General features: G+C 37.5%; 4 protein-coding genes and 1 non-coding gene across 13 annotated transcripts; 2 read left to right on the forward strand and 3 right to left on the reverse strand.

Moving 5' to 3' along the window:
* Positions 1-11,836: 11,836 nt before the first annotated feature.
* On the reverse strand, positions 11,837-11,909 carry trnak-uuu (transfer RNA lysine (anticodon UUU)). The gene has a single exon. It is a non-coding gene; the product is annotated as a tRNA-Lys (tRNA).
* A 12,433-nt stretch (positions 11,910-24,342) lies between these two features.
* On the forward strand, positions 24,343-50,274 carry rufy2 (RUN and FYVE domain containing 2). 6 transcript variants are annotated; one of them, XM_028443067.1, is made up of 21 exons: positions 24,343-24,463; positions 25,234-25,376; positions 25,747-25,991; positions 31,332-31,505; positions 31,586-31,703; positions 34,727-34,828; positions 34,936-35,059; positions 35,195-35,259; positions 35,344-35,409; positions 35,564-35,633; positions 35,748-35,849; positions 36,867-36,983; positions 37,073-37,165; positions 37,522-37,596; positions 37,674-37,771; positions 43,933-44,052; positions 46,683-46,812; positions 46,959-47,053; positions 47,705-47,753; positions 47,844-47,924; positions 48,886-49,029. In XM_028443067.1, the coding sequence occupies exons 3-21, from the start codon at positions 25,916-25,918 to the stop codon at positions 49,027-49,029; spliced, it is 1,899 nt and encodes a 632-aa protein (XP_028298868.1). In that variant the 5' UTR covers positions 24,343-24,463; positions 25,234-25,376; positions 25,747-25,915. The 6 variants fall into 6 exon arrangements, with proteins under 6 accessions (XP_028298868.1, XP_028298870.1, XP_028298867.1 ...); XM_028443066.1 differs by lacking the exons at positions 24,343-24,463; positions 25,234-25,376; positions 25,747-25,991; positions 48,886-49,029 and adding exons at positions 27,832-28,476; positions 48,012-48,646 and having other exon boundaries at positions 47,844-47,948; XM_028443065.1 differs by lacking the exons at positions 24,343-24,463; positions 25,234-25,376; positions 25,747-25,991 and adding an exon at positions 27,833-28,476 and having other exon boundaries at positions 35,784-35,849; positions 48,886-50,274.
* Positions 50,275-51,872: 1,598 nt separating this feature from the next.
* On the reverse strand, positions 51,873-62,445 carry hnrnph3 (heterogeneous nuclear ribonucleoprotein H3 (2H9)). 3 transcript variants are annotated; one of them, XM_028443075.1, is made up of 11 exons: positions 62,329-62,445; positions 58,592-58,687; positions 58,302-58,457; positions 57,554-57,697; positions 56,784-56,922; positions 55,965-56,149; positions 55,706-55,801; positions 55,466-55,581; positions 55,111-55,246; positions 52,456-52,512; positions 51,873-52,168 (listed from the first exon to the last, which is right to left on the reverse strand). In XM_028443075.1, the coding sequence occupies exons 2-11, from the start codon at positions 58,677-58,679 to the stop codon at positions 52,104-52,106; spliced, it is 1,182 nt and encodes a 393-aa protein (XP_028298876.1). In that variant the 5' UTR covers positions 58,680-58,687; positions 62,329-62,445; the 3' UTR covers positions 51,873-52,103. The 3 variants fall into 3 exon arrangements, with proteins under 3 accessions (XP_028298876.1, XP_028298877.1, XP_028298875.1); XM_028443076.1 differs by having other exon boundaries at positions 58,592-58,684; positions 62,329-62,407; XM_028443074.1 differs by lacking the exon at positions 62,329-62,445 and adding an exon at positions 60,459-60,628.
* A 1,550-nt stretch (positions 62,446-63,995) lies between these two features.
* LOC114461186 (phenazine biosynthesis-like domain-containing protein 1) lies at positions 63,996-70,615 on the forward strand. The gene is made up of 10 exons (XM_028443081.1): positions 63,996-64,136; positions 64,262-64,361; positions 65,325-65,423; positions 66,914-67,023; positions 67,108-67,137; positions 67,212-67,300; positions 67,466-67,557; positions 68,724-68,807; positions 70,249-70,311; positions 70,392-70,615. The coding sequence occupies exons 1-10, from the start codon at positions 64,053-64,055 to the stop codon at positions 70,502-70,504; spliced, it is 864 nt and encodes a 287-aa protein (XP_028298882.1). The 5' UTR covers positions 63,996-64,052; the 3' UTR covers positions 70,505-70,615.
* Positions 70,616-71,495: 880 nt separating this feature from the next.
* On the reverse strand, positions 71,496-91,183 carry dna2 (DNA replication helicase/nuclease 2). 2 transcript variants are annotated; one of them, XM_028443053.1, is made up of 25 exons: positions 90,846-91,183; positions 89,301-89,363; positions 87,460-88,282; positions 86,318-86,423; positions 85,175-85,324; positions 84,788-84,971; positions 84,448-84,596; positions 84,174-84,296; positions 83,824-84,058; positions 83,623-83,737; positions 82,618-82,774; positions 82,329-82,520; positions 79,670-79,912; positions 79,470-79,583; positions 79,278-79,387; positions 76,801-76,910; positions 76,576-76,704; positions 76,347-76,436; positions 76,035-76,228; positions 75,863-75,952; positions 74,434-74,647; positions 74,225-74,314; positions 73,944-74,129; positions 72,160-72,306; positions 71,496-71,974 (listed from the first exon to the last, which is right to left on the reverse strand). In XM_028443053.1, exons 1-25 carry the CDS (start codon positions 90,873-90,875, stop codon positions 71,921-71,923), a joined length of 4,098 nt encoding a protein of 1,365 aa, XP_028298854.1. In that variant the 5' UTR covers positions 90,876-91,183; the 3' UTR covers positions 71,496-71,920. The 2 variants fall into 2 exon arrangements, with proteins under 2 accessions (XP_028298854.1, XP_028298853.1); XM_028443052.1 differs by having other exon boundaries at positions 71,496-72,306.
* Between the last annotated feature and the right edge of the window lie 20,187 nt (positions 91,184-111,370).

Here is a 111,370-nt window from a genome sequence, read left to right on the forward strand (position 1 = left end):
AGTGTTAACGGACATGCTTATTAATAGTGGGCGAAACTGTAAGATTTAAGTAAATACCGGACCAATATCACAGATACCCATACCATACTTTTCCCTATGTGGTGGTTTTGTGATTATTTTGTTAAAACATACACTGTAAAGAACGATAAGTTGACTTTACTTGAAGAAAATATGCAAACTTGTTGCCCTAAAAAAATGTATCGGTTATTTTAAAAGTTAATCAAATATAATTAACCTAAATCAACATAAATTTGTTTTTTTTTTTTTGTTTTTTTTTTTAAGGCAACGTGTTTGCTCTTTTTGTGTGAGTAAAGTGAACTTGGCAACTGGGCAAAATTTATTGGTGACTACAAAATCAGATCAATCTTTTTTGGTGAGAAACACTAGAACAGTAACTAGATTCAAATAAAATCTTCTTTGAGCAACAGATGAGAAGCTTCAATCAGCAAAGTGAAATAATATATTGAGTATTTCTTTCACCTTTAATGCAAAAGGGTATGTACAGTATATTCAATCAGGCCTGAGCCAAATTATATTCAGTGTTTGTTTTAAAAAACTAAAGGCTCCACATTACAATCTTTTTGGTCTCAATATGATCTACATATTTTAAACAATGCGCCCACCACTAACTGTAACTGTATTGCAGCTTTATCCAAATGACTTTCACTACCTTCAGCTTTATTGTCGAGGTAAAGTAGTGGAACATAACTGTGCCAGGCTTTTTCCAGGGTTCTGTGTATTTGTCAGAAAGTGGTGGGAAAAGTAGTAACACGTTAAGACATTTAAAGTGTTAAAAGTTTGTTAGCAACAGTCAACAATAAAGCAACGGTAGGAAAAGGCCAACACCCCTAAGGCAGTGAAATGAACACAGGATCGCACACAGTGCTTTGAACTGGATGAACCACAGTTGTTGACACCACAGGGTTCAGATATTGTGTAGTATAAATACTCCAGTCAGTGCCAAAGCTGAACAAGGGAAGCAGCAGCATTCTGTTGCAGGGTAATGTTGCCTCCCAGGTTGAAGGTTGATAACCTGCTATATGTGCACACTGTGGATACAAAGGGCCCCACAGTCCCCAGTAACCTCAAATGCTGCCAATTGCATACGGTTTTATTTTTAACAACAGCACAAGTATTCATCATATGGTGTGTTTTCACATGTTGTACTCTATAATATATTCTGATTCCTTGCATTTTTAATTGGAAGTCATGTGGTGCAGTAGTTTTAACCACTTGGGTTTTTAACATACTATCAACTTGGAAATGGATCAGCTTGGTTATTCACATAAACATTTGTCACAAAACGTTTAACAATTGTGGGTTTTTTTTTTTTTGAAAGAGCCTGCCTCTGTCACCATTACCATACATAATAACGTACAATTACTACTCAGACATGTTTTCCTCTGGGAATATAACAAACTTTGGGAAAACAGACCCAGTGTAGGTGTCGGTACATTTCTTGGCACATTGTCATCGCATCAAAAATAACTAATTCTCTTTGGGGTAAACACAAAAAACACAAACGAAATTGCACAAAATTGTGTTGTTATATGTAATAATTATATCAGCCACAACTTTGCAATATTATTGCTAAAATGTTTCAAAGTGTCTATTTGTACAGTTGCCGTACGGACAACCCCTGGTGTTATGGTGTTAGGGTTAGGTTATAACCCACTATCACAACAATTTTTAGGGTTAGGTTTCAGGTAAGGTTTAGTCTTAGTCACGGGACCTAAACTGACCAATGACTGACCTATCACGTGACCTAAACTGGCCAAATAGGGGCACTGCGAAAGGATAGAATGTTGGTAAATTGATACGGCAACCGTACGGATAGCCACTGCCAAAATGTTATTGCTGAAACATTGCAAACTATTTCTTTAATAAGATTTATCCCAAATATTTAAGTGGATCCTGTGTTCTCAATACAGTATAGCTAGAAGGAAGAGTTTTGTTGTTTTTTAATAATAGTAATAAAAAACGTGACCATTGTTTCTGTGATCATGGAAATTAGAGGCCCTATTGATGTGGCAACCGGAGATTAATATTTAAATGCACTTCGGTTTAATTGTCTCGTTTTAGGCACAAACCAGTTACCGTTAAATTCAAAGACGGTGAAAAGCACCAGTGGAGTACTGGTAAGAGGAGAGTCCCTGTTGTTTGGCAGACTGGAGCTCATTCCATGTTGTGGTGTCTTTCGAGGCCACATTATTATCTTGGTTTTATGTCAACCCCATAAATTCTTTCCCCATTTGTTGGTCTCTCACCGCTGTCTCCACTATCTTGTAAGTACAGACATAGCATAGCCGCTATTACATTTTCCATCAGTAATACTGTGTTAGTATTAATGCTAATGCTGATTGGTTGTTGTCACTACGATGATTAATGCCACGCACTGCTGATCCCACAGGACTAGAGTCAATTGTTTCCTGATTCGTCCTCGTACTGAACACAATGGAGCCTCTGAGTCTCTTCTCACTGATCAACATCAGAAAAAAAAAATGCATCCAGTGATGGGAAATTACTCAAATCTGTGCGTTTAAGTCAATGTGTGTAACTTCTCTGAGTCTGTCTGGTGTTTATTCGATGGTCAATGTGTGTTTCCTTAAGAAAGGTTAACTATGGCCTACCTGCAGTATGTAAGATGATCAGGGTTCTTCCATGACTTGAATTTTAATTTCAATTTTATTTCGGCAGTCTTCAGAAAAACAAAATACAGAACAAACAACCATTATCTAAATAATCAGCCAAAAGGCTGGAGGTTGAAGCAAAAGCTTATCCACACCTAAAAAACTGAACTTGGCTCTCTTGATTTTATATATATATATAGGTAATTATTAGGAAACTAATGTTACTTTTTTTTCAATACACATTCAATATATATACAGTTTACACACATCAAGCATATATACATATACATTCACACATTTACATACATATATACATACAGTATATACACATACATACTGTACATGCATGTACGTAATATTACTAACAATGCACAATTTAATATTTACGACACAAATTTCATCATTTAAATTTTGAATATAAAATATAGTGTGACAATATTTAAATTAATAATATTTTTTATCTATATATTAATTATTATTATATTTTATATGGGGGTGCCCTGAATATTCGACCACCGAATATATATTCGGCCGAATATTGCAAAAAAAAGCCATATTCGGCATTCGGTTTAGTGAGTTAAAAGCAAAGCCGAATAGTAGCGCGTGACGCAATTAAGCAATCAAACAACGTGCAGTGATTTTGAGTCGGAAAACTGTTTGCGTGTTGCTGCAGGAGCAGCAGCTCCTCCTTTCCACACACAAACACAACCAGACTCTCTCCTTACCGCTCTCCGTCACTGCGTAAAAGTTGGAAACAGTCCATTTCCACAACTGAGTTCGTTGTTAGCGCTGTGAGCCACAAATCCATAAACTTCCTCATCATTTCCTCCTTGCACTACACCGGGTCTCGCTGCATAGACTGGTGTAGCATTAGCACGGAGTGCTAACAGCTGATGTGTGTGAACAATGGGTCTGTGGCTCCAAGCAGTGACTCCCAACACGATTGGCAGCAGAAAAAGTAGTGCAGTTTGTATTTACATATATGGCAATAAAGTATGATATATATTTTATATTAAACAGCAGTGTTTGTTTTAGCTGTTAGATAGTTGGAGAGGGAGGAGCTCACATTCTTGGAGGCGTGTTAGGTGACGTCAACTGCCAACGTGAGCAAAATCCATCTGTCCTGTTTAAAGCTGACTTTTTACAAAATGTAGAATAACAAGGGAGGGAGGAAACAACTTTTTACACTTTGTCCCTCTGAATGAGGCTAAAGGGATGTATATCACTGTAGCAAAACCATTATAAAGTGATTTTTTTCATCATACCTCCCCTTTAATGCACTTACGCTTTTTTTTGGAATGCATGTTTTGTTTTATTTGAAGGCCTAATATAAATGAAAAACTTTGTTGTGCTTTTTTGGAAAGCAAAGGCTACTGGAATATTAAAAAAATGTCACAATATTCAATAGACATTTACTTTCTTAAAAAAACATATCTAAAAATGTATTCTAGGCTATTTATGCACTATTTTAAAAAAAAAAACAGTGAAAAAACCGCATTCGATATTTGGTATTCAGTATTCGGCCAAACGTTTATATTTTTTTGGCTTCTGCCTCAAATTTCTGTGCATCCTTAATTTTATACCATTATATACATATTATATAATATTGCTATAAACTGAATTCAACAAACTGAGGCATGAGGAAAAAGGAGATCTTTATGCATGATTTCATCAATCAAATCACATAAAACACTTGGCAAACACAGAATAACTGGCCATAATAAACAGTTGTCGACCTATTTTGTGTCCCTGCGTTGAAGACACAGTATGTACGTGAGCTATGGAGGAATGCAGCACATTTGGGACAAATTTGATGGAAACTGCACATCTTTATTTTCGATTGACTCTAATACTTCTTAACCTTCACATCCACCATCAATCTTATCTCTATATACAGTATACAGCATCTTTAACATAAATGGATAAATACAGCTTGTGACACTTGGGCCAGTCTTACATGTGCTACTCTTTATTTTTTGATAAATACCGTAATAGTATTTAGACTTAGCTAAAAGTAAAAATGTTGCAAACAATATTTTTCCATGGTGAAAAGAGGAAAGTGTGTCATTGTTGCATTAAAGCACATTGAATGGATTTGTTTCTTTTTTTCTTTCTAAAAGACTATAAAACTGTGTGTGTACCACTATGTGCTTACACAACTTACTGCCTCATCTGTTGCTACTTTATGTTTATTTTTATTAATGGAAAAAAGCCTCTGTTGTTTGTTTGTTTTATTGTTTTTTCAGCGGTCAGTGGGATTAGCATTGCTTATGTTATTATGCGTGAGTGACCAAGTGCACCAACCGGGCTGTGCTCAGTCACGGCACATTTACGCTCACTCTAGCCAAATGATGTGCCTATGCCTGGCATGGATCACCAGTGTGAGTGTGACGACTGAACCTGAACCTTTATAATTCCTCTGTAACTCTGAGCAGAATGGAATAATGAGATCTATAATCTTCATTTTCTTGACCTGAGAAATCCAAATGTTTATTTATTACCTGTTAAAATATTACAGTACTTCCCAAAGAGTTGGTCTGTTCAGTCTGGGTGATCTGCTTTGAGTAGTCTGCTCATTGTTCATTTAAAAAAGGTAACTGTTAATACCCAGAGGTGTAAAGAGTACTGATATATCCTACTCAAGTAGAAGTACTGTCACTTGATTGAAATTGTACTCAAGCACAAGTACAAGTAAGTCACACATGAAATACTCAAATACAAGTAAAAATTTGATAATGCGTTCCCACTTTGATGACGAATTTGACGCAGCACTAAGCTGGAGAAGCCACGCCTCCAGGAAGCTCGCTGCCGTGATTGACATGTAAACAGACACGTCCATGAAGGTGAGCATTTCAGCGTCCTTTGCGCAGTGCTATGTATGTATTTTCTACAGTCTATGTATGTACCAGTGAACGCCCCGCCCCCACACTCTGTCTCCTGTTGACAAAGCAGCATGAGCTCAGCTACAGAGTGGGTGGGAGGAGGGCGGGCCGTCCTCTGGCCCTACATCACCGTGCAGGGAGGAGGAAGTCCAGTGTCCCATCTATCGACACGCCCACTCATGAATATGCATAAGTTGGCCACAAATCAGCCTGTTTGTGTAGAGTTGCTCAGAAAGTGACTTTTCAGAAGCTCTGGAAAACAGGTAAGTTTGGGAAATAAAAACCTAAAATATTATGTTTTTGGGGTTCTTCGAACAAATGGAGATGAGTGAAAAATAGCATGACATGGGACCTTTAAAGCCCACTTCCTTAAGCATTACCACTGTCCAGTCATTCATTTTTGAATGTTTATATAATGTGCTTTGAGTCTGTGTTTAAGCAGCATATCTTAAAGCTGCTATCCGGAGTTTCTGATAGGACGTCTTGATGTCCCGCCCTAAACAGCTCCACTGCCTCTCCCAATCTACCAGAAGCCACGCCTCTTATTTTCTGCACGTGCATCGCGGAACATAAGGTTGCATCGGGTCACATTGATATAGGTCTATGGGTCAGGTAAGAGCCAAAATCATATTTACCTGTTTGCTGTTGTGACGCGCGGCCTTGTTTCCATGAACAGTTCCGCATTCACTTTGATTGACAGCTCAAAAACAGGAAGTCAAAGCCTATTGGCTGTGCCCACTTGGCAATCGTTTCCATTTGTATAGGGGTCTATAGGACGAAGGAGGGACTTATATACATTAATGTATATGATTGACCACCGGCAGTAGACCATAGTAAAACACTAGTTAGGTATTTTTTTCGCATTTCAAAAGATTCATACATAAACATAGATTTCTCAGAAACTCCGGATATCAGCTTTAAGTTTTCTGTGTGGATTCCCCCTCTGTCTCTCCTGCTGCTGGAAACTATCATTCCTCTTCCTCGCCTCAGTGGTATTCTTGTGCTAATCCATGAATTATGACACTAGCTCGGCGCTTCTCTTTCTTCCTCTCTCATTCGGATAGCTCTCTCGCTCGCTTCCTCACTCGCTCTCTGTCTCTTTTGTAATGGTTTAACCCTCTGCAGATGACTTTTTGTTGGGACTTCCTCTGATGTGCTGATGGGTCACACGCATGACGCTCAGGTTAACAGGCAGGCTGGCTAGGAGGTAGGCATGTGGTGGTTCACAGTCAGAGGTCAGGATAACAGGGAAATCCCAGAGCTCAATGCAGGGCAGCACATCCTCCTGAGGGACGAATGCAGCAGAAATGCTCTTTGATCTGCTCCACCTTGGCAGCTCCTTCAGAAGATGACAAATGCCTGCTGATTCATGTCATTTTCACTTTTACGTCAGTGTTTTGGACAACGAGCACTTATTTATCTTCCAGAAAGGCATCTTATCATTATCTTTTTACTTTTCAGATGTTTGTGTGCATGATTTGCAACAAAAAGCCATGAGTTATGTATTTATTTTACTGATTCTACACTCAGCTAATATAGGCTGCAGATATGTAAGTATAGATGATAAATAAAAGTTTACAGCGGTTAATTTTTTTAGTTAGAAAGTAAATGCTTGACATGTATGTGCATCTCAACAGAACCAGATCCTTATGAGGCACAGCACTTACTGCATACATTAAATAAAATTACATTTAGATAGTTCTTTGAAAAAATAAATAAAAATCAACCATTTTTCCTGTTTACGGGTTGCGAACATGTTGAAATCAGCTTGATGATCTGAAACAATAAAATGTGACAAATATTCAGGAAGGGAAATACTGATGATTATACTGTACACACAGACCTCTTAACACAGTGAAAATTAAAAAAAATGCATTTGATGTACAAAACAATCAGATTTTTTTGTGATATTAAGGCAATACAATAATTGTTGTTTTCATGAGCTATTTTGAATTTTTTTTGTGTAATGCAGCTGTTTTATTGTTGTAATTGGGTTTGTTGCTTTTGGTCCTGGTTGGGATGCAGTACCTGGGCGACCGTGGCTCAGGTGGTAGAAGGTCGTCTTCTGATCGAGAGGTTGGGGGTTCGATCCCAGTACCTGACTATGTGTCGAAGTGTCCTTGGGCAAGACACTGAACCCTAAGTTGCTCCCAGTGGTCGACTAGCGCCTTGCATGGCTGCTCTGTCCCACTGGTGTGTGAATGTGAGAGTGATTGGGTGAATGAGCTGATATGTAAAAGCGCTTTGAGATTGCTTCAGAGTGGTGATAAGGCGCTATATAAATCAAGTCCATTTACCATTTTTTACCTTATTTCTGTATGATATAAATGTAATTGATAGCAATAAAGAGCCAAATGATAAGGTGAAAAAAAGAGTCAGGACACCAGTCATGACCAAGCTATTATTTAAGCGGCTGTTGCCTAATTTTTCTATTGCATAATTGATAATGAATTGTGATTAGGGCCCGAGCAAAACGGTGCATAGGATCCTATCGTAATGCACCTCGTTTATATTATTATTATTAGTATTATTATTATTATTAGGGCCCGAGCACAATGGTGCGTAGGACCCTATTGTCATGTACCTTGTTTTTATTATTGTTATTATTATATGTCTTACAAAAAGTTACTGGCAAAAAATTTGATGATTTGGGGGAATTGGACATGTAAATGGCAAAATGACTCAATAGCGACCTCTTGAAAATTGTATTTGTTCCCAGCTGGGACTGATGACAAAATTCATCATCTCTGTAAGAGAGTGATGATGTCATAAAGAACTTTTACATCAGTACACTGAGGTTTTCCCTGTTATTTCTTTGTACCACACTACTACAAACACACATTCCCAAAGACTACACAATGTAACCTTATTGTCTAATGATTTACATCTGTTTTATACCCACACAAAAACAAATCAAGCACCTCCAACACCACAAGACGACCCAGGAACAGACCCTATCAGCGACCCAGACGACTAAAACTGCTTAATTTCTACACTTGTTCTTTGTTTATCTTTTTTAAACTCATTTTATCTATTCAATAAATATCTTTTAACATATCAACTGTTTATTTCTATTTATACACATTTTGCAATTGTCCCTTCACGTATTTTAAACTCTGTAATATGCACATTTCAAAAGCTACATTTTTGGCCCCGATTGAAATTACTGACCTTAATTTCATGCCTATAAGTTCCTCCTGATTTTCTGTTACATCACTCAATAAATGCGTCACAATGAGGTAAAACATGTATACATCACACTATTTGATTGTAAGTACCTCTCCATCATCCCTGTAGAGGTAGGACTGATGACATCATGGTAGGACTGATGACATCATCACTGTAGAGGTAGGACTCTTAACGGAATTTGTAAAGCATTTATTTATTGAATAATTTAATAACGGTCTCATTGCAGTCCAAACAAATCCAACGTTGCACACCCCTGAACCAAGCAGCAGCCATGTTGAAACTCTCAGGTCCTGATCCTGATCCGAATAGATAATTGAGGAACACACACAGAGATTCCTTACTTTTATAGAGAGATACATCTTGCATCCAACACTGCACTGTTAAAGTACTTCACACATTCATATTTTTTATTTTAAACATACGTGTTTATTTGGTTGTGTTATAAAGCAATCTCAATAATAATGTTGAATCTTTATAGGTTGAAATATTCCTCTGAGCAGCCTGATCACTTGGATGATGTGCTACGCTTATGTTTGTAGAGCTAAGTAGATGCTAATTATTATAGCACCTTTCATTTGTATGCCAAAAAAATTAGTTATGATGGTGCAACCAAGCTGTCATTCATAGTCATGGCGCCACCTATTGGTAAAAGGAAATCATAAGCATTATATTTGCACAGAACATTGCAGGAAAGTTTATGATATAATCCTTGAAAATGGTCAGATACGTCTCAGCATTTACACCGACATGCGTGTGGTTGCGAGGACCTGCTCAATGCTGCTTGCAGCTTTAATTGTAATTGAAATTTAGTAATTGAGAATGTAATTGTAATTGACTTTCTTTGGATAAAAAATAATTGTAATTGAAATTTAGTTATTGAGAATGTAATTGTAATTGACTTTCTTCAGATAAAAAACTATTGTAATTGAATTGTAATTGGAAAAAATGCTGCTCACTGTAATTGTAATTGAATCGCAATTGAACATAGGTAATTGAAAATGTAATTGTACCTGAAAAATGTAATTGACCCCAACCCTGGGTCCAGATAAGAGTCAGCCATTTAACCACAGACGCTATAAAGATGCCTTGAATTAGTCAGAGGAGCTAAAAAGGTCAAAAGCAATCCTTTAACTCACATTTCAACCCCTCATGACATCTTTCTCTGTGTAAATCACAGCGCAAGCAAGCAGTGAAATGCTTTGATCGTAGCAAGGAAAGGTATGTTTGTGCAGATTGAACCACAGTGTGGAAACTTGACAGTTCAGGGTTCAAAACACGAGGCTGGGTTTTACGGCTTAATTGTTAAGGACCAATCTATGAGTCAAAGACTCAGTCTGACCAGTTTAGACTAAATTCTTGACAATCATTCTTCCATCAGCTGAGAGCTCTGTGAACTTAATTCCAATACAGCCTCAGTAGGTAACTTGGAGGAGAGACAGGACTTAGCATTAAATTTGAACAAGTACAACTTTCAGATCCCTCCCCCTCCCTTTCTGCTGCTCTCCTGCCCTGCCTCCAAAGCCCCTCCCCCAGAGGAGGCTGGCGAAACGAGCGTAAATAAATCATGTTGACATGAAAAGTAACCTACAGCAATATGTATTTGGAAAAAAACCAGCACACACTGATTTCAATAAGTTACTTCGATGTTTTTTTTTAATAACCGGAACTGTCATGAATATTGCTAAATGGCCACTCTGGCTACTTTCTAATAAAACAACACCAAAAGGTAATGTTAGCATTAGTTTTGGAAGCAAGCTAATGTTAGCACTAGCATCAGAAACAAGCTAGCATTAGCCAGACTGCAACATCACAGTAATATAACATGCACTACGGAGTACTAGTGTAACAATTACAAATCAAGCATAATGTAAATCAAGCAGGGGTAAATACATGTCAAGCAGAAAAATCACCAACTCTGCATTAGCTTTGAGTCTTTCTAGATCACGGAGTTCCCTCCACCCCTGAGAAGCCAATCAGATGTTGACTCTCGACTTGTCTCGGGCGCTGTCTTTCTTTTTAGCTTTTTTTTTCTTCTTGCTTTCTCTTTTTACTCGTCATCTTTGCCGTGTAAGCTGTTGATGCTAACTGAGGTATCGGCAGTTTTTTACTCGCTGATGGTTGTTGCTCCGCCATTGCTTTCTCTAAGATCCTAATGCTACTCTCGGAGATGTGAGCTTGACTGAGCATGAGCTAGCTGAGGAGGAAGGGGGCGGGAGCTGTGATCGACAGCTGTCAGACAGTCCATCAAACACAATCCTGGCTCTGATTAGTTCTTTTTGCTTTGTTGCGGTGGATTCTTGCAATTTGCAGTAGGCAGTAATTAATGAGCCTGTTTTTTTTTTTTCCAGATTAATAGTTTCATGTAATGCTGTCTTTACATAGTGGCAGTTTTAGCAAATAGGACAAAAAGTCACTTTTATAAGCGTTACCTACTGCACCTTTAAAACGTGCAATTTAATTAAATTAAATTAAAAGCTGGTACATTTAAACGGTTATTAAATGACAAAGATGTAGTGAGTGTACATAGACACAGTGGAATGGGAGAAAATAAGTGGTAAGGTAAGGCTTTTTTTTATATGCCACACACACACATACACACACACACACACACACACACACACACAGTGCACTGTCTGAGATGCAGGCTAACAGCTCAGTAAAAAGGTAGTGGGTCTTCAGCAGGTACATGCTACCTCATCCTGTTCTTTGATAAGTACAGACACTTCCCTTTAGCACAGGCCTGACAAACACACACACACTCTCAGAGTTCAGTCTTTGTTATACATGAAGTCACTAGTTCATTAAGTTTAATCAAACCAAAGCCATGGAAATAATTGTATCTTGAATAATCTGAATGAGAACATGTTGGAACAAGGAGAAAGACAATTATGTACTAAAGTAAGACATGTTGGGAGAAAATTATCTGAATAGCAGTAACAACATGACCAGCAATGTGCACGCTTCATAAGGTTTGTTTGCTATCAGTGACTGAATAATCCAACAATGGGTGTTGATGAATTAAAGGATCATTGAAGTTTGAAATCAGTCAATCATCCAAGTCAGGTTTATTTTAAAATCTTGCTGAATGTAATAGGTTTTATGTTCAATCATAATGAAGTCAGATTTAAAAACCTACGCCTGAACAGGGACTTGAACCCTGGACCCTCAGATTAAAAGTCTGATGCTCTACCGACTGAGCTATCCAGGCTCTGTGTCGTTATAATCGATGAAATCATTAAGAGTCAGCTAATAGCTGATCTAGCTAATGTTTATCATCGTCATGGCCTGTTGTCAAGTAAGTTTGTGTGAAAACCAAGTCAGGCTATTGTTCAAATGTTGGAGCCTTTTAAAGCTACATTTTGATAGTCAAGAAAATTTTTATTTTTTTTTGTCATGGGCAGTGTTGTGCTAGTTACTGAAAAAAGTAACTAGTTACCGTTACTAGTTACTTCATTCACAAACAAACAAACTCAGTTACTATTTTGATTACTTAACCAAAAAGTAATGCGTTACTGGAAAACTTTTGAGTTACTTAGAATTAAAGGATGTATTACTTATTTTGGGTCATTTGTGTCCATACAACTTCATATTAGTGCTGTAATAATATAATAATCCACTGTTGATCAACTGCTATAAAACAACCATAAATGATGTGCATATAACGCACAAAACAGCTGCTCCAAAATTAAAACATAGCACATTTCAGCCTTAGCACAGTAATGTAAAGTAAGCTGTGCATATTCCAGGTGCACATTCTGCTGTTGAAAATGCTTATGAAAATGAATGTGGAAAAACTAATTCACAGCATTTTTCTCAGCTACACAATGCTAAACATATCAGGCTAATGAGCTGCTGTTAGCAGTGACTCAGCAGTAGCGACAGGCTGCATTATTTACAACAACATACCGTGCAATAGTTTGGCTGACCTGTACCTGGATAACAGTCACAGTCTGTTAAAATCCAGTCGCAGTGTTAGCTTAGCTTCACGGATGCATCTTTTGGAGACAAAAATAATGCACGTATTTCCTCTCTGAGAAGCTCGTCCTTGACTCGCCATGATTGCCGCAGGTGATGTAAACAGAGACACGCTGACAATGCTTCTTCTTCTACTGTTTTACCGTGTTTGGCACGGCATCCCGCAAAAATATGTAGCGCCACTGTAAACAGGAAGTACACTGCAGCTAGCAAAGTAACGGACAAACGCACCATATTGCAAGGGTAACTGCGTTATTTCTTTAGAAAAATATTGCGTTACAGTACTAGTTACTGTCAATAGTGACGTTGGGGCGGTAACAACACTGGTCATGGGTGTCATGGAAGATGTGAGCAAGTTGTTAGTGCAAATGCGAACCTTAGTCATAATGGGCAAGTCTTCACTAAATCTCGTCTTTAAACCTTGATTTGCAGGATTACCGTTACAACAACGCATCTACAGTTGGGTAAAACTAGCCTGTTAAAAGACTGTCTAATGGCAGCTCGTGTTCGCTTTCGTGGGTGAATACGCTGGGAAGTAGAAAACCAGTCCGACTTATCGTCTGTCATCATCAAATGATCGTGTTTTAAAGTTTGACATGATTCAAAAAGCTGCTAAAAACGCGTAATTGTGAATTCAAGGCAACAGCAGCTTCATCTCATGCTGCACTGATTCAGTTACAAATGTGTCTTTGCTTTGGTAGTAAAAATGAGGTCAAGTATTTACACCTTCACATAATTTGGATGACACAGTGTGAAAACTCCACTGCACGGAGAATTTTATGACAAATGAAATCCTCTTTAATCTGACCTTGTAAACACCCAATTCTGAATGAAAATTGCTATTCCAAATTAAACTTAAGTTTGAATTAAGTGCCTGGTTTATTCTCATTTAAATTCCAAATGGAATATTTCCTGAGTCATGTAAACATTTAATTTCCCTTTAAATTCGTTCTGCGCATCCTCGTTCTGTTGTGATGACCCACGGTTGACGACATAATCCAGGATGGTCACCCGGACTCAAGACGAGACTATTCATTTAATAAGAGCCTTAGAAGACATGGATATAATGAAAAGAGTGGATAGACAGAACCATAAACATGTCATGTGGACATTCACATGGACTTATTACGCACACACACACACAAACCAAACAGGCTTCATCGGGGAACATGACACCTTGAACCAGGACACAGAGCTTCACTAATGACCCACAGGTTGTCTGAAAGTTTGGTGTGTTATTGTCAAGCTGCTGCTTATTACGTGATCTTCTATGTTGTAGCCAAAAAGAAAGGGTTTGTTGTGTGTTTTTCCCAATAGACATGATACATCACGTTCACCCCGTCCAATCAGAACCTTTCCCAACCCCCAGACCTAAATCAGAATTGAATAAAGCTGAATAAACGTGTTTTCCATGTGAACCTCAATTCGGAATTACTATTTCCATGTAATCAGAAAGCAGAACACTTTCATTCCAAATAATTTTATTTAGAATAATCAATTCTGAATTAAAAAAACATCATTTAATCATGGCCACTGGAAGAGGCTGTGCCCTCAGCTGTAGTACGTGTTATCAAACATTATCAATCTTTGTGTGTGTGTGTGTGTGTGAGAGAGAGAGTGTGAGAGTTTGAGGGGGTTAGTTGTGGGATCATCTCCTATATCAATGAAGTGTGAACCCCAGACTTCACACGTCCCTTCTCCACCGTGCCTTTCCTTTACACCAGCTCAAAGTGTTAAAGCCCCCACTGAAGTGACACCTATCATTGTTCTGGGAAAAGAGTTGCTGGGCACACGCACTCACACACACACACTCACACACACACAAACAAGATACTGAATATGGTTGAAAAAGGCCTCTTTTTCCTTGATATTATTGTTACTTGGTCAAAGACTCGGTATAAACAATGACAAAAAAAGACAAATAACCACTCAGAGGTGGTTATAAATGTTTATTTCCATCATCAAACTGGCTTCATGTATTGACAAACTGATTTACAATATGTGGCTCATGCTGGTCTGGCTCATTGGGTCCAACAAATTGTCAGTCAGTCAGTCACAGATTTATCTACGACTACCTGCCTGCTGTCTGTTTTTAGGCAGCGTATCTCACTGGGTTCTCCCTCCTCCTTTCCTCTTCAGATAAATGTGTCACTCTCACTGAGAAGCATTTGTGTGAGAGAGAAAGTGTGTATTCTAACAATTTGGGGATGGTGACTCATCCACTACAGGAAAGTTAGCTCAGATGGTCAGTCGTTTTTTGTTTTTTTTATGAAAGATCTATACACGTCGTGCTTGTTGTTGAGTTAGGATTATTTATTTAAGCGGACACATTTAAAGTCGCAGGACTCTTTACCAGGGAGTATTCATAGTTATGCAAACAACGGAGTACGACACTGCAAACATTTATGAAAGACTGGAGCCAAATGTTCATAGAAGTGACTTTAGGACCAGAGGGTCAGCAGTTCACATTCCTGGACCACCTGATAGACACAGACACAGAGTGGCCACTGGTGCCCTGCTAATCCAATGAGTCTGTGTGAGTCCAGTAAACTTTACGGTAGAATATCCCAGACTGTCCCAGTCTTAAAGAAGAGTCGTTAACGTTGTTAGTGAAAACAAATGGAAATTGTATGTTAAAGCTGATATCTGGAGTTTCTGAGAAATCTTTGTTTATGTATCATTCTTTTGAAATGGAAAAATATAGACCGCTATACAAATGGAAACGCTCGCTGACTGCGCCCAGCCAATAGGCTTCGACTTCCTGTTTTTGAGACTGTCAATCAAAGTGAATGCAGAACTGTGCACGGAAACAAGGCCGTGCGTCACAACAGCAAACAAGTAAATATGATTTTGGCTCTTTCCTGACCTATAGACTTATAGCAATGCGACCCGATGCAACCTTGTTATGTTCTGCAATGCAGTGCAGAAAAGTAGAGGCGTGGCTTCTGGTAGATTGGCAGAGGCAGGGTGAGGAAGTGGAGCTTCTCAGAAACTCCGGATATCAGCTTTAAGTTGAGGTTTTGTTTATTCAGACAAGGTGTTTCAGGAATTTATATTCTCCCGACATGTTTCGACTGTCAACTGCCAGTCTTCGTCAGAGGAGTTCTTCTGATCGCCTTTGATGGTTCCTCTGAAGTTTCACTTGACTTTAATGTAATAGTTCCAGCGAGATTGATTTTGAACAGTATGTTAAGTTAAGGTTTTGTTTATTCAGACACGGTTTTTCAGAAAATGTTTTATCTCTCAACATGTGGGAGATATGATCAACAGAACTCCACTGATGAAGGCTGGCAGATGACTGTCGCAACATGTTGGGAGATAAAAAAAATCCTGAAAAACCTTATCCGAATAAACGACACCTCAACTTAACATACTATTCAAAAAGAAGACAAAATCAATCTTGCTGAAACTACAAAATGACAAAATGGTCATGAATGAGATAAAGAGTTAATTATGTGATGGTGCTTTTTTGATGATTCTGCTTTGTGAATTTGCTCAATTTGGCTTCCTCTATCTGAGTACGCTATATATTCACATATTGTCATCAAACTGTTTCTGTGAAAATGAATGTTTTATTTTAATCATAAAAAGCAACTTCAGTTGACTGATCTGTAATGAAAGTGGAGCATTTTATGGTTAGGTCTCTGCTGTACTTTGTCAATAAACTGAGAGCTCAATCTCATGTAGGTCTATGACTTTCATGAGACGAGGTTTTACTGGTGAAATTTGCAGTGTTTTGGATTAGAGAGGACGGTGTTAAGGGAAAGTTATTTCCTATCATGGTAGCAAACAGATCAAATACACTATGATAGCGTAACGGTTGAGGAAGCATGCTTGTAATTAGAAGGTCACCTAATTCGGATTTAAGTCTAATTCGGAATTACATTTGCATTTGGAATTAAGTGTTTACAAGGTCAGATTAAAGAGGATTTCACTTTTATTCTGAATTAAAGCTCCCATGTAAACGTGGCCAGTAATTTGTAATACCCACCTTCAAAAATCACTGCCAAAAAAAAAAAAAAAGATTTCTGGATCTACTTTTTCACCAATACTCCAAATCAAAAGTCTAATACATCTTTCACATCCACTAATGTGTTTTTTAAGTATATGATTCAGGCAACTCTAAGACTGCAGAAACATGCTGCGCTTTAACTAAAAAGAACTTATCTCGTTGATGCGGGAGATGCTTACTCTTACATGTGGTGTGCTGTCTGTATAATCAGAGGTGTTCTCTAAATGTAGTATTTAATTTTTGGATCCCACTAACGGCATGTGTTCATTTTTTTTTTTTTTTTTTGTTTAGTTGCAGAACCTGTGCATGAAGTCTAGACGGTTACAGGATAATCATCAGTGGACTGCCTGTGCAATCTCATGCAGCATCACTGTGATAATAACACATGTCCTTGTAATTGGTGTTATCCATGGTGCTGCCTCTGTCATTTATGCTGACCTCTCCAGGGGACACTTGGAGAGTCACCATGTTTGATCCTTCTCCTCAGCGCTCCGTCGCCTTCTCATGGAAATCAAACATCACATCTGACCGTGGTGCTGATCTGTTTACCATTTAAATGAACCCCCTAGTAAACTCATGCCTTTGATAATCACATGTTGTTCACAGGTCTAACAACAAGGATAAAGATGATTAGTAACACAGGTTAGAGCAGCAAATGTTGACTTGTTCACACTCATAATTATAATTATTTTAACACTGTGAAATGATAACTGGTCAGTGGAATAACTACTATTTGAATATTTAATTTGTATTTATGAAATATTTAGTTCAAACATTAGACAACTCCTTGGTACATATATATATATATTTTATAGTGTGAACAATAACAACCAAATTAATGAATTTTGTGCTGACTGTAACAAAATTCATCTGAACCCATTTTTCTCAATCTGGGTTCCACAGACTACTGGGAGGAGGGTCGTGAAAAAACCTTTTTAAAGGCGTAAAGTTCTTGTGCGTCAAGTTCCTAACATCTAAACTATATATGTTTATATATATATATATATATATATATATATATATATATACACATACATATATAATACTAATGGTACCACTAAAGAAACTTTGCAAGCTAAAAGTTCTTACATGGATATATACTGTATCCTTTTGCTCAGTAAAGATTGTAACGTTGCACATGCTAAAATAAACAGCTACTTTTTTGGCAACAAACCTCGTTTAAAAAAATTGTAAATTTTTTTTTTTACTTTACTTTTGACCAAATTTACGGTAGTATTTGTGAAATGTGTGATATTTTATTCGAGTAAAAATATATTGTCATTGTTAAATCTAAATGTAAACATGAAATCTAAAAGATAATTAATAATCTAAATCTAAATGTTAAATGTAAATCTTGAATGTTAGATGTTTAATATAAATCTAAATGTTAAATATGTTAAATGTCGTTCACTTCAATGAGCTTTTAACAATATTAGATTTAATATCAATATTCAACATTTAGATTTATATTTGATATTTAACATTTAGATTTCATATTTAACATTTAGATTTCGATTTCATATTTAACATTTAGATTTTACAATGACATTATATCTTTACTTTCTGCTGTAAATCTGGTCAAAAGTAATGTTGAAACAAACCATACCTTTTTTTAAACCTGGTTTGTTGCTAAATGTTGCAAAAAAATTGCTGTTTACTGTATTTTGTCATTGTTGCTAAATGTTGCTGTTTATTTTGTCATTGTTGCTAAATGTTGCTGTTTATTTTATCATTGTTGCTAAATGTTGCTATTTATTTTAGCATGTGCAACTTTACAATCGGCACCCCATGATGCAGAACCAGAAACTGTGCACACAAAAGAAAAATGCCAGTGGTATTGAAATGTACTTTTTGAAAGTTTCAGGATTGTTTTGAAACAGAGGATATTTGCATTAGATGAGTTATTAAAATAAGAAATTATTTCTTGAATGTATTAACAGAGGGTAAAGTCATGGATTACTCATGTGTTACTGTAATTTAGTTGCTTTTATAAGTACTTGTATGAGTATATTTTTAAATCAGTCATTTTACTTGTACTTAAGTACGTTTTAAAAGAAGTAAAGTCATTTGTTACATTTCTACACCCAACCGTAACTGAGTACCGTAAATTATAATGTTTTGTGATTACTTGTTTTTCTTTCCATTTCATGGCCTTTTCATAAACTGCTGACACAACAGCAGTTTTTCATAAACTGTTGACACAATAGCAGTTTATGAAAAGACATTTAAAATAATCCATATGTGCCATTTCTGATCAAAGCCCAGCCCCTTTCTATGGTGGATGACTCATTTGGCATGGCACTGTTTTAGGGTTCATACATTTAGCTATACTTAGAGCCTGATCTTTTTTTATTATTATTTTGAATTGAATTTATTATTATTATTATTATTTTATTTTATTTTTAAAAGAATTGTACATTTTGACAAACTTTTTATTTTATACAGATGCGTTTTTGGAAAATAAATTAAGTTCCAATTGTGCAAGATTTGGTCTCTTCCTTTTAAAGTTTAAACATGAGATGTTTACTGTATGCAAGGGAACAGTATTAGCAAAATTAACGTGGAGGGTAAAAGTAACTAGTAACTTTTAGTTTGAGAACTATTTAATTGAGCTGCTTTCTATTTGTGTATTCTACAGTATGTATGATTTACTTGTACTTGTACTTGAGCACAATTTCAATCAAGTAACAGTACTTCTACTTGAGTAGAATATATCTGTACTCTATACACCTGTGGGTATTAAGGTGTATAGATGGCAGTAAACATGTAATATGATGTGAGGATAATGACAGGAGCCTGAAAAATGCTCACAGTCCTTGATTTACCTGAAAACTACTAAAGAGAACAAAACACACATTACTATAACTCCACTTTGGATTTATGTTAAAGGAGAAAAAAACCTTTGAGTAAATTGTATTGTATTGCAGTGATTCTCAACTTTTGGGTCGGTACCCAAAAGTGGGTCGCGAACAGCTGGTTAAAAATAAATAGTAAATAAATAAAGTCTCTTGTTGGACTTGTTTTTTTATTTTGAAAGAAACTTTTCTTTTGACAGTCATGCTGTGAAGTGCATGTTGCACTGGAAAATATATAGATTTATGTTTTAAAAAAGAGAATGTTTGTTTTCAACAGCAATTTTTTTAAAAATGTGGGTCGCGATTTAATGGCTGTGGAAAAATGTTTGTCCCAAAGTGAGACCAGTTGTGAACCTCTGTTGTATTGCGTGGACAGGCTTAGTTAAGGATAGAGAAATGTCTCCATCTAGTGTTCAAAGATGGAACATTATTATTTTTATTTTAATCTTATTGTTTTGCACAAACAAACTATTTTACAACATTTAATCTTCTCGTGTGTACATGGTTCTCACACTTGCTTTGACAATGTAAATCTGTTTTCACATGCCAATAAAGCTGTTTTGAATTGAACACATTACATCAGTGGTTCTCAAACTTTTTGGTCTCAAGTACCCCTTTCTCTTATTTCTCAATCCATGTACCCCTTTGTCCGACTACGACATTTTGCTTAGAAAACGATTTTAAAACATTTATAGAGCATAATGATTGGAGGAACAAGTGATAACACACATTTTAAAGAATCTTATTTCGTAAAAGTGAAAAAAAGAAAAAAAACAGTATTTACTGCAGTGGTTCCCAACCTTTTTTTGGATCGTGACTACGTTATTATTATTTTTGTTCTAGAATTAGTTTTTGATCACGTTTGAGCTGCTTTTTCGTTTAACTAGATTTATATTTCACAAACTGAAAGTATAGACATACAGTTGTGTGTTGTTTTATTAATAATAATAATAATAATAATAATAATAATAATAATAATAATAATAATAATAATAATAATAATAGATTTGAAAATTAAAAAATCAATTTTAATATTTCAGAAATTTCAGGTGGCCCGTCATGGGATTCTGACCCCAAGGTTGAAAAACACTGAATAGATTTAGAGAAGAAGAAGAAGAAGAAGAAGAAGAAGAAGAAGAAGAAGAAGAAGAAGAAGAAGAAGAAGAAGAAGAAGAAGAAGAAGAAGAAGAAGAAGAAGAAGAAGAAGAAGAAGAAGAAGAAGAAGAAGAAGAAGAAGCAACCGTTGTAGTAACTATTCCAGTCCTCTGTGTGGCGCTGTAACTAACTTTCTATGTGTGAAGCTCTGCTACAAACGCCTCTGGAACTGAATTCATCTAAATCTATCAAACTGGGCCGAGATCATCACTAAACTACCATAACATGGCAACTCCTGGAAGAAAGAGGAGAGCAGACGTGTGGACACATTTCGTCTACGACAGCATTGAAAATAAGACCCATTGTATAGTGTGTGGAGGCACTATTACTGGAAAAAACACCACCAACCTGAAACGACATTTGCTGAAGAACCATTCTGAGCTCTGTAATGTTAGCATGCTGAAGGTAACCATACTCTTGATACTGTGTGGGCTATTTTGACCACCACTGGTTTATTTGTGATCATTGTACAAATTAGATTAGCTGAATGGATGCTTTTATTTATTTACATACACTATATATATTACTATTAAATAATTGCCTTATTCTGTGTTCTAACCAATGTTCATTTTGTTGCCTTCAAATTTGCATTATAGTTTTGTCGACTACATGTACATCTTCTTTTATTATGTGACGTTAACGAAATACGACTAATTAAAAAAAAGAACAGGTGAGCAAAAACTATATTCAAAAAAAAGAGGAGCGGAATCCAATCGGAAATAAATGTCTGTATTGGAAGGTGTCCATTAATCAAAACTACTTTAGTTGCGTGGAAAGCGGGACAAGTCGGTAAGTGATCCAATAGGAAGTAGAAAGTAAGCCCTTTGATCCAATAAGAAGTGATCTTTTGATCCAATAGGAAGTAAGCCTTTTGATCTAATAGGAAGTAAACCTTTTGATCCAATAGGAAGTATGCTTTTTGTGTTTGCAGACGTAAAAGACGATTTTGTACGTGTTGATCACATCAAATCTGTCTCTGTGTATTTAAAGACATTAATACCATCTCATATCAGGTTGATAAATGGTAATTCAATCTTTGGGGGGAAAAAAAGCATAAACTTTTCTGCTTTATATTTTAGTCGACTATATCTGTAACAGATTTAGTTGACTAAAATTGCAACGTCATTTAGTTGACTAAAACTAGACTATAACTGAAATAGCCTTCAAGACTACGTTTTGACTAAAACTAAATGCCATTTTAGTCAAAACACTATATGACCTAAACTAAATCAAACCCTGGTTGTGACTGAAAACATGTTTACCACTTGTTGTCTCACAGGTTGCTGGAACTGCACATAACAAGGAGGATGAAGGGAACAGTCATGTAAAAGCTGAGCCGTGCTCACTGCCAATTGTCAGCTCCAGTTTTAACGTGGAGTTGTGCCACGCTAACTGTCCAGATGTGGATGTCCTTCAGGAACAACGCGGGCATTGTGACATTGATGCTGACATGAGGCCGGCAAACACTCTCTGCAGTGTTAGAGATGAAGATGAACTATTTCTCCTCAGCCTCCTGCCGTCACTGAAGAGACTCAACCAGAAGAAACGAATGGAGGTGCGGATGGAATTCCAGAAAGTTCTTTATGCTGCAGAGTATCAAAACTAACATCATCTTTCAGCTTGTGAATGTGAGGATTTCAACTCTTACAGCTTCTGTTTATTGTTTTTAAAACAAGGATGTGTTGTAATTTTTGTTCATAATATATAATGTGTATTTCATAATTTCTCCTGTTAACCATGCAACCTGTACAGTTTCTGTGTTTGAATTATTGTCGCTGCACAAAGGTCATCTATTGTAAAACTAGCAAAGTGTTGGTTATGAAGAACATTGTAATGACTTGGATTTATTTGATGTGTGACACTTTTAATTAAATCAAAAAATATTGACATTTTTCTTAAAAGTGTTATTGAACTGTTAGAAGATGATGCCCTGTTAATATAGGTGTTGCAATCTTAAGTTTAATGTATCATAATTGTGGAGTATATTAACTTTTTTGGTGCTGGTACTGAAATTAAAGCACACATGTACATGTACAGTGGGGCAAAAAAGTATTTAGTCAGCCACCAGTTGTGCAAGTTCTCCCCCTTAAAAAGATGAGAGGCCTGTAATTTTCATCATAGGTATACCTCAACTATGAGAAACAAAATGGGACAAAAAAATTCAGAAAATTACATTGTAAGATTTTTAATGAATTTATTTGCAAAATAAGTATTTGGTCAATAACTGTTAAATCGCAATACTTTGTAATGTACCCTTTGTTGGCAATGACAGAGGTAAAACGTTTTCTGTAAGTCTTCACACACTTGCTGGTATTTTGGCCCATTCCTCCATGCAGAGCTCTAGAGCATGATGTTACCACCCCCATGCTTTACAGTAGGTATGGTGCTCTTTCTCCTCCAAACATGACGAGTTGAGTTTTTACCAAAAAGTTCTATTTTGGTTTCATCTGACCATATGACATTTGCCCAATCCTCTTCTGGATCATCCAAATGCTATCTAGCAAACTTCAGATGGGCCCGGACATGTACTGGCTTAAGCAGGGGGACACGTCTGGCACTGCAGGATTTGAGTACATGGAGGCGTAGTGTGTTACTGATGGTCGCCTTTGTTACTTTGGTCCCAGCTCTCTGCAGGTCATTCACTAGGTCCCCCCGTGTGGTTCTGGGATTTTTGCTCACCGTTCTTATGATCATTTTGACCCCACAGGGTGAGATCTTGCGTGGAGCCCCAGATCGAGGGAGATTATCAGTGGTCTTGTTTGTATTCCATTTTCTAATAATTGCTCCCACAGTTGATTTCTTCACACCAGGCTGCTTACCTGTTGCAGATTCAGTCTTCCCAGCCAATTTTGTTTCTGGTGTTTTTTGACAGCTCTTTGGTCTTGGCCATAGTGGAATTTGGAGTGTGGCTGTTTGAGGTTGTGGACAGGTGTCTTTTATACTGATAATGAGTTCAAACAGGTGCCATTAATACAGGTAACGAGTGGAGGACAGAGGAGCCTCTTAAAGAAGAAGTTACAGGTCTGTGAAAGCCACAAATCATGCTTGTTTGTAGGTGACCAAATACTTATTTTATAGAGGGATTTACCAAATAATTCATTAAAAATCCTATAATGTGATTTTCTGGATTTTTTTTCCTCATTTTGTCTCTCATAGTTGAGGTATATACCTATGATGAAAATTACAGGCCTCTCTCATCTTTTTAAGTGGGAGAACTTGCAGAATTGGGGGCTGACTAAATACATTTTTGCCCCACTATATAGGTGGAAGTGCAAAACTATTGCTCGTTTTCTCCGCCTTTAAGAATTAATATTCAATATGCAAAACAGGACATTGAATATATTTAATATTCTTTTTCTTTTGCTGGCTAACAAAGCCAATTGTTTCTCCGCATCACAAAGATCTTTCTTTGAAGTCCGATCAGAGAACAGATGAAATCCGTTTACACACACCACACACAAAAAAAAATCTATTTTCATTCACAAATTTTCTCACATTGCATTTTCGTTCTCCCCTTTTCTTATTCCCCACCCCTCCCCCCTCTCATTTTATATGCTCTCTTGCAATTGGGTGCTGTGTGTGGTGGGGGTGGGGGTTGAGGGCGTGGTGGTTGTGGTATCTGTCAGTGATATTCCCAGAGCATGCATCAGCTTAAAGCCTGTGAACTGCAGGGATTCAGCCTGACATGACCACACAAAATACCAGTGCTTTAGAGATATATAAATAGATAGATAGATTGACAGGCTCTAGCTTCTTCCTAATGAGGTGAGTAGGATCAGCTGCATGTTACATTTTCTATATATATTTTTATTTTTCCACAGCGACTTATATTATTTATTAGCTGTAGTTTGGATTTAGTTTGGTGCATTGCTGCTGCACAGTGAAATGCTGGTCACTATAATGAAACAGCATCCTGTTCCTATTGGTGAACAGACTTCACAGTAAAGCATTCTGATTGGTTGACTAAGCAGTCTACTGCATATAGAGGGGGGTACATGCTGTGAAGGAAGTGGTGTGTGTGTGTGTGTGTGTGTGTGTGTGTGTGTGTGTGTGTGTGTGTGTGTGTGTGTGTGTGTGTGTGTGTGTGTGTGTGTGTGTGTGTGTGTGTGTGTGTGTGTGTGTGCGTGTGTGTGCGTGTGCGTGTGTGTGCGCAGCTAAGCTAAGGTGTGGTTCACAGAGGAAGCTGGACAGTCTGTGTAAACAACACATACAGTAATTGACACATTTGCTTCATCAAAATGTGACATATCAATAGGTGTAAGAATTTTTTTTGTGAAATGCATTAATATGAGAAGAAACCAAGTATATCTGTGAATAGATCTAAATGGATAAAAATGAGCCACAAGGTAGCAGCAGCGTTGTTATTTAGCTATGACACAGCCAGGCCGCAAACAGATGAGGCTTGCAAAAAAAAAAAAAAAAAAAAATGCACACAGCTAGTCATATGACTCCTGGTCAGCCATGAGCTTAGTTTGAGGCAGAACTCGAGAAAACTACAGAAGGGGAAGAAAAACTGTGTTTTTGGTTTCTTACAGCCCAGAGTCGCCTGTGGGCTACTTCTCTTTTATTGGAAAGTATAGAAGAACTAGGTCTAATGGATCAAGCATCACATACCATTGATGTGGTTGGACAGTTTTACATCTATCCCTAGATCGGTTGGAGAATGTGAGAGAAAAAGGTGAGGCTCCTACACATTAATTGAGAAAAAAAAAAACACATTTAAATGATATTTAGTACATGATGACTCATCAGTAAAGTTTACGAGTATCCATAGCAATACTTGTTTTTGCTGCATGAATAACAGATTGTGTACTCTTCAGGATCAGGCTCTTATTCAGATAGATTTGTGGTTATACTTAAATATTTCTTGACAACAGAGAATGTTAGCCATAAATAAGCGTTTGTATCTTCACTTCACCAGTGTCATTTAGTAAACAATGACAATAATAAAGTACAGGTATATATATATATATATATATGTACAGTATATATATATGTATCCTGTATATGTCTCCCTTATTCTCAATGGAGTTTTTTTTTCTGTGTAGAAAAAGCATTACCTCAGAAGACGATCAAACCTGACCAATCTGGTATTGGCCAAAGGAACTGGAGGATAAAAGATTTAAGAAGAAACCTGGGAATTAATAAATCAAACTGAAGTGTACCTGGTGGTGTAACATCAAGGAAGACATTTTCGTCATTGCAGTGGAAAGACTAATGTATTCACCTCAGAGCCTCCACAGATGGGGAATCACTCACAGTGAGAGCATGGAGCGTTTGGCCTGCAGCCAAGGTTTGTGCAGAAATCTGTCTTTGAAATATGATCAATCCTGCTTCTATCAAGCTTTTTCAAGATTTCCCTTAAACCTCTTCATTGTGTTTGAATGTATGATTCAGAAAGAAAAAGAAATAATTGACCAACCTAACATGAGCATGATCTTTTAGATATGAGGCTGGTTGTCATGACTGCAAGGACTTTGGTTCAAATCCTTGTTGGAAATGGGTGAATGTTTCGGCTTTAGATAGATTTTAACATTATTTAATTATTCTAGATCATTTGAATCAGGAGCTGCACAGTAGGAGAGTCCTGAGTAAAGCTATAAATGTGTGAAAAATTGGTACAGGACTATATTTAAGGTTATTAACAATTTCAGCTTTTTTCTAAATCAAGCTAATGCAAGTGGGAGTATTTTATTTGGTGTGTTTTTGTTGTTGCTTGTCACTAATGCTTGCTCATGTGGAAATGTTGGGTTTTCTTCATTGAAAGGTATAACTTTATGGTGCGGGCACCATAGGATCACCACGACCTCGAGTGCAGGGAGTAGCTGCTATAAAAAAATAGAAAAACAAATTCATTAAAAAAAAAATGTTTCTAAAAATAAGTGTTTTGAGTTGAACTGAATTATTAGGTTGAACTGAGTTTTTAGGTTAGGGTTTGGGGTACGCGATAACATTACAGTGGGTACTTGAGAGAGAGCAAGTGGAAAATTAACAAATGAAAACATGAAAAGTTTTGTGATTTTTCTTTTTAATTAAAATGATAATCGTAATAATGATGATAAAAATGATCTTGATTAGAACATGAACTGAAAATACAAGGGTCAGTCTTAGTCCCACACCAGATGGGAGATTACCAGAAGACATAAAAACTATAGAAAGATATTAATTCAAGAGGCACTAAATACTTTTGAGTCTACTTATTTACAATGGGATTCTTTCAAACAAACTGTTAACACTCATTCATTCCATCATTATTATGCTTCATAGTTGTTTTTTTCAGGGAATTCTGAGCAAAATGTTGAAATCAGACAAAGGGGGTACTTGGTTTCAAAAATAAGAAAAAGTTGGTACTGTCCACTGTCCTAGCGGTAGCGTTGGGGTCAATTACATTTTTCAGTTACAATTATGTTTTCAATTATCCATGTTCAATTACAATTTAATTACAATTATAGCTACCACCATTTTTTTTCCAATTTCAATGAAATTGCAATTATTTTTATCCTCAGAAAGTCAATTAGAATTACATTCTCAACTACTACATTTCAGTACTGAGCCTGAAATAAATAACCTGATAGAAGTTAACCTTCCTCTTGTGTTAACATCACTTATAATAACGGGTCCTAAATCAGTTGTAAAATACACTACAAACAAATATCTACTATCTAATTTTTTTCATATCAGTTAGTTACCTTGTTGCTAACTAATCAATGAAAATATTGGTTTTAATGTTTTTGGTGTGGGCGTCTGAGCCTTTTTTGTGTCACTAATCACTATAACCCATCAAGTTCATTTTTTAAAAAAATGATAAAATTGGGAATGCCTTATAAAAAACATATTTTAATAATGGTTCACTACATATGTGTAGAACAGTACATTGAACTGCAACATGGTTTCTTAGTTTTATGGCAATTGCAATCACAAAGTCAATTATCTAGTTTACAATTTAATTACGAGACCAAACGGATTTTTAAAATTACGATTTAATTGTAATGAATTATCAATTACGCGATTGCAATTATAATTGACCCCAACCCTGTCCTTGCGGCCTCCAGCCCTGCAGTTCCCTCCAGGGGCAACAGGGGGCAGCAGGCCACCCTGAGCATCTGCTGACAGGGTGACGTCAGCTGCCTTTGTGCCTCTGAGGCCACTGATATAGACACCGCCCCTCCGGAATGACACCGCCCCTCCGGAGGTGCAACGTCTGTCGGTTACCTGTCTGTAAACACGTCGGTATTCTGCGAAGATGAGCGGAAAACACGCGTTTACCGAGCAGCAGCAGCAACTGTGCGCGCCGGTCCTTCAACTGGGAATGTCCGTCATGTAGCGGGACGGACGGACGTGTGGGTGTTAGCTAGGCGGTGTGTATCTGACAGACGTTAGACCTGTCCGTGCCTCGACCGGTGCTGTTCGGATACTGAGAGTCTCCCACCGCGGTAACAATGCTGACTGGCTGAACTGTTTAGCGGTGTTTTGGTTCTGAGAGATACGGACCTCTAGCATGGCTTCAGCCGGAGAGCAGGACCTGGCTCTGTCCGAGGCGGACGGCGGCAGGGAGAGGAACCAGGTGTTTGGGGTTCTGAGGCTACAGGAGGAGAAATCATCTGCAGGGGACAAGGTGGGCTGTAGCAGCGGGACGAAGGGAGGCGGAGATGGGCGATGGCAGGCTCCCATCTTCGCTCTGGCCCGTAAAGCGTCCGAAACCATATCAGGGAGCATCCACGTCCTGCCCAAAGTGTCTGAGCCCAGGACGTCTCTGTCCGAGGACTGGACCGTCCAAGGTAGGCTGATGAGCACCAGGAGGAGCTACTCACTGCTACTGGGATCCAGTCCAGTCCAGCCTCACATTCATCTATTTATTCATACTGTAGCTGCTCTGGTAAAGGTTACAATGTGACATATCCACTCTCTGACACATAAACACATCATTCCTTTTATTCCTATTGGTTCTGATGAATACCCTGTGGTGTCTCCATCCCTCAGCTCTGTCTGCATCCTGCAGCATCACAGGATGCACTGATGCTAATGGAAAACATTGGCCTTCTTCAGGCCTCTGGAGGCTCATTGTGCTCCAGGCTCTCTGATCATCTCTTGTTTTCTTAGCATGTGTTGTTGATAATATCATAGTAGTGAGTATTAGTGGTGGGACGATACGATACAATATTTTTGAAAAGGAAAAAAATAAAGATTTGCATTTGAAAAAAACAAAATCAGTTAAAGAAGAAGGATATACTTAAACATCTCATGTATAAATTTAAAAACGAACAGATGAAATATTGCACAATTGAAACTTCATTTATTTTCAGCAAATACATCTATATAAAATAAAGGTTGTTGCTATTGGTTTGGACCTGGACCTCAGACAATCCTGACTATAGTTCCGGTGTAGTGAAAAATAATCCTACGCGTGAAAGCCTCCTACACGCGCATGCGCACTAATAGTGTAGTGTTTATTTACCCGTATACGTACAATATTTTGCTACCTTAATTTTTCCTACTATGATAAACCCTAATTCTGACCCTAACCCTGAAAAATAAAGGAAAGATTACCTTTTTTCAAAATGACAGACACACATGCACAGTTCACAAGGTGTTCATACCCACTGTCTACCGTAGGAAACTTTCACGATAGGTTTATTCTACACTACACCGGCACTTCCTGTGAGTAAGCCGAATGCCAGTAGTTCCGTCACTGCCGGACCCGTGTCCTTCTTGCTATAGGTTTGTCAAGTTTTATTATAGCCCTAAGCTAACTCTAACCTAACTCTATCCCTATCCCTAACCCAGGAAAAACCCTAAAATATTTCTTTATTTTCGTATATGTATTTTTAAAAGTGAGATTTGCCGTGTTAAATATGTTAAAATGAAAAAAATAAAATATTTCAGAAGTGGGATTCGAACACACCTCAGCAGAAAGAAACATCCTTAAGTCTAGCACCTTAGGCCACTCAGCTATCCTAACACAGTGTTAAAACAGGTACATTACGCTTATGTATGCGCACAGGAAGTGCCTGAACAATAGTCAGATTTGTCTGAGGTCCAGGTCCGGAACTATAGACACTTTGTAAAATAAAAAGTTTGTCAAAATTAACAATTATTTAAAAAAAATAAAACAACACCAATTAATTCAATTCAAAATAAAAATAATTCTCAGTCCGTAAGTATGTGTAGCTACATTTATGAACTTTAAAACAGTGCCATGCCCAATGTGCCATGTGGGTAACTACATAATAGGTAGAAACCCCAAACTGAACCATAGACAGGGGCTGGGCTTTGATCAGAAAAGGCATGACTAAGAACATATGGATTATGTTCAATGTGCTTTCATAGACTAGTTTATGAAAAGACTAGGGCTGCACAATTAATCTATTTTTAATTCTGATAACAACTTTGGTTGCCACGATTAAATTAACCTGGTCTTCAGCAATATTTACATTTAAAATACGGGCTCTGCACTCTGTAATAGTGTCTTTATTCCTACATATTAAATTCTTGGGTTATTTTAATTTTTTTGTTATTATTATTAAATTTTAAAGCTTAATTTTGAACTGTAAACTGTACACATGTTGGTTGTTTAAAAGTAGTGAGGTAAAAACACCGATTTTTCCCTATTATGATGAATAATTGTGATTATAATATTGATCAAAATAATCGTGATTATAATTTTGGCCCTAATTGTGCAGCTCTAGAAGAGACCATGGAACAGAAATAAGGAAATAATCACAAAAAACTGAAAGTAACAATTTACTCAGTTATGGTTGAGTGTAAAAATGTAATTAATTACTTTACTTACCTGTATTTTACAACTTAAAATTAAACTAGTAAAATTACTGATTTAGAAATTTACTAAAATAGTCATTTACAGTAACATGAGTCTATGTAAGAAGCTTTCAAACAACTCAGATCAGATTTACATTACTAGTAGCTACTCTGATAAATGTTTTTACATTTGTGCTGACATTATCCTATATTTGAGTGTATATCCATATGCTTATTACAACTTTAATGTAACGTTCTTGCTGTTTGTTTGGACCAACGCTCTGAGGATTCCCTGCCTTTAGGCCACACAGCCAGGCACCTTCTGGGAATGCATTTGTTGGCTTGTACACATAGATGTCTCCAGCCCAGCCTGTTGCACCAATTAAAACTCCTGTACATTGCTAAGCGACTTGCATTCTTCATTAGTGCTTGACGTGGCTCTGGCCTGGTTATACTGCGTGGCTACTCATTAACCTTGAGGTCCAAAAGCACACTTCTATGCAGGGTCACAGTCCTTAGCCCTGAAAATACTGGCTACACACTCTCCTGTTCACTGTCATTAATGTCTGTAGCTACAGCTGCTGTAGTTATGCCTGTTATTTATTCGTTTTTTCAGGTGATTGCACAATTTAACAGATTTATTAATTACATTTGGGTCTTTTAGCGCTGTCCTAAAAGTTTTTGTTGCTATTGGAGCTCATGCATGTAAATTGAATCTATATCAGTTAAAAGTAGGATTTTTGAATTTCTTAATTTTATTTTTAAAATTAGATTTTTTTTTTTTTTACATGGCATTAAATCATTTAGTTATATTGTTTTAACAAAGTTTGTTTAATTGAGTATATTTCAATGTTGTTGTTGTGTTTATTGTGTGCAGCCCTGCGAGACCCCATGGCTATGGAGAGAGCCAACCTGCTCAACATGGCCAAACTGAGCATCAAAGGCTTGATCGAGTCTGCTCTGAGCTTTGGGCGTACTCTAGACTCGGACTACCCACCTCTTCAGCAGTTCTTTGTGGTTATGGAGCACTGCCTCAAACATGGACTCAGAGGTAAACGGAGCGTATGGGTCTCATTGACCTTTACGTTATGTGTGTGTGTCTCAGATATTTTCCTCTGCATTGCTCTGTAGTGAAGAAGTCCTTCCTGGGTTTTAATAAGTCTCTATGGGGTCCTTTGGAGTTGGTGGAGAAACTGTGTCCTGAGGCAGCAGAGATTTCAGCATCCGTTCGTGACCTGCCTGGACTAAAGTAAGGAATCACTTTCACACGTTTTGTTGTCGTTGTGCGAAACATCTGTGAGGGCGCAACAAGCTACATCCAAGCACACAATTATAAGAAATATGATGGGTAGACCTGAACGGATGTGGAAGTGTCTTTGTGTTATTTACTTTCACTTCACCTTTCACTTTTGCATTTCTAATTTTTCACATTATGTTTCTTAATACCAAACATATACATTATAGTTCTGAGCAGGGTTCTTGCAGATCCCTAAAAAAACTTTAAAGGCATTACATTAATGGATCTAAAAATAAGGCCTTAATTGTCATAATTGTCTTAAATCAGTGTTTCAACAATCTTAAATTTTAACACGTGACAAGTAGGATTTTATGATTGTAATTAGTCTCATGTTTCAAAATAATTGGTAACATTATTTTTTTTTAAAATATGTAATTTACTTTAACATTGCACAATCAACTGCAAAACAGTGACGTCACGTGGTTGCAGAGGGACTCTATGCAGATGTGCGTACTACTTGTAGCAACTTTTAACAACATGTGGAAATGTACATTTAAATAAAATTGCCTGTCCAATGACGATTTTTCTTAATGGCTTTTCTTAATGATTTTTATTTTTTGTATTTATGTTGTTTAATAGATTTCTGGCTATTTTTGTAGTCATCTTGTGTGTTTTGAGTGATTCTAATTTTTTTAGTCTTTTTTTTTTGTGTGTATTTTACTGTCATTTTGTGTATTGTTGTGTTTACTTTGGGGGCCGCCTGTTGCGCTTTGCACTAGACAATGGGAAAATATATCCTAACCCTATGTAATTGATGTGACATTTTTCCCCCAATTGCATTTACTGTGAAGTCTTCAATGTAATTTCAAATGGCATTAAAAAGGCTTGAATTGAATTTGACTGAAGCTGTAGGAACCCTGTCTGAGACAGTAAGTAAAACAATTTTCAGTTTTGTGTCTGAGGCAACATAAATATAACTTTTATTTTGCAGTGGTTTGTTGGTAGCACTCATCCAATGTTGATAGTGTGAAATATGTAATGCCTGAAATAACATCTTACAAATGTCCAGTTGTGTATCCTTCAGTTAGATTTAAGTCCCTGAGCCCCTCCAGCAAGGATTTTGTTGCTGAACCTTTTTTTCTCAGATCCTTCTGAAGACCAACCTTATATTCCATCATGATGCAGAGCCTCTAGTAAGGAAATAAAAGGGAGAAATAATCTCTTTTTATCAGCTACAGCAAAAATAAAGAACAGGGAGCTGTTTCAATGTGGGGATAGGGACTGTTTCCTTTAGAGATGCTGAGTCAGGCCAGCATGTAGCTACACAGGATTGCACAAACACCACTTGCAGACCCAAAGGTTAGAAACAGTGGTCAGTGGTAGCGTGGTTTGTAATCAGAGGGTCACTGCTTCAAATTCAACCTGGGCCTTAACCCTGACTGTTCCATTTGTACGTGGTTTTTGGATAAAATGAAATTGTTGAAAAACAGAAGAATACACAGTGATAGGGTGTGTGCTAGTTAGCTTAGGTTTAAAGCTAGGGTTTTAAGTTTTTGGGTGAATTTTTTTTTATGTCCTGACAGAAATTAAGATCTTATGTGCTCTGAAAAAGGAACAAAGAAAATCCATCAACTGTAGCAGCTGTAAAAGTGTAATAACTTTGACCAATGGAAAAAATTAACCCTTTTATTTAACCAATCACGTCTCCGTGTCTCCCTGCTCGTTCTCGATCCCTCGTATGCACGAGCTCACACTGAAAGCGCATCACCGCTGACATAAGGGTGTTCGATCTGGCGATATTAGATCGTTAAGGATTACAACATGACGGCGATCTCCTAAATCACAGAGATCGTAGAACCGTCTATAGTTCACATTTTACCCCTTGCGGTGCCGTGTCAAATCACACCATTTGCTAGTCAGCATTACAGACATTACAGATTATTAAGCGCTTAAATGGGGCAGAAGTACACTCCGCTCCCCCTCCCCCCAGTGCACGGACACACAGAGTTAGCTGTGCTGCTTCCTCTCTGTTAGCGACTGTCTGTCAGAGGCTCAGTGCAGATGTCTGTCTGTCCTGCGAAGCGCTGGAATATGTTTGAGAAAACACTGCATGTGTTTCGCTTCTATAACTAATGCTCTGTCGCTGCGCTGTAGCGGAGAGCTGCTGCTGCTGCTGTAGCTCACGGTGCTGTTTCCATATTCTTAAAGAGACAGTGTCCTGAATGTGATTTACTTTAAAAACTACTTTCAGCAACTCAGAGCTGCCCTGAAAAAAGCAACACTACATAATTTAATCACATTTCAGCCTTAATGAAGGAAAAAGTCAAAAGTGACACAAAATGTTGTTATTGTGCTGCTAGTGATTAATAAAAGGGTCTTTGTGGCATTTTTCTCCACTGATTTTGACCCATTATTGTTTTTCTTGTAAAACTTTTGAAAAAAATAAAAAAATAAATAAATGGAGTTTAGATCACCTATTGCCATTTTGAGGAAAAATATAGAGATATGAATATTGGTCCATATTGGTCCATAAAATCGTGATTGTGATTTCACAAAGAAACAATCGTGATATGATATTTTTTCCATATCGCCTACCCCTACACTGACAGAGTTAAAACAGAGTTTTTGGTCACGTTTTTTAACATATATAATGGTAAAGTTTATTGTTTACTTACTGCTGAATGAGACATGAGACAATCAAGTTTCTACACAATATTAACGATTAGCTGAGCTCCTCTTCTGCAGCAGCTGTGGGCATGCATGTGAGTGAGACGAAGCAAAGAGGGGAGGGGCAAAGGGGGTAAAGGCGGAGCCATTGGGAGGCTACATTCAAAATCATGCTAGCTTTTGAAAATAGCCTACCCTACCTTTAAGTGTTATTTATCATACAGTCCATTAGTAGGTTAAAAATATTCTGCACAGAATCACATCACATCCTCTAATTTTATGTATATAAATCATCCAGACACACAATTTTGAAATTGCCAAAATATTCTGAATGTGTGTGTGTGCGTGTGTGTGCGTGTGGTTTTTAGGACTCCCTTGGGCAGGGCCAGAGCCTGGTTGCGATTGGCTCTCATGCAGAAACGGCTGGCCGACTACCTGCGACTCCTCATCACTAGAAAAGACCTGCTTAAGTACATTAACACACACACACACATAGAGATAGATAGATAGATAGCAGCACTTTGCTCACCAAAAAAAGGAAAGGGTGAATGAAGCTCTGTGGTGTTTCTTCTGTCAGTGATTTCTATGAGAGCTCAGCCTTGATGCTGGAGGAGGAGGGAGCAGTGATAGTGGGTCTGCTGGTGGGTCTGAATGTGATCGATGCAAACCTCTGTGTGAAAGGCGAGGACCTGGATTCTCAGGTAACCCCTGCTGTGTGACGGTATTCCTACAATTCCAATTGTTTGAACAGGAATTAATATTAAAATTCTGCTTCTGTTATCATTACTTTTCATGGTGTACATTCCCTGTCTAATTTTAATTTTTGTTTCACCAAGGTTGGCGTAATCGACTTCTCTATGTACTTGAAAAATGACATTGATGATTACAGAAGTGAAGAGAGGTAGGTTTTTTTTACACTTTGAAGCAACAGTGAGTTTCTTTTCCAAAAAAATGATGGGGATATTTTTTTTATGTGTTTTTCAAGGAACAGCCAGATAGCATCCATCCTGGACCAGAAGAACTATGTTGAGGAACTAAACCGACAGCTTAGGTAAGATATTTGATTCTTAATTTCTACTGGCTTCTCTTGGGCATCCTTTGTAGGAACAACACATTTACCAGTTAAATTAAAGTAAAAACAAGTGAAAACGTTGAATCATCAGAGCCCAGTGATGAGTCATGTATGTGTTTGTATTTATGTCCAGCTCCACAGTCAATGGTCTGCACGGAAGGGTTGAATCACTGGAGAAGTCTAACTCCAAACTAATAGAAGAGGTGAGTAAGATCGGATAGATTTCAGGCAAAGTGTGCTCGGATGAGATATGTTCAAATCTGTAAACTAGCTTCATTTCATACCGTTCAGTCAACACGTGCATGTTTTGTTCACAGTTAGCCATTGCTAAGAACAATATCATCAAACTTCAGGAAGAAAACCAGCAGCTGAGGAGTGAGAACAGCCTGATTCTGTTAAAGACACAGCAACATTTAGAGGTATGCTGTCACACACACACACACACACACACACACACACACACACACACACACACACACACACACACACACACACACACACATACACACACAGATACAATGCTAGAAAACCTGAGCTCTAAAAATGCAGCCTAATTACTGTGTACTGTGTAATCACAACAATCTGTTATCAATTCTTTGGACAACAGTATGATTTTTGTCAATATCACAAAATCTGCCACAATTTGATTTTGATTCAAATTAATTCAGGGGCCTACAATTGATTAAAGACGGTATTATATAGACATTTCACCTAACCAATTTTTATGTTTTGACAGTTCTATTGTTTCAGACATTTGTTATAAAATCATTCCTTTTAACGACATTGATCAATGGTTTGAATTCCTATCGACTTGGTTGTATTGTGTCCTAACTGATGTATCAGTCCAGATTGAATGATCGTTGCACACCTAATAATTACCAAACGCTAAACGATTCTTCTATTTTAGTGCAAAGAACCACAAGAATAATCACAGTGAATGAACACACGTATACAATACAAACCTGCGAGTCCCACATAATACCTCATTTAAATTTGAAAAGCACGTCTTCGAATCAGTCTTTTGAATTAAATGTTATTTTCTATCCAGTTTCTCTTGAGTTTTTGAGTGGATGACCTATACCAAGCATTACAAACTCTTCACAAAACCCTTCACCAATTCAAAAATACGTTTTGGCTTCAAAGTAAGAAAGTAACAAAACTTTATTAAAAAAAAACTTTAGCTTCACAAAATTGGGCCGTCAGAGGGTTATACATTTTCCAAGTTTCCGGACACCCCGACGACAGTTGCGCCGGCTGCCCTCGCTCGCGCACTTCGCGATCCCCCTCAAATTCTTGGTGAGAACCCTGATATTCATACATTTCAGTAAAAGGAGATCAAGCTATTGTTGCTGGAGTCACAAAGCTGGTATGGGTAACTACACAAATCTGACATAATGACATAATGAAATAACTGTGTCCACCATCATTTTTGGTAGGTTACTCACGGCGATGTGTCAGTGGAGAGAGATGCTTACAAACAGTCGAGTCAAGGTTTGGATGAGATGTACAACGAGGCACAACGACAGCTGAAGGAGGAGTGTCAGCTCCGACAGGTCCAACACACACACACACACACACACACACACACACACACACTGCAGACGTAGCACCAGCTCATCTGTGCATATTCACTCTGTTGTAGGATGTGGAGAATGAGTTGGTTGTGCAGGTGTCGATGAAACAGGAGATGGAGTTGGCAATGAAACTTCTGGAAAAAGATATTCATGAAAAACAGGTCAGCAGATTTTTTTTTTTTGAAAGTCTTTTCACTTTTTCCTACTCATTTGGACTAAATAGGGCAGTTTTAGAAGATATTTAGGTTTGTTATTAGCTGAGCTAATGGTTGTCCTTGTTTAGGCTGTGTCTGGCGTTTGTGAGATTCATTTCACTGTGTTTGGCCGCTGCAGGAGTGCTTAGCCTCTCATCACTAACATGCGAATTAAGTGACATCAAAACACCCTCAGCAGACATTTGTAGCCCAGCTGTGAAATGCATCTGTACTTTACAAAGTGCATTTTTTATTATTCTTTTTATCTGTGATTTTTGTGGCATTTATACAACAACATTAAGTGAATTGTATTTCCTCTGCAGGACACTCTGATCGGTCTGCGACACCAGCTGGACGAGGTGAAAGCCATCAATGTGGAAATGTACCAGAAGATGCAGGTACATCTTTGTGTTTTCTTCAGGATAGCCGCTTCGTATTTTGGTGATAACTTGGGCTCGTCTGTCATCTCTTATAGTCATCTGATGATGAGATGCAGAAGAAGAACAGTATGATCAGTCGTCTTGAGGAGAAGACCAATCAGATCACTGCCACCATGAAGCAGCTGGAGCAAAGGTGAGATTTACTTCATGTCGAGGCTTCATCTAAATCATTTTGTATCTCCACAGTACGTTAGAGCGTCTGTTGTTAGGGTAGCTCGTTTGCAAGCATCTGCCTTTGTTGGGCCCAAAAATACCTTATTGTTAAAACGTTATTAAAAGTAAAAAAAACAGCTATCAAGGTTGTTTTCAAAAGGTTTTTTCTCATCACTAGTGCTCAGGGTTTCCACAAAGACTGAGACCGAGGTAGAAATGACAGCTTTGAACCAGAATGAGCAAAAAGTACAAATGATTAATGTCTCATGATCTGCAACTTATTCTGATACTAAGTTCCATTCAGCAGCATGTGACTTAGATTCTTTTACTGTGGCTCTGTTGGTGTTTCTAAAATGTACAACAGTGAGTTTTCACTAGATGAAGATAAAATCTGTTCATGTGATTTTATTTTTTTTCACTATCATTAAAAGCTGCAGTCCTCTTTGCCCTGTTGAATTAATGCAGGCACACATTTTTAAAGACAATGTTCTGTTTTATAAATAAATAAATCAATAATAAGATAAGGAAACCCTGAGGCCTGATCATGTCTGACCTATCCTGATCATTTCCCTGCATGCCGAGTCTTTTCCCACTGTGTATGGATGTGGATGTATGATAGCATGCTAGTTTACTGGTGCTGTTGGATCCCTCCTTTACCCTGTTCTCTACCTGATGGTACAGTCCATTCCCTCTCCTTTTCCATTGGTTTAAATCTGCCTGGGATTGTTATTATGGTTGTTTTTATTGAAAGTCCAAATAGACACATTCTGCCAGACATAATTTCTGGTTACACATGTTTTTAGAGTTTGCTGATAACAGCTGACTGTGATGAGGAAAATAAAATCAGCAATACATAAATATTCATCTTAAAATCCAACCTTTGGGTTTGTTTCATGTGGTTGTTGAGTGTACACATTCAAAGTTGGCTTGATGGTTGAATTCTGAAGCTTCGTGTGATGTTCCTCTTCTCCACCACCTTTCCTCCTCCTCATCCTCCTCTCAGCATTTATCCATTCTTTGGAGTGTTGTGTAAAAGGAAAAGACATCCATGCATGTGTAGTAATCTGATTACAGCGTGAAGCTGGTTGCTGAAATCCCATTTTGGTGTTTAAAGCTCTCTGCTGTGCTTGTGATGGTGAAAGTCACTAAAGGTGTTCAGTGTAACCGGGGCCACTTAGAGAACCGATGTATTGACATCCTCTCTTCCTCCCTTCCTTCCTTCCTTCTTCTCTTTTTCTCGTCGTTCCCAATGCTTTTCCCTTTTTTTTCTCATCCATCCATCCATCCATCCATCCACTCTGCTTCCATTGAAACCCTCATGTGCACTCTTCTGGTTTCATGCCTGCTTTTTGTGTCCAGCGATAAAGATCTGCTCAGTCAGACCAGAACACTCGCTATGTCATTCGTGAAGTGTGCCAGCACAGACACAGAGCACCAGTACAAGCTAGTCAAGGACATCTCCTTCTGAGGACACACACACACACACACACACACACACACACACACACACACACACACACACACACACACACACACACACACACACACACACACACACCAAACCAACACACTCAAACAACATTGGTTGATTCAGTTACACATTCTGTTGGAGGGCGCCTTAGAAGAGCCACAGGTTAATGTTGAACTGCATGTTTGCTTGATTTACTGAAATCGTCAGAAACCTACTGGGATGTGATTACAATGTACACACACACACACACACACTTTGTTTAACTCAACAAATTTGCAACTAATAGAAGCTAAGGACACATTTTCATATACGTGTACACTACTTTATTTACTTGTACATATTTAAATTCCTACATTGTTCAGTAACGGGTTTACATACAGTGACTGGACAGTGAGGTCATTTTAGACTCTTTTATGTAGTTGTAGCACCGTCGTTATGACCTGTGATCATTGTCATAGCATTTAAAGAGTAATAAACCCCTGCTTTCTCCTGACCTGCCACTAGGAGGGAAATTTAAAAAATGCCTTGATTATGGGCGGGGCTTCTATAAGGCTTAAGACACGCCCAGTCTATACTATAAAATCTCCAATGAACAATCTATGCTATGCTAGGGATCGACCGATATGGGTTTTTTAGGGAACATGCCGATAGCGATTTTTTTCCCATCAGCCTTAGCCGATGACCGATACGGACTACCGATTTTCTTGAGCCGATACTATTTTTGCTCCCTTGATTTACATCATAAAAATTACACAATGATGATAAATGCTACAAGTCTCAATTTAAAAAAAGGAACATCTACCTATAAAAGCAAGGGAGGTCTGTGTGGATGGATGTGTGGATGTGTGTGTGTGTGTGGAGCAAATATCTCCCAGACGCGGTGCCAGTTCGACCTGAAACTCGGTCAACGGGTTCCAAATACCCCGAGTGTGTGTATCTGTTATTTTGGAGTAATACTTCCAACAGACACTGTACATAACAAAAAAAACACCAAACGAAAAAATATAAAAATTAGTTTAAAAAAAAAAAAACAAAAAAAAAAAACAACACATTTATCTTGCGCATGTCTCATAGAATTAAACCAGGGAAATTGCACACGCTATTTTACTTTGCACCTGCAAATGTACCCCTTTATAATGTTGTTATTATGCCCATAATTGACAATTCTTCTTAAGCTCCCACTATATGAATACTTACTTCCGACGGGCACTGTGCTCGACTTCAAAAAAACATACATTTACAGAAAAATACACAAAATTACTCCTGATTCACACTAATAGCAACAAAAACAATAAGTATACAAAAATACACATGACTCCAAAAAAACATACATTACAAAAAAAATTTAAATAAAAAAACAGCAAACATTTATGCACAAAAAGACAACAGAAAGATACCCAAATACACATGACTCCAAAAAACATACGTTACAGAAAAATACACCATACAAAAAAATATGAAAGTGATGAAGTCATGCACATGTCCCATAGAATTAAGCCAGGAAAATTGCACCCACATTTTGCACCCGCAAATATATCCCTTATGCTCCCACATGAATACATACTTCCGACGGGCACTGTACTAGTTTATTGAAATGATCAAAGGTGAGGTAGAAGGACACCAAGTAAAACATTTTAACAAATAATAAAAACAGGTGATGTAGAACAAGAACAAGTAAAAAGTGTGAGACATCTCATGAAATATTATGAACGAGAACTGTTCGTCCTTGTCCTGAAAATGGCTTTGACAAAAGTTGGCCTGACTGAAGATATATTTTATTAACAGAATTATTGAGTATAAGGATATATAATTATAGTATTAAACACAAAAAGAAACCATGAATAATAGTCCATTCCAACACAACCCCAGGACATAAATTAACAGAGGAATATAATGTGATGTCAAATGCGCATTAAGCAAGAAACTGTTCAAGTTTCTTTTCTAAATTGCATCAACATTAACAAGAATAAATATTCTAACAAGTAGTAAACTGCTTCTAAAAGTTAAAAACTTCTCAATGCAGCGCTAATTGAGAAGCAGAGAGAGGGAAAGACACACACACACACGACGCATGGAACCGCTAAGTTAAACACTCTGTCTGCAGCAACACGGAGCCCTGTAGCAGCTGCTCTGTTTATAAAGTGAATCGGCGCATCGGCCGATGCCGATACACGTAAAACACCCAAAAATCGGCCAATTAAATTGACCGGCCGATGAATCGGTCAATCACTAATGTTAACTAGCTACTCATTACTCAATATACCTCTCTATTCAGTCTTCTCTCAATCCAACCTACTGACTACAGACTGTAGAGCCCACAGGTGCTAGTTTTTATAAAAGGGCGGGGCTAACAGTGCTAGTTTGTGACACAAGATGGTCCCGGGACATCACATGATCTTGTTCTCAGCCAATTGCAAAAATCAATTGTAATTGCCGGATTTCAACCCATAGAGGGCAGTCACTGACATTTTACAATAAAGTATGGCAAATATTTTGACTAAAATGTTGCGAGATGGACCAGGATCAATCAACTGCACTACTTCATACCCAAATACATTTGTATTCATCGGAAAAAAGGGTTTCGGGGTTTAGGTACTCTTTAACGACAATGATCACAGAACACATCCTCACTCGGTGTTGCTTTTTTTAATCCTATGAGAGTCAAAGCAGTCTGTTATAGCGTTTGAATGTGATGTCTGAGTAGGAAGAGGCAAAGAAGCAAAGCCAGGTGAAGATTGGTGTGAGGAAGAATAAAACGCTCAGTTTAAAATGCTCTCAAGATGAATAACCTTATGTTGGACTTGATCTAGTCTGTTTATCAAGGAGACATAGAAAAGAGAATGTTGGATAGTTAAGAATTAAGTAAAGATGAAAAGGGGAAATTTGGACATAAATAATTTAGAAAAGTTTTTTTAAAAGTGTAGATTGCATTTTTTAACAATTAGTTTAATTCATTTTTTAACAATTTGGGAAAACAATTCGTCATTAATCTTTACATACGTTTTTAATTTTTTTTAAAAAACAAAACAAAAAACACATAACGATGCTGAACCTAAATTGTGTGTGTGTGTGCGTGTGTGTGTGTGTGTCAGGTGTAGAGCAGGAATAGGTGTGTGCGTGGCGTCAGATTAGAGCAGCTGACACTGTTTGAATGAAGCCATAATAGGAGAACAGTTGTAAACGGTGTATAATTGTGTAGTTGTCTGTATACCCTCACAGACAGTGTCTGATGGCTCACTGTTGGACGGTGTGTGAGTGAATCCTGCTGAGTCAGCCCTGGGCTTTGATTGGTTGTGAGCAGCCTGCTGTGTCCCAAAGCTCATTTCTAAAGAGAGGGAACTGTAATGCCTTAGCATTAATGTGTCATGTTATATGAGCTGCAATGGATTGTGGGTACTTAGAAGAGCCTCATATCTTTAGCACTGACATCATTCAGACACCATGTGCAGTGAATGCAGGGCAGTGGATTTAAACTACTGGCTCCATCCATGTGTTCTGAGCTTTAAGGATTGTTGTCTCACAGCTGTAAACATTCACTGTGTGCTTTGACTTTACATTATTTATTGACTTTTATAATAAGGGAATAATTATTCTCACAGCTCTAGCTCTGTGTTCATAATGATCCTGGTTTGTAGAATAAAAACTCACTGCTGTCTTTGACCACCAATATCAATAAAGTGAGGTGTTTGTGAACTGCTGTGTGTGCTTTGAGTTTGTTGGACACTCTCAGTGCACTGTTGAATGATTGTGATTAAAATATGTGACCTTGATTATAAATTATGGGGCCAGTAAGAGCTGTCATGATAGCTTAGCCCTAGCACACAATGATTCTTTCTTTAGGGCAAGGGTGTGAAACTCGTTTTAATTCAGGGGCCAAATACGGAGCAGTTTGTCTTTAGTGGGCAAGAGATTTTTCACAGGAAAATTAGTAATTTGAACAATAATGTTCTCTAGTTTGCACTTTCACGTAGAAGGAAATTACAAAATATGTATGGCACTGATAATATCACACATACTGTATCATTCCCTGCAGGATCTTCATTTTACATTTTTTAGATTTTGTTACCAATTTTTATATAATTTGGGGAAATTTTGTTGAATAAATTCAAGAAAATTGCAGGATTTTGAAAGAATTGAGAGTTCTTTTAACAATTTGAGATTAAAAATGACTGCCATCATCATGTGATATGAGCATGGGGGAAATGTGAGCTCTGCTAATATTGTGGAGTTTCTTTGAATTTCTGAATTATTTTGGGGATATCTAGCTGAGAGATCTACAACTGAATTAGTTAGTAATTTACACAATAATTCATTTTTTCCTACTTTTTCCTGTGGGCTAAATTGGATGTTCCAAAGGGCCCCATTTAGCCCCCAGGCCTTGAGTTTGACACGTACTTCAGGGCGTTGCTTTAAGATCGGCATTTTCTTTCCTTTTCCTTTCCATCATGAAGCTTTTTTCTGTTATTTTTTGATTCATTTCAGCTTCCACAGAACTTTAATTTACCCTCCTGTGAGGAGCTTCCACTCGACTTCACCCAAACCTCTCCCATACCTCAGCACTCCCCAACCCACATCCCTCCCTCCTCTGTTTCTGTGTCTGTCTACCTCTACTCTTCTCCCAGTTTTTTCTCTCCATGGTCCTGAGTTTGTCCCTGGTTATAATGGTGCAGATTACAGGAGGCAGAGAGGCACCGCATCTCAGCGGAGGAGGGAACCCGCCGCTTCAAGCTGGACTTTGCCAACAAGGCTGACAGCCTGCAGCGGCAGATCCAACACAGAGAAAAGCAGCTGTAAGCACACACACACACACACACACACACACACACACACACACACACACACACACACACACACACACACACACAAGCAAGGTTGGGGTCAATTACTTTTTTTAAAATACAATTATATCTTCAAATATCCATGCCCAATTATAACTTCAATATGATTACAGTGACTGCCATTTTTTCCTATTACAAATGAAATAAATGTCTCAAGTGGCGTCATAGGGTCCGAAGAAGTGGCTGGGGATTTGGGTTTGGCCTGAGCAAATTTGATGCAAATTGGTATAAAAAACAGCTGAGATATTGTATTTCAAATGCTTTGGGATTAGAATTAACCTAGCAGTAGCATTAACCTAGTTTTAGTATTAGCCTAGCATTAACAATAACCTAGCAATAACATTAACCTAGCATTAGCAATAACCCAGCATTAGACTTGCAATAGCATTAGCACTATCCTAGCAGTAGTTTAGCATTAGCATATACCGAGCAATAACAGTTACCTTGCATTAGCATTAATCTAGCAATAGCATTAGCCTAGCATTAGCTTTAGCCTAGCATTAGCTTTAACCAAGCAATAGTATTAACGTAGCAATAACCTAGCATTAGCTTAGCAATAGCAATGACATTGCAGTAGAACAGGAATGACCAGTAAAACTAGTTAGAAGGCCAGATAACATTGTAGTATTAGATAAAGTGAAAACCAGTATAACCAGTTAAAAATCAATCACAGCAAATTTGATGTGAATCCATCAAAAAATAGCCAAGATACAGATTTAGACTGTGATGGTGAGAAAAATGGCAAAGGATTTTCCAGTGACATTATAGGCCCCTCCTACTGAAGGCGTGATGGGGAATTTTCACATTGAGTCTTGTTTAGGGATGAACAGCCATCATGTGTATCAAATATGACGTATGTATTTGTCTATCATGGCGTGCTGATGCACTTACCAATGTGAAAAAACAGGAAGTGATCGTACAATTATTTTCCAATGTGTTTATTTGACTGAGAGAGTGAGCAAACCCTGTTTGTCCTTCTGTTCACTAACCCAACCAGTGGACGCAGATGGCTGCCACCGCTGAACCTGCTTCTGCTGGAGATTTCTTCCTATAAAATAGAGGGAGTTTTTTCTTCCCACTGTCGCTAAATGCTTGTTCATTTGGATCTTGTTTGGTTCTTTTTCTTACTATAGACTTTATATTTTGTTAAGCGCACTGAGATGACTTTGTTGTAATTTGCACTATATCAATAAAGTTGAGTTGAGAGTTTTGCAGTGCATCAATATTCAGGATCAGATGCCGCTCACTCTCAGTGAATGTGATGCAAATTCATTGAAAAATAGCCAAAATGCAGCATTTTGAATGTGATGTTCAGGAAAATGGCGAAGGATTTTCCAGTGACATTATAGGCCCCTCCCTCTGAGTTGGGCAAATATCACTTGCGTTAAATTTGAAGCTGATCAAAATTTGTGCGTCAGAGTTATGGGGATTTTGAAATTGTGGCGTGCTAACAAAAATACGGAAATGCCTTTGATGATTTTTAATTTTCAGTGGGTTTTAAGTGTTTTGGATGAGTTTGAAGGGAATCGGATGAAGCCCTTCAGACTAGTTTATGCAAATGCGTTTCGCCATTTTTGACCTTTGACCCAAGATGGCTGACTTTCTGTTTAGTTTTGGGCGTGGGTCATCGGTAACTTTTTGCTCATCCTCATTTTTTTTATTGTGCCAATTATCAAACTTTTCAACAGGCCTGAGGTACGTGCCAATTTTTGGTGGGACTTCGGGCATTCTCAGGGGGTCAAATTAGCAATCAAAGGCAGGCTGTGGAATAATAATAATAAAAGCAATTACAATAGGTTCCTTTGTCCCATTCTGGGACTTCAAACCCTAATTACAATTATTATTTTTCCCCCCCAGAGTCACTTACTAAAGATAAATTATAATAATCACAATTACTGAGCTTATAATAAATTACCCTTAATAAACTTAACCTTCCTCTTGTGTTAGCTTTCTGTTAGCATTTCTAATGATAACGGATAAGTTTGACCCTTGTCTTAAATTAGCTGTAAAATACACTAAAACATATTATCTATCGTGTAATTAGTTTTTCATCTCTTGGTTATCTTGGTAAACTCCCTAATCAATGAATATATTGGTATTAATATTTTTTCTGTCTGTATAGCCATAGATTTAATTTATTTTTTTAAAAAAATAGTAAAATGATCCTTAAGAGAAGTGACAGGTAGTGGGAAAAGTTGATCTGAAGCATATTTTAATAATTAATAACTATGTACTGTATGTGTAAGACTTAGAACTGTAACATGGTTCCCCGAGTTTGAGTTTAATTCAATTGTAAAATAACAATTTTTATATCATGCCAATTACAATTACAAAGTCAATTATCTGTGCTCAATTACAATTACAACAGCAGCAGATTTTGCCAATTGCAATTACAAATATAACTGTGTCATAATTGTAGTTAATTATCAATTATGCAATTACAATTATAATTGACCCCAACACTGCACATAAGCTTAGCACTGCTTTTGCTGCTCTAACACTAAATGTCTATGCTGTACTTCATGTGAACAGGTTAATGTGTTCTTAAGTGTGCTACGTGTGTGTGTGTGCTCTATCTGCAGCCAGCAGCTGGAGACAGATCTAAAGATAGAGCGGGAGTGGAGACAGGCGCTACAGAATGATCTGGACAGAGAGAAGGAGACGGTGGCTCAGCTCAGCACTGAGGCTCTGCAGATCAACGGGCTGAAAAAGGCTAGTGACACACACAGATGTGTACAGATGTGAGCAGCTGAGCGATGGTACGAGTGACGTTTGTTTTCTGTTAGTGAGTTATTTTTGTTTTTCTGCGTGTGTGTGTGTGTGTGTGTGTGTGTGTGTGTGTGTGTGTGTTTGTTCAGGAGTTTCATCGTCTCCAGGATGAAAACCTTCAGCTGAAGTCCATCTGTGAGGACCAAGAACAAGCTTTGGGGGAGCTCGGCTCTAAACTCAGCGAGTATGTAAAAAAATAAAATAAAATACTGCGACGTTAAAAACAAAACAATATTACCTAACAGGTTACTACCTCAGGTAGTCATTGATTAAATCACTATTTTCTAAAATATTCTCTAACTTTCCACACACTGGTTTCCTTGTGTTTCATGTAATTTTGTATAATTGTCTCATTGATTGACATTTTTATTTAAAAGGTGGATTTAAAAACAAAACAAAACAAGACTTGATGAGGAATTTCCAACAAATGATAAATACTTGAATCCTTCAGTTGTGAAAGACATTCTATGAAGCCAAAGTTTGACCTAACATTTGAAAAGGAAGAATAACAACATTGGTTCTTTGTTTTTTCTTTATTCTGCATTTGTGTTCTCCAGTCAGTCGTTACAGCACTGTTGGATTGTTCCTAAAACACGTTAGAAATGCTGGTAAACTGTTGTTTGTTAAGTCCTTGATTGCAGAGTTTGTCTGTTTCTACACAGTGGTTTCAATATACATGTACAATAAACAGGTGTATAAGTTAGAACGGATGGTTTGAAGGCAAATGCTTAGTTGCACCAAATTAGTGATTCTTTTTTTTTTTCTTTTGCATTTTCACTGAATAACTGATAAATAAATGTACGAATGTTAAATGTCTCCATTTCGTTGTCATCAGATCCAAACTAAAGATTGAGGATATCAAAGAGGCCAACAAAGCTCTTCAGGTAAAGTAGCAGATCACAGATCCTAAACAGTGTGTTTTCTGATTGCTGTGTAATGTGTTCTGCATTCGTCTCTTGCTGTGTTGTGTTCAGGGAGGTCAGGTGTGGTTAAAAGACAAAGAGGCCACACATTGTAAGCTGTGTGAGAAGGAGTTTTCTATCTCAAGACGAAAGGTGAGTTCTCACATCACAGACCCATGTACCTATATATATATATATATATATATATATATATATATATATATATATATATATATATATTGTACATCTCTGTAAAGCCTCAATCATTAAATCATTTACCAAAAATTCCAATATTTTGAAACTGGAGCTTTTGTTGGTCCCTATGAACAACCAAAAAATCAAATCAAATCAAATAGTTTTAATTTGCATCATATTTAATACATCTGATCTCAATTCTCAAATATTATTATTATTTATTTTTTTTACCAACAAAAACATAATAAATGACCAACATGGCAACAAATGGGTAATTCATACATGCATAATACTTTTTGATGCTTGATGATATGTAAAATGCATGAAATGCAATACAATAACAATTGACTGATTTAGAGTTATATGACCTCATATACCTGCTGTATCAAATCTAAAGCAGAGATTATGAAATATAAACTAATATCATTTCTTTAATCTTTTCAAAATTGGAAAAGTTCTTCCTTTAAAATCATCTTTCTTCATAAATGACAATCTTGTAGAGTTGCTGAAAAGGCCTCTGCTGAACTAATGCCTGCCCCATGGTGGATTGTCCTTATTGCATGTGTATAATTGTTAACATTGGGTTTTTCAAGAAAAAAAGAAAGTGTCTATTTGTACAGTTGCCATACGGACAACTCCCAGTGCAATTGGTACGGTTACTGAAGTAGACGTACGTAGCATCTTAGGATTAGGGTTACGTTTAGTCTTAGTCACCTGACCTAAACTGGCCAAATAGGGCCACTGCGTACAGATAGAACGTTGGCATATTGATACGGCAACTGTACGAATAGCCACTGCCAAAAAAAAAAAAAAAACCACTCATGATGTAGAGAGAACTCATGTATCAAATATGATACGTTAGGCGTTATAGCAGTGATGGATGTGTCAGTGGGTCTCTATTGTCTGTCTTTGTCCTCAGCACCACTGCAGGAACTGTGGGGAGATTTTCTGCAACAGCTGCTCTGACAATGAGCTCCCCCTCCCAGCGTCACCCAAACCAGTGAGAGTCTGCGACACCTGCCACGCCCTCCTTCTACAGCGCTGCTCCTCCAATCCAACGTGAGAGAAACTCACAGTGCGCCATCAAATGTAGCGTACCTGCGTCCAGACTCGTATGTTGTTTTCAGACATGACTGTGTTTAGGAAGTGAAATATGGGATGAACCCTGTGCACGAAGAGAAACACTACATTCCAATCATTAGAAGTCAGCATGGTGTCGGCTTTGACTGGTGAAAACCTTATTGCCACGGAAAGTTTTTTTTTTAATATATATATTACAAATCCATGGGTTTACAGAACTGACAATCAGAACCCATAATCTTCATTCATAAATGTGAAGATGGAAGCCATTCTTAACATGTGCCGATACATTTATGGTGCCAGGCAAACTGTTATTGTAAAGACCAACAGTTGATGTTAAAGTACAGTAGTGAGCTTAGAGCCTTCAGTGTTTCCTCTATGGACAGAGATCTACACGTTTGATGCTACTGGTAATATTTGAAACAAAACACAACTAATGTTGAGTAATGCATGCACTAAGCCAAATGGGATTATTTTTCTGGGAATAACTATTAACACATTTACTTGCACATTCTTCAGCTAAATCTGTCCAATGCTGTAAATTCTTAATTTGATTAAATCAGTGTTATTTTGACCCAGTCTCTGTCACCCTACCTCTTACATTTAGTATCATCTCTAAAATGTTTACAGGCTTTTGAAGGTAACTAAATGTTTGTTTGTATACGACACACATGCAACGTGTGCCACTGTAGATGCAGCCAGTTTCCTACTATCAATTTGTTGCCAAACTGAACTCTTTTTTTTTTTTTCTACATTGAGCCAATTTGCTATGGGTCTGAAACAAGGTCATTTCCTCACCTACACTAGCCAATAGGGGAAAAGTACATTTCACTGATAATATAATGCAGTGAGTGCTGCTTGAAGGACAGGTGAAGCTTCAGCATTATTGTGGCTGATTATTGCTAATGAACCACTGATGGAACTTGAAACTTTGAACACTTCATGCCAACAAGTATGCATTTTTTTTTTTTAAATAATTATATATATTTTTAATTTAGAGTGATTTTCCCCCTGATGAAGCTTCTGAGTTTTATTCACCAGTTTGATTTCTGGAAATAACGTGTGTGTGTGTGTGTGCTAGGTTAGTAACCAAACTATGATTTGAGATTTTTCAAAAACTGGAAGTGTTCTTTCCTTTTTGTATTTCTATTATTGTTTAACAGGTTAGGAACATTATGGTTAGCTGGTAGATACTCATGAATCCAGTGGCACTTGTACAGTGTAAATGACTCTTTATTAAAAGAGTCTTTATTAAAAGCAGTTTAACTGTATTGCCAAGGACTGTGGCCTTGACTGTGTCCATTTGATTAAAAACAATATGAGATCTTTGTGTGATGCTTCGATCTGTTCTCCTGTATTTGTAACATCCGACACCACTAGTCACACAGGAACAACCAGAGAAAATTAGAAAATTTATTAGGCAAAATGTACAACAGCTGTATGAGCTCAGTTTGAGCTCATACACAATTTATTTCCACTGATTGAGAATGTAGATGTAAAATACAGAGTTTACCTCAAATCTTAAACTTCTGAGAGTGGAAACACAAAAACACAACGGCCACATTTAAAAATAAGCCTTTTAAACCAGGAAAGCAGCCATGAAATATTTCTTTTCTTTAAACAAGAAAATGAATACAGATGGTTATATGAAAAAATCCTACGTAGATAATGACTTGTATTTTATTTGCTGATCTGACGCCCCAAATGACAAATCAAAGAACAAACTCAGAGATGCTGCTGAAGTTTCTCCAGACTAGACCTTTCTCAAAAAAAAAAAATGATAAAATGTCAACATAGCAGAAAGCCAGGGTCACAAAGTCTACACAACTTCCCTCAGATTTGCCAAAAATTAGCACGAGTCGTGGAGGACGGTGACTCACAGCAAGAAGGTTCTGGGTTCAAGTCCTGGGGTGGAGTTTGCATGTTCTCCCCATGCTGCGTGGGTTTCCTTTGGGTACTCCGGCTACCTCCCACAATCCAAATTGATTGGAGTTCCTAAATTCCCCATAGGAGTGAAATGTCTCTCTATTCAATTACAGAAGAACGAAACAAGCTAGAGAAAAATATTTCTTCTGATGAAATTAGAGACTTTAATCTTTCAAAATCTGATCAGAATTCAGATTGTCATGATACAAAATATTCTGTGGGTCTTTAAAAATCAGTCAAAATGCTCAAAAACAGCTGGCACTCGGGGGTAGAAATTCTGAAAATGGCTGGCACTGAATGGGTTAACTTAGCTGGGACAAAATATTCACAAACTATTACAGTTACACACCACTCTACCATGAAGACGTAACGTTAAAGGAGGTGGAATTTCTAACCCGTTGCATAATCATGGTTCAGTTTCAAAGCGTTGGCACCGCTCATACAGACTCCCTCTTTCCTTTAGAGATGAAATCAATCCAGAGAAAAGGCGAGGGACAAACTCTGGTTTCAAGCGGCGAACAATGATCCCCAAGACAAGGTTTAATCATATAAGTTGATCCTTCATTCCGTCGAATAGCCTGAACCCATTTTCGTCTAGCTTCACTGTTAACAGGGAAGGAGTGGAGCAATAGATGAGGCTGCTTTTGGGCATTACAACAGCTCGGTACACAACAAAAACTATTGCTCGTTGCTTGTTTACCCATTGCCCTGACCGCAAGTAGGTTTCCACAGTAAGTGCGTATTTCCAGTACCAAATACAGAAGTTGTGAGAAAGGTCTATAAACAGCTTTTAATTTCCTTTATATCCCATACCAGCATAAAACATACTTTTGTACTGCCTCACATACCTAACAATATATGTGTTAACCACAAATATCTGTTGTAATATTTAGCAAAAACTTTTTTTTTTTTTTTTTAAATCATAGAAAGTCTTCACAATGATCCACAGCTGTGAGCGTTTCCATCGGTTTAGTTCTTGGTGTAAAAATAATTGTGTGAAGTGAGCAACTGTTTCTGTTTAGGACACACTTTAGATCCGACTCTAGACAGAACCGATGAGGGACTTTCCTGCTTAGAAAGGCTTGTTATTTTAAAAGTGACCTGAAGAAACAATGGAGAGGGATGACATCATCAGTATGCGCCTCTAAGTCCACTGCTCCGGGAGCCTCCTCCAGAGTTACCATAGTAACTGCGGCCTGAAAAAAAAATGTTGACAAAAGAGTTGGTTATAACGGGAAATATTTTCCATGCAACAGTTCATTTATCTCAGTAAAGGCTTGAGGGTCATTTTTGTTTATCGGCAAGATGCAGCTAAAGAACACATTTATTTCTAAGAACAAATGTAAGCTATTCATAAACAGTAAAGCAAGCTGTTGATTAGAAATATACAAGTGTATATATGTTATGAGTCATCCGTTTCAATCGATGAAGCCTCAGAAATCTTAATTTAATTAAATTCCATCCACACTGACATACAACTCACCCATTTCAGCAGCTCCGCTGGATGTGGAGTTCAGAAACAGCTCGATGTAGCGATGCTCTGCAGAGAGAAACAGGCCATCAACGCTTCTGAACAACATGAATAACTAACATATACTGTAGATTCATAGCATTTTTCTTTGATTATTATGGTTTTCCTGTAGATGGAATAAATGGATCAACGAGTGAACATTTCTCCTCAGCGCTTTCTTTGAGAATCATAATTGTGATGGTGAGAGCAACACAATCAATAAATGTGTTCCAAGAAGAGAAACAGTAGGTGATGTGGTGACATTTGGCCAAAGCTCAATGATGCAGGTGAGTCTATGAGAGATTTAATTATGCAAATTACTTAACAGCTTTGAAAGACAAAACCATTTTGGAAATACTAACCCGAATTTATCAATTTTTGTTATTCTATCATAACAAGTCCACTTTATAGGTCTGTTTTTAAGGAACAATGTCAGTGCAAAAGGAGGAAATGACATTGGAAAATGTATGTGAGACGTGGGTGAGGGTTTTTTCTTCACACATTTAAGTATCAAAGGAAACTGGTGTGTTTTGGTGTGGCTTATTTACACTGAAATGACAATTACATCTTCTTGTGAACTTTTTATTGAACAAATTTAATAAAAAACAGTCATTTATGTAAACAAACAAAAGTCTCATGTGTTGTGCATTAAAGGTACTGTATGTAGTTTGCACTATTACTGGCTTAAGAAAGTCAATACAATTAAAATCCAACTTTATTTGGCAGAATCTTACCTGCCTGTGACACACATACAGTAGCTCCTAAGCAGTGATTATTCATGCAATCCATCTGCTGAGGTTTAGGTAGACAGTACAAACTATTTGCATTATGTATGACTAGTTATTTTTGCACTGACTTTCATTTAAACTAATGTGTGGTGCTATTTTTTTGTTTGTGAATTTTGTTATTAAAAAAAAAAAAAGATAGGGCCCAAACAGGCTGGATTTCACCTAAGAAACTGGCAACCCAAATGAGAGACTCATTCTGCTCTCTGATTGGTTAATCTGCTTGAGAAATATAAACATAAATAATGTGGACATCAAGTCCATTGTATTTTTAATTAAGAATAAATCCAAAAGATGTAGAGGCCTTCTTCTGAAAACAGAGTCCATGCTGACATGCTAGGTTAGCTTGAATAAACTGTTTAATAAAATTAGACCCGCTCCACTGCAGACCCCACTTCTCAGATCAACTCGAGCGCGTCAATTGGCTGTTAATTGTCACGCTGATACCTGCTGAATATGGCCCTACTGAAGCCTGCTAAATTCAATTCGGTCCTGAATAGGAGTTGCATCCCGAATGCTTGCACCAAGTATCAAAATTTTTTTTTTCCCCCAAAACCTTTTCTGCTTTTTCACTAAAATGTGCAGGTAGGTCTTCACAGAAATGTTGTCACTGTTTGTTGAAGGAACCAATACATTGTTTATTGGAATATTGCACTATAATGGTGTCACTGGTAAGAAAGCATTATTGGAGATACTTATTCGTTTACATTGGTATGTTGACACTTTTTTACAGAAATGTTGCACTAAAATAGTGTCACTGTTCATAGGACACTTTTTAAATGTATTATTTTTCAGAGATATAAAATAAAAATTGTATTCTTTCACTTAATCTTTTTTTTTCATGTTATATCATAAATTTTCGTAGATTGATTTCTGACCAATCGATAATCGCAGTATCGTCATATCGTGAGATAATCATTATCGTGAGCTTTGTATTGTGTATCGTATCTTGAGGTATCCAGAGGTTCCCACTCCTAGTCCCGAACAAGGCCTGCACATCATGGAATTATTACCTTCAATGATTTAGTAGCCTAATAAGCCTAATAAAATAATGTGTGCTTTGTTTAGTGTTAAATAGCATACTTTTAGTCCACCAGCTTGTTCCCAGCCGCTCCTTTCACTCTTCCCTTTGTCTTTCTTTTTCCATTATCCTCTTCAAAAGTTCCATACACGACGCACCCACTATGTAATAGTCCTGTCTTAGCGTATTTGACCAAATTTGCCCGTTCTTTTCTCTGTGCGGGAGCGCAAAACAATTATCTGTGGCTGAGCTCTGCTGAGCTGCGCACTCAGTCGTGTGACCAAGCAAAGTCTCAGGCTTCTTTACATGAATGATAACACAGGGAAGAGCCATCATTTATTATATATATATATAGGGTCCTATGTCATGAGTTATGTTCCACATTTCATGTATTCAATGGTTTACAGATGTTGTGGTTTTCTATGGCCGTGAAGGCAACATTGTTACTCTGCTAATGTTCGTCTTTGTTTACATGTGTTCTGCGTGTTGATTGGCTGGGAGGCTGGTGAAAGGCGGGCATAAGCGGGAAAAATTTTGTTCCCATGGGTGTTGAGCGAGGTAAATGTCGGAGTAAGAACAATCTGTTTGTGGCGATATTGTTTATTTTGGCTTCGACTACGGCCTACAGTACTCGGGTTGTAACAACTTCCATTAAAGGCTGATGAACCTTTGATACGGCTCGAATCACGTCATTACAATATTTATATATATTTTGTGCAAGAGTTGAAGAAAATTTTCCTTCAAATTCCTTAACTGACAGAAAACTTTAAACCCTGGTCTACAGCCAAAGTATTGGTGCTGAGAGAAAAAAGGAGAACATACGCATGTGATTCTTGTCTTTGGACATGGCTGCCACAGCATCTTCATGAGAGCGAAACTCCACGTCGGCCTCTCCAGTTGGTTTGCCATTTGAAGAAACATCAATGTGAACCCTCATTGGATTCAGAGGTGAAAAAAACTGCAAAGGGGAAAAGAAAAACGTATTTCTCGTCCTTATTTCATAGTTTTAAGTTTGTAAAACTTTGCTATGATAACCTGAGTAAACGTAGTCTAACTTTTCACACTAAAGCTGATGTTAAAATAGAAATGAAGCTGATAAAATAATGTATTTAATATTGATTAGAATATATTATGGTAAATATTGTATAACTCCTGATGAGTGGGTGTGTGTACTTACTCTAGCCACGTCTCCCTCTGTTGCACGGAAAGGTAATCCTCTCATATGGACAAAGTGACCGCTGTGAAACCCTGAGCCTGAATCACTTTGACCGCCGTAGCCATGACCTCCCATCCCTGGTTAAAATATACAAACATTCAGCTCTATTTAAAACAGTGGACCATTACAAGGAAACACATTCAAATGGCAAGGTTGTAGAAACACTGAGGGTGTGCATGTGTGTGTGTGTGTGTGTGTGACCTCTTCCTCCTCTCTCTCCTCTTATTCGCTCATCAAACATGCCATCTCCAAAGCTGTAGTTGTTGAATCCGTTATAGTTGTCATAGTTACCATAACCTGCAGAGGGACGGAAAAGAGAAAAGCTTTGACACAAACAAAAACTACATGTATACCAGCAAATACGATCAATCACAAGAAACAGCCAATCAGCTGTGCACACACTTTTTTTGGTTTTGTTTCATTTGTTTCCATGAAGAGTTGTTCAGTAAAAGTTACGTACCGCCTCCATAACCACCACCACCTCTCATGGTGTCCATCAGACCCACTCCACGACCAGGCCCGGGGCCAAGCAGCGCTGGCCTGGGTCTGTCATAGGGCCCGGGTCTCTGGGCTCCCATCCCCCGACGGGGTACCTCATAGTAGGCCTTTACCTCTTTACGACTGCTCTTAAAAATCTCTATGTACCTGCAATTTGAGAGGCCCGCCGGATGAAGAGGGGCACGAGATGGGATTAACTGGTGGAAGTGGCTCAGCTCAGATTTCAGACATATTTAAATTTAAGGGAGAGAAAAGAGAATTACAAAACAACCGTGGCAACAATAACAGCTTCACCAGTGTCACTCTCACCTTTAAAAACCTAAACTGAAATGACAGGTTATTGAAAAAGTTTTGATAGTAACTCTACAAATAAACCCCTTTGTCAATTACAAAAAACATTGTATTTCATTTGAAATGTCTGCATATAACTAATCTCCCCACATGTCTATCTTTAAATGATCATCAAAAAAACTAACATGGAATGTTCACACCAACTGAAGCTAGATTGAATAAAGATAACATACATAAACAAATATAAACTCTAAATCAACATGTAGGTGAAGTGATGATTCCCTTAAAACCCTCCCATTACCAATACATGTCCCACTTATGTCAATAATCCAGAAATCACAAATTATCAAGGGTTCCCCCCCGGGCTTATCATTTCCCCAGAGCGGACCCATTCCAATATTACCATTGACTAACACATCACCCCCAAATTAACACTGTGTGCAATGGAAGCCCAGCCCAGTCCAGCCCGTCCCTTTCCCGTCTGTCCCACCTGTGCCCTATTCTTTCCTTGTGTTTCCCCAGAGCCTTTTCTGCTATCTCCTTTGAGGCAAACTGCACGAAGGCTTCCCCTGTGCTCCTCCCCTGGTAGTCCACTGGCAGAGAAATCCCATTTGGCACGATTCTCAACCCTTTAACCCAAGCACACATAAATACATTGGTCGGTAGATAGACTGATAGGATGGATAGAACAACACCCACTGCATCAGTGGAAGCTTTAAGGATTATCATCATCTCAGAAAGGCAAATAGACAAAAGTATCACATAACACTGTGTTAATACGGGATACTGTAGATTACATAATTGAATAGACTGCTGTGTGCTCAAAAATGAAAAAAAAAAATAGCCCAGTTTAAGCATTAAAAGCATTAGATTTCTCATAGTTAAATGTTGTTTTCTTAATTCAAAATCAAAACGTATGTATAGCATTTACACTCATCATTTTTAAAGTATTTTTATTTATTGGGACAGAGGCCAGTTCCTTATAAGAGGGATGCTACACAAAGACTTAACATAAACAGTGAAAGTTGGCTTTTGACAATGGCATATTAGTATACAACATGGATGTACAACAGTGCACATAAGTAAAGCTGTAACAGACAGAGGCAGGAGTAACTAAAAAAACAGTGAATATGTTGCATCACACTAAGGTTCCGAGTATCTGTTTATGTCTAAATATTGTCCCTTTGAGAATGTGGTTATCATTCATTTATTACCACTATATGTTGTACAGTGACAGGAATAAGTTAAATCCTCACGTACCTGAGAAGAACTGAACTATTTCCTCCTTGCTGCAGCCAAAGGGCAGACCTCGAAGTCGTAATGTGCAGCCACTTGTGTTCTCAAAGTCTGCAGGACCACTACGTCTCACCATCCAGTCCATCTCACTGCAGTTTGACTTGAACACTGATACAAACAAATAAAAACAAAACAACTAAAATGTTATTTCAAAAGTAAGCAAAACATAACAAACTAGGACTGCAGTAAATGATTGTTTTCACAATATGTTAAGGTTTCATTTATTCAGATAACTTTTTTCAGGTAATTTACTTTGAAACTTTAATCTCTACGAGTTTCGACTTCCTACTGTCAGTCTTCCTCAGATTTCATCTGTGATTGCTTTGATGCATCCTTACGAGTTCTCTCAGGCTGGCCACACCCAGAAATAACTCACAAGGACACATCAATGCAATCAGTAGATGCTTTGATGCTTTTCTGAAGAAAAAACTCACAAGGACACATCAAAGGAATCACTTTATGCCTCTGAGGATGACTGACAGTTGGCAGTCAAAACGTGTAAGGAGATTAAATAAACTGAGAAAAAAAACAGATTTTTTTTCTTTTTTATCTCATTATTGGTATCGATTTTTAAGTATTTTATTAATATTTATATTTTTTAGTTAACTTTATTGTTTGTCATATGTCAACAATAAGTCATTTGAGAAAAAAAAAAACCCTGTAATTTACAGAAGACAATTATTTCTCTGTTGTAACGATTTACATTCTTTACCTTCTATGTATCTGTGTCCCATGAATTTACGGTCCTTTGCGAGGGCTAATTTAAAATCCTCAGCCGTTTTCAGCTCCATAAAGGCCTCTCCACTAGGACGACCTTCTTTGGAGTAGGTGAGGCACACCCCGCTTTCCTTTCCCACAATGTCGCAGTCTATCAAAAGGAGAAAATACATCACAGTTAAAAAAAATTTGAAATTTCTGTTGAACAAGCAGACTTTTACTAAAGCTTCATAATACCGCAGACACTGTTGAAACAAGAAATCTGTGCCACATGCATGTTCTCACCTGAGAAGAAGCTAGCTACTTCCTCCTGTGTGCAGGACCAGGGCAGTCCTCTGACCCGCACCACATAACCATCTTCACTCACAGACATTCTAACTGCTGATAAAAGCACAACACATTCAAATTCATTACAATCACATGTGCAGAATACATAACATTGGCAGAATATAAAACAAACATTAAAAAAAACTAGTGAGACAGCCTTAACAGGGCTGGTGTAAGTGTCCTGGATAGACAGAAAGGATACAATCCATGAAAAACGTTTCCCTTCTAATTCTGGTATTTTAGTTTTTTAGTTTAGTTTGGAGAATTGAGTATAGAGCTCGACCGATATATATATATATATATATATATATATATATATATATATATATATATATATATATATATATATATACCGAGCCGATATATGGACTTTTTTCTATATATATATATATAATATTTAGCACTGTAGAGTTGCCATTAAAGAAAAAAATAAAAAACATTAAAAAAAAAACATCCATTTGGATGCATGAATATTCAACAAAAAAGGAATAATAATAGCATGTGCATATGAGAATACAAATAAAAAGCCGATACAATAGGATAAGTATATAATATAATAGCGCCTGATCAAATATCCTTATCCTATACTATCCTTAATAGGATGAGGATTTTTTTTTTACTTGGTTGGTTATATTTAAAGTTCAATAAATGTTGAAGAGTTCTATTGGTGTATTTAATTTAATTTCTAATATATACATATATATCATATGAGTGTTTTGAAATTTTTTTAAATCGGTATCTGAACTGGCTTTTGAATCGACCTCTAATTGAGTATTACTGCACCCTGTGTGGAATAAATATATTTTATATAATTATTTAGCAGTGGTTGACAGAAGAGTTGGATAATATTGGTCCTCTGGAGTCATTTATAACTAGTTACACTAAATGTTGTGCAGCAAATGTGTCTAATTTCTTTAAAGGAGCATAGGGGAGGATTTGAGAAAAAAATAAAAATTCATTTTCAGGTTGTTTTTTTTAATGCTAATGGGTGACAAAGCGCTCTGAACCAAAGAGAATGAGCCCACACACATTTCTAGTTTACCTATTGCCTTGAAAAGATTGTGTGATATATTTTGTTCTGATTTTCAGAGTCTGATTTTCAGCTGTGCTCCATGATAAACAGTTGAAGCTGCAGTTACACTAACCACTGTGGTGTCACTATTAGGAGTGTGGCAATATCGCAATATTATTTCGCATGATCGATTATCAATATGCTCGCGCTAAGTATATTTAAAATATATATATATATATTTTTATTTATTTAAGATTTATTTTATTATTTTCAAAACCCTTTCTGTTTCATCCGTTAAACAGGCGAATTACACATACAAAGTGACGAATTTTGACCAGTGACATAGAAAACCAAGAGTCCCACAGTTGTAGATAAAGTCCAGCTGTAAGTAGCCACGATCCATTGATACAACATTTCAGATTACGCAGAACTCAATTAAAACCATGACTGTAGGGGGCGCCAACGACATAAATCATTCTATTCTAGCAACCATTTAGTGTCTAAAAATGTACGAGGCCTTCGCGAGTTAACACAGCGAAATAACTTCCTGCTTCAAATGGCTGTGAAAACCAATCATGGTTAGAGGCTAACGTCACCATAGCTATCTAAATTGCACTAAATGCGGTAACATTACACCATAAACAATCTCCAAATATGCTTTCTTGCTAAATTTATAGAGCTGTCATTTTGGGCATGAATGCTAACCTGTCTGGGCACCCAGCGCCACGCATTTGAAAGGCTAGCAGTTAGCAGGCTAATGCTAAGAATAGGACACAGACAGCGGTCAAACATAAACAGCTAACCAATCCCTACCTAAACCCAGCTACGGAACTATGTCCGCGCACAGTAGAGTCTCAGTAGTCTGTTATCAATAATAGAAACGGGAGAAACTCTCTCACAACCACGACTCGGTCCCGCTCGGATCCGCTACAGTCCTCAGGCTAGGCTAAGGCTACAGCTAGCACTGCCAAATCCCGCTCTGGTATGTTATCGCGAGAGTAGTGATGTGACGTTCCATATCTCTTCATTATTGTGGCATTTAGCAAAATGAAATAATGTTGGTAATCCTAACTCACCTGAAACATTAGAGGTTTAGTCTGATTTAACTTTAGACAGTGAGAAATAAAGTGTTTTGTGTCTTTTTGCACAGTGTATGTAAACTTCTGGTTTCAACTGTATATGTGTATAATATATGAGTAGCTTATAGATACATTGGTTATACTGGTTTTCAGAGGGGTAGGATTAAATAAGTCAGACTTCATCCTACTCCTTTTTTGAACATGTAAAAGTTTTATTGAAATTTTACTTTGTGTTTTTGACTTGTTTTGGAAACTAACTTGTTTTGTGTGTTGTTTCAGAATCAGAATCAACTTTATTGGTCATGTAATGTATGTTATACACACGAGGAATTTGACTTGGTGAACTGTTCTCTCTCTGACAATGTAAACATTAAATAACAATCAACTAGAAAAAAAATATATAAACAGTAGTTAAAGACTAATATGTGCAAAACTGAATATAACAAGATATTAATAATAATAATAATAATAATAATTTTTGTTTTTTCATGGTCAAAAATACATTTATCACATTAAATCAAGTGTTTATTGTGTGCCAGGAAGTTGAGGTACTTATAACAAAAAGTTACACAATCATTTTCACTGCCCATACCCCGCTATAATTTTTTTTTCTTCTATTTTTCATAATGCCAGCATTTTTCATTCAAATAATAAGACATACTAAGAATAAGACATGCATACTTCTTTATTTTGCTGACAGTTTATTTCACAGACTTTTTTTTTTTTTTTTTTTTTTTTTTGCATAGTATACATTGTGTGTCTAGGAAAAGCTTCATGAAGCTTCATCTGCTCATCACTAGCTCATAGGTTAGACCAGGGGTCACCAACCTTTCTGAAACTGTGAGTTGCTTCAAAGCTAGTGAATAATCCCAAGGGCTACCAGTTTAATATACATTTTTTGAATTATAAATATTCACAGTTTCACTTTAATTAAAAGGTAAGACAATGTTTTTCAACCTTTGGGTCGTAACTCCATGTGGGGGTCACCTGGAATTAAAATGGGGTCCCCTGAAATGTTTAGTAATTGATTAAAATTATATATATATATATATATATATATCTTATTATTTTTTGAATACATCACACACAATATCAGATAACTGTACTCTATACTTGTTCTCAAGTATAAATCTACTGTAAATAATCTTTTTAATCGTTTTTTGTAACAATTTTGTAATATTTTACAAAAATCCAAAACAAAACAAATCTTATCACAATCTGCAGCTTCTTTAACACAATACTATCTGCAACACTTGCATTTGTCCCAATGTTTAAATGAAAATAAACATTTAAAGATGGTTAATTTAATACAAAAACTTTTCAAGTGCAGCAGTATTTCACTCTACTAAGGCTCTGACTATACATCTATCACCTGTATGTATCTTTGTAAGTTTGAAGCCTGATTTTAGATTATAGACAAAGCTCATGGGTTACTAGTGCCCCTGTTAGAACTGGTCTGAGGGTACCTGTCGTGGTCCATGCGAGCTCCCTGGGGCCCGCGGGCACCGTGTTGGTCACTGAAACCACTCGGACGTAATAGCTTTATTGTAAAACATTGCTAATATAAATAAGATGTATGTGAAATTGAAAAAGAAATGCAATACCTTTGTAAGGTAGGTTAATCCAGTCACGTGATACAGTCTGAATGAGAGACAGAACAGAGATCTCAGCTGGTGGCCTACCAGTACCTGCACATTAGTGGTCAAACAAGAGGGCGTGGGAATGAGAAGGCATTTCACATTTCATTTACTGCGATGACTCAGTAAATGAACACCAGTGTTGAACTTTAAACCTGATCAATGTTAACGCTAAATGGGACAGGTTTGGGAGCTCTCACCAGAGGTTTGAAACCTTGGCACCCACACATTACTTTATGAGTTATTTGGTGTCAAATGACAAGAGTTAAGATAAGTTATTTATTAGTGATATACACATAGGATGGATGCACGTGTAACCGTGGACACAACAGCTCGGTTTTATAGGTTGTAACAGAACAAGGTTAAAGTCCACATTGACAACATCAAACAGTAACAGGACAGGCTGTTGAAACCTGAAACCTGTTAAACACTGGCTAAGGCAGTGGTTCTCAAACTTTTTTGGGCGTTCCCCACTTTGAACCAAAATGAACTTTCAACCCCCACTTGCTTTGAACTAACAGGGAACAAACAACATCATCATTTCATAATAAATCAAAACGTAAAGTAATAATCACCTGCATAAAAAAACAAATGTAAAAGTGTAGCAGTCCAAATTACTGGAAATAATGAAACCTTGTTTGCAATCGGTGACAAAAAGCTTAAAAAGGACATTTTAACTTATAAAATTTTATGCCAGCTTTTTAAAGTGTGTATATTATTCCACTTCATGTGGATTACATGCCGATGTAAATAATTATTTTTGCACTTTAACTCCAAGTAACATTTTGTTCCCTAGTCACATATCTAATGCAGTCTGATAATGTCATCATTTCTGCTACATTTTTAGGCTTCTCATTATGACTTTCTTTGTGCGCAGGGGATTTGGTTAGTGTTAATGATCTTTATTGTCAATAAAGAAAGGCATTTAAAGTCCTTGTGGCATGATAAACCAAGTTACTTCTAATAGAAAATAGAGAACCCAACGATGCCTTTGATATATGACATGTATGGTCAAATGTTTGTAGTAAAAAGAGTCAAAATGAATCCCAGATGAAACGCACAGTTTTTGGAAACACATTTTGGCATGAAATTGAACATCTCCTCCTGTTTGTCACACCCCACCTGTCATGTATGGAGATAGGTTTGTGTCGTTATTATTCAATCAAAAATATTTTCAGTCAGGAAAAAAAACTTTACAATCAGAAAAAAGTTTACTTCAATCAAAAATAAATATTTTCAATCAAAAAAAAGTGTTTAAATGCAATTATTTGGGTCTCAAATATTTTTTTTGCATATGAACACTTTTTTCTTTGATTGAAAACATTTATTTTTGATTTAAATTAACTTTTTTTCTGATTGAAAAGGTTTTTTTTTCTGATTGAAAATATTTTTTTTTTCTGACAAATGATTTTTCATTTTAATTAACAAATTAATTAAATTAACAAATTTTGCGTTTTGAACACTTTTTTTCTTAAAGTGATTTTTTTTTTTTTTTTTTTTAAATTGAAAATGTGTTTGTTGATTGAATAATAAAGAAACCTCCATAGTCATGCCTCCATTGCCCATCAGGGGGCCGCGCCACACACTTTGAGAAGCACTGGGCTATAAAGGGAAGCTGAAAAGTTCAAACTCTACTGTCAGCAGTCGGCTGACCTCCATGTTGTTTTGTAGAGTTTTGTAACTTAGTAATAATGGAGATTCCTGTATTTACAGTGGATGCTTTCACTGATGTACCTTTCAGAGGAAACCCTGCTGCAGTTTGCCCACTAATGCATGTGAGTATTATAAGAACCTTTGCACTGATAAATAAGCACTAAATGTTCTGCCAGTGTGTAACATTGGGACACAGATGTAGTACAAACGTTCATGCATAAGCTTTTCTGTCCTGTGTTTCCTCCAGGATCTCAATGAGGATTTGTATCAGAAGATTGCAGCAGAGATGAATTTGTCAGAAACAGTTTATATCACCAGGATTGACCCCTCTGACAACTTTACCACAGGTATCTGTGTACGACAGCGTGTTATTAAAGATTATGACAGTGGGACATCATGAATTAATCTCGACAAGCTATACAAATTCAGAATTTTTAGTTCACGTTAATCTCTCTAAATAAATTACATTTGTTTTGGAATATTAAACCTGTTTAAAGGGATTACTATGGGGCGCTGATTGTAAAGTTGCAAATGCTAAAGTAAACTGCAACTTTTTGCAACATTTAGCAACAAACCATGCTTAAAAATTATATTATATATGTATATGTATATATCAGATAATATGTGTATTAGAAATTTACTTTTCTTGTAAAAATATAACATCAACGTTATATCTAAATCTAAAACATTTAGATTGGACATTTAGATTTAACATTTAAGATTTGCATTTCAAATTTAGATTTAACATTTAAGATTTACATTTAGGATTTAGAGTTAGCATTTAGATTTAACGTTTACATTTTAATGTAACATGTAAATTGAACTTTAGGAGAAAAGTTAATATCACAAATATTGCTCTTAAATTTGGTCAAAAGTAACATTAAAAAAAATTCACATATGTTTTTTTTAAACTTGGTTTGTTGCCAAATGTTGCAAAAAGTTAGTGAGTAGTGGCACATGAGGATACTTTTTTTATATAAAACAGCTGATCATTTCTACGTACAATTGTGTAACTATTGTATACATTCATCCATTTTTTATTCCTGCATGTCCTGATTAGGGTCACAGAGTGCTGAGGTCTATATATAGTTTCATGCTATATAAATTCACAGTAAATCTAGAGCGATTACTGCATTAATGTTTCTAGACTGAGGGGCAAAGCACAAAATCCGAATGGGAAACCAAAGACAGAATGGAGGGCATGAAGTGTTATATTTGGTAATATTTTAGTTCATTGTTATTTATATTACACACTTACTGTTTAAATGTTGGGTTGAACATCCAGGTAATGTTTGTCACTGTGAACACAGGATCCAGGTTTCGCCTGCGATGGTTTACACCAACCACTGAGGTCAATCTGTGCGGCCATGCCACTCTGGCCTCTGCAGCAGTGCTTTTTCAGTGTGAAAGTAAGTGTGAACACACACACACACACACACACACACACACACACACACACACACACACACACACACACACACACACACATTAATTCTGACATCATAGTCCTATTTTTTTTTATTTTTTTTGGTTAAATTTAGTCTGAATTAATTCACTTTTCAGTAAACTTAATTCACAATGATTTTGTTTGAATAAATTACAAAGATTAAAGAGTTGTACATCTGTTAATCTGATTTTAAAGATATATTATTCAAGGTAAAACGTGTGCGTCAGCTCATCTTTACAAGGCAGTGGTCGATTGGTTCATCACAGCAGAAATATCTTTAATGGCAACAATATGAACAAAATGTCCCAAACATCTTAATTCAGCTGTTCCCATCATTAATTAGCTTGAATTTAGTCTGGTCTTCAATAGGTGAAATAGTGAGAAAAATTCTCATTGGTCAGTGATGACTGCAGAGCTCCATTTAAAGCATTGTGAAGCTAAGGAAGTCAGTTTGAAACTATAGATGTCAGGAGTTCTCAACTGGTCTCAGCCTTGGACCCACATTTTGCCTCGGTCATTAAATCGAGACCCACTTTTTTTTTTAAAAATTCAACCAACCAAATTTAGTTTTTCAAAAATAGCAGTAGAAAACACACACATACTATATAATCTTTTTAAAAACATAAATGTATATATACAGTATATATTACTGTGCAACAGGCATTTCACAGCATGCCTCAACAAGAGTGACATTAAGTATTTATTTATTTTTGACCAGCTGTCTGCGACCCACCCAGTATTGGGCCACGACCCACTTTTGGCTCCCGACCAACCTGTTGAGAATCGCTGAGAATCTCTTAAACCATGTGTTTCTCAAATGTGGGTACGCGATGGCACTGCAGGGGCTAAGAAATAAAAGTATTACAAATATGTGGTTTTATAATGTTTATTTTTAGTTAAAATTTATAATAATACTATTTCCAGCAACACACAAAACGACAAGGAAGACACACTGAATGAGAGAAAAACACACAAGATCGCTACAAAACAGAAACAACCAGACAACACCATGCAGAAACACACACACTAAGAATAATGTAAATAATACCAACAACACACAAAGACGACGACAACAATAATGAAAAAGAATAATAAAAAGAACCGACAATAACAAAATACACAAAATGAGTCAGGAGGCACAAAATACTGTTTCTTTCCACTTATTTACAAAATGAGATTCTTTAAAATGTTTGTTATCGCTCATTGATTCTATCATTATGATCTATAGCTGGTTTTCACTGAATTCTCAGCAAAATATTGCAGTCGGACAAAGGGAGTACTTGGATTCAAAAGGAAGAGAAAGGGGTACTAAAGTAGTACAAAAGTTTGAGAACCACTGCCTTAAACTAAGTATCTAACCAGAACATGACATGCAGAGTTAAAATAACTACGTTACATCTGCTGCACATCAGGAGGTCATCATTAAGTACATGACACTGCATCTTTCTACAGACAACATAAATCCCACTGTTGTGTTTGAGACTAAGAGTGGAGATCTGCTGGTAACTCAGCAGGAGGGAGGATACGTCATGGACTTTCCTCTGAATCCACCCACCCAGCAAGTACAGTACTGGTACATTACCACTGATCCAGCAATAGAGCCTATTATTACTCACTTTTTTCCTTTTTAAACACATTTACTTTAGAATCCTGAAGAGTTCAGAGACATTGTTCAGGTCAGTGTTAACACAACTAACAGCACATCCCTTTATTGGTGTGGCCTGAGTGCTTATACCTGTGCGTAACACAGGCAGCAGTTGGAAACCATCCAGTTCAGGATGTTTGTTTGAGCTTCACCACAAAGAAACTGTTGATCCGACTGGCTGACACCTGTGACAGGTAACAACACAACACGTTATTGGCTCATGCTGCATGAGTACATTTAGTTTATTTACTGAACTTTTATCTAGAGTTTACTGTAAAAAAAAAAATAGATAAATAACAGAATTAAAGTCTCTCCCTTCCTTATTGGTGGATGTGTAATTGTGTGTGTTCTCTCTGTAGGTCCGTGCTGACTGACCTAAAGGTGAATTTTGCTGCTCTTCAGAGCAGTGAGAGCAGTGGACGGGTCAAAGGACTGATCATCACTGTCAAAGGTATCCAATGACTACAGCCTGACATCAGTGTTTGACTAGATCAGCAGGTTTGGTTGGACACATTCAAGATGCTTTCACTTTTACAGTCAATGTTCAACAGTGTAGCATCATGGGTAGTTTTTACACAGACAAATCTTACATTTTATCATTTACCTTTAGAAGACATTTTTATTAGTGGTGGGACAATAGACAGTTCACGATACGATAGACACTAATTATGGAGCGCCAATTGTAAAGTTGTGCATCCTAAAATAAACAGCAACTTTTTGCAACATTTAGCAACAAACCACGTTTAAAAAAAAACGTATGTGAATTTTTTACATTACCTTTGATCAGATTTACAGCAACATTTGTGATATTTTTTTTTCTCGTAAACATATAATGTCAATGTTAAATATGAAATCTAAATCTAAATGTTAAATGTTACGGGTGGAACGAATTATTTAGTTAAAATGTAAATTCACCGTTTCGATTTAGCATTTAACATTTGAATTTAACATTTAGCATTTAGATTTAACATTTAGATTAACATTGCCATTATATTTGTATGAGAAAAAAACTATCACAAATTTCACAAGTATTGCTGTAAATCTGGTCAAAAGTAACATGAAAAAATGTACATACATTTTGTTTATATAGTGTGTTGCTAAATGTTGCAAAAAGTTGCTGTTTATTTTAGCATGCACAACCTTACGATCGGCGCCGAATAGATAGTGGGCTGACGATAACAATGTGATATTTTAGAAAAAGGGAAAAAGACCCAAAAAATTTGCAATTGGAGAAACAACAATGGTTTAGATACAAAGAGGCAACTCATTAAGAATATATATATACTTTTTATTTTTTTGGACGAGTCCTTAATCAACAATATTAGCATGTTTACATTTTCTGGCAGCCATTTAGACCTTTGGACATTGACTATGTCTCCTGTAGTTGAAGAGACACATGTAGTAGTGATGGCAATATCGCGATACTAGTCATACCATCGACGATACAGCTTGCAACGTTTTGTAACCACAATATATTACATACATACAAATTGTCTCACCATTACTTTTTAATAATGTTGGATGTCTGTTGGAATTTTCCTCAGAAAGCACAATGCCACCCAATTTAAAAAAACAAAAAACAAAGTCTGCTTTACACACTGCTGTATCTGCCAACAGGTTCAGCAGACTCCTCACCACAACACGACTTTTACTCCCGATACTTTTCTCCATGGTTTGGAATCCCAGAGGATCCTGTCACTGGTCAGCGAGATGCTTTTTGAAGGCTTTTCTACGGTGGCCCAGAAGGACCACACAACACAACACACCAACAAAAGTTACAGCGGAAAAGAGGGAGGATTATTTTCCAAATAAAATACTCCATACCAGTTAGTAAACTATGGAAATCATGTTCATGAAGGGAAAATGTTCTTTAATTTGGTTTTTAATTGAATAGTATCTGTTTTTGTATTCTTTAACTGTCCATAATTGGCTGTGTGGGCCCCCCAAAAAGTATCCCGCTTTGGGCCCCAAGATGTCATGGTCCGGCCCTGACCGCCATGTGCTGTATGTGATTCAACCATGCATAAATACAATATTTATATGTGAAACCCGATTTTAAAAGTACTCGGATCGGGCCATGGCCATGCGTAGTATCAACAGAAAGGTCTGGTTTTTCCGAGTTCCAATATGTGCTTGGTTTTTTGGATAGAGTCTGAAATGGAACCGCTGGAGGCCGCAGAAGGTCGGTGTTTTCCTCTGTCAGGGGTAACCTTCGTCAAAGGACGGAATTACGATCCGCCTTGAACACAGAGTATTTTATTTTGAAAATAATTAAATTCAATTCAACTTTATTTGCATAGCGCAATTTACAACAAAGTAATCTCAACGAGCTTATCAAACAATAAAATCCATAATAAGAAAGAAAAAACCCAACAAGATCCACATGAACAAGCATTTAGCGACAGTGGGAAGAAACAACTTCCTTTTAACAGGAAGAATTCTCCAGCAGCCATCTGCTGTGACTGGTTGGGGTTAGTGGACAGAAGGACCAACAGAACAGGATAGAGAGATAGAACATCAGAGTGTCCCAGACTAGTTGAGCCGTGAACCTCACAGAGAAGGGCGAGGAGAAGGCACTGACTGCAGAAAAACATGATACATTATTATCAAGTCAAATTGCCTTGGCCTTGGGCCTCACTCCCAGTGGCCTAATCAATACTTATTGTAAAGGTGACAAATCTCTTCCTGTTTATTGGTAAGCTTTAGCAGCGACTCCAATGTCTGTAAATGTGACCGTTCACAGACGAGCCCATGTCCGCTTTAGCTGTTATGTTATGTTGTGATTCAGTCCTGTTTATGCGGACTATAAATCATAACCAGCTACATCAGAATTTGAATCTCTTCCTGTTTATTGAACTAATCAATGTAACCGATTACAGACGAGCCCATGTTCGCTCTAGGGATTAGATTAGATTATGATTCACACTGCATAATAAACTCCCCCCTTTTCTGTTGTGACTTTTGCTGTTATGTTGTGACTATTGTTGGTGTGTTGTGTGGCCCTTCTGGGCCACCGTATATTTTCTACATTGAAGCTGTTGTTTTTCTGTGCATTTACAGCACAAAGAGAATGAAGCGATCTAGCAAGTAGTAATGAGTTGAAGGGAAGCAGTAACATTTTTCTTGTTTTCTGTTCTTGCAGGTTCTGCTCACACCGTTCTGGGTAGCTACTGGTCCAGCAAACTGGGAAAGATGAAAATGCTGGGTCTGAACTTTCACTGAACAAATCTAAATTGTAATGTTTTCAAAAGGTACTCATTAGGGATTCATGTCGTGTCTGTGCAGCTTACCAGTGCTCTAGGAGAGGTGGGCAGCTGGACCTTGAAGTGAGAGACGACGGAAGGATCAACATATGTGGACAAGCTGTCATTGTGCTGAAGGGAACAATCAAACTATAATCGCCTATATATATATATATATATATATATGCAGAGTTACCGTTTATTTGCATGTACGCAACTACTTCACGTCAAAATGACCAAAAATAAATAATAAAAAGGTTTCAATCAGAGGTGTAAAGAGTACTGATATATTCTAATCAAGTCTAAGTACTGGTACTTGAGTGAAATTATACACAAGTACAAGAAAAAAGTCGTACATAAAATACTCAAGTACAAGTAAAAAGTAACTCAATTAAATAGTACTCAAAGTAAAAGTTACTTTCACCCCCCACGTTCATTTTTGGAATAAATGTTGCCACGGTTCCCTTGCATACAGTAGACATCACATGTATAAACTTAAAAATGAACAGACCAAATTAATTTATTTTGTACAAAGGCATCTGTATAAAATAATTATTAAAAAAAAAATCTCAGGCTCTAAATATAGCTACATTTATGAACTCTAAAACAGAGAAAATAACCTTCATTCAATGCTAATTGAGCACCATGCATTACGTTTAATCTGATTGGTCGGTTATGATGTGATGGATTTGATTGTTGTCTGGTCATTTAATTTTTTTTGTCGTTTCACAATGTTTTAAAACAAAAAAAAAACAATTTACTCAGTGTCAGTAGGCTGTAGAAATGTAACAAATGACTTCTTTTAAAATGTATTTAAGTAGAAGTAAAATGACTGATTTAGAAATATACTCAGAAAAGTACAAGTACCTATAAAAGCAACTCACAGTAACTTGAGTACTTGTCATCCATTATTTTCACCTCTGGTTTCAATCTTATAAAGAATTTCATCACATGACTGAAAGATCAGAAAAACACTAAGCAGATCATTTAAATGTATTTATTTATTGGAGTCAATGTCAATGTAAACAGCTGACGAGTAAAAAAAAATTAAGAAATATTGAAGCCCGACTGACACGTATTAAAGCGTTAACAAGCTACAGTAGTTACAAGTCAAAAGTCACAGCTAGAGCTTACAAAAAAAATATAACAACACTTTAATAGTCTCTCCAGTGTTCAAAGAGGAAACAAGTGATAATCAGATAACTGGTCCTATTTAGAAGTTTAATGTCACAATGTGTCAGTTTCACAAATATTAGCTGATATTAATCACTTCAGTGAGAGCTTATTTAGTTTCACAGCAAAGACATACAAAGCCTTTAAGACTGACCTGATTCCCAGGTCAGAAAAATAAAATTATGAATATTAGATGTGATTGGTTGCAGAGGTAGTTCACACTAAGTGAATCCTAAATTAAAACGTTTCCTTTAAACACAAAGCTGTCTCCATTCTATGTCATCTTTTACAAAGGCTCCCCCTGGTGGATCCATTATCCAGCGTTTGTTCCTCAGCCGTGTGCAGGTGGACTGTGTCCACATGCTTGTAGATGGAGGAGCTCAAACACCATCATGGCTGTCACAGGTGCATGCTGGGTAATGCCTTGTGTGCAGCAGGTGGGAGCTGAATAATGTGAAGAAATAGTTTAGGAACAAAAGGATAAAGGGTAAAGTTTTTTTTCATGTTACACAAAGCAAACCAGTGTGTGTCATGTGACTGATGAAAATACATACATTCATTAGTAGAATAAAACACCATAAGGCTAATTTAAAACATGAATTAGTGTGGTGGAAGCACAGTGGTAATCTGAAGGATATCATGTTCTCCTGCTGGAGGTGGTTGAGGAGTTTCTCCACTGGTGCGTAGCGTTGTAGCGTGGAGGCAGAGCCCACCATCAGCAGCTTGTGTTTGGCTCTGGTGACGGCCACGTTCAGCCGGCGCCAGTCCTTCAGCAGCTCACCTAACTGGGACAAAAAAAGCAAGACTTAAAGTGAGCGTTCTCTGGCCTTGTTCACAGGTTTAACCCTTCATACAAAGAGCGTCATTAAGATTGTAATTGGGTAAATAACAATTACAATTAAAGCTGCAAGCAGCTTAAACGGGCCCTCGTAACCTCACGCATGTCGGGACGTGGCGCACGTTGAGGTGTGTTGCATGTCAGGGTGTGGCAGAAATGTTAAAGTGAGGAGACGTAGCTGACCATTTTAAAGGATTATATCACAAACTTAATATAATGTCTATGATTTCCTTTTACCAATAGGTGGCGCTGTGACTATGAATGACGGTTGGGTTAAACCATAACTCATTTTTTTGGCATACAAATGAAAGCTGCTATAATTAATTAGCATCTACTTAGCTCTACAAACTCTAAATAACTTCCATTAGCGTAGCACATCATCCAAGTGAACATGCTGCTAAGAGAAATATTTCAATCTATGAAGATTCAACTTTATTGTCAAGATTGTTTTATAACACAACCAAATAAAAATGTATGTTTAAAATAAAAAATATAAATGTGTGACGTACTATAACAGTGCAGTGTTGGATGCAAGACGTATCTCTCTAAAAAAGCAAGGAACTAAAAAAAATGTGGATTTTTTTTTTCCTGAGATAAGGATCTATCATAAGACCCTAAAAACTAGTTCAAATATGACGAGCACACACTTAAACTGGAGTGAAAATGCAGTAAGACATGAAAAATAACAAAAATGTGAAAAACACCTCCTTGAAAATGGTCAGCTACGTCTCAACACTTTAAAATTTCTGCCACATCCCGACATGCAACACACCTCAACGTGCGCCACGTCCCGACATGCATGTGGTTGTGAGGGCCCGTTCATTGCTGCTTGCAGCTTTAATTGTAATTGTCATTGCAATTAAAAAAAAAAAAAAAAAAACGGGCAGTGCCAAAGCAAAAAAAAAAGTAAAAACTTTTTTCTGAGATAAAGCTATCATAAGACCCTAAAATTATTTTATGGGGTTATTTATTTCACGCTCAGTAATTGTGATTAATTGTAATTGAAATTTAGCAATTGAGAACATAATTGTAAATGACTTTCAGGGGATAATTGTAATTTTAAATGGAAAAAATTCCGGTTACCATATACATAAATGAGTGGTAATTAAACATGGATAATTGAAGACATAATTGTAATTGAAAAATGCAATTGACCCAACTCTGCCATTGAAATCAAATGTGTAAAGTCTCTCAGATCTATGGACACAGGTCAGATAGTGGAGCCCAGAGCTCACAGTAAACATGGTGATGCTGTGTTTAGTTGTTATGCTGCAAAGATGTGGAACAAACTGCCAGCAGAGCTGAAGTCAGCATCTAATGTGAACATTTTTAAATCTCTTTTTCTCTACTGTGTATGATTGAGAGAGAGATTTTTGGTCATGTTGTTGATGTAACGTGTTTGTTGATGATTTTAATTGATTTCACTGATTATTTAAAATGTTCTTATTGATTTTAAGCTGTTGAATGTTTTCTGTTGCACTTTTTGATCATGTAAAGCACATTGAGTTTCCTTGTGTATGAAATGCGCTATACAAATACATTTGCCATGCCTTGCCTAAGGAAAGAAAGAAGAGAATGCCTTACATGTCCCGTCTCTGCAGTGCTTCTGACAAAAGAGAAAACAATCACACTCTTGTCTCGTCCTTGGTATTTGTCCACTGTGTTCACCTCCACACCAGTGAAAACAGACGCTTGCAGCAGAGCAGAGAGGCACTTCAGCTGCTGTCTGTATGGGGCAATAACGCCAATATCACTGGGTTTACAGCCGGCCTGGAAACACACACACAAACAGGGATTAAATAAAGGCAAACGCTCACTGACAATGCAACCCAACCTATGGATAACAACCAGGTGTAGTGCACCACCTTTATCAGAAGTGAGAGCAGTGTTTGTATGAGAGCAGCTTCAGTGTAATTGCTTATTCCTCCCTGTTCCACTGACTCCAGAGCAGGAACCTGAAGGGAAAGCAAAGCAAAACGAGATGAGGACACAACCAGATGAACTGCTCACATGTCAGAGCAAGTGATAGTCCATTTTCTATTTCAGTACATAAAGAAACATGCAGACTTTAAACCTTTGAGCAGTCTAGGAAGCAAACAGGGTTGCTTGGCAGCAGTGCGGTCTGCATCCAGGACATGTCGCTTTGAAGGTGAGTCTGAGAGAAGGAACTGAGCTCAGTTTGGACAGAGGACAGGGAGGGCAGTGTGAGCAGGGCTGTGGCTGTCCGCTCTGATCCACACTCCAGCCGGCCGTCATACATGAGCACATTGCTGAGAGACATGATCTGTCTGAAAAAACACAGATTTTCATTTTACTCCTGAGTGACAAATGTACGGTGGCCCCGAAGTGCAAAGCTCGAATACTAACAAGAGAACACAAAAAAAAAAAAACAGAAACGTAAAAAAGAAAACATACACCAAAAAAAAAAAACCCAGGAGAGATAGGTACGCAATATATCGCAATATTTTTGCCCACGGCAACAATATTACCACGATACAGCGATTCTGCAATAACCGATATATCACAGGACATTTCATTTATGATACATTACGATATTTTAACTTATACTTACCACCATGTGTAAAGTTCAACTTAAACCTGCACTGCAGACTGCACATACATTTCAGTGCTAAAACTAATATTAATTTGTTGAAAACCTGAGGACATTTAACTTGTGTTTAGTACTTAACTTGTGTAAAAAGGATAATAAATAAATAGATATTCAGCGTGTATCAATAACGTACCGCAAGACGAAATATTGCGATATATCATATCAATATTTTGGCACACCCCTAGTTTTGAGTGTTTCTTTTTTGTGTGTAGGGATGGGCCATTTGGACCAAAACTCATATGTCAATATTTTTTCTCAAAATAGCTATATATATATTTTTTAACTCAATAAAGTCTTCCCAAGAAGTGAATTCTGGGTTAAATGAGCTGATGACAAATGCCACAAAGGCACATTTATTAACAATATGTGTCACTTTTGGCTTTGACAGCACGTGTGAGTGAGTTCTGTAGTGTTGCTTGTTTAGGGGCAGGTCTGGGTTAGGATACATTCAGAAATCCATCAAACTGTGCTTTTCATGCTGTTCTGAGAAGTAGTGGAAGCAGCGACTCCTAAAACAAGCATTTTAATACCAAATATGCTATAAAATATATATGTATTATAAGATTTGTATTGTGTGATTGTATAAATAAAGACAAGTTTAAAAATATAGATATATCTCAATATATTTTGAATCTCGATGTATTGCTCTGCGCTATTTGTGTGGGTTTTCTTTTTTGCATTCGTCACTCTGAGTCATGAGCTGTGAAGGGTTTGCATGTTCTCTTTATTCTTTTGCTAACTTGAATGAAGAAGAGATGGTTTGTGTGTCTCTGGGTATCAGTGCTGAGTGGGACCAGTCACATGTCAGAAGTGGGATATACCAGTACTCCTGCAAACCCTGACCTCAGCAGATTATGAGTATATAACATGAAATAAGTGTAAGTTCACAGACCTGTTCATCCTGTACTGCACATTGAGCTGTACCACTGCGTCTCCATGGCACTCCAGCCGCTTGAACAAACTTTCATCCATTCCACGTGACCTGAAGATAATAAAATTAGAGCAGTTTAGGAACAGTTTAAATAACCATAGCACTGGCGGCGGCGCTGACACAGGAAACTGACCTGGCCTCCTGGTTTTGCACAATGGGTGGAAGTTGCTGATGGTCTCCGACCAAAACGAACTTCTTGGCGTAGAACAAAGGTCCCAGACAGATAGGCTGACTGATCTGGGACGCCTCGTCCACGATGCAGAAGTCAAACTGTCGGTGACTGAAGATGGGATGTTTAATGCCCATGCACGTGGTTGCTACCACAAGCTGTGAGAAGAAAAACATCTATTCTCAAACCATTGCAAGTTCAACCAGTAAAAAGGAAATGAGAACGTGTGCTCAGGTCACATTGATTTCCTTCATTATTCACAAAGTCTCAGGTCACCTCTTTGTTGTAAAGCTGCTCCAGCTCTGAAAGAGTGTGAACTCTTTTTCTCACACTTTCCTCAGTGTAGGGACGGATATCAGGATGAACCTGGACAAAGTGACATTTCACAATGGAATGAAATGTTTTCTTTCTGATGCTCTCCCAACATTTATTCGATATTATGTCATAGAATTTAAACATCCTTAATTTAGCCTTTCAAAGACTAATTAAACATGTCAAGGCTAACCTTTTGTCCCTGTCCCAGGCGCAAAAATCCAACTTGGAAACGTTTGAGCTTCAGTAGGATGTTGTCAACAGCAGAGTGAGTGTAGCTTGTTAGCAAGACACTAAACCCACATGCATGCAGGATACGAACCTATGACATATGGTAAGGAGGAGATAGACTACGTTAAATTAGATAACAGCGTTCCATACATTTTGACAGTCTTCAATTCAACAAAGAACAAGTTACCACGGTGCAGATGGTTGTGGTTTTTCCTGTGCCAGGCATGCCAACGATCAGTGTGTAGTCTTTGGACAACAGAACCTTCTTCATGGCCTGCCTCTGTGGTTTGTTCAGGCCTACACGATCCCACAACACAAGTAGAGTAACAATAATACCCAAACACTCCAGACGACATCTTCACATCAATCAAAATCAAATTGTTTAATTGTTAGAAAAAGTCAATATAAGCCCAACAGATGCTTTCCATTAGGTAGGTCACACTCACTGATAGCAGACAGGGTTTGGGGCAAATGTATTTATAATCGTGAAATTGATAATTAACTACAATTTATGGCATAATTGTAATTTTAAAAAAAATCTATTGCTGTCGTAGTCATAATTAAATTGTAATTGAGTTTAGACAATTGATTTTGTAATTGTCACAAAAAATTCTATAAAAACTAATTGTGATTTATAATTTAACACAAAAATGGCGAACCGTGTTACAGTTCTATGTACAGTTCTACACATATGTATTTAACAATTATTAATGTTATGTTTCAAATCAAGCTTTTCCACATTTTACCATTAAAAAAAATTGAAATGGAGGGATATAATGACAAAACAAACTCAGATGTCCACGCCAAAAACATTAAAACCTATATTTTCATTGATTAGGACAAGGTAACCAATAGATGAGATAAATCAGATGATAGATATTAGTTTTTAATGTATTTTACAGCTGATTTAGGACCCCTTATCGCAAGAGATGTTAACAGTAAGCTAACACAAGAGGAAGGATAACTTTGAATAGGTTCTTTATTTTAGGCTCAGCAATTGTGGTTAATTGTAATTGAACTTTAGTAATTGAGAACGTAATTGTAATTGACTTGCTCAAGGTGTGTTCACACCAAACGCGACCGCAGGGCTGCAGTTGCTTCCGTCGCCCCTGATGTGAGCTTTTTGTCACTCCATCACTTCATCGCTCCAGTGACGTATGTGATGAGTGGGTGACGGGGTAAAGAGAAAGAGAGAGAGGGGGTTGATCACCTATTTTCCTTCTTGCTCGGTTTTTACGGTTTAAATGATCAACTTACTGAGATATTAAAGGAGAGTTCACTCAGAATGTGTTATGATCAGTAGTTATTGTAGTTTTCAAGAAGTACACCGCTTTATTTTGCCCCAATAAATTAAAGAAGTTGTACAGTATGGAATCAGAACAGTATCATAATGAACTCTTGCAGGGTTTTTCACGAATGCACATGCTTTGTTTCACAGTTGAATTTCAGATTCACAAATGCACACGATCTGTTTCGCAAATATATATTTTATGCAAACTTGTAATATAAATTCTGAAATGCACACGCTCTACTTCACAAATATTATGTTGAGGCACACTTGTAATATAAATCCACAGATGATGCAAATTGTTGAATGTGCATTTACAAACTGTTTCTGTGCTGTGAAACCTCTGTGTATTTGTGAGAGAAATCTCTGTGGTGAATTTTGAGACTGCCCTGAAGTCGCGGGTCAATGAACGTCACCATTGGCTGATAAAAGTGATTGACAGATTCATCAGGTGTGTTTGCTTTCAGCCAATCATATGGCTTCTTACATTTTCTCCACACTTTTAAACCAATTGCAGAGCTACTGATGTGTGTGCGCATACGCAGTGTACAAACAAGAGTGTGGAGAAAATGTAAGAAGCCATATGATTGGCTGAAAGCAAACACCTGATTGACTGATGAATCTGTCATTGACCCGCTACACACAGAGGTTTCACAGTACAGAAACAGTTTGTAAATGCATATTCAGCAATTTGCATCATCTGTGGATTTATATTACAAGTGTGCCTCAACATAATATTTGTGAAGTAGAGCGTGTGCATTTCAGAATTTATATTACGAGTTTGCATAAAATACATATTTGCGAAACAGAACGCGTGCATTTGTGAATCTGAAATACAACTGTGAAACAAAGCATGTGCATTCGTGAAAAACCCTGCAAGAGTTCATTCATTATGATACTGTTCTGATTCCATGGTACAGCCTCTGCTGCAGCTGTCTGCACTGAAGTGGGAGGGAGCAGGGCAGGGCTGCAGCCTCCGCTTTACAGACAGTGAAGGACGAGGGATTTGTCGCTCAAAAAGTTCCGATTTTTCAACTTTGAGCGACAAGGTCCTGCTCAACCTCGTCGCTCAAATTACAAAACTCATGTCACTTGGGGGGAGATAACTTGAGATTGCGTCATATACATTGAACTGAATGTAATCGAGTCGCTTCAGTCACTTCAGACACGTTCGGTGTGAAAAAACCTTTTGAATACAAAAAAATTGTAAATTAATTGTAATTGGAAAATATGCTGGTCACTATAACAGTAATTTAATTGTAATTGAACATGGGAAATTGAAAACGTAATTGTAACCAAAAAATGTCATTGAGCCCAACCCTGATATCAGAGGATTCAAACCCATCAAGCCTGTTTAAAGATCAGTACTGGTTCACCTTTAAGGATTTCTGCCACAGTATCTTTAGCTTCTCTGGGCAGAACTGAACTGAGGTTGGTGATGAACTCTGGAGGGCAAAGGTCGACCACCAGCTCCCTCAGATGATCACTAAACAAATGGAAACAAGTTCATGCAAGGAGCACAAAATAACATTTTTAATAAAAATCCCTCAAAATGTTCCATTGTCTACCTGTTCTGACAGTTTTCCATCAGTCTGGAAATATTGTTTAAGTGTGTGCTGAGGCCCACAACACCTTCGTCACCGTCCAGCCTGAACAACACACCACTGAACTTTGACAGGTCCCTGAAAACAACAAACAGAAGCAACAAAACTCAGTCACATGAAATGAGCAGTCTGAAAATACCAAAGCACAGTGAACCAGTCCTCACCTGTCCAGAGTGCAGCTGACTGACATTTTACAGACCTCATACAGATACCCTGTTGCCAAGCCAACAAGCCGACCCTCCTGGTCACTGACAACAACGCGATCGCCCCGAGTCAATCCGATGTCGGACAGACCCTTCGTTGATTCAGTCTCACGTCGTACGAACCGATGGAGGAACGAGCGATCTGTCTGCACGTCTACTGAGCCGCTGAGCTGCAGGTTCCCCACACAGCTGCCATTCTTCTCACTGGAACCAGTGAAACATAGTCAGGGAAACACTGGGAGGGCAGCACATGCTGATTGTACCATATCTGACTCTTATTGTACTGAAGTGTGGGGCAGTGCCTGTAAATCACACAAATTAAATTTTCCTTTTACAGAAACGAGCGCTGAGAATTATTAGTGGAAGTGGATACAAGGAACATACAAACATGGGCATACAGGTGGGCTGGTCCAGTACGCTACGCTGTTTTTGATGAGCTAGTGGAGGCTGACATGGTAACAGCGACAACTTGAATTTTCACCACAGCTCTGTACAGCACTTTGTGATTTTATCTGCAAAAAGCGCTTTATAAATAAATGACTTACTAACTTAACAGGTGGCCAAAAATGGGCAAATAAAGAGGAACCAGGTGGTATGTAATGGCAAAAGGTAGCTTTAAAGAGCAAAATGTTGCAAACGATAGTGAAAAAGGGCAAACATTTGGAACAAAAAAAGGCACAATGTAGAGGAAAAAAGAAACAAGTGGTATTTATTGGGCAAAAGTGAGCTTATTTAGATGAAAAGTGTCCCAAAAAATTTAAAGAGGACAAAAATTGGATAAAAGTGTGAAAAAGAACTTGTAAAAATTGACAAAAAATAGGAAAAAGGGATATTTATTAGCAAACGGTAGCTAAAGTCTGAAAAAAGTGTCAGAACTTTTTGAAAAGGGGCAAAAACGGGACAAAGGAAGTTGTAAAATGGTAGAAGGAAATAGGGGTTCCCCGTTTTAAGGTTTTCTGGGGGAATAATACTGAAAATTAACACATGAAGAACCACATGTTGAGAATCAGTGACTTAATAACAGCTTCTACAAGTGGTGTGCCAAAATATCGATACAACGAGATATTGCAAGGTTTCGTCTCGCGATACGTTATCGATTCACTGGCTCCAAATATCAATTTTTTATTATTATTTTTTTTAATTGCAACATACAAGACATGACGAAAACAATATATATATATATATATATATATATATCTCTCAAGATACACATGATACACAGAGATAATTCAGTACATACACAGTGCAATGAGACAATAGGTGAGGAGTGGATATTTACAAGTTTACAGTGTGTGTGTGTGTGTGTGTGTGTGTGTGTGTGTGACCTCCTCCTCCTCTCTCTCCTCTGCTCGTTAAGAAGAGCCACTGTGCAGTATACACTGTGTTTTACTGGGCTGTCATTCATGTGAAATTGATTGACAATGTTTTGTAATTCCTGTGAAATGGATTCAGTGCAGTAGATAAATTCTGAATTTCTTCAGTGACACATACGGTATCGTAATGTATCGTGGAAGAAATTTTCTTACGGTATATCGGTTATAGCCGTATCGCCGCATAATATCGTTATCGTGGGGAAAAATGAATAAATAAATAAAATATTGCGATACATCGTATTGTGAGGTACCTGGAGATACCCACCCTAGCTTCTATATGGTGTAGCTGATAATGTCGTGGGCTGGTCTGGACACAAAATGCCAGGGCTGAATTTTTGTCCCAGTCCAGCCCTGCATACAAACCCAATATTTACACAGCAAAAAATATTAAAATTTCATAAACTGGTAGAATACAACATTTTAAAAACCATATACAAAGCTCATTTAAAAATCCTATCCACAATTCTGAGAAAAAATTATAATTAAGAAAAAGAAATTATAACTTGTGAGGAACGTGAGGAACAGAGACATTCCAAAACCCAAAATGAGAACAGTGACAAAACAACAGTGAATTTGAGTTCAGGGGGTCAGACTAAGGAACAATCTAAATGACGACATCAAATTATCAAGATTAATTAGTATGTGAAAAAGAATGTGAAATGTATTATGCTGAGGAAATATGAGACTGAAGTGTAACTGTATTGTGGTTTCAAATGAGATGTGACAATGATCGCATTGCTTTTGTTTAATGTAATTATTTCTTTATGGAGATGTTATAAGTTGTACTTCTTTCTGCTCTGTTTCATTCACATTTTCTTCTTTTTTCAATGTGGAGGAGAAATAAATGAGTTTTAATGTCTTTAAATAAACAAACAAACATAATTTAAGCGGTAGAAGACACTGCTTAAACGCACACAAAAAAAATCAATCCAGTAATACAGATATCACCCACACATACAAAAATGCTACAAATGTATCAGAATAAACTCTGTTTTCATGTTTTTTTTCTTCCAAAGTCTTTGAAACTCAACAAGAATCTGAGTTCAAATCCCAATTACAACAGAAAGAGCATCATGTGTAAAAACCAATGACCTGTTGTCTCAAAGGCTTCAAATAAAAACTAGGTTTAAAAAAGGAGCTCTTAGCCAAGGAACTGTAAGTAGGAAGTGTTGTAAAAGTGTGTGACTGTAAGTACACAATATTAACAACCTAAGCCCTTAACCTGCAGCCAGTAGTGTGTGACGTACCTCTCCGCTACCGTCTGAAGCCACACACGCCTTCGACTGTTCTTAGTCTCCATCGTCGCAGCTTCCAGGCAGCAAAGTAAAAGCCAATGGGAAAAATAACTGAAATGGGAAGGAGTCAGGTGACCGGTATCTTCCTGTAGAATTTCGCCAATCACATCTGGAGCGACATCTTCACAGCTGGGATCCAAAGCTCTACACATGATGAGAAGGCAGAGATCATAAAGAATAGAACTGCAAAGAAACACATTTGAATTGATAATCGTATGAATGGAGGTGTGAGCGTGCTTACCTCTCATACAGGGAGCAGTTTCTGATCTGTGGACAGTAGCGACAGGTCTGTCTGTCCGTCAGGATGTCAGGCAGTCTGCACAGGTGGCTCTGCTCAGCCTCTTTCTTCACACAATGGTGAATGTAATGGACCAACGTGTTCCTCAGCTTCAGCAGCTCTGTTAGAAGCAATGAGTGATCAAAAGAGACACTACAGTGTCATGGAAATAGCCCAATGTAGACCACGAGCAATTATACACCTGCTCTGAAAACAGACCTCATTACAGTATGTACAGTACAAACCTGTCTGCATCAAGCAGAGATTTAAAAAAACAATCAAACTTTGGAATTAGTAACACACACAAAAAACACGCAAATTAACTAAATGGGGTTTTCTGTGGTACTTTAGTGGCGACCCAAATAAATGCACTAAATAAATCCAAAATCACATAAAATGACAAAAAATGACAAAAAAAATGCACAACACGACTCTAAAAAAATACAAAACAACAAAAAAATACAAATTAACTCCCAAAACAAACCACAAAAACAAACAAAATGACAGGAAAATACGTAGAATTACTATAAATTCGCAAAATAACTCCAAAAACACACAAAAAGGCAACAAAAACCAACAAAACTACCCCATTAACATACAAAACGACAATACAAATCCACAAAATGACTCCAAAAAACATATATAAAAATGTATAAATTAACACAAAAATTAGGTAATGACTCCAACAACACTAAACAAGAACGAGATGGGGAAGAAATAAAAGACCACAAAACACACAAAGCCTTTGTTGTTTCCTACCCTATCCTTCTAAATGCTGACATGAATGTTCATAATGTGGCAATCACACAATCATGTTTTTGTGATAATAGTTCCCATTCTCTGGGTTAGTATTACCCTAGTGATGATGTGTTGTTGTAATAGAAACAAAAGATTGAGTTTAAATTCACATTCCAACATGGCTACTGGAATTTTATGACAGGATCTCTGGTTCCCATTCACACGTCCTACCTCTGCGGTCCATATGGCCGGCTGCTACAGGGTGCATGTTTCCAGTCTTGAGGTAAAGCAGGAAGCCGGCGTCAGTGTTGTATCTCTCCAGGCTCATCAGAGTGTACAAAATCACCTGCTCACAATCAACAGAACACGTGACACCTTCATCGGTACCAAACTGTACTTCCACCTGCTGTGTGCGTTTAACGGTCCACCAACCTGACTGCGGTGTTCTATCGAGTTGGACTCTTTTCCAGTTTTCAGCTCCAGGGGAACGCTCTTCTCCTCTCGTCTGCTCCGAGACCTCTGAATGCGAACCCGAGCGGTAACATCAATTTTCCCTTTCAGGCCAAATCTTGGGGACCAGACGTTCTCCTCGATGTCGGTCAGCTCTGTGACGGTAACCACTGCTGCTGGGTCCTGGCCCCTGCTGGGGGCTCCACTGCTGCTTGGGCTGCAGATAAAAAGAGCACTGATTAAAAGAGATGACATTAGCGCAACATTTATCCCTTGCTGAGTTTTTATTCATCCCTGTAAAGCTCATTAAATTAAAATAAATAAGTACAAACATTTTCAGGCTGATGGTTTTTGGTGTTGCAGAGCTGAGGTATTCTTTAGCCCAGAGCTCCAGCGATGGCAGATAATTATACAGCTCTAGTTTCATCTCCTCCTGACTCACACCTAAACTGTACCTGTGAAAATACAGACACGACATGAACACAGCAAACAGGCAGAGGGAACACTTTCAGAGACCTCCTATCAGTGTGCCTAGACCCAGGACCAGCATTATAACACGAGTCAGAGGACGGTGAGGATCCTGGAGAGTACAGCCCATACACTTACATGTCTCCCAGGTACTTTGGACTGTGCAGAGCCTCATCAGCAAAGGTGGTGAGATTCTCCAAGGAAAAATCATTCGCTGTCGCTGCTCTTTGAAAGACTTCATGGACCATGGTGCCGTTCAGCATTTGCCTGGATCCTCCATCAAAACTCTGCACCAACACAAAGCTGAACATCTGAGGATTCACTGTGAACAAGGTTTTTCTGCTTGCAAATGCTGACAACACTCACGATAGTGTGCTTTATAATAGATTTTTAACAAAACATTTACTCAATTAGAATTTAAGAGATGTATGCATTACACTAACACTAAAGTAGCTACAGTGAGTCTGAACACTTCTACCTTAAACATGTCACCCAGTACTGCACGTCTCATGCAGCGGATGGAGCTGGAGATGCTGGTACCAGAAACAAGGCTGTCCGGGTGTAAAATAAGAAAGCCCTGATCTCTGTCAACCAACCAGCTTCCACCGTTAGAGCTGCCCTCCAGATGAACCACGTCACCACGGCAAACGGGCGTCATCTCCCTGAAAACACACAAGCAGCAGCAATTCTATTTTTTAAAGCCAAGTACCTTACTGTCTAGCATTTCCCCCTGATGCTCATTTAAACTGGAATCTGGTCCATTTGGAGACCAAAGTCACCAAACTGGTGTTCCTCAAAACAATGCAGAAGCATTTTTCTTTGTGGCAAAGCAGAATATCACACACACACACACACACACACTTACCATCCACCTTTCATTAGACACGTCTCTGTTGGATGTAGAGACTTGAAGCAGGTGATAGTCAGTGTTTTGCTGCCAGGTCTGTCGTCAACATCCAGCACCCAATAACGGTTGTTTGGACCTCCTGAGAGGATCACATGGTCTGGTACTTTACTGTGAAGACACAGTATTATTAGGTAAAAATTAAATAAATCTGGATCCGATAACATTTTGTTAACACAAGATACTTCCTCTAGATCACTGTGTTGTCAGATCTTATTGATAATTTGATTTAATTTTTTTTTATTTCAAACATTAACACAACAGCAGCGTATATGCCACAATGAGAATATAATAGTACAACGACCAAAGCAAAAAGAATAAATGATTACAAAATCCTGTTCGTGAAGCCTGTATATGTTTGAAAAGGAGTCGGAGGAAATATAAACATATATAATCTAACGAGAGGTGTCCCGAACCGATATTGATATCAGTCCGATATCTGCCAGAAAGCGATATCGGATTTTATTGACCTGCATCTAAAATCACTGATAGAAGCGCTTTGATAAAATGTTCTATCCATAGGTGACTGTGGTTCACACTCCAACAAAGTAACCACTGTTGCTGACTATTGTTCTGTTTGAGTAACATCACTTGATCAAACCTTTTCTAACATTCCACACTACAAAATAAGTCATAAAAGTATGTATGATTTGTGCTGATATCGCATCGGATCAATATCGGTATCGGCCGATACGGAAGGCTTGTAATATGTGGTACTATACTTTATTTCTATACATTATTCTTCTTAGAATTTACACATATTTACACTATAAAAGGAGACATAATTTATTGATATACGTCTACATAATTATACAATTAATGCAATCCACTATTACTATACACTCATCTGTCCAAACATACATATACATAAGTATATACACACCTATTTATATTTTTTTTCCCTTTAACACTTACTGTATGCTTTGAGAAAATAGATTTTATGTATTGATATCTAAATTGAGAGTCTACACTTCAGCATTTGTAAATACTTCAACAGGTACGACATTTTTAAACCCTTAACTTCACTGAGTGAATCACAAATTAAATCATCATCAGTAGTCTGTGGTGCGTTTAATCATTCATTCGTGAAAATGTGACCCTCACCAGGGTTTTCTGGGAATCTTCTCTGGCTGGGGACCCTCATTAAGATCCCACTGATCAGTAAACCAGCTTTCATCCAACTGGTCCTCACACACGGTTTCTGAGTTCCCTGAGCAGAAAAACAACAAAGTTTTAAGTGTGACAGGCCACCATTGACAGCCAACAGCAAAAATCAATTGTAATAGCTGCTTGTCAACCCATAGAGGGCAATCACGTTGACATTTTTACTACAAAATATGCCAAATTAAAATATTTTAAGTAAAATGTCAAGAGTTGGACTAAGATCAATCAACAAGACTACTTACTACTAGTTACTAATAATAACTTAAATTAACACTATAACTACAAAGTAATACACAACGGTCACATCAGATGTTACTAACTTTTGCTGTAAGGTGAGCTATCAGTGTATAAACAGTTCTCTGCAGCGGAAGCCTTCTATGATCTAAGCCAGCATAGGCAACTGGCGGCCCGGGGGCCACATGCGGCCCTTGGTCAATTTTGTTCGACCCCCAAAACAAAATTGTAATTCATGTAGTTGGAAGTTACATGAAGCCCAACATAATACACAAAACGACAGCAAAATGCACAAAATGTTAACAAAAGTGCAAAAATTAACAACAAAAACACAAAAAGGTTAAAAACAATTAAAAAAAAAAAACACACAAAATGACAAAAAGACGCACTAAACAACCATGTCCAAAATCGGCTTTAGACATCGGGCGAAATTTTTTTTAAACATAGGTATCGGAATCGGCCGTTGAAAATCCCATATCAGTCGATCTCCAACAATAACACAAGAAAAATATAAGAAAAACACAAAAAGACAAGAAAAAATTGCCTTACTGACAAGAAAATACACAAAATGAAATCAAAAACACACAAAATGTCTAAAAACTCAAAAAAACCAGACAAACCCCATGGGTGTTTCCTGTATTAACGCTCAGATTGGTCATTCTTCTAAACGCTAACATGAATGTTGATAATGTGGCATTTGGATCAAACAATCACATTTTTGTGGCCCCTGCTGTGATGGATCTTGTCCATCTCTGATCTAAGTTCTTCTACATATGAGATAATATGACGCTGCAGCGTGCTGTAATCATGTATCTCTCATGGAAGGCAGACACCAGTACCACCACTACCTCCAGCTCTCTGCTCCTCTGATGATCCTCTGTCTTCCTCTTTAACCGTCACTGGTGTTGTAGCATTTTCCACTGGGTCAGTACCTCTGTGCAGTGCAGCTGGGACAGGTGCATCACTAACTTCATGCACACGTGCTGTAACATTGTCTTCATACAGATTAGCGTGTTGGATGCCCCTGGTTTTGATCTCAGGTGTTTTCTGATTGGTGATCACAGTGAATCCAGGGCTATCATCTACATCCTGATGGTTGTGGGATTCCTCCACAAACTGGTGACAGACTGACCTCTCTGGCATGATGGCGCTTCTGCTTTCATGACAGAGCTCTGCATTAGCCTGGCTTTGATGTTTGCTGGTATTATGCTCTGTACAGGTTCCAGCTCTGTCTACATTCAGGTTGTTCTCTGTTCTGATAAGCCCGTTGGGTGAAAATAAAGAGACGGCGTTCGATCTCTTTGTATTGCGTGACTCTTCAGGAGGGCTAAGGAGCCTTTTCAAGGACCCAATGAATCCCTTCTGCCTATTGGCTCTTTCCTCCTCCATCATGACTTTTAGATCTTTTTTGCGAGGACTGCGACGTACAGGAGACAGCTCCACCATGCTCTGTAGACCACCATCTGTACGGGGGGATTGGCGTAACCGGACTTGACTATTGGGAGTTTCAGGCACAAAGTGAAGGTCTGGTGAGGGCGGGCAAAGGTTTTCAGAGTCCAAATTGGTTCCCTTTTTCATCGGGGAGGTGGGTCTGAATGCAGAGCTTTTAGCATCTTTAATCTGAGGATCAAAGCCAGGGACCACGTTTTTGAAAGACGGCAGAGGCAGATCCTAAAAACAGAAAAAAAACCCTACAATTTATAATTGTATAAGACGTGGGGGAAGAGTGAATATTTTGAGCTGATTCACTTCTCATATTCTGACTTCTCTACTAGAATTGATACACGACCACTAAAATAAGACATGACAAATGATTCTACTTGATTAAAGACATTGTTTTTTAAACAAAATCCAAATGTGTGGAAACTATTTCACCATTTGCACTGTGTGTGTGTGTGTGTGTGTGTGTGTGTGTGTGTATATATATATATATATATATCCTTTAGTATCTATCCTTTAATTATCCTTCATCCTTTATATTTATCATTATTATTATTATTATTGTTGCTGACTTGTTTCTTTGTTTTTTGTTGTGCGCACTGAAGTCAAATTCCTTGTAATGTCTTAAAAACTTGGAAAATAAAACTATTTTGATTCTGATTTCAAGCTTATCTTTACAAGGCCTTTCTTAAAAAACAGAGACATGTCTTTTTTTGGACATATTTTTCTCATGAAAGGCTTTGCATTGATTGATGAGCATTATTTTACTCCAATTCTCTTTCAACACAAACATTGATGCCATTAGACCATGACTAGAGAAGAGTTTACAAAAGAATGGTTTAATGGGAAACTAATGATATTTGGAGAGATGCACAACTTCAATGAAAAAGATGCAATCAATAAGAGCATTGTATGTGCCGGACACATTGAAGGCTACAGTAGGAAATCATTCTGAATTTTTTTTTTTTTAAATGTATAACTAAATAAATCTAGGATTCTTTGGTTAAAAAAAATGACCGTATTCATGAAGTCACAGATCTCATAAAGACTGAGAACATTTGAGGTAATAAGTGCAATCAAGCCATTCCTTGGTGATGCTCTAGTATTTAGTTTCTTCTTTTATGTCATTTTATATGGAATGAATCATGTGTTTGACAATTCTACGTTCCCTGACTGAATATTTCAACATTTATGTTTTTTCTTCAAAATCCTTGAAGGAAAAAAGAGGAACATTATATTTCAGTTTTACCTTTGAGTTTTGGGAGAAGAATGATGAGATGTTCTTCTGTCCCACAGATATGCCTCTGGAAACCTGACAGAAAATTTCCAATCACAAATTGGACCAGCGTTAGTTTAAAAATGCCCAAATATCCACGTTAATGGAATCACGGGATCGAACAATGAAAACGGAATCTACTGTTGAACACGAAAATGAACAGAATCGAGTTTAAACGCCGTCAACGAGCGGAAAAGGAGATTTTTTTTTTTTTATATGGAAATGTCCTTCCCACTGATCCTGGACGCTTCAAACGCCACCTAAACACCATCTATCCTGGCAAAAAACTACACAAATCATCACTGACTCCTAAATCAGAGCAGACCAGTGCCCGCTTAACTATAACGTGTCTGCAAAGCTCCGTCCGTTTCTCATGTAGCGCTGCTGTGCTCCATAAAAACATGAGTCAGCTTTAATCCGTTTTACAGAGCGTTGAAACATCTCATCAGAGCTACAGAACATCTGTGGATAAGGTTGTTCTGTTGTTGTGGACGAGACCATCGATACCAGGGATTATAGAGTCTGAAACATCGTAGATTAATGATAACTTCTGATACTATCAAATATTCTAGCCTCGAGTGGTGAAAAAACACTTCTTACATGTGATGTGTCTTGCACATTTATTTTTGTTTAATCATTACGTTATGGAATGATGTCATCAGGATCATTTAAATTAGGTTAATTTAAATTAAGTTGATCAAAACTTAATCAATAAACCTGATCAGATTCAGTAAACCATTGATCATTAAAGGTAAATTAAGTGACAATAATGCTGCTCTCATACATCTTTATATGACATGAATAATTAAAATTAAGCAGTCAAAATAATCCATGTCAGTACAACTTATATCTACCTTTTAATTGTATTTTACTCATTATTTTAAAATACATTTTTATTTTTGACATACATTTTTGTTTAATTATGGGTTTTTTTTATTTATTCATATTTTATTTACTCACAGAAGTTAAACGCTAATATTTTCTGAAAAAAATTGATTAATATTTCTAAAAAAAAAAAACCTGAATTTGGAGAAGAAAAAAAAACGCTTATGCATTTAAATGAATGAAGAAAAAAAAAAACGCAATATCTGTCAGAAAAATCACAATTAGGTTTTTTGTCAAAATCGTGCAGCCCTACTACTGTTGCTGACTATTGTTCTCTGAGTAACATCACTTAATCAAACCTTTTCTAACATTCCACACTACAGGAGCACATTGCAGGGAGTACGCAGAAAAATGTAACAATACATTTAAGAATAATTGGTAAATGTTAATATCTCCTTTTTTTCACTATTTCACAATAAACAGGGCTATTAATATGCTCAGGTGTCATTTATTCAGCCCAATTTTTTTCAGTAAATTTATGTTGATCTTTTGACATGATTCAACTGTCAACTGTCAGTCTTCTACAGAGGCGTCTGCTGATCGTTTTGATGTGTCCAATGCTTGGACACAAACATAGATTGGGAACCATTGATCTAATATGTTGACGTCAGCACCAACAAACCGTTTACTCACCATGGGTTTCCTCACTTTGCTCCTGTTCATTGTGACTAAGCTTTATCTACAGACGGTCTGTAGATGTTCTTGCTGTGTTTGTCCCTAAAGTCACACCGTCTCTGGTCGGTTGGTCCCACAGTGTCTCTGTGTCGAAGCTTCGCCTGTAGAGGCTTCAGTTTCCCGGAGACAAACTGTTCTGTGTACCGGAGAATATCCGCTGCCGGTACCAAAGTCCATTCAGGAGAACCAGTCCGGTGCAACGCTGCTAACCATACAATTCACTGTTTTTATTATATATTTTATTAGAATAATTCAGAGCTACTGCGGCGCCAAAATTTCAGTTTCGCGGAACGGAAGTGACGTATCTCCATGTCAACCTTTTTTTTTTCTTTTTTTTTTTTTTTTTTCTTCTTCTTCTTTGTTTTTGAGGTTTTATGGCGGCTGGCAAACTATTATTTAACACATTACCGCCACCCACTGGATTGTAAGTGAACCAGGATTTAAGAGGACCAACTAACTTTAAAAATAAATAAATAAATATAAATAAAGTAGATAATAACCCCCCAGGCTCTACATTTTAACTTCCTCCCATGACAGATCCTTCATATTCAAGAATTTCTCTGCTCCTTTCACGGTTTTTATTCATTTGTCCATTTGTTGCTTGATTTCCATTGTGAGCTTTGTTACTGTTACTCTCTCTCTCTCTCTCTCTCTCTCTCTCTCTCTCTCTCTCTCTCTCTCTCTCTCTCTCTCTCTCTCTCTCTCTCTCTCCTGTCCCACTGGTGTGTGAATGTGAGAGTGACTGGGTGAATGAGACAATATAGTATATTGTTCGTACAATATAGTGATCAAAAATATATTTTCAACTGTGGCAGCTCTACACTTCCATAGTCACCTGACACATCTACATCAGAGACATCTTTTTCAACATGAAGAGTGAAAGGGAGAAAGAAAAATAAAACTTCAAACACCATCCGATGCTTTAAAGGCAGAACTGTGATTTAAACTAATTCCAGACTTTAAGTATTTTCCTCTCCAGGAAAGAGACTCATCGTGTGCCTCCATCTGACATGTTTAATCACTAATGTAATCGTCTTTCAAGGGAAATGTTTATAACTCTTCATATTCCTTGATCATTGATCAAAGTGTATTTGTCCTCTTTTGTCATGCTTAAAGCTAGAAATAATTCAAATTCGTCATTTAAGTTAATTGAAAGTCATTTTTCAAGAGTTTATACAATCTGCACACACCCATCCTCCATTTTAGCCTTAACATGGTAACACCCTATCTAGTTTTATGACTCTTTGTTTAAAAAGCACATGTGGGATAGCCCCACCATCTTGTCTTCTTTACAGGAAAGCTAAGTCTCCCGCTTCCTTCTGCCAACCAATCAGGTTTCAATCACTCCTGCACTGCAGATATGTTTTAACCAATCAGATCACCTCTTGATATGTTTATAACAGGCCTCGCTCCCTCTTATCATGATCTCTTACTCAAGCTCTTCAGCTCTCTTCCGCTCTGGCCCTCAGAGCTCTGTCTAGTCCTAGTCTTTACATCTGACTTACAGTAACAGTCACAAGTTTTTCTGTTTAGCGATGCAGAATTTTTGAGAAATTGATTGAACTTCTCTCCAGTCATTATGGAAGTGGCCACCAGCCACTTCCATAATGACTAACCTTAAGTTTTATCTCCATTTTTGAAATTAGCCAAGCAGTTTTTAATTTTTGTAGCCAGTCAATTTTAGTAGCTTCCCATGAGTAACCTGTAACGAACTCTAGCATCTTTGATTTGAGAACTTGTTGGTTAAACTACCCATCGATGTCCAGGAGTGGTGCCGTGTAGGAGAACCAGAACCCCAGCCAGGCCGACGGTATCCCACGGGTCCGTACAGTGAATGAGCGCAAAATGTCCTCGGAAAAGAGCAGGAAAAGCTTTTTCCCCACACACTGCTGGTTACGCAGAAGGAGCTGTCGTCATCACCCCTGTTGAAGTATGGTAAAACTGCACGCACACACAATTCTGGCAGAAAGGTGGTTTATAACTTAACAAATTCTCTCAATCGAAAATTCTAGATTCATAGTTCATAATTTTTCATTTTGGTCAAGTTTTATTAATTTCATTACTTTCCATTTTCCTTCTTCCTCCTCAGAGCGTTAGAAAACCCCTATAAATCCCAAACTCACACGAACATCTACAACACTCAGAATGTGTATATGCCATACATCCGTGTTTAAAATGTACATTTTGTGTGATACCAATGAGTCAAATAAACTGAATAATTGTGAAACTGCTTAATTTATCATCGTGGTAATAGCCTGTAAAATAAACATGTACATATTGTAAACGCTGTGTTTTTATTGACATTTAAACTTTTATTAAACCTCTATTCTGACGTCAAGAACCCACTGCAAAAAACAGGGAACCGTAACAATGAATTAAAATAAAGTGATCTAGGACACTTAAAACTCCATTCTAGATGGCAACGAACATATTAATATTTTTTTAATATTAATTACCTTTTGTTCCCCTACACAATACACACACACACACACACACACACATACACACACACACACACACACACATTGTGTGACAATGTTTCACAATGTGAATCCATGAAATGCTTTAACACTAAAATAATGTTGATCCATCTGTAAATGATGGACATCACAATGTTTCGAGGAAGCAGGAGATCAACAGAATCCAGGCATCAGGAGCTGATCCAGTCCACTGCGGTAGAGAAGGAGCCAAAACATGGACATCTTTGTTTACTAATACATGCCAAGTTACTGGCAACCTGTGGTTATGTGTTTTGTGTAAAGACAGAAAAAAAAACTAAGATAAAAAACTACACAAGAATCCATAATGAGCTTCCTCCTCAGGATGGCCAGGCTTAGCCTCGGATGTAGTTTTTACAGTTTCTGACCAGGAGATGACAGCAGATATTAATATAAAGCTCAGACTCACTTTACAGAAACATATGTTGTAATCTGAAGGTTTTAAGCATCATTCTGTGCTTTACAATTTAACCAGCGATGCAGCAGAACAGTACATTTATAACAGCATCCATAGGAACGCTTTCTGGTGATAGTAATTCCATCTGTGTGCAGATCTCTATGCCACTGGAATTGTTGTTTAGTTTGGGGGGTTCTAAGGGTAGTGCAACCGACTCCCAATTCAGTATATTAAATTAATTTACTAAAACCATGATAAAGCTGTTGTTAAGTCAGTGATGCTCAACATGTTGCTCTTTGTCTTATTTTAATTTTAATTATTATTCCCCCAGAAAACCCCTTTTTACCTTTTGCTTGTCTCATTTTTGCCACTTTTCAAAAAGATTTGCCACTTTTTAGTTTGTTTTTTTTCAGATTTTAGCTTCCTTTTACCAATAAATATCCCTTTTTCCTTGTTTTTGTCAAATTTGGCAAGTACTTTTTGACACTTTTATCCGATTTCTGTCCTTTCTTTAACAATATTTTGCCACTTTTCATCCAAATAAGCTACCTTTTGTCCAATAAATAAGACATGTTTCCTTTTCTCCAACATTTTGCCCCTATTTGTTCCACATCTTTGCCCTTTTTCACCATCATTTGCCAAATTTTGCTCATTTAAGCTACATTTTGCCATTACATGCCAGCTATTTCCTCTCTTTTTGCAGTTTTTTGCCACTCATGGCATGACTGCCTTTGGCCCATTTTAGCCACTTTTCACTCTTTTCTTGCCATGATTTTGCCACTTTTGGACCATTTTTAGCCATCTGTCACTCATTTTTTGTCACGTTACTTACTCTTTAGCTTCTCAGAATGGCGACTTCGTCAAATGGCTGGCGCTGATGTGCTTGATCACCATTCAATCAATCTAACTGGACCAATATGTTTTATACAATGAATCCCTCAGTAAAAAGTGAGGGGGATGAATTTTTGTTTTTATGAAAGTGTGGGTGTCGCATCGCCCGCATTTCCCACGGGTGAGACTCGCCTGATCATATGTATACTTTATACTTGTATTTTCTTCTGTGTAGCTGTCAGTTGTGTGAAAAATACCAGTCATGCCCCTTGTAGAGTGTCTGTTTGGACATTAGGACTATGGTTAGTGTAGTCAGACAATAACATACAAGGCAGAGGCCACCCCACAGACAGCTGAGCAGAGCAGAGGGCCACCATGTTTGTACCGCCCCTGGGACATATTCTTATAGCTTAGAACTCGTAATTCAACCAAAGCTAAACTGTCAGACGACACCCTCTGCATTTGGATGCTTGTTGTAATAAAATAAAGCAGAGTGAATTATAAAACTGAACATATGGGTATGAGGGTTGTCCTGCTTGAACTTCATGGTAGGTCTCCTGTTGGTTAATGCTTTTTGTGATATAGAGGAGTATAAACATCGGCATTCTTAGTGCTATAGAAATACAGTATCACTTCAATCTTTCATTTATTTCTGACATCCTCATAATCCTGCCTTTTATTCTAACACTAGCAAAACTGATCCATAATCCTTTATAATACTCAATATTTTAAGCTGATATTGTAAAGCACTTTAAGATGACATCAGTGGTAATAAAATCATTTACCAATATTTTACATGTCACAGTAATCATCATTACTTATTGTTCACACTCTGATGCAGTGGTTTGTCAGTGTTTTTATGTTTTTTCCTGTACGTTTCAGAAACCCAACCCCACCTGTTCACTATAGTGCATGAATATCATTAACAGTGATCTGAAGATGTACGCCATACAACTGTAACATGGTTCCCCAGTTTTGCGCTTAACTGAATTGTAATTGACAGCTTCTATAGAATTTCCATGTTAATCACAAATACAATGCCAATTATCGGAACTCAGTTGCAATTCAGTTACGATTACAGCAGCAACATCTTTCCCCCCAATGTTTTATCAATTACAGAATTACAATTATAATTGACCCCAACCCTGCCCCCTACTCCATTGGATCTAGCTGTATACTTTTAACTATGCTGAAATTCATCACTTCATTTCCACACTTTATTAATTCTCCTAAATCAGCTGAAGCTTTTTTGGTGAGACACAAAATCAATGCAGCCAAGGAGAGGTTTTTCCCATAATGCACATGGAAGCACATGTTTCACACTTTCTGTTTCCATAATTTGTTGAAAACAACACATAACAATAGATTTTGGCATGTTCTTCCATTGCTCTTTGTTCCAGTGCTGATCGTCACAGACTGTGTATTGAACTTTAGATAGAGACTGACCGCTGGGGAGCTGGATGTTTAGCACAGTTTTGCACAATCATAGCAATGATAAAAAGAATGAATCGTGTTACATCAGGGCCCTAGCTACAACCCCCTTTAAAACAGTGCAAATGGTATGACCCGCATGTGCTCCTGCTGTGGCAGGTAGTCTGAACTGTGGCTGTGAGCAGGAGATAGACAACAGGAGGAGACCATGTCTTTCCTCAAGAAAGGAAAACCAGGTCAAAAACACAAAGAAAGATATATCTACAATATATATATATTAGCTTAAAACAAAAAATACAAGCAATGGATATGAAGTCAGTTTGCATTGTTTTTCAAAGTTGGGGTTGGGACCCCATGTGGGGTCGCTTGGAATTAAAATGAGGTCGCCTGAAATGTCCAGTAATTGGTAAAAAAACAAAACAATTGCGCACTAATTCTGGCTACCCTGTATTTGTAACACACTTTAATAAATATGATCAAAAACTAATTCTAGAAAAAAAAAAAGGCTGTGGGGTGACCCCATTTTGTGATATTAAAATAGGGTCACGGCCCGAAAAAGGTTGGGAACCTTTGGGTTATTGTGAAGAAAATAGAAAGCTTAATAAATGTGGCAAACATTATAGTTTTTGGGTGGAAAATCAATGTGTACATATTAATAACTTACAGTAGGGGTCCAACAAGATGGTTTGTATCCAGTACACAAAATGTGGTGCTCCGCCCCTGCCTGGGGACACATTTAACTTGTTGTGGATTCCACCCATAACTATTTCACTTAAATCCTTTTTCATCATCCTTCTTTCTAACTCTTAACTGTTGGAGCAAATGTTCCCTCTGATATGCCTGATTGTTGTGTGTATGTGTTTATTTCTCACTGTAATATTTAACTGCGATGGTGCTTTTTTCCTGGGTGTGCATTGCCTAGCACCAGTGGAGAGCTGGAGATAAGCACCAGCCGACCTGGTGACCCTGAACAGGGATAAGTGGGTCAAAAGATGAATGAATGAATGAATCTGTGCGTGATAAAGATACTTTATCTCAGGCAATCATAGGACCACTATAAAATCCATACAGTGTCCTTTTTGGCCCAACAAAAACTGAAAAGAAGGAACAGATGAAGTCGCAGGTCAAGCCATTGAATTGAAGAAGGTAAAGCCAAAATGTCACAGACGAAAATAGAATCACATCAGAGATCTAAAGGCGACAAACCTTTTGGCAATAGAGAGAATATAGAGAGATGGGGAGGAGGAGGGGGAGAAGGGGATTTGAATTGTTCCGTAATTTGACGCTATCAAGACAGAAAAAGCTTGAAGTGGCACCATTTATTCTCCTAACTGTATTACGGCTTTGTGGGTAACATTTAGGAAATGTGATTTGGCTCCTTTCGCTTTATTCACTGCGGAGAGCCGTGATTGGTCAGATTCCCTCAGGTTATAGAGTTAATAATAACAGCAATACTGTGCCCACACACAGAGCGACATGCATGAAATACTGTATGTGCCTCCTCACACACGAGCTTCAGCTCAGAGATTGTGTGGATTCCTGTGGACTTGTTTCAAAAACAGACAAATTTAAATGTGGATATTCAGTTTTTTTTTTCATTCTGTCTAAGATCTAGAATTTAAAAATAAAATAAAAATGGCCATTTTAAAGCTTTTTTTGTTAGCCTGATAAAGGTCCTCTGACTGAATTATTATTTTTTTTTTTATTACCTGCATTGAGCCAAGTGTACAAATCTCTTTTTCACACAAAGCTTTCAGATTGAAGAAAAAATTCTTCTATGAATGAATAGTTTCTTAATATTATCCATATACTGCTTTAAGCTATACACTAACCTCCTTATACGTAGTATAATCATTGACAGCACTCCCGTTTTACAATAGTCTACTTATAGATAATTACTCACTCACAGTTCAGCTGTAGCTCTGCCTCTGTTAATGCCTTCACTGCTATAATCAAACATTTAATAAAATGTGCAGGTCATCAGTCGTAACAGGTTTAGTGCAGTGGATCATTTTTTTCAAACAGCCTCAATGGACTGACCAACTTAATAAATCAAGCAGGTATCTACTAAAAAACAATGCTAACAACAACAGATTAAACAAAGACCATAATATCAACATATCACACAAATCAGAAACAGGAACAACAAATTATACATCTGATTCTTGGACTTTAGTGTCAAGTTTTCCTGCAGTTTTACTCTCATTTTGAGGATAAAGACATTATTTTAATATCATTTTAATACACAATAGGGCTTTTTTCTAATAAATATATTTCCCTTTTTTTGACAAAGAACTGCAGCATCAAAGCTACACAACAGCATCAGTGCACCCTGCCTCGCTTCTTCTATAGAGAACTAAGATACAGTGGAAATAAACACACAATTATAAAGCTTCATTTCAAAATAATTTAGAGAATTTACCAAACACAGAGACACAGCTTGTCACCTCTCTATAGTGCCACTAACAGAATCATGTGATGAAGCAGTACATACAAAACTTATTTTTTTGTGATAAAATGCAAAAAATTCTATATTTCAGCCTCAGCTGTGAACATTTAAACATCAGAATTTAGATGCTGTTACTACTGATTTATTCAGGACATTGCAGTTGCAGCATGAATAAAAGAACCAGTCCAATGCCCTCTGGAATAATTCAGCTGATGATGCACTACAGAATGTACTTATTTCTAAGGCAACCGATGACAAATGATGAAGAGTGACTCTCCCAGTCCTGAAGAATTCTGGTGTATGTGATCCCAAGGTTTCAGCAGCTACTCAGGTCCTGTATGACCTCCTCTCACTCAGACTTTTTCCTTACCTGTCAAGTCCATCTCCACATGTCCTCCCTGTGATCAGACTGACATTTAAACTGTACATCCCCTCAGTGTACCACAGATGAACACTTCAAAATGAAAGCAAATGTTCAGCTGAGGATGAATCAAAGTTGATATTTGTGGGATCGCTAGGACAGAAATACTCACCGTGAAAACATGAATGTACTCAATGAACCACCATGCACATGAAAAAGGCTAATGATTGAAATACTGGAAGGTTGGTTGAATGTGAACCATTAATGAGTCTATTCAAGTAGTTAGACAGCTGTCTTTTTCTCTCGTCCACATCCTCAATTTTGCTGTAACCTTTGCAAAGGCATGGGGTCAATTACATTTGTCAGTTACAATTACATTTTCAATTACATATGTTCAATTCCAATACAATTATGATTGCAGTTACCAGCATTTTTTCCAATTTCAGTTAAATCAAAATATTTTTTTCATCTTTAGAAAGTCAATTACAATTACGTTCTCAATTACTAAAGTTCATTTACAATTACGTTCTCAATTACTAAAGTTCAATTACAATTAATCACAATTACGGAGCCTAAAATAAAAAACCTAATAAACACTAACCTTCCTCTTGTGTTAGCTTTCTGTTAGCATGATAACGAGTCCGAAATCAGCTGTAAAATACACTACAACCAAATATCTATCATCTCATTTATTTCTTATCTATTGATTACCTTGTTAGGCTTCCTAATCAATAAAAATACAGGTTTGAATATTTTTTTAAATGGTAAGATGTGGGAAAGCTTGCTATAAAATATATTAACTGCATTAACTGTAACATGGTTCTCCAGTTTTGCGTTGAAATATAATTCGACAATTTTAAAATAATTTTCACGGCAATTACAATTACAAAGTCAATTATCTGAACTCATTTACAATTTCATTACAAATACGACAGCAACAGATTTGAACAATTACAATTATAATTGCGCCATAATTGTAGTTAATTATCAATTACATGATTAAAGTTATATTTGACCACCAACCCTGCCTGCAGCTAGAAGAAGACGAGTCGCTAAATGAGACAAATTGTTATACACAGTAAATGTGCTTACACTGCAATCTGAACCTCCTCATATAATGTTGCTAAATCCAAGTTGCATGTGCAGATAAAGAAAAAAATAAAAAATAAATAAATCAAAGTTCTTTATTAATCTCTCTGAGGTCCAGTAGCTCCCACTGTCTGACAGGATTACACAGTTTCAGCAGCTGTGATGTAACAACACATTATTATTATTGAGAGACAGATCTCACCTGCAGGTCAAGCCTCAGGTTGATGCTGTGAAGGCACCAGGTGTGACCCAGTCATTTCTTTTATCAAATAATGCACTTCACTTTTTTCTTTTATTTATTTTTTTATGTTTTTTTGTTTTTTTTTGACACCGATGATTATTTTCCAAACAATAGAGAGACACTCATTGTTAGAAAAGATCCTGTGACACACCCAACACACCTTACAGCCTCCCCACATACTAAAAATATATATTTTACTCAGTAATGGTTGGGTGTAGAAACTTAAACAAATTGCTTCCCTCCTTTTAAAAAGAACTTGTACAAGTAAAACGACATTACAGGAACCAGTCCATGTTTATTCCAAACTCAAAAAAACCAAAAGGGCAGCACGAAGAAACCAGGGAACAAACGCAGCAGGACACGAGGAGGGAAACATTGGCAATGAACCAGCAAACACTCAGTGTTCAAGCACTCAGCTACATAGTGGAGGAGGCCACACCTGGGTGGAAACATGAGGGAGCTAATCAGTCACAAACCAAGCACACAGACATCAATGGGGGGGGGGGGGGGGGGGGGGGGGGTGGAGCCACAAGCAGGAATCTCTGTAACACAGAGACAAGAGTTACCACGAGAAAATAGAATAAACAAAGACTCAGAACAAAAGGGCTAAACACAACTAAACAGAACCTCCGTTATTTCCACCTCTGGTAGCTAATGGTTCACACTAAACCTGACGGTCCAGGTCTGGTTCGGTCTTAATTTCTATCAATTTACAAAGTTCGGGCGGTGAACGGTAAATGAGCGGTAAATGATGCTATTTCATTAGCGTGAGAAAGATGCACAAATAGATGCTGAGGAGGTGAATCAAAGGCTGGCCTCTGGTAAATGAATAAATGCTGTCTGTCTGTCTGGCTCTGGCTCTGTCGGGCAGAACTTTTGGAGGTGTAAATATTGCTTTAATTCACACTACCTTTCTGTCCTTAGAGGAAGTGACAGAAAACCCTGGGCTTTTCATTTTAATACTAATGCATCTTTGCAAGTGTATCAATTCTGCAGTAACCAGGCTTACAATGAAGGGGACTTCTTAAAAAAAATAAGGGGAAACAACGCTTTTGGAAAACAATTATTAGTACAAATATAAGTGCAACAAAACCCAGCCATAGGAATTTGTATAATATACACACCTGGGTGTCAAAGTAATTTTAGTTCAGAGCCTCATATGACAAGGTTATACTGTATAAATATATAGGATTTCATGCAAAAGAATTCAAGCTGAATGAAATACTTGAATTTAGTCTGCATGCCTTGCTTTAACTTGCTTCTATCACCATCCTCATGAACACAGCCCTGGTCCCCCACTGACCCCCCCATCACCACCTCCATAAAGACAATATTATCTGCAGCACTTGTATGTATGTATGTATGTATGTATATATATATATATATATACATATCTGTTATTCTTTATATTTATATTTATCAATATTATTATTGTTATTGTTTCTGGTTTGTTTTTTGTTCTTTTTCTGTTCTTCGCACCAACTATTCCTTCTGCTGTTTTTAACCTGTATTCTGTATACGTCTGAAATTAATCAAATTTACGACATGAGTGAGAGATCTTGATGTGCTGTGTACATTTTTAGAGCCACTGGCTATCCATGTGTTTTGATGGCAGCCATTGGTAAGGCCAAAGTGCTATCTATAACCACTGCAGTGTGTGAATAAATATGACCATCATAAACTGATGGCAGTTTAAACTGAGAACCTTTTTACTGTGATGGGTCAGTGAGATCATAACAAACACATGACAGGGTTTTTTTTTTTTTTTTTTTTTTTTTAAAGTTGTTTAGTTTTTCTACAAGGCAGAGATGATTTTATTGTGTTTGGATGTCATAAAAGACTGATAATGTTTAGGTATCCTTTGTGTAATATTTAGTATTTCCTGACTTTTCATTGGTTCACTGTGCTGTTCTCCTCTATGGCTCCCTTTAATATCGTCCCCTGTTGTCTTTTTAATCATGAACTCTTACTGTGTGGCATTTGTGACCTTTACCACACATCCCATTGATCACCAGCCCAGCAGCCAAAGCTATGAGGCAATAGGTTGATTGGATGGAACATGTAGACGAAGAACCCATATGTCGCGGTGACACCCATTATCACCTCTGTGTCCTGAAAGCACAAATCAACCAAGCCCAGATTCAGCCTCAGTAAGAATATAGTGAGTGACAGTATAAAAGATCATAGATCATACATTATGGTTACTTTTTTATTTTTAAATGCGTTCATTTTAGTTATCCTGACTATTTTATACAATATTTAATTACTTTTAGATCTTTCTATAGTTTGACATACCTCTCAAACATTCGTTATTGTTCCTAGGACCAGAAAAGTAATTGGCAAACTCTCATTTATTATAAAGCCCCCTCTGATTGGAATGATCTTCTATCCGCTCTATAACCTCCCTAAATATGTTTAAAAATGCTCTTGTGCAATACCTTCAAAATGTGTGTAACTTGTTAAAACCTATATATGACCTTCGACAGTTGAGAGCCCTGTGTGTTTGTGTGTATGGTGTGGGTGTGATAGGTGTGTCTGTGTGTGAGAGGTATGTAATTTACTGTAATGTTTGCTTTTACGTGTTATTGTTTGTATTCTGTGAAATGCACGTACAGCTGCTTCTGTCTTGTGCATCTCTTTTTTGTGTGAATGCTACAGTGGACCCCCTTGAAAACGAGATGGTTTATCTCAGGGGGGTTTATCCTATAAATGAAAAAATGAAATAAATGTAATACAAATTTGGGCAATTAATAACGTATGAACAATAATGACCCAAAAGCAAGAAAAAAAATTGGCTCAAACAGTGGCGTCCAAACTTCTATTTTTTTTTTTTTTTTAAAGTTTTTGTTTTTTTGTCTCCATCTGAGAAAATCATCCATCCATTCATCCATTTTCAGACCCACTTAATCCTGTTTGTCAGGGTCGCGGGGGTCTGCCGGTGCCCATCTCCGGCTCTCACTGGGCGCTGGGCGGGGGTACACCCTGGACAGGGCGCCAGTCCATCGCAGGGCCTGAGAAAATCAATGAAATGAAAAATGTTTAGCCTGTTTCAGACCGTTAGCTCTTAGCTTTAGCGGCCACGCAGCACTTTTATCTGAAGATTATTGCCCCGGTGAGCTGGTGTTAAAGAGATTTTCGGATCAGATTGCAATCCCATAAAGTCACTGAGGTTACCGGTGTCATGGAAAATCACATTGGCCAGACTCGAGAAAATAAGACGACACCAGATTTTTGCTACAGTTTCATTTTTGTAACGAGGGTCAATGGTCAGTCAGCTTGCAGGGTGAGAGCAATGGGCTAAATTACAGCGCTCCAAATACTCATAGTGAGAAATATTGCATTGGAGTATATCAATCTTTCTGAATCAGTGGCAAGACAAGTTACACCACATTTTCTGGAGAACTTTATTGCATTGCAGTGAGTTGTGGATCCTGACATTGACCCTAGTGTCAGCAGGGGTGACAGAAACTGGTATTGTTTTCATAAAGTAAGACAAATAAATCCTGCCATTACTTTTAGTATTACTCTTAGGCTTTAATACAATAAATATTTACCTTTAAAATAGAGAAAAATAGAGAGAAACTATAGAATAGGTTCCCCAGCAGCATAACTATAGAAAAGGTTCATGAGAAGATAGTCCAGCCCTAACTGGACACCTTCCTTAATAGAGATGATTTAAGTATAATTCAAAGCGGAGAGTGTCGGCTCTCTTCTACTAGACGATGGAACGGTTTTACTACAAAGGATCTTGATTGATGAAATCTTTGCCTCATTTAGGAAAATTGAGAAAGAGCCACTAAAGCAGCAGTCTGAGGGAAAAATAAAAGGTCTTTCAGACAAGCAGTGATGGTGACATTTTTATTCGGCTAGAAAAAACTTTATTTATTACCTTCAAAGGAGGTCATATTTTTACTGTATTTTTATATGTTTGTTTGTCTGTTAGCAGGATTTCGTCAAAGGTATTTAAAGTATTTTAACAAAACTTTAAACATAGATCGACCTTACGCCACAGAATATTACATAGAGTCTTTAAAGTGATAATGATCATGGTACCATGATCATTATCACTGATCTAGAGAATGTGAATATCTGGCAAAGAGGATATTTGGCACTTGGCAGAGGTTTGCTCTCTCCGATTGCTCTTGTTTTCTTTTATTTTTTATTAATCTACAGGAAGTCTTGTTGAGAAAAATTAAGTCTCATTTTCAAGGGAAAACTTTATTTTTTTAATTAACCTGTTTTTGCAGAGTTTGCATGTTGTTGCGTTCTATTGGTTCTAGTGAATGCTTGTCTACGTGTAGGCCTGTGACAGAATGACTGTCTCGGGCAGGGTTGGGGTCAATTATAATTATAATTGCATATTTGATCATTAATTACAGTTATGGGATAAATGTAATTGTCATTTTTGGAATCTGTTGCTGTCATAATCACAATTAAATTGGAATTTAGTTCAGATAATTGACTTTGTAATTGCCAAGAAAATGCTATAGAAATTGTCAATTGTAATTTAACGCAAAGCTGGGGAATTCTGGCATATTTGCAGAAATGTATTTTAATATGCACTATCTTCATAATAGATACATAAATAATAAATAAAATAAACAGGACCAACACTGCTCCACCTGAGGAAGCCACATGTTGAAGAGCTAAATGTCAGCCTATAATTGGTTATGAACCATACTATGGAAATCAATGGCTTTCACCCACATGCTAGGACAATGACAGAATATCAGTGTATGTTGGTTGTGCAGACAAAACAAAATGTCTGTCCTGTGCACTTCCTCCAATCCTACTTAACATGCTGACTAACTGTTGATGCAAACACTGACGTCACAATAGCATTATATACAAAATGTGTGATTATCTTCCAATGAGTTTCTGGACCATTTCACTGTGTGTGCCAGTAATTACTGAGCAGTTACTTAATGTTTACTCATCAGATCTGAAGTGATGAGTCTCATTCAGTCCCCTAAATCTGCTATAAACAGACTTTAATGACCTTTTAATCCACATTCATGTTTATTAGTTTAGGAGTCCAAGGATCATTGACTTCCATAACAATTTAGTGGATGAGAGTGTGTGTGTGTGAGAGACCATAAACCTTCTGAGTACATTGTAATGACGGCATGCACGACATATAAATTCTTTGTTTTACACACCCAGGTGTGTTTTCAGTGGGTGAGAAGATGTCAGGTGTTCAGGTATAAACTTAAACACCAACAGTGCAGCTTGAATTCTGTTAATGATAAAAGCAAAGCAAATTTACATTATCATAACATAACCTAACCACTGGAGCAGATATGGGCTTGTCTGTAAACGGTCACATTACTGGTTTAATAAATGGGAAGAGATTCAAATTCTGATGTAGTTGTTTATGATTTACAGTCCGCATAAACAGGACTGAATCATAACATAATCTAACCGCTAGAGCAGACATGGGCTCGTCTGTGAACGGTCACATTTACAGACCTTGGAGTCGCTGTTAGTTTACCAATAAACAGGAAGAGATTTGTCACCTTTACAATAAGTGCTGACTAGGCCACTGGGAGTGAAGCCCAAGGCCAAGACAGGCTGACTTGATAATAATGTATCATGTTTTTTTGCAGTCAGTGCCTTCTCCACGTCCTTCTCTGTCTTTTCTATTTCAGGTGTAGTGAAGCTGATGATGGCAGTTCCTGATCTGTGGTTCACGGCTCAACTAGTCTGAGACTCTGATGTTCTATCTCTCTATGCTGTTCTGTTGGTACTTCTGTCCACTAACCCCAACCAGTCACAGCAGATGGCTGCCACCTCTGAACCTGGTTCTGCTGGAGATTTATTTCTGTTAAAAGGGAATTGTTTCTTCCTACTGTCGCTAAATGCTTGTTCATGTGGATCTTGTTGGGTTTTTTCTTTCTTATTATGAATTTTATATTTTGATAGTGCTATGAGATTACTTTTGTTGTAATCTTTGCTATATAAACAAAGATTTATTGATTGATTTCTCAGCAGGTTTCCTGTGTGCTGCAAGCTCTACTGTGACATTTGGATGATTGTATTTAAATACAGACACAATCATCATCTTCATGCACTTAAAACTCTTATTACTCTCACATAGGTATTTTTTACATGATAATACTTTGTCAAGCTGAACTGCATTATCTCAAACCACTTTGACTTTAAATTATGTTTGATCCTGATTGACGCATAACAGTTGGAACATGTCCTTTTGCAAGTAAATCTTTTGTGTGATATATCTTCTGCTGAGTGTTGTTCTATTTAAAATCCAAAGAAGTTTAGCACGGCTAGTACATCTTTGATCTAATCTGATTTTAGTACTTAGTTGTTAGTCTCAGTATTTATAATTTGGTTTTAGTGTCAGTGTTTTAAACTATTATTCACTTTAACTGCTGTCTTATACGTGCATCATGGCTGCTGCTGTAGACTATTTAGATTTAGACTATATAACTTCTTAAATTATAAAGACGTCTCAGGGATGTGTGTCGGTATGCGTGTATGTGTGCTGTAGTATGAGAAACGTTCTCTCCTCTTGTCTGCACTACTGTGTATGCTCAGCAAAATGACAATAAAGCTTGACGTGATTTGATGAAAATGATAAAAATCAATAGAAAATGTGCAGAAAAAAGTGGTGAATATTTTTGCCCGACTGTGCTCAGTTTAGCGCTAACATGAACAGCCAATAACCATCAAAGTCTGGATGAACATCATGTTTTTTTCTTTAAAAGATGAGGCAAAAGTGATATTAGTAATAGTACTGAGGGAACATAATTTGGCCTATGTAGACCATAAAGTACTTTCTGGAACAATAATAATAATAAATAAAAATACAACAGATGGCCAGGTCCTCACATGTCTCCCAACACAACTGAGCACGTCAGGGATCACTACACAAAGTGACAGAAACAAGCGACTAGCTGCCAAAAACCCACAGAGGAGCTAAAAACAGGGGGTACAACTCCCAACTTCCTCTGAAACAATGAATGCACCTCTGTGACAGATATGTGTATGTTACCGTGCTGTGTGGCTGACAGCACAAACCCATTACCCTCCACACTTCCCAGTGCATCTGTCTGCTCGTGTACATCACAGAGTGCTGAAGAGGAGAAGTGAAAGTCAAGCTAAAGCTCAGTCACCCTTTCATGAGCCAGTCCACTAGCATAGCGCTGTCACTTCAGGCAATACCTCTGCAACAAAATCTTGAAATATTTTATCAAAGAACGCAGATCATCCCTAAATATATCCTGCCTGTCAGGGTGGGGGTCAATTTCATTTTTTCAGTTACAATTATGTTTGAAATGACCCATGTTCAATTACAATTACAATGCATTTACAATGACATTATTACAATTATTTTTTTATTCTCAGAAAGTCAGTTAAAATTACATTCTCATTTACTGAAGTTCAATTACAATTAATCACATTTACTGAGCCTGAGATAAATAACCTAATAAAAGTGAATCTTCCTCTTGTGTTTGCATCTCTTATGGAACTGAATCTTAAATCGGCTGAAAAATACACTAAATACAAATATCTAATGTAATCTTGTTAGGCTTCCTAATCAATGAAAATATAGGTTTTCATATTTTTGGTGTGGGCGTCTGAGCCTTTTTTTTGTGTCAGTTTAGCCCCTCGATTAAAATTTCTTTAAAATGGTACAATGTGGGAAAGCTCGACATGAAATATTTTTACAATTGTTAAATACATATGTGTAGAACTGTACATAGAACTGTAACATGGTTTACCCTGTTTTGCATTAAATACATTTTTTGCAGAATTTTCATGGCAATTACAATTACAGTCAATTATGTGAATTTAATTTTAATTATGACAGCAAGAGATTTTTTAAATCACAATTATAATTACTTAGCAATTACGTGATTACAATAATAATTGACGCCAACCCTGCTGCCTATTAACAAGATGTCACACAGAAGAACATGCATTCAGTTGCATTTGAATATACTGTTGTAAGGGTATTTATTACATACAAACATGTTTGCACAATGACTCCCAAATATTTAGTGGAATTAATGGTCAGATGCTGCTCCCTACATGTAGTTTAAACATATGAAATAACTGCAGATGTTTGACTTTAGAGTGCAGACAGCCAGTACTCATGTTGAGGATCAGATGTTGCCTCCTGTCACAGACCTGCTGTGTTTTTATAGACTGTTTATCCCAAACTTAAACGGTCCTGAACTTTTCATATACACCGACTTCAAGAGAGCACTTAAAACAGTGGCCAGGGTCACGGCAAAGTGGTGCCAGATACTGCCACCTCACAGTGTGAGGGCTGAGGTTCAAACCCTGGGCACCGGGCAGGGTCTGTGCTGTGCTTACATGTCCGCCTCAAGCCTGTTAAAGGAAGAAAGAAAGGCTCATGTGTAGCGTTCAGTTGGTTTTAATTATCCAAAAAATAATATCACAAACATTTAGAAACTCTTAAACATGATTTTGATCTCATTAAATGTGAAGTCTATGTTTTCAGTAGATGCTCTAGGCATCAGTGTAGACATGGGGGAAAAAACCCAGTTTGGATGAAATACGACTTGGGTTGTGATGTTTTTTTTTGTCTGCACATGCTGTCAAAGGTCAACACCACAGGAAGTGCAATCATTATGAGACAGCAATGCATATTTTGTTATTGCAATAAAATACATTGATTTATTTTATTGCTTAATTGTGACCATCACCAGCCCTCCCTAAGGAAGGGTAAGACATCTTTTATTATAGGGAGGATATAAAAAGGGAGAGCAGTGTTACACCTAAGTGGAGGGGGAGGGGGAAGGGGAGGGGAAAGGGAGCAGGGAGGAGAGACTCAAGGCAGGAAATAGAAAAGGTGGGGAAGAATAGACTGTTTTGCAGTGGGGGTGAGATGTGAGGTTGTAGAATATATTGTGCTTATTATGTTGTGTAATCCAGCCAGTATGGTGACAAGTGTGAAGCTTAGCTATAATGGTGGTGGCTGTGATCACGGGGAATGAGTGAATGGTAGTACCTAAAGCAGGTATTTGGGATTAACGTGTCTAAGGTTAAGCCCAGTATGAGTTTTATCCCACATCCCAAGGCGTGCCAGTGCATTGTATACCAGTATATGTGCAAAAAAAGAAACCGCTACTGCAAGCCCAGGAACTGCCCTGGGCCCGCAGATGCAGCCAGGCCAGCAGAAAGAGCGGAGGCCAGGGAGCCCCAGGCAACCCCCCCGCGGCCGAGCAACCCCCCAGATGCCCCCAAGATCCCAGGCCGAGAGGCAGCCACCGCCCCCCACGCACACATCCGAGGAAGCCCCAAGCAGCCGAGCACCCAGGGCATCCCCCCACCGACCCCAACCCCCAACCCCAAGGTCCCCCGCCAGCATCCAGCCCCCCCCACCCACCCACACCCAAGCACCCAACCCCCCGAGGGAAGGGCCCAGACAGCCCCCCGCCCGAGACCCCAGCTTGGGCTGTGATGTTAAGGCTAACAATATACAGGGCAGACCCAGGCATGCACATACTGTTCATGTGGGTGCAAGAAGGAAGTGACTCAATGTGAGGTGAAGAACATAAGATGCCACATTTACACACACAGCAAGCAGCAGACGACCATATGTGATTAGGAGCCCTGAACACTGATGTTGGGTACGGGTTAAAACCATAGAAGTGTTTTATAACTACATGATCACATCCCTTACTGGTCAGTCTGGTGACCAACTGTATGTGACTCCTGTCTGCACACGATACACCCTTTGCATAATATGGCTAGTTTTAAAGTATATCATTTTCTCTGACATTTAACTACATTCCAGACCAAGATATAAATGTTATCGCTTCCTCGTGTTTAAGTTTTTGACCATTAACATTTAGCAAATATACTTTCTCACACACACATATTAATACAAGTGATTTTCTTTGCTGCCTCTGTGGCGGCTTATCTAAAATATTAATGTCTTCATCCTTTGGGATGTATTAATGAGCAGCCTCTGCATTACTCCTCACTTTCTACAGAACGTCTGTTCACACGAACTTATTTCAAACAAAAGGAGGGAATCTCCAGCTGATTTATTGGTATGTGCTATCATTGATGTCAGGCCAAACATTAAGAGTGACAGTGTTTAATCTCAAGTCATCCACCTCCCAGTTCAATAATAAATACTCAGCAGTGTAGTTTAAGCAGCTCTATTGAAAAATAACCACTTTCCATATAAACGCACCAGTTTAACCAGAGCCAATCAATGAATAAAAACATTGAAAATCAAGATGTTCAAATAATCTCAGTAACAGCTGATTGTTAGACATGCTCATTCGTATGAATTAATGGGTTTGATTAATTAATTAAAGCCATTAATGATTAGGTATCACTAAAATAATTGGCTCAATGCTAACTGGACTATTTCAGCACAGAGTTCATACATTTCTCCTAATTAATATAACCACACCATGCTCTTTTTTTTCTTATAACAAAGCAAAAACACACCTTGAAAGCTTAACAGAGATTACGTTTTTAAATTACAGTTACGCATATCATTATTCATGTTCCATTACAACTCAATCATATTACATTCTCATTTATTTAAGTTCTATTTTAATTGAGTCTTTAGTAAATAACCCTATTAAACTTTAGATATGTTAGCATCTCTTATGATAACAGGTTGTTTTTGAGCCATGTCATAATTATAATATACTTATGAATTCTTTATTTTTCCATTTCCAATAGCCTACAGTACCTATAAATTTGAAAGTGCCAGCATTTTGTGCTTTTCATAGCCCAAATGACTAAACATCACTATTTCCTGGAACGGCTGCACAGTCTCATTTCGCTGTAAGGCAGGAGGCCACACCCTCTTTCAAAAGCACATTGCCGCTCTGCCTCTGTTCCCATAGCGTGTTTCTATGTGTTTGCGCATTCACAGTCAGTCCCCCAAGATGAAAACCATTTACGTAAAAAGGCAGCTCTCTACGCTGCCTTTGGACTTAACCGCGCTATGCTAAATGCTATACGTAAGTTCACAGTGCATTAGTGAATTGATAGAACGTGGCTCTCGAGCTAGTGGGCGGGATAACACTACAGGAAGGATGACAGCGCGAGAGACGATAGAGAAACTTTCTTTTGAGGAAAAACAACAGCTTTCAAAAGATGGGAGACCAACACCTGAGCTACCAGAGCTTCAGCAAAGGTAAAGTCAGAAATTTGTCTGTATTTTTTTT

Source organism: Gouania willdenowi, chromosome 3 (genome assembly GCF_900634775.1).
Source record: "Gouania willdenowi chromosome 3, fGouWil2.1, whole genome shotgun sequence".
NCBI lineage: Eukaryota > Metazoa > Chordata > Actinopteri > Blenniiformes > Gobiesocidae > Gouania > Gouania willdenowi.

Coding starts and splice junctions, on each gene's coding strand:
- rufy2 (XM_028443063.1), top strand. CDS start 28,197: ATGGCTTCAGCCGGAGAGCAGGACCTGGCTCTGTCCGAGGCGGACGGC. Junction 35,260..35,343: donor GATTACAGAAGTGAAGAGAG/GTAGGTTTTTTT, acceptor GTGTTTTTCAAG/GAACAGCCAGATAGCATCCA. Junction 47,925..48,885: donor TTTCTATCTCAAGACGAAAG/GTGAGTTCTCAC, acceptor CTTTGTCCTCAG/CACCACTGCAGGAACTGTGG.
- hnrnph3 (XM_028443075.1), bottom strand. CDS start 58,679: ATGTCTGTGAGTGAAGATGGTTATGTGGTGCGGGTCAGAGGACTGCCC. Junction 55,802..55,964: donor TGGTGGTGGTTATGGAGGCG/GTACGTAACTTT, acceptor GTCCCTCTGCAG/GTTATGGTAACTATGACAAC. Junction 52,513..55,110: donor CAAAGACAAGAATCACATGC/GTATGTTCTCCT, acceptor TTCTCTCTGCAG/AGCATCGCTACATCGAGCTG.
- LOC114461186 (XM_028443081.1), top strand. CDS start 64,053: ATGGAGATTCCTGTATTTACAGTGGATGCTTTCACTGATGTACCTTTC. Junction 67,138..67,211: donor AGTTCAGAGACATTGTTCAG/GTCAGTGTTAAC, acceptor TGCGTAACACAG/GCAGCAGTTGGAAACCATCC. Junction 70,312..70,391: donor GGGAAAGATGAAAATGCTGG/GTCTGAACTTTC, acceptor GTGTCTGTGCAG/CTTACCAGTGCTCTAGGAGA.
- dna2 (XM_028443052.1), bottom strand. CDS start 90,875: ATGAACAGGAGCAAAGTGAGGAAACCCATG. Junction 84,059..84,173: donor AAAACCATCAGCCTGAAAAT/GTTTGTACTTAT, acceptor TTTTATCTGCAG/CCCAAGCAGCAGTGGAGCCC. Junction 74,315..74,433: donor GCTTCCTAGACTGCTCAAAG/GTTTAAAGTCTG, acceptor CTTTCCCTTCAG/GTTCCTGCTCTGGAGTCAGT.